This window comes from Artemia franciscana, chromosome 7, assembly GCF_032884065.1.
Source record: "Artemia franciscana chromosome 7, ASM3288406v1, whole genome shotgun sequence".
Taxonomy (NCBI): domain Eukaryota; kingdom Metazoa; phylum Arthropoda; class Branchiopoda; order Anostraca; family Artemiidae; genus Artemia; species Artemia franciscana.
Genome location: NC_088869.1, coordinates 31,206,273 through 31,350,451, shown reverse-complemented (window position 1 = coordinate 31,350,451; position 144,179 = coordinate 31,206,273). Strand labels below are relative to the sequence as shown.

At 35.7% G+C, this 144,179-nt stretch overlaps 2 protein-coding genes across 6 annotated transcripts in view; both read left to right on the top strand.

Annotated features, from left to right (window-relative positions):
* Positions 1-42,183, top strand: part of LOC136029668 (uncharacterized) — a 147,808-nt gene extending 105,625 nt beyond the window's left edge. The window contains exons 11-15 of the mRNA XM_065708172.1: positions 335-444; positions 22,361-22,515; positions 24,082-24,198; positions 29,537-29,662; positions 42,002-42,183. Coding sequence (XP_065564244.1) covers positions 335-444; positions 22,361-22,515; positions 24,082-24,198; positions 29,537-29,662; positions 42,002-42,118 — 625 coding nt within the window. The 3' untranslated portion in view covers positions 42,119-42,183. The remainder of the gene's footprint in view (positions 1-334; positions 445-22,360; positions 22,516-24,081; positions 24,199-29,536; positions 29,663-42,001) is intronic.
* A 21,090-nt stretch (positions 42,184-63,273) lies between these two features.
* On the top strand, positions 63,274-131,555 carry LOC136029160 (E3 ubiquitin-protein ligase NRDP1-like). Of its 5 annotated transcripts, none has more exons than XM_065707255.1 (6): positions 63,274-63,433; positions 104,429-104,571; positions 109,154-109,586; positions 112,824-112,934; positions 119,752-120,012; positions 131,052-131,555. In XM_065707255.1, exons 1-6 carry the CDS (start codon positions 63,344-63,346, stop codon positions 131,328-131,330), a joined length of 1,317 nt encoding a protein of 438 aa, XP_065563327.1. In that variant the 5' UTR covers positions 63,274-63,343; the 3' UTR covers positions 131,331-131,555. The 5 variants fall into 5 exon arrangements, with proteins under 5 accessions (XP_065563327.1, XP_065563330.1, XP_065563329.1 ...); XM_065707258.1 differs by having other exon boundaries at positions 119,752-120,104; positions 131,052-131,184; XM_065707256.1 differs by lacking the exon at positions 63,274-63,433 and adding an exon at positions 84,080-84,253.
* Positions 131,556-144,179: the final 12,624 nt, after the last annotated feature.

The window sequence follows — 144,179 nt, the reverse complement described above, 5'->3', positions numbered from 1 at the left end:
TATAAAACTGGTTGTTATTGTCATCTTCATTTCTTGGAACTATTTTATTTACATATTTTGAAAATTCAGTTATGTTTTCGTCCTTACTTAATTTGTCGTTTGATTTCTTTTTACGAAAATGAAGTGACCCACTGACAATTTCCTTTTAGCTTTAAATAATGTAGAATTATCGCAGGTATGTAGTGGAACGCTAATCTCCAGTTGTTGCCAGAAATGGCAACGCTGGTACATAAATTCTCAACAAAAGCACGTTCTTGCCATTCTATAAAATTATATCAAGGATAATCTAGCTGAGTAGATCTTTCCAATTCTTTCAAACTTTTTTTCTCTCTAGGGGCTTTAAAAAGGTTGGTCCTTTTGTCGTTATGATCTACCGTATGATCATGGGAGATCTTCTTCGCTTTGTTACGATTTACGCAGTTTTTATTATGGGATTCTCTCAAGGTAAGATTTCAAGACATTTTAAGGCTTCTGAAAATACCATGCTCAGATACACGTTTAACTATCCAGTTAGGGGACTCAAAACTTGAGGTAGAGAGGAAATAAATGGATATGAAAAGTAAATTATCTGAAAAATTTAGGAAACTATGAAATTTTAAAAAAATCAAGATTTAAAAGGGTATGGAGTTAGCTGGCATAGCTGGCGAATTGACAAGTTGACTTTATGCTTGGAATACAAAAAATGAATTACAGTAATATTTCAGGATTGTTGCAACCAAATATTATGCCATTTTGAAAAAATTTTACGGTAATTTGAAGTTGAAATTTCGGAAATATTTTACGGTATTTTTTAAGAGTATGGTCAAAGAACCTAAATTAAAAATTTTAAAGAGGAACTTAAGTTAAAAAAATTAAAGATTCTTTTAAACTGTTGCCTACCAACTTTTCCTGGAAATAACATATGCCTGACCTATTCTCTTTGTGTCTTTACTTTCCCTCGCCCAAAATATTTCTGACAGCACGAATTCAAAAGGACGCTCTGAAGGGTTGAAAAAACAACTGGCGGTTTTTTTTTTCAATGAAAAACTTAAATGCACCCAAGCCAGGCATAAATGTGAAATTGGCAGTGTAGTCTGTAACGTCAGTATCTTTCTCCAATGTTGTTCATAAAACGTTTTAACTGCAGCAATAGTCATAAAGACCGATAGACAGAATAAGCTTTAAAAAACGCAACTTGAAATTCGCTACTGAAAAAACGCTACGTGAAATTCTGTCTTTTTCCAACGTTGTTCATAAAACGTTTTAACTGCAGCAATAGTCATAAAGAGCGATACACAGAATAAGCTTAAAATAAAGCAACCTTAAATTTGCTATTTAAAAAAAAAGCTACTTTAAATTCTGAACAAAAAATGTTGGTATAAATCTGGTACCAGAAAATAAAAAATACAATCATATAGATGAACAGCTATTTTTGCACCTGTAAAGATCAATTCCAGATTCTGTCAACTAGATTCTGACCAAAAAATGCTTTTCCTTTTTTTTTTCCCGATGTAGCTGTTTTTATGGCAACTAACGGATTTTTCACGTTTGTGTGATAATCAGTTTAACCTTACAACCCCAATTACCTGAAATAGCCACATAGAATGAATATTTTATTTATTTTCCATCTCTCTTAAGGAACTTACGTTTTAAAAATTAAAGATTCTTTTAAACTGTTTCCTACCCACTTTTCCTGGAATTTTGCATATACCTGACCTATTTTCTTTGTGTCTTTAATTTCTCTCCCCCAAAATATTTCTGCCTACATGCGTTCAAAAGGACGTTCGGAAGCAACTGGCGTTTTTTTTTTTTTTTTTCAATAAAAAATTCGTAAAATTGGTATTGTCGTCTGTGTTTACTCTTCTTTTCTCCAACGTTGTTCATAAAACGTTTTAACTGTAGCAATAATCATAAAAAAAAATGATGGACAGAATAAGCTTTAAAAACGCTACTTAAATTCTGAACACAAACTGCGGTATAAATCTGGTACCAGAAAGTACCAAATACAATCATCTAGATTCTGACCAAAAATAGTTTGTCTGTATTTTTTTTCTCAATGTTGCTGTATTTATGGCAACTAACGGATTCTTCACATTTGTGCAATTATCAGTTTAACCTTGCAACCCCAATTACCTAAAATAGCTACATAGCATGAATATTTTATTTATTTTCCATCCTTCACATACTGAAAAAACCAATTCAGCAATCTGACTGAAACTGTATAACAGAAAATGGAACTCGAGTCTTTTTCTCTTATTTGTCTTACTTCCCCCTATATGCCTTACTGCACTTTAATGCGTGAATGTAAGTAACTTTTATAAATTACTTTAAGTAAATCTAACGCAACATTTTGCTCTTCAAGTTCAAATTTTCAGTCAGCTTTTGACAGATATGTCAACAGATAACTTGTCTCCACCATGATCCAGAATCAAGATTGAAAATAAGTAGTCTTGAACAATCATTATTGCAAGTCTGAATAATGAAGTTTTACTAGTAATTTGAAAAGAATCATAAAACTGGGGAACCCCCTAGAGGTGTGAAGCATAACAGAAATCAAACACTTGTCATCTAATTTTGGAATGTTTTGCACAGGAGACACCGAAGTACTTAAGCTGGATTAGAAGCCTAACCACCACTACCATGTGCACTTCTCATTTCTAATTGTAGGATATAAAAACCAAGTAATTAGGCTATATTTGCTTACCGACTCATATCATGACGCTGCACATGCTTTACCATATCATTCCACGCTTCAGTTTTAATAACCGCTGAGTCAGATTTTGACAGATATGTCAACAGACAACGTGTCTCTACTATGATCCAGAATCAAGATTGAAAAATAAGTTGTCATGAACAACCGTTATTGGAAGTCTGTATAATGAAGTTTTACTAGTAATTTGAAAAGAATCATAAGACTGGGGAACCCCTTAGTGATTTAAAGTATAAAAGAAATCAAACATGTTTCATATAATTTGGAATATTTTGTACAGGAGACACGTCCTGCAGCTGATCTTTCAGGAAGGTTTACACTTGTAGTTTAACTTAGATAAATTCTGAGTGAACATGGATGTTAATAATAGTTGAACTTGTAAATATTAAATGAAAATATTAAATATTAAATGTTGATTTTCTGGTAAATCCTAGGGGTTTTGTTATTGAAAATAGGGATTTCTCACCAGTATTTTGGGGATTTTGAAAAATATGAAGTGGTACCTATGTAAAGTATTCATTTGATAGTTAGCCTTTTTTACATAGGGTCTGAATACCTTAGAGATTTGAAGGAAGTTTAAAAATAATGTAATAACTTTATAAACAAATTTAAAGCTGTAATTTTTTTGCTAATATTTTCTGAAGTATTACCATAATTAAACATAATTCAATTTAAAGCTAAAAAATTTGTTCTTTATTAATGAGTAATTTATAGTGAATTTAAGAACATGAATTTGTGACTGTTTAAAGAGTGAAATTAAAAAGGCATTTAGGAATTGGAAGGCTAATCATTTTCGTTACATTTTTTCACATTTTTTTTCTTGTGAATGTCGATTATTATAATTTTTACAAATGTGAACAATATATCAGAACAATAGTAGAATGATAAGATGTTCATAAAATTGATTTGCCGACAACATTAAAAGACAAATGCTGATAAGTTTTATTTCATTTACATAAAACTGTTATAGTTGTTATAATTAGAGCAACATTAAAACAAATCCGTTTACCTAACACTCGAATTAGACGTTAGGGTTTTTATTTTGTTAAATCTAGTTGGTTCACCAATTTATTTTTCCACAGAGATTATAATTTTCCCTGGGAACTGTTTTCCAAATTACTATATGCTCAAGTTTCTAAACGGAAAATTAATGAAGCGAAAACAGTTACTAAGCCATTTGCGAGCAGGTTTTTTAATGGGGAAATAACTTTTAAAGAGAAAACCAAATTTATTCTTTGTTTAAAAATGTAATAACTAAATGTAAAAAACTTGAATCAATTTCAAATTTTGTTCATACAAACACGTAAATAAAAACTTAAGAAGCTGTAATAGGAAAGGAAACTGAAAGTCTTAGCCTACAAGTTTTGGCTGTACTCAAGCAAAACTAATTCCGCATATCAATTCCAGTATAGTTTTATAACTAACTCTAATTTAGTTGTATAAGAAAACGCAGCGGTTTTTACTAGCTCTTGGGACACATGTACAAATGTTGGTAACCATGCCTTCACATAAAAGGGCCATAATAAGAAAATTCAGTGGTTTTTATGAACTTTTACGATGGATGTAAAGACGTTAAGAACCATGCCTGCGCATAAGATTGCCATAATAGGAAAACTCAGTAATTAGTTCTTGGGACAGATGTAAAGATGTTGGTAACCATGCCTTCACATAAAAGGGCCATAATAAGAAAATTCATTGGTTCTTAATAACTCTTGGGACATATGTACAAATGTTGGCAGCCATGCCTGCACATAAAAAGGCCTTAAAAAGAAAATTGGTCGGTTTGTATTAGCTCTTGGGACATATATACCAATGTTTGCAACCATGCCTGCGCATAAAAGGGTCATAATAAGAAAATTCAGCGGTTCGTATGAGCTTTTCTGACAAATGTAAAGATGTTGGGAACCATGCCTTCGCGTAAGATTATCGTAATAAGAAAACTCAGTAATTAGCTCTTGAGAGTTGTAGAGCTGTTAGCACCCATGCCTGCACATAACAGAGACATAAAACGAAATTTCAGTGGTTTTATTAGCTCTTGGGACAGTTTTGTATTTGCTGACAGCCATGCCGGCACATAAGAGAGTCATAATAAGAAAACTCAATAGCTTTTATTAGCTCTTTGGACAAATGTACAGATGTTGGCAACCATGGCTGCACATAAGCGGGCCTATTCCTTTTGCTTTTTAATCATTCCATTGTAGTTTTAATTGAGTTCACATATTATTTTGCTGCTAAGACCCTTTGAAGGGTTGATACCACTGCGACTAAAGATAAATAAAGGCTTTAAGACCAAACAGGCCTATAATGACAAGGGCTTCTTTCGTGTAATAGGAATAGAAAGTTGATTGTACATTTGTTACTTGTGGTTTTCAAATGAATGGCCAAAATGCATATATTATATTCTGCTTTCTTGTTGGAATAGCTATTGTATTTACTGGTTTAGTGTTTTCTTTTCATGCTTTTTTGAATGTTTTCAGTTCCTTCAAATCCCTTCCTTTTTTCAATACTTAAGATTTCGTCTTGGGATGTAGAAGAAAATATTCATTTTTCCTTTTGTTTTTTTTTTATATTGGCCGTAGTTCCGTTACTTTCAAGGGGTAGTTTTAAGTTCTCAAGTAGATCTCAAGCAAGAGCCTTGATCCTCACCCTTTACTAGACGCAATGACCTCGAGTTTCTGTTATACAGTACCAATCAGATTGCTCAATTTGTTTTCTCACTCTGTCTGATATTAAGGTTACTCTACTAATTAACTAATATGAGCTATTCATTAAATAGCTTAGTGGTTTTATGGTAAGCCTGTTCTGTCTGTCCGCCCTTGTTAGAATAATATCTACAAGTGTATGAATGTCACAGGTTTCTTATTTCAGTGTTTTATTTGTATACCAGTGTCCATGGTGATACTAACACATGCAAGCTTTGTCGGTACTATTGGCAAATTAATTGTCAACAGTATATGAACATTTAGCATGCACAACATGTAGGGTTTCTGTCATCGTATTTCTTCATCAGGGTTGCAGCGGTATCTGCAACCTAGTAAAGAACGAACCAAGACCCTTAGTAACCAAACAGTGAAAAACATACCATTTTCTACACTTGTTTCTGTCTTTTTTTATATTGTAGACCCGTTGTTTTCAAGGGTAGTTCTTTGATTCAGGCTACAGACAAGTATAAGTATTGATCCTCACTATTTACTTTGAAAAGTCCATGCTATTGGAAGTAAGAATAAGCATTATCACTGACCCTTGCCTTTATCCTTGTTGTTCCAGCCAGGGGACTCTAAGTTTCCTGTATAATTTTTTCGCCCGTATCAGTTTCAATCGTGCGATTTTGTTTCGAATCGACATCGTTTTTTAGGGGTTTCACGCTATTTTTTCAAAATTTCCATGAGTTTTATTTCAATATAACTTTTTACTATTAAGACTAAACGAGATATAAACCACTTTATCCACCATTTATGAATCAGCGACAACTAGAAATTTTTCTCACTAGACTGTGGTTTATAAACACGTTTTTCAATTTTTAGTTACTGAGGGCCGTGGTCCGTTCTTTACTAGGTTGCAGAAGCTGCTGAAACCATGATGAACAAATACGGTGGCAGAAATCCTATTTGTTGCATAAGCTAAATATTCACATGCTGCTAACAATTAATTTGCCAATGGTACAGATAAAGATTATATCAGTTAGTAACTCCATGGATGGACACAAAAATAAAAATAAAATTGAATAAAATAATCTTTCGCAATTTTAGTGTTCAGTTTATCATATTTTAATTATAAAGGAATCTAAACTGTTTTATAAACATTTTACCTTTGAAGAAAATAAATTAACATTTGAAAGTAAGCATACACTCTATTCTGAAACAAAAGACATATCAATGCAGCTTTACAAGAAATAATCATGGGACATCTACACTATTGTCAGCAACCATAACAACAGAAAGGACCACATTCTCCAGTGATTACGACCCTTTTAAGGATTACTGCCTCTGTGGCTAAGGATAAGCATAAGATCGTTCTCTTGTCCTCCTCCCATACAGCTGTTAACTTATAAAATGTCAAGGATACCGGATTATCTTGGAGTAGATGGCATAGGTAGGTAGGTAGGTAGGTAAATTTTTATTTAAAACCTTTATATCATATACATATTAATTAGTCGCAAAAAGCCCGTTCTGGCCTGTAATAGCGACTACATTCATGTTAGTTTAATCATCAATAATACTAACTCATTAAATACACAAACACACAAAAAAATAATGTGAATATATATGCATATATATACACACATATATACACATACCTACATATATATACATACACAAACATATCTATCTTCTATATATATATAAATAAGTTGTCTCTGTGTGTGTGTGTGTGTGTGTGTCAAGTGACGTCATTTTTGTGTGTCGACTGACGTCATGTTTGTTGATTGACGAAATTAAACACCGGGACATCGGAACACAAATGACGACCGGGACATAGGGAATATAAATGACGACCGGGACACTCAAAGAGAAAGCGACCGGGACACAAGGAATGTTCGATTAGCAATCACCATCAACAAAGCACCGGGACACAGGGAATGTAAATGACGACTAGGACACTCAAAGAGAAATTACAGACCGAGACACCGGAACACAAATGACGACCGGGACAAAAATGACTACCGGGACACCGGGACACAGGGAATATAAATGAAGACCGCGACACTCAAAGAGAAATTACAGACTGGGACACCGGGACACAGGGAAACAACAACAAAGGGGACGCCGGGGGACACAGGGGGATATATAAATGTCGACAGGGACACAGGGAATGTTCGATTAGCAATCACCATCAACAAAGCTCAAGGGCAATCATTAGAATAATGAGGTATAGATCTGAATACAGATTGTTTTTCCCATGGACAATTATATGTTGCATGTTCAAGAGTCGGTAAACCTGACAATCTATTTATATGCATAGACAATGGGACAGCCAAGAATGTTGTACATTCGCAAGTTTTACGTAGTTAAATATATATATATATATATATATATATATATATATATATATATATATATATATATATATATATATATATATATATATATATATATATATATATATATATATATATATATATTTATATATATATATATATATATGTATATATATATATCTATATTCACAGGTGGGACACAGGGACACAACTACAATGGCGCGTAACTAATAAGGCGCGTAACGACTTGCGCGCGCGGGGGGGCTTGGGGGGGGGGGGTGGCGAAGCGCCACCCCAACAGCTAGTATACACATGAATATATATATATATATACTAGCTGTTGGGGTGGCGCTTCGCGCCACCCCAACACCTAGTTGGTGGGGCGCTTCGCGCCCCCCCAAGCCCCCCCGCGCGCGTAAGTCGTTACGCGCCATATTAGTTACGCGCCATTGTAGTTGTGTCCCTGTGTCCCACCTGTGAATATAGATAGATTTATATATGTGTTTCAAACTACGTAAAAATTGCGAATATACAACATTCTTGGCTTTCCCATTGTCTGTCCATATACAAAGCCGTATGTACTAATAATGACGTCATATGCAAACGCTCTTTTTACAAACAAACAAACATGCATACACACAACTCGTTTTTATATAGATAGATAGATAGATAGATACAATACAAATTAACTACGTAAAACTTGTGAATATACAACAATCTTCGCTGTCCCATTGTCTGTGTTGCAATCTTTTAAATTGAAAAAGCAGATCCGTTGGAATCATGGGAATGCGAGGAATAAGAACAGCCTCACCCTCATAAGGCCCTGTCAAGATTGTGGCCTCTATTAGGTTTTCCATTGTTTTTTTTTTTTACGGCAAGTCGCGTGCCATTGCAAAGCTTTGGTGGGTTGATATTTCTTAAAAGTATTATTGGTAATTTTTTTAATGATTGACCTTGAGCTTTGTTAATGGTGATTGCAAATGCTAATCAAATTGGGAATTGCAATCTTTTAAATTGAAAAGGCAGATCCGTTGGAATCATGGGAATGCGAGGAATAAGAACAGCCTCACCCTCAAAAGGCCCTGTCAGGATTGTGGCCTCTATTAGGTTTTCCATTGTTTTTTTTACGGCAAGTCGAGTGCCATTGCATACCGACTCTTGAACATGCAACATATAATTGTCCATGGGAACATGATTCTAATGATTGCCCTTGAGCTTTGTTGATGGTGATTGCTAATCGAACATTGCATGTGTCCCCGTCGTCATTTATATATCCCCCTTGTGCCCCCGGCGTCACCGTTGTAGTTGTGTCCCTGCGTCCCGGTCGTCATTTATATTCCCTGTGTCCCGGTCGTCATCCAAGTATACATTCGTTTTTGAATTGGTATATGATGAAATAAATTTTTAATTTTTTCCCTTTTTTTCTTTTTAGTTTTTTTTATTGGTTTTTACCTTTTTTTAGGTTTTTTAGTTTTTTTCTTTTTTCTTTTTAGTTTTTTTTGAAGTTTTTATCTTTTTAGTTTTTTTATTTTTATTCATATTTTTTTAGTTTTCTTTTTCTCCTTTATTTTTCAGTTTTTTTCCTTTTTTTAGTTTTTTTTCTTTTTTAGTTATTTTAGTTTTTACCTTTTTTAGTTCTTTTTAGTTTTTTAGCTTTTTTCAGTTTTTTTCTATTAGTTTTTAGTTTATTTTATGGTTTATATATCCCCCCTATGCCCCCCGGCGTCCCCTTTGTAGTTGTGTCCCTTTGTTCCGGTCATCATTTATATTCCCTGTGTCCCGGTCGTTATTTTTGTCCCGTAACCCAGTCTGTAATATCTCTTTGAGTGTCCCGTTCGTCATTTATATTCCCTGTTTCCCGGTAGTCCTTTGTGTCCCGGTGTCCCGGTCTGTAATTTCGTCAGTCGACAAATATGACGTCAGTCGACAAAAAACTTCATGACGGAATAATGCTCAATCCTCATAATGACTTCAGTCGACAAACATGACATCAGTCGACACACAAACATGACGTCAGTCAACAGACATACAACTTATTTTTATATTTATAGATATAGATATAGTTTCTGTTTCAGTTTTTCTTTTTTTTTAGTTTTGCAGCTTTTTTAGCTTTTTTTCTTTTTAGTTTTTTACCTTTTTATGGCACTTGGTTTTAACCAAGTGATATATAGCAATCGCAAATTCTGTCGGTCTGTTGGTCAATGTTCATTCTAACATTGACAGTTGGAAAAATCTTCACGTGCCAAGTATGCTAAAGCTCAACAATTTATAACAAACCTCAAATTATAAGTATCTGTTTTAAGGTTTTTGAATTACTTTAATCTATTATCAAAATATTTTGAAATATTTATGCAATTCCCAGTTTTTACATTTTTTGTTTCAGTTTTCTTTTTCTTCTGTATTTTTCAGACGTAAATACATATCGCCGAACCTTTGTTTTTTTAAGTAAAATCTGGTAGGCATTGATAACCTTATCCAAGTCAAAATCCCAAACCCAATCATCATCGCTATCATTTTCAGTTTTGATACGTTTTGACTCTCGCTGTCCAGGTTGATCTTCTTCTAATTGCACGGTTTTGCGTTCTTTAGCCGCAAGCCTTTTGGCATTAACTCTCTGAGCAGTTTCCTCGACTGTTTCTTCTGTTGTAGGATTTGGTAACATTCCATCTTTTTCAATATTTTTCAATTTGTCAGTGTTCATTCTAACATTGACTGTTAGAAAAAATTTTACGTGCCAAGCATGCTAACACTCAACAATTTATAATAAACCTCAAAATTATAAATATCTGTTATAAGGTTTTCGAATTAATTTAATCTATTGTCAAAATATATAGAAATATTTATGCAATTCCCAGTTTCTACATTTTTAGTTTCAGTTTGCTTTTCAGTTTAGTTTCATTTTTATATATAGATAAGATATAATCTGGCGTAACGGACAGACAACTTATTTTTATATATATAGATATATGAATATATATATATATATATATATATATATATATATATATATATATATATATATATATATATATATACTAGCTGTTGGGGTGGCGCTTCGCGCCACCCCAACACCTAGTTGGTGGGGGCGCTTCGCGCCCCCCCCCCAAGCCCCCCCGCGCGCGTAAGTCGTTACGCGCCATATTAGTTACGCGCCATTGTAGTTGTGTCCCTATGTCCCACCTGTGAATATAGATAGATAGATATATATATATATATATATATATATATATATATATATATATATATATATATATATATATATATATATATATATATATATATATATATATATATATATATATATATATATATATATATATATATATATATATATATATATATATATATATATATATATATATATGTTTTTAACTACGTAAAACTTGCGAATATACAACATTCTTTGCTGTCCCATTGTCTGTGCATATAAATAGATTGTCAGGTTTACCGACTCTTGAACATGCAACATATAATGGTCCATGGGAAAACAATCCGTATTCGGATCTATACCTCATGATTCTAATGATTGCCCTTGAGCTTTGTTGATGGTGATTGCTAATCGACCATTCCCTGAGTCGCCATCGTCATTTATATATCCCCCTGTGCACCCCGGCGTCCCCTTTGTAGTTATGTCCCTGTGTCCCGGTCGTCATTTATATTCCCTGTGTCTCGGTCGTCATTTGTGTCCCGGTGTTCCAGTCTGTGATTTCTCTTTGAGTGTCCCGGGCGTCATTTATATTCCTTGTGTCCCGGTGTCCCGGTCGTCATTTATATCCCCCTGTGCCCCCCGGCGTCCCCATTGTAGTTGTGTCCCTGTGTCCCGGTCGTCATTTATATTCCCTGTGTCCCGGTCGTCATTTGTATCCCGGTGTCCCGGTCTGTATATACATTCGTTTTTTAGTTTTGTTTTTCTCCTTTATTTTTTTCCTTTTCTCTTTTTTTTCTTTTTTAGTTTATTTAGATTTTTAGATTTTTTAGTTTTTTTATTAGTTTTTAGTTTTTTTGTAGTTTTTACCATTTTTTTAGTTTTTTTAGTTTTTTTTTTTTACTTATGTCCTGGTCGTCATTTATACTCCCTGTGTCCCGGTCGTCATTTGTGTCTCGGTGCTTTGTCGATTGCTAATTTATATTATATTTATATTTATATTTTTTATATTTATTAATATTTTTTTAGTTTTCTTTTTCTCTTATTTTTCAGTTTTTTCCTTTTTTTTAGTTTTTTCTTTTTTAGTTTTTAGTTTTTTTTTGTTTTTACCTTTTTTTAGTTTTTTTAGTTTTTTTAGTTTTTTAGCTTTTTTAGTTTTTTTATTAGTTTTTAGTTTTTTTTTAGTTTTTGCCTTTTTTAGTTTTTTCAGTTTTTTTTTAGTTTTTAGTTTTTTACCTTTTTTTAGTTTTTTTTAGTTTTTTAGCTTTTTTAGTTTTTTTTTCTTTTTAGTTTTTTTTGTAGTTTTTACCTTTTTTAGTTTTTTTTCTTCTTTTGTATTAGTGTGAAATAATTCAGACGTCATATGCGGACAAACACGACGTCACTCGACAGACAGAGAGACAGACATAACCCACAAACAACTTATTTTTATATATATTTATTCATATTTTTTTAGTTTTCTTTTTCTCTTTTATTTTTCAGTTTTTTCCTTTTTTTTAGTTTTTTTCTTTTTTAGTTTTTAGTTTTTTTTTAGTTTTTTACCTTTTTTTAGTTTTTTTAGTTTTTTAGCTTTTTAGTTTTTTTATTAGTTTTTATTTTTTTTTGTAGTTTTCGCCTGTTTTTATTTTTTTCAGTTTTTTTTTTGTTATTAGATTTTTACCTTTTTTTAGTTTTTTTTAGTTTTTTAACTTTTTTAGTTTTTTTTCTTTTTAGTTTTTTTTGTAGTTTTTACCTTTTTTAGTTTTTTTCTTCTTTTGTATTAGTGTGAAATAATTCAGACGTCATATGCGGACAAACATGACGTCACCTGATCCACAGATCCACAGATCCACACACAGACAACTTATTTTTATATATATAGATATATATATATATATATATATATATATATATATATATATATATATATATATATATATATATATATATATATATATATATATATATATATATATATATATATATATATATATATATATATATATATATATATATATATATATATATATATATATATATATATATATATATATATATATATATATATATATATATATTTATATATATATATATATATATATATATATATATATATATATATATATATATATATATATATCTATATAAAAATAAGTTGTCTGTCTGTGGATCTTTGGATCAGGTGACGTCATGTTTCTGTGTCGGCTGACGTCATGAAATTAGTTGTCAGGTGACGTCATGTTTCTGTGTCGGCTGACGTCATGAAATTAGTTGTCGTCATTTTTGCTTTGACGGTGACGTCATTCAAGTGATATAAGACATATGTTCACGTAGAAATCTATTAATGTTTAAGTTTACAATGACTGATGAAGATGCTCAAAGAGTCTATGCCAAAAACCTTGCTGCTGATAGTTCCTCGGCACGCTTTCTTTTCTGACTTTCTCTATCAGCAGCAAGTTTTTTGGCAAAATATAAATGACACTACTACAACGGGGACGCCGGGGGGCACAGGGGGATATAAATGACGACCGGGACACCGGGACACAAGGAATATAAATGACGCCCGGGACACTCAAAGAGAAATCAGAGACTGGGACACCGGGACACAAATGACGACCAAGACACAGGGAATATAAATGACGACCGGGACACAGGGACATAACTACAAAGGGGACGCCGGGGTGCACAGGGGGATATATAAATGACGATGGCGACTCAGGGAATGGTCGATTAGCAATCACCATCAACAAAGCTCAAGGGCAATCATGAGAATCATGAGGTATAGATCTGAATACGGATTGTTTTCCCATTGACCATTATATGTTGCATGTTCAAGAGTCGGTAAACCTGACAATCTATTTATATGCACAGACAATGGGACAGCAAAGAATGTTGTATATTCGCAAGTTTTACGTAGTTAAAAACATATATATATATATATATTTATATATATATATATATATATATATATATATATATATATATATATATATATATATATATATATATCTATATTCACAGGTGGGACATAGGGACACAACTACAATGGCGCGTAACTAATATGGCGCGTAACGACTTACGTGCGCGGGGGGGCTTGGGGGGGGGGCGCGAAGCGCCCCCACCAACTAGGTGTTGGGGTGGCGCGAAGCGCCACCCCAACAGCTAGTATATATATATATATATATATATATATATATATATATATATATATATATATATATACATTCATACATACGTACACATACACATACGAATAGACATATATTACTTCAAATAATTACTCAGACCTGAAAAATTCTGGATAGCCCACTCTCATTCAATACGCTTCTCTTCACCATCTTGATCATTAATCATTCAAAAACACATTTTTAACCGGCACTTAAGCTATGGGAGATTCCCTGACTGCCGTATATACTCCAGGAATGCATTCCAAAGTGTCGTGACTATGTGTCTTGTCACATGCCCCCATCGCGTTCTATTCCTCACCTCATTAATCAGATCATTTCCATGCCGGGTAAAATACTGATGGTAAAACGAATTATGTTTAAAATAACTTCTAAAAACTTCAGGTCCTAAATTATTCAAGCACTGAAAAACAAAAATGCCTATCTGCATATCTCTAATTTGACCTACATTTAGTAAATTCAACTTTTTAAATATACTTAACGTACTATCAGTTGATCGGTCACAACTTCCAATAACACGAACAGCTTTATTTTGCTTTACCTGTACTCTCTTGAAATTTGTGTAAAAATCACTTGCCCATATCATATATCCATAATTAATATAAGACGATACTAACGAATGGTACAATGAAAGCATTACTTCAGTTGGGAAAAAATGTTTAAGTTTACGCAGCATCCCAACACCTCTTGAAACTTTACATGAAATCACATCTCTATCTTTTTTCCAGCCGAGTTTATTGTCCACTATAAATCCCAGATATCAAGTTTCTTGAACTTCTGCTAGAGTAGTTCCATTATATTTAATAGCTCCTGGAGAAGTGGTAGGTGCTATTCCCATTCAAGTGAGTGCAATAAAATTTTGTTTTGGTTGTATTTATTGCAAGCCGACTTAGAGAGACGAATGTATGCAGTCCTTTAAATGCTTCATTAGCATTATCAGTAAGTTCATTGAGAGTCTTTCCTGTAACTGTAAGTGCGGTATCATCTGCAAATGACGTAATTTTGGCTCGTAGTATGTAAAACCTCACACTATCACAATATATAAGGTATAATAGCAGACCTAAGACTAAACCCTGTGGAGCTTCACAAGTAATTGGATAACATTTAGAAATCGAACAATCTAATATCACTCTTAAGAACCTTCCATTCAAATAAGATTCAAACCATTTAAAACAATCATCCTTTATTCCTAGGCAACGTAATCCTTTCAATAAAATGCTAAAATCTACTGTATCAAAAGCTTTTTTTTAATCTGTAAAAATCGACATACAAAAATCCCTTTTATCTAGTTCACTATTTACAGTATCCATCAGGTCTTCCAGAGCATGCACAGTTGAATGAGCTGTCCTGAAACCAAATTGCGTGTCATATAAAATTAAATAAAAAAAAATAGTTTTTTTAATTGAAAATAAGGAGCGACATTAAAACTTAAAAAGAACAGAAATTACTCCTTTTATGGAATGGGTTGTCCCCTCCTCCACGCCTCGCTCTTTACGCTAAAGCTTTTAATTGTTTTAAAAAGTAGAATTATGGCAAAGAGTTAAACTTTTAATTTCGCTCCTTACTTTCAATTAAAAATATAGTTTTTTTTATTTAATTTCTGAACGTTTTTGAATTAATGCATGTTTGATTTTGGCTTTCCGCACATAAATTATTAAAATGAAATTTGTATATTAATTCTTTTTTTGGCTAAATGGCTTTCTCTTAGTCTTGATCAGACGATTTTGAGAAATAAGGGGTGGGGAAGGAGGCCTACTTGTCCTCCAATTTTTCGGTTACTTAAAGAGGCAACTAGAACTTTTAATTTTTAAGGAACGTTTTTATTAATAAAAAAATATGCATAACTAAAGAATTAGCTTACGTAACAAACTTTTATATTTTTATTATGTATACGAGGGGGTTTGTACCCTCGTTAATACCTCGCTCTTTACACTAAATCGTAAGTTTTGTCCCAGTTCTTTAAGAATGACCCGTGAATCAAAAACGCCGTAGAATAAATAGTTGAAATTACTAAAAATTCTTTAGCATAAAGAGCGAGGTATTTATCTCCTCCTAAATACCTCGCTCTTTATGCTACAGTATTTTTAGAACCCCTCATATGCGTAATTATCTCTGTTCGTTTTAAGTTTCAATGCTACTCCTTACTTTCAATTGAAAAAACGTTTTCATGTTTATTTTTTCATTGTTTTTTTATAGTAATGCTAGAAAATCCTGCGCCCTTTTCATTGAATTTTTTCCCCCATGACATATCCCTCCAAGGACAGATCCTCTCATATAGCCCCCTCCCCTCAACCCCACCCCCAAACCAAAAATATCCCCCCTGAAAACGTCTGTACACTTCCAAATAACCATTACTATATGTAAACACTGGTCAAAGTTTGCAACTTGCAGCCCCTCCCCCAGGGATTGTGGGGGAGTAAGTCATTCCCAAAGACATAGTGGTTATGATTTTCGACTATGCGGAACAAAATGTCTATCTCAAAATTTTGATCCGTTGACTTTGGGAAAAAATAAGCGTGGGAGGGGGCCGAGGTGCCCTCCAATTTTTTTGGTCCCTTAAAAAGGGCACTAGAGCTTTTCATTTCGGTTAGAATGAGCCCTCTTGCGACATTTTAGGACCACTTGGTCGATACGATGACCCCTGGGGAAAAGCAAAAAAAAAACAAATAAACACGCACCCGTGATTTGTCTTCTGGCAAAAAATACGAAATTCTACACTTTTGTAGATGGGAGCTTGAAATTTTTGCTATAGAGTTCTCTGATACGCCGAATGCGACGGTGTGATTTTCCTTAAGATTCTATCACTTTTAGGGGATGTTTCCCCCTATTTTCCAAAATAAGGCAAATTTTCTCAGGATCATAACTTTTGATGACAAAGACTAAATTTAATGAAACTTATATATTTAGAATTAGCAGGAAAATTCCATTCTTTTGATGTATCTTTTAGCATCAAAATTCCGTTTTTTAGAGTTTCGTTTACTATTGAGCTGGGTCGCTCCTTACTACAGTTTGTTACCACGAACTGTTTGAAAAATCCACATTTAATTAAATACTCGTAAAGTCTTTTACGCATTGCTTTTTCATAAATTTCTGACAAAACTGGCAAAATCGATATGGGTCTCCAGTTTGAGATGTCGGTAAGTGATCCTGCTTTTAGCAGCGGGACAACTTTTGCTAGCTTCAACGGATCAGGAAATTGTCCTTCTTTAAAAGATAGATTTATCAGATTGACAAATATGGGTACTACTGTGGGTAGTATGGATTTCAAAGCCCGTAGATTTAGTCCATTTATTCCTGCGCTGTTTGACTTAACTGATGCTACAATTTTATTTACCTCATTTGTTGTACACGGTTCAATATTCATTTGGTGCCCATCACCTCGATTGTCTTCAAACTCCAATGTCAATGGTTGGTCGCTAGGAGTTTTGCTTTGGATCATTTTTCCGATATTCTAAAAATAGTCTGCGAACAGTTCAGCTACTTCAACTGGGTTATCAGCAATCCTATCATTTGTTTGAATAGCTATAATTTGTTTTTTCTTTGTTCCTTTTATGACTTCATTTACAGCTTTCCAAGTCTTCTTCGGATCATTTTTATTTTCTTCAAAATAAGCTGTATAGTAATTTTTCATTTTTCTCCTCCTTAGAGAGTTTGTTTTATTTCTATATTCTATAAACTGAGCAAGATTATCATCATTTGGCTGACTTGAATAATGCTTAAACAGATAATTTCTATGCTGTATCATATATAAAAGTTCCTCATCAACCCATGGTTTCCTAGGAGAATTGTTTTTCAGTTTGACAGTTTTCACAGGGCATGTCCTGTCATAAATTTGGTTTAAAGCGACGTAAAACTTTTCGAAAACTTTAGATTCGTCTTTTCCTCTAGTACAGTTTCCCATAAATTTCCTCAGCAAACGTTTTCAAATTATTTGCTTTCAAATCTCTAAAGCTCATTTGCTGACCTTTAAATCTCTGTCTAGTAGTCACTTTCAACCACGCTAATATTGGGAGGTGATCCGATAAAGGAGTTAGTATAATATCCGCATGGGTTATTCGTATTCTTTCCCCAGTTATGAATACATGATCAATAAGCGTTGCGCTGTGCGTAGTAAGTCTTGTTGGAATAGCCGTTACAGGATGCAGATTATAAGACAGCATGAGATTAAAAAAATCTAAATTAAAACTATTAAATTTTTCAAATCATAATTAAAATCTCCCATACAAACATATTCAAGCCTTGAACTACTCACTATGCCCTCTAAAGATTCATAACCATGCTTAAAATCTTCAAAAGATGCACTAGGAGGTTTATAAATCAGAATAAATAAAAATTTTCTTCCAAGAACATCCATTTCTAACGGTAAGCTTTCAAACTTACCTTCAATCCAAATTTCCATATCATCACGAATTTTATACTTACTCTCTGACTAAAAAAGCCAGGCCTCCTCTACCCAATACTGAACGACTTCTTGATTCAAGATGATAACCCGGAAAATCGTAAGACGAGAGCGGACTATCCTTACCAAAGAATGTTTCACATAGACCTAATAACTGGATTCTTTTTTGAGAAATGAGAAATAGAGAAATAAGAAATAAGAAGATGTAACGTGACAATTCCAGCTGCACACAAAAAAATCATTATTTGAAGTAGCGGTTCCTAAGCTATCAATATATCTACTCGGTTTTGCTGGTTTAAAACTAATTTCTGAATTTTCTGACGCTGTATCACACAATAAAAGTTCATCAATAGCAAATGGCTCACTTTCATACTGCGCCATTTTTGATCTTTCAAAACATTTCAAATATCCATCTCATAATAATAAGAGAAAGAAATACTATAACACTTGGATTTCTAAATGGTAGAAAGAAAATAGAAACACAAATAAAGCAATAAACAAAACACAATAAAAAACGAATAATAAAAGAGTAAACAAATAAGTAAAAAAAGAGAAATAAGAAAAAACCAACAAAACAAATATTTATTACACACAGTCAGATATGAATCGAATTTTTTTGACATGGTTTTGACCAGATGGTTTTGCAAGAATCAGGCCGCGATCGAACTATGCATTTTTATTTCCGTATTTCTCTTCCTTCTTGTAAGATCATGTTTCCTTCTTGTAAGGGCTTCGCCAATAAATATACCACTACCCGCCAATGAGGCTTTTGCCTTATACACTTTCCGAGCCATTTTTTTTATCAGTAAACTTCACTATGACTGGAGTAACTTTGTTTATCAAGCTTTCAGACTGGTTGCCCATTCTAACTCTGTAAACGGCCGCCATATCAAAAGTTGTTATGCTGGGTAGGTTAATCTTGTCAGATAAAAGGTGAATTGTGGTGGTTTGGAGGTTGAAGTTAGGTTGCTGCCTTAATCCAAAAAGTACCAAGATATCCAGTAACGAATCCTGGTCAAAATCGTCTAGTTTCACCTCCAGTTTTTCATTTCTTTCTTCTAGATTTTCTATCTGGTTTCTTAATGTCTTTAGTGAGTTCTCAATTTTCAGAAATTTCGGATTGTATTCAACCGATATCGCATCATGGATTTGCGAAACAATACTATCTACCGATTCTTTCATCGTATTTTTGTTCTTTAGCCTTTCCAAAGTTTTTGAGTTTATGCTTTCCATTAGTTCATTTTTTGTTCTCTCTAACTCAGATTCAGTTGCCGCGATTCTGTCTTGTAAATCTGTAGTAGCTGTAGACATTGCTGCAGTAGGCTGATTTTGGGCTTCGGTCTTTATTGCCTGGTAAGTTTTTGACTTAGACTTGTAGACATTTGGTGAAGTAGAAAGTTCTGCGAATGCTTTCTTTACAGATTGACTAGGATTTACACTAGCATTTGTATCGTACGTCGATAGATTTGACTCAAGAAGTCGATACTCTTCGTGGGTACCATAGCAGAACCTGAATATAAATATTCAGGCCTAAGCTGAATATAGAACAGAAGGGGATTAAGGATTAACATGGATAATTCCCCCATTTTTCCTGGTAGGGGGTATATATATATATATATATATATATATATATATATATATATATATATATATATATATATATATATATATATATGTATATAGAGGCTCACCTGTTGGTATATTTGACTCATACCATTTTTTGGTCAAGTTGCATCCTCAAATTCTAATGCAAGACTAATGAAATTTACATTCTAGTATCCGGTTTTATACCCCCTGGGACAATAGAAAATTACTCGATCCTTCTAAGAGAATAGTGGGTCACCTGGCCTATTACTCTTACTCCGGTATTTCCCAAGTTATATGGAAGCTTTTTAAATGATTGGTTGAAAATAAAAATCATCATAAATGTTCACCAAAGGCAATTCGGAAATTTGTGCTCTACCCCTACCACACACAATCTGAATCACCTTTTGGACACTATATGTAATAAACTTGAAAAACCCAATACCTGGCTCAATGTTATCACAGTTGACTTACAAAAAGCTTTTGATTTTATCAATCATAATATATTAATAAAAATAACTAACCAATGACTTCCTAGATGACCCCTACTTAAGAAGGATAATGTCGTCCTTCCTTTCTAATAGAACGCAAATCGTCAAATACTTGAATGTTGACTCTGATTCCCTCCCAATTTATAATGGTGTACCCCAGGAAACCCTCTTAGGCACAATTTTATTTCTTACCATGATAAACAGTTTTGTTGTCGATTTCCCGGATAGATGGAAATTTGTTGACGATTTAACTGTCTTAGAAATATGTTTTAAAAATCTAAAAAGTAACCCAATGGCCATCTTGGAGACAATCTCAGATGAAGCTGTTGCTAGTGATATGAGAGTCAACCCTTTAAAGCCAACAGTTTTAACAATTGATTTCCTAAAAAGTCACCCTTCTTTCTCCTATCCTATCCCCCTAAAATGACTGTAACTACTGTGAAATTACTCGGCGTTACCTTCTAAAGCGACGTAAAATGGGATTGCCACGTTAATGATTTATTTATTAAAACAAATGCTGCATTTTCTTTCCTCAAACTCCTAAATAAATTTAAATTCCGAAATCGCATTGTTTGAAGATTTTTCTCTCTTTTGTACGTCCTACCCGTTTGGCATCCTCACATCTCCAGATAATTGTTGGACAGAATAGAGACAGTTCAAAAAAGGTGCCTAAGAATTATCTTCATTGAGGGTTAAGTGCCTTACAATTCCCTTCTTCGGAGAGCAAATCTAGTCACCCTTAAGGAAAGGAGAGAACAAATCTCATTGATTTTTGCCCACAAAGCCGTGAATAACCCTCGAATTAATTCTCTTTTCCCTAGTGATCATTTACCCCCCCCCCCCCCGAACTCACTCCTCACGTTTTTCTTCAAGAAAAATCCCCTTGTTGCCCTAATGAGAGTGTCCACTGAAAGATATAGAAGAATGTTCATCCCTCACATAGTTGAAATTTTAAATCAATACCCCCCTTCTCAATATACTTTTATCTTAGAGTTCTAGTGTGTATTTTTCAATTGTGTACTTTGTAATGCTTGCTGGATACACTTTTGTTTAATTTTGTATTATCCTGTTTTAGCTTTACGAGTTGATTGACCTTTTATTGATTGCGATTCTGTAATTTTGTACTGACACTAAAGCGTGAATTCGGCCCTTTTGGGCTTATGATAGCCACTTTTTTGAATAAAATCTTATCTTACCTGACGCTTCTGCTCCTGGAAATAGAGGGACATCCTTTGTTTGTCCTGCTAGTAGAATAACAAGATTTTTGTCCCTAGAAAATTAACAGACGTCCAGATTTCATATCGGCTCTGTTCATAGGAATGGCAGAAAAACACATAGTTTGCAGGCTATGTGTGTGTGAAGCATAAAAATACTGGGTTAAAATCAATTTGGACCCTGTTCTTACTTGAGGGGGCCTTGAAGGTTTTCTCCTGGCCCGCATAGGTTTTTTAAACAATTAAAAAAAAACATTCCCTGTTACGTAACAAGCACCTGCATCTTTTAGAAAACATTCCCTGCTGCGTAACAAGTACATATACTAAAATATCTTCTGAAGTTGATGCAAAGTGCCTAAGCCAGTTTAGAAAAAGACAGCTAGAAGTTCATGGGAGCTCCAGTATGAATAGAGGCTAAGGGTGATCTTAGGCTTAAATTGGTCGCAATATGGTCTTAGCGTTGCTCATCTATCACCAAGTGTCGACGTGAACACAGACGCACACACACACACACACACACATATATATATATATATATATATATATATATATATATATATATATATATATATATATATATATATATATATATATATATATATATATATATATATATATATATATATTTATATATATACATATATATATATATATGATAAATTTGTATATATAGTAAAGCATATTATTAATTTCTAGCGTATTATATCGTGTTTCTAAGTTTCCAGCAGCAAGATATGAATCCAATGCCCAATGCTGCTGAGTCGATAATGGCGATGTTTCTTATGTCCATGAACGATTTCGATTCAATATTTGAAGCATTTGCGAAAACTGATCACGAAATAGTTGGCAAGGTAATTAAAGCTTGCTTGATCTGTAAAAGTAAACTATAATATGTTTTTTACGGCTCATGTTCGATTTGTTGAGCCCGATTTTGTAATCATCCTATTTCAATTTGTACTTTGATTCGATCAGATAGTGGTCAATGGCCATTCTCAAAGTTATAAAAAGATGTATTTATACAGAAATATATATACTTGAACATAAATATACAGAATATTAATACACATATTTGGTATAAGTACGTTTTTTTTTAAACTGTAATGATTTAGTTTATCTGCTGAGGACGACCACTGGTGCATGCGGTCAAAATACCCAAATTTTTGTACCTGTTCTCACTGTCTAATAAAAAAACTTCCCCATTTGAACTTTTATTCGTTCGTTAATTTTTCAAATATATTCTTTAATTCTTCACCTTATTTCAGGTTCTTGCTATAAACAAAAAGTTTTGGTTCAACTTATACCAATTCCAGATTGAAACTGTTATTAAACCTAGCCATTCTTGCCAAGCTGCATTTAGGGGGGGTTAGGGGGTTTGAAACTCCCCTCGAAATGTTTTTCCAATCGGTAAAAACGTAACAAAAATAAATACAAACCAATTTTGATGTATTTTTTGAAGCTGTTTTGAGCCCCCCCCCCCAAAAAAAAAAAACAAATACTTTTGCACTCCCTTCCAAAAAAAAGAAAGATTGATGGTCCTGTATGTCCATATCTAAGTATCCATATCCATATATATATGATGTAAGCTATAGCACTAAACCATATTTGTATGTACAAATGCAGAAACATCTGGTCTGTCGCAATCTTAAAGATTCTGCATTAAAAAGGAAATGATTTACATATAGAAAAACAACAAGTTCATAATACCCATGATGATAAAGACTATTTTATAATACTTGAAAGTTCAAACAAGTGTTTGTAATGCTTTGCAGACATTTCACAAAATCATTTTAAAGCCATAAAAATAGCACAAAATAATGTTGAACAGGTAATTTCTGAGCAGCACTTTTAGCTTAGTAGCCATTAATTTCTTTTAATTTTTCAGTGTTTGTTTGTTATTTAAATGGTTATAGTAGCTTTTTTATTGTTAATCTACTCATTGCTATGATGGGTAACACTTGTACGAAGATTGAAGCTCCCTCACACAAAAATTCGGAATTTTGCATGTTTTGCATGAAGAAAGTGTGCGTTCGTGCGTACAGATGCGTTTTCTTTTACCAGTGGTAATTGTACCAAACCAGTGATCCTAAAAGATCGGAAGAAGGCTCATTTAATTGGAAATAAACAGTTCTATTGCCGTTTTTAAGTGACAACAAAGATTGAAGAGTAGTTAGTCCCTTTCCCACGCCCCTTTTTTCCCCAAAGCGATCCAATAAAATTTTGAGATGGCCAATTTACTCAGCATAGTAGACAGGTCCAATAAATGTGCTTTTGGATATGACATGACCCCGAAGGAAAAAGCTTGAGGAAAAAGCTGCAAGTTACCCAATTTGCCCATTGTGCAAACATAGTATAGTTAATAGGTAATTTCTGAACAGCACTTTTAGCTTAATAGCCATTTATTTCTTTTAATTTTTCAGTGTTTGTTTGTTATTTACATGGCTATAGTAGCCGTTCTTCTTGTTAATCTACTCATTGCTATGATGGGTAACACTTATACGAAGATTTCAGAATGTAAAAACGAGTGGCAGCGACAGGTAAGCTATCTATTCTTATTAACTGCCATCTATCTTTGTTGTAAGCCTTGAAAAGTAACTTTTTCGAGTATTTTTCTCTTTTGAAAAATGAAATGGTTGACCCAAATTAGGTCCAAGACACGTTTGGCGGTAAATATTCTACCGTAGCAAAATCAGTCGATTATAATAACTCTAGTAGACCGTAAGTGACCATAAATAGATTATATTAATCTAGAAGATGTTATAGATCAAAGATAAATCATAAAAAAATCTTAAGCTTTTTCGTATTTTCGTTGAAAATAATTGTAAACGACAAATTTGCATATATCTTTTTATACATTGAACAATAAATTGTCTGTCCCCCACCCCTCCTCTATAATCACATGGATTTATTACACATACATATAATACTTGAAGGAAACAAAAAAAATTGAAGCTATTCTGAAAACCAATAGCTATAAATTTTCATGATGTAAATGAATTGAAATTGTGCTTATATAACATTTACTTTAGGGTATCGGCGTTAGGTGCTAAAATAAACGATTGGTTATTTTGCCATTCGTTTGTCGTAGTGACAATGGACGACTGCGTCGCTACCGTCGACGTTAGTTTTACCAAGCCTTTGTTTTGCCACCCAATTTCTCCGTCGAGATACTATCTTATAAACTTCTGTAAAAAATACCAAATGTATGTCGTGTAAAATTGTCTCAATTATATAATCTTTAAAAGTAAACGTAAGGCTAATTAATGCAAATATTGATACCGTAGCCATACAATAATTCAGGCCAATTAACGCTAAATACCAAATCTGATTAACGTAAAAGTTAGATTTCAATCAATAGTAAATGTGAATCATTGAAAAATTTTCAATAATGTTGAAAGTAATTATAAGCATTAATTGTAGGCCGATTGAAAAATTACAGTAAACCCAAAAAGGTTATTTTAATAAACGCCTAAGGGTAAAAAATTCGTAAAAATTAAATGATCATCAGGATACTCACTATAAAGTAAACTTAGCATGCTTTTATTTTATTTTATTATTAATCAATAACAAATGTTGAACTATTTCCCTTAATAAAATTAATAAAAGGCATTAGTAAAACTAATCAATAAATAATTTCAGCAAGAAGCTGAAAATGTATACAAGCGTACTGAAAATAATATTTGGCCTTTTCCAGTTTCATTTGCTAGACAAATAGAAAATTGAGTTCTTTGTGAAGTCCTTAAAGGCTGTGCGATACTAAAAGACTGGTAATAAACTTGAAACCTTTTTTTCTTTTGTTGGTATGAAAAGGAATTATTCATAAGTAATAAATACTATTATCTCTAATTGATAAGTGAAGAGACCAGAAAACTTTTCACCTAGTCTTTTCATAAGCCCTATAACTATGGTCTGTTCTCCAAACTGCAAAATCGTCCATCTTTGTTATTATTATTGTTATTATTATTACTATATTATTATTATTAATTATAATTAATAAATGAAGAAGCCAGAAATCTCTTCAACTACCCTTTACATAGACCCTAAGACTATGGTCTTTTAACAGCATTTGTAACTTACTCAGATTTGATTCCTGTATAATACACTGCATCTAACCATTCCAGGTACTAGGGCAAAGAAGACTAAAAAAAATCTTTAATCGGGTAGTAAGTACTAGAGGATTTCATAATTGATTTCAACTCAATTTACTATACTTGCAGTAACAGTTTTTGTAACTGTTGTAGCTTTTCTGTAACTTGTAGCAACAGTTGTAGCAACAGCAGCAGCAACATTTTTATATTCTTCAGCAACACTTCAGTAAAAGTTTTTTATTTCACTTGAACGTAAATTTGGCATTGTAAGAAGTCACTAAAAATAAAAGTTTTAAACCTTTCAGTTTAACTGAAAGTTTGAAGTTTCAGTTTAAATTTTCAGTTTAAAGAACGTTTATCCTCACTAGTTATTACTCTCACCTCTTTACTTTGAAAAACTCCCCATTGATGCAGATGAACTATGGACATGGAAGAGCTTAGAGTAACAAAACATGCTATATTTCTATGCATAAGAGATAAAAAAAAACTGTCATTAGAAGACTAGCCAGGAAAAAATGCTTCAGTTATCGTATCATTCCGATACTATGAGTAATCTTAACAGAAATATGACAGGCATGATTCTTTAAGTTTAGACACTTATCAAGAACAACTTCATGGACAACTTCATAGCACATATGGTAACATTTTCCATTGAGGTGTAACTACTCAATAAATAATGACGAATAGGACCTCTTCAATATAATACCAAGGTGCCTTTTTGTGGTTGAGCTTCAGGTTGTTTAGTAAAAAAACGAGGGATAAAAAACGTTAGGGCATGCCAAATTTAATGCCACTTCATAAGCTTTAGGTTATTAAGTCTCATCACGAGACTTTAAAGGCATACCATACTTCTTTTCAAAATGTTCATCAGCTCTTTTTATGTCATAGCAGCCACTACATAACGGGTATCCTCTACAAAACATGGCAGAGTAGTATTGAAAACAGAATTTTTTCTGGCTGACAGACCGCACCTTATCAGACACTGGTCTAAATCGCGAATGTATATACAAAACAATAGGGGGAGGGGGTCAAAACCAAACCTCATGGAACGCAGCATTTTATTTTTTTTCAATTGATGTAAAATTTCCTCTTTTCAAAGCACTGGGTCTGTTCATTCTGAAGAGATCTCTGAAGAGAAAATTGAAAGATTCTAAAGAGAAAACTGAAATATATTACTATTAGTGCCACAATTCTCTGCTTGTTTTATTAATATTTTATAGTCAACATAGTCCAAAGCTTTCTTGATATCTAGGGATACTGTGGCAACTTTCAGACCTCACACCAGACTCAAGGGCATCATGAACAAACGGTGTCAACAATAGAATAGCTTGTTCAGCAGACATTGCTTTTCCGAAGCCAAATTGAGTTGAACAAAAAAATTACCTTCATTCAAAGAACATTGAAATTCATTTTTATCAGCCTTAGCATTACTTTAAATATAAATATACAACTTACTGCTTATAAATTTACCCTTCAATAACCTTTAAAACAGAAAATATAACTTTATCTTAGAAAAAGGGTGGGACGCCCCAAAACAAGACACAATTTCTGGTATAACCTGCATATTAAATTCAATGTACGAGTGAACAAGTCCAGTATATAAATATACTGACTATAAAAACTCTAGAACACTTTTTAGTAATCATTATAAAAGGATTCCGAAAATAAGTTTTTAAAAGTAAAGAGCTACATTAAAACTTTAGATGAGCAGATAGTTCCAGCGAAGAATAAAAAAACCATAAACCAAATACTAATTAAAATAAATAATCTCAACAAATATAAAGATAACAGACACTAATCTAGATGTATAAAACAATCCTAAACGATTAAAAATTAAAATCAATGCTCAAGTAAAACGTAAAATTGTAAAATTTCTACAAACAAGAGTTTGGCTGCTGCCTCCCCTCTCTAATCGTTGATATTCTAAAGCCTGTAGCATCATTTGGATTTTATTAAAAACTATAAGTAATTTAAGCAGCGTCTATCGGTTTTTCGTATTATCAAGGAAAAAAAATTCACTATAATAGTCAAAATGACTGAAAATACTTACTGAAAATAAACAGATTGTTCAATATGTAATGATACTACATCACGGTCCAGTGAATGATAAGCTTCAGAAAAGTGCTGATTACTAGCATCTTAATCAGCAAAGCAGCAATTTTAGCCCAAAAAGGGCCAAAATTCTATCGTGCAGGAAATGTAAAGTTGTCTTAGAACTATCGAAAAGCTATTTAAATAGTGTCCTTGCTTCGAAGACCAGACTTGTACGCTATGGAACGCTTTTCCTGCTTACGCTGGTATTACAAAAAAAGAAACTGTTAGGGTAGAAAGTTTATTCCGAAAACTTTCGATTAAACAGTATCTCAAAATTGCAAACCAGTTATATGGTTCTGGAGCATCTGCACTCTAAAGACGGGGAGGACTTGCTAGATGTTTTAGAGAAAAAATTACTTACAGACTGTGGCTAGCTGTATTTCAAACAGCAGGCCGTACGAAAAGTTGTTTCAATTCTGCTTTTTAGGGCTATAAACAGAGATTAGTTGAGATAACTAGGGCATGCTCTGAGAATGAAGGATAGCAAATTACCATTGATTTTCCATTTCAACCACTTCCTTGATAAAAAAATGTGTAATATTTCCCTTTTTTCCTTATTTTAAATGCACTTCAAATATAGAATGTTCATGCCTTATTTACAATAATAAAAAGTTTTCATTTTTTGAACTAATTAGAGGTAAAAATAGAAAATCACTCAATTCTCTGTTTCCTTCACTAACCACTGCCTATTTTATCACCATATAAAAGTCATGTAAATATTGTAACTTCTACAGTTTCAAGATTGTCACTTTCTCACCGACCCAAGACCAACACTCCTTGAAAATAAAGAGATCATCTGATAGAGCGTGTTACCACCATCTGTCAAACTAATTCCTCTCTGACAATATTTGAGCAAAAGTATTTCGTGAGCATATTCACAAAGCCCTTTGCTCAAAAGCTTTCTGTCAGCTGGCTATTTTTTCTCTCTAAAATACTCTTAATAAAGCGTAAGTCAAACTGTAGCTTTCAGAAGGGTAGGATTGATTAGGGTAAAATAACCGTGTACATGATAATTTTCAGTAGTTATAAGTTTTAATGCTGATCTTTACTTTCATTCAAATTTAGTTGTTTTTTTTTTAATTGTCGAAAAGGCACTACATTCTTTTATAGATCAAATACTATTAGTTTTTAGGTTAAATAATCTTTTTGATAATTAGTTCTAAATAATACTGTGTAACAAATTTTTAAGCTGATGAGCCTGATTGATAACATATTGCAATTTATTTATAGATTATATTATTTTGTAAGGGTGCAGTGTTTTTGTGTTTTTTGTTTCCAAAATCTAGACTTATTAATCAGGACCCTCGGATTTTGGTACTGTTAATATGGTTTTAGTATGCCATTTACCTGTAAAAATTCGGTAAGTAAATTGTACCTATAAGCTTTATTTTATCAAAATCATATTCAAAGTCTTAAAGAGATAAAGCAACTTCTATGGTAAGGATAATAACGTTGAAATATTTTAATAAAAGTAGGAGATAGTCACAATGGTAGAAGATAGCCGGTCTTTTCCTAATTCAATTTTGCTTTGCTGGAAAACATTTCCTTCTTTTACGATTAGAGTTTTTTTCTTTATTTCTTCCGTCTATCCTTAATAATATTTTGGGTTTTGTCAAATATTGACTATTACTTTTTATTCAGAAAGACGATTGCTGTAAAAGCAACCTGATTATTTTTACGTTTATTTTAATAGTGGGCACGTATTGTTCTTGTGGTTGAAAGAGGAGTGCCACCAAGTGAGAGATTGAGGCAGCAGATAGCCTATTCTCAACCAACAGTGACGGGCCACCGTGCTTTGGTTCTTCGTATTCCTCAATCGGTAAGTTTATTTAAAATTTTATTTCATACGTTCTCCAACTCAAAGAATATGGGTAACTTATTAGAACGGAAATTGGCGCTGGTGTTAGCCATAGAAAACATCAGCACCGTCTAACGTTTCGTGACAGAAAGTATTTTTCAATGCTGTCTAATCGTTTTTATGGCACTTGGTATTAACCAAGTGACATATAGCAGTCGCAAATTCTGTCGGTCTGTCTGTCGGTCCCGGTTTTGCTACTTTAGGCACTATCAGGTAAGCTAGGACGATGAAATTTGGCAGGCGTATCAGAGACTGAACCAAATTAAATTAGAAATAGTCATTTTCCCGATTTGACTATCTGGGAGGGAGTGGGGGTCGGTTAATTCGGAAAAATAGAAAAAAAGAAGTATTTTTAACTTACGAACGGTTGATCAGATCTTAATGAAATTTGATGTTTGGAAGGATATCGTGTCTCAGAGCTATTATTATAAATTCCGAACGGATCTGGTGACATTGGGGGGGAGGTGGGAGGGGGAAACCTAAAATCTTGGAAAACACTTGGAGTGAAGGGATCGGGATGAAACTTGGTGGGAAAAATAAGCACAAGTCGTAGATACATGATTGACCCAACCGGAACGAATCTGCTCTCCTTGGGGTAGTTGGTGTTGGGGGGGGGGGGTAATTCTGAAAAATTTGAAAAAATGAGGTATTTTTAACTTATGAACGCGTGATCGGATCTCAGTGAAATTTGATATTTAGAAGGATAGTTTGTCTGAAAGCTCTTATTTTAAATCCAGACCAGATCTGGTGACATTGGGGGGGGGTTGGGGGAGAGAGCCTAAAATCATGGAAAACGCTTAGATTGGAGGGATCGGGATAACACTTGGTGGGAAAAATAAGCAGAAGTCCTAGATACGTGATTGACATAATTTGAACGGATCCGCTCTATTGGAGGGGGGGGGGGGGTTGATTATGAAAAATTAGAAAAAATGACATTATAAATGTCAATTAGAAATTAAAAAATGTATTTTTAACTTACGAAGGAGTGATCGGATCTTCATGAAACTTCATATTTAGAAGGACCTCGTGTCTCAGATCTCTTATTTTAAATCTCAACTTGATCCGGCGTCATTAAGGGGGGGGAGCTGGGGGGAGGGGGTCGAAATCTTAGAAAATACTTAAAGAAGAGAGATCAGGATTAAACTGGATTGGAAGAATAAAAACATGTCTAAGAAACGTGACTGACATAATCGGACCGGATCTGCTCTCCTTGGTGATGTTGGGGGAAGGGGTTATTCGGGAAAATGAGGTATTTGTAGCTTACGAACGGGTCACCAGATCTTAATAAAATTTGATTTTTAGAAGGATTTTGTGCTTTAAAGCTCTAATTTTAAATTCCGACCAGATCCTGTGACATTGGGGGAGTTGGAGGGGGAACCGGAATTCTTGGAAAACGTGAAAATTGGGGTATTTTTATCTTACGAATAGGTGATCGGATCTTAATGAAACTTGATATATATAGAAGGATCTTATGTCTCTGATGCTCCATTTTCGGCTCGAATTGGTTCCGGGACATAGGGGGTTAGAGGAGGGAAACAGAAATCGTAGAAAACACTTAGAGTGGAGAGATCGGGATGAAACTTGATGGGAAGAATCAGCACAAGTTCTAGATACATGATCGATATAATTGGAACGGATCTGTTCACTTTGCAGGAGCTGGGGGGTGTTAGTTTGGATTGGGTGTTAATTTGCTGTTAATTTGGAAATTGAGTCTTTGTCGCAAGTGTACTTTTTGAAACAATAAAAAAATTTAGCGTAAAGAGTGAGGCATTGAGGAGGGGACTACCTCTTTCATATGCGGAACAATTTCTGTCCGTTTTAAGTTTTGATGTCGCTCCTTACTTTCAGTTAAAAAACTTGTTTTTTTTTATTTAATTTCTAAACGTTTTTGAATTAATGCATGATTTGATTTTGGCTCACCGCACATGAATAATTACAACGAAATTTCCACATTAGTTTTTTTGCTAAATAGCTTTCTCTTAATTTTGATCGGACGATTTTTGATAAGAAAAGTGGGCGGGTGAGGAGGCCTAGCTGCCTTCCAATTTCTGGTTACTTAAAAATTCAACAAGAGTTTTTATTATTTTTTTAGAACGTTATTGTTAGTAATAAATATATGTAACTTACGAATGAACTTACGTAGATAAGATGAACTTATCTGTGTATTTGTATTACGTATATGAGGGGGTTTGCCGCCTCGTCAATACCTTGCTCTTTATATTAGAGCTTGAATTTTTGTCCCAATTCTTTAAGAATGACCCCTGAATCACAAAGGCCGTAGAATAAGTGTTTGAAAGTAATAAAATACTTCAGCGTAAAGAGCAAGGTATTGTGGAGGAAACGAACCCCCTTATATATGTAATATTTTCTGTTCATTTAAGTTGTAATCCTACTCATTATTTCCAGTTGGAAAAAAAATTATTCATTTTCTCGTTGTTTTAAATAATGCTAGAAAGTCCTGCGCCTCTTTCATGGAAATTATCTTCCCTTATGATAAATTCTTCCATAAAAATATGCTACCACGTGCTCCCCCCCCCAATACACCCCGACCCAACGCGAAAAATACCCCTGAAAACGTCTGTGAGCTTCATAATAGCCAGGAGCGACCGGGCTCAATAGTAACCAAAACTTTAAAATATGGAATTTTGATACCAATAGCTACATCAAAAGGATTGCATTTTAATGCTGATTTTAAATATATAAGTTTCATCAAGTTTAATTTCACCCATCAAAAGTTAGGAGCCTGAGAAAATTTGCCTTATTTTAGAAAATAGGGGGAAAAACTCCTAAGAGTCATAGAATCTTAACGAAAATCACACCATCAGATTCAGCGTATCAGAGAACCCTGTTGTAGAACTTTCAAGCTTCTATCTACAAAAATGTGGAATTTTGTATTTTTTGCCAGAAGGCAGATCACGGATGCGTGTTTATTTGTTTGTTTGTTGTTTTTTTTGCAGGGGTGATCGAGGCCCCCTCCCACGCTAATTTTATTCCCAAAGTCACCGGATCAAAATTCTGAGACAGCCATTTTATTCACCATAGTCGAAAAACCTAATAACTATGTCTTTGGGGACGACTTACTTCCCCACAGTCCCCGTGGGAGGGGCTACAAGTTACCAACTTTGACCAGTACTTACATATAGTAATGGTTATTTGGAAGTGTACAAACGTTTTCAGTCTTTTTTGTTGTGGGGGGGGAGGTTGAGAAGAGGGAGATATGTTGGGGGAGCATTCCTTGGAGGAATTTGTCTTGTGGGAAGAAAATTTCCATGAAGGGAGCGCAGGATTTTCTAGCATTATTTAAAAAAAAAACAATGAAAAAATGAATATGAAAAAGTTTTTTCAACTGAAAGTAAGAAGCGAACAGAAATTAGTACGCATACGATGGGCTTACCTCCTCCTAATACTTCGCTCTTTACGCTAAAGTATTTTTAGTAATTTCAACTATTTATTCTACGGCTTTTGTGATTCAAGGGTCATTCTTAAGAAATTGGAACAAAATTTAAGCTTCAGTGTAAAGAGTGAGGTACTGACGAGGAGGTGAAACCCCTCATATACGTAATGAAAACATGAGAATACAGAAGTTGGTTACGTAAGCTAATTTGTAAGTTACGTATAACTTTTACTAATAAAAACATTCCAAAAAAATTAAAAGTTCTAGATGCCTTTTTAAGCAACCAAAAAATCGGAGGGCAACTAGGTCTCCTCTCCCGCTCCTTTTTTTTCTGAAAATAATTCGATCAAAACTATGAGAAAGCCATTTAGCCAAAAAAATAAATATGCAAATTTCGTTTTAACTATTCATCTGCGGAGAGCCAAAATCAAAACATGCATTGATTCAAAAACGTTCAGAAATTAAATAAAAAAAAAGTTTTTTAACGGAAAGTAAGGACCGACATTAAAACTTAAAACGAACAGAAATTACTTCGTATATGAAAGAGGCTGCTTTCGACTCTTTACACTAAAATTTTTACCGTTTTAAAAAGTAGAGTTAAGAGAAAGAGTCAAACTTTAGTCTAAAGAGTGGGGCGTTGATGAGGAAGCAGCCCCTTTCATATACGAAGTAATTTCTGTTCGTTTTAAGTTTTAATGTCGCTCCTTACTTTCCTTTAAAAAAACTTGTTTTGTTTTATTTAATAGTGAAAGGAAACACTCTCCTTTAAGACAAATTAAATGAAAAAACAGTGTTTTCTACTGATTGGTAAGGAGCAACAATAAAACTTGAAACAAACAGAAATCATTTGGTAAATGAAGGGCACTCTCCTCCAAATTATCCCTCTCTTTATGCTAAAGTTTACAATGCTTTAAAAAGCTTCTTGTTCTAGTTAAACGGCTCTTATGTTTTAGCAGTCATTCTTAAACAATTTTGACAAAGAGACATACGTTATAATAAAGAACGTTGTGTTGAGGAGGGAGAATCCCCTTTTAAATACTGAAATCTTTTCTGTTTGTTTCAAGTTTTAATATTGATCCTAACTTTCAGTTGAAAAAACTTGTTTTTGTATTTAATATCTGATTGTTTTTCAAATAATGCCAGGAAACCCCCTTCCTCGTTTAAAATATCCCTATAAAATTCCTCCTGAAACTTCCATCATCACAGGAAACTCCCCATTCCCAAACATATTTTCGTCTATTTCCTAATAGCAAGTACTATATGTGAGCAATGGGCAAACTGGGTAATTTAGTGCTTGCAGCCAATTCTCCAGGGACTCTAGGGGTTACATATTCCCTAAACTCTTAGTCATAAGACCTTTTAACCATGCTGAATCAGAGAGATATTTAAAAAAAATTTGATTATATGACATCAGAGATAAAAGGGGCGTGGATGTTCTCCCAACGCTCTTGAAGGCCTTCCTGTCCACGGAAAATTGTCCCCATGGAAAATCCCCTCACAAAAACATTCCCTCCTTCCCTCCTCCAAAAATAGAAAAAAATATGTATCTGTCCCAAAAGCAAATACTAAATGTCAGCAATGTGTAAATTGCGTCTATTTTTCCAGGGACTATGAGGGGTCATGTAATCCCAAAAAGACATATTCATTGGAGGTTTAGACTATCCCAAATCAGATAGATATCTCACAATTTTCTAGGATAATATGCTTGGTAGGAATACCCTTGTGAAAAAAACAAATAAATAAACATATGCGTCCCTGATCTTTCCTCTGGCCAAAAATAATAGATTCGACATTTTAGTATACAAGAGCTTGAAACCTCTACAGTAGTATTCTTTGATATGTTGAATATGATGGTTGGACTTCCAAGAAGACTATTTGACTTTTTGGGGATTTTTCCCCCCTTTTCCATATTGGCATGTTTTCTCGGGTCTTTAATTTTTGATATTTTACATTAAACTTGGTGAACTTTATATATTTTGAATATGCATAGAAATTCGATTCTTTTGATGCATTTATAATTATCAAAAATATTTTTTTTTCGTTATCGATTATGATAGGCCTGTGTCACTCCTTACTTACTTTTCTTTACCATGAACTCTTTGAAACACATTAATATTTATTTTTTCATGCATGAGAGCTGGGTAAGCCCAGCATTCTTTTAGTGGTGTTAATTCACCTAAAAAGGAAGGGAGGGGGTAAACATACAAGACCGTGAGAGTATGTAAACATACATCTAGTGAGATAGGGGGTTCGAAATCCCTCCGAAAGGATTGTCGGGCTCGTAAAAACGTAACAAAAATGAATACAGGAAATTTTTGATGCGTTTTATAAGGTTTTGTATTCACTCCCCCCTCAGAATTTTTTTTTCTAAAATACTTCACGGGAAAAAAGATCCTGGATACGGCTCTGAATAAAATTGTTTTCAAAATCTAGGGAGGAGAAATAGTCGTTTTTTCAATTTTTCCTGTAAAGATACCAGAAAAAACATTTTCGCTGGAAACATTTAAGAAAAATTGAAAGCAGGGAAAAAATCATTAAAAAAACAAAAATTAAAAACACCCAGCACCAAACAGCCTAATATTGGCATTAAGTGACTACGTCATTAAGATTGCAAACTGCATTATTGGCAAACATCCATTAAGATTGCTTGATATTTTGAGAGTGTTTCCTACCCTTTTTCTGAAAATCAGGGAAATTTTCTCATGATCACTACAAATATCCAGTTTTTTATGCATATATCAAAATTCTGTTTTTGAGTTAGGATCTTATGAGCCAAATCGTTCCTTAAATACAGTTCGTTAAAAAGAACTGTTTGATTGAAATCTAGTTATTTTATGTTAAAATTCGATGTCATAGCTCTTCCTTTCATCCAAACACTTTACCTCTGTTCTATTATCCCAATAACAAATACTATATGTGAACAATTTGGGCAAATTTCATATACTTCAGTCCTTTCCTCAAGGGCTATGGGGGAACATCTTATCCCCAAAATCAAAAATATTGGACCTTTCAACCATGCTAAACGAAATGGCTACCTCAAATTTCGGTCAGACGACTTTGAGGGAAAAGGGCTGGAGGGAGGGGTTCTAGTTGCCCTAAAATCATTTTGGTCTCTTAAAAAGGGTACTAGAAAGTTTAATTTCAAATGAGCAGTCTGCTAAAATTCCATTTTAAATTCCAAAAAAAATTCCAAAAAAAAGGACCATTTGATTGAAACAACCATCCCTTGGAAAAATGAAGAAATAAAAACACATCCCTGATCTTTTTCTGGCGAAAATACAAAATTCCACATTTTATTAGACATAAGCTTGAAACTTCTACATTTTGGTTCTCTGATACGCTGAATTATGGTACAATTTTTCAAAATGTTTCCTTAACTTTCGTGGGACGTTTCCCCCTTTTCAGAAAGTCAAACAATTTTTCTCAGGCCCTTAGCCTTTGACGGATAAAATTAAACTTAATGGATCCTATATATATAGAATTACCAAAATAAACAAGTTTTGTGGATATCTAAGGGTTTTCCCCTTCTCGACGCCTTGCTCTTTACGCTAAAGCTTGACTTTTTCTCACAGCTCGGCTTTTTAAAACAGTAAAAAACTTTAGCGTAAAGAGCGAGGCGTTGAAGAGGGGACAACCCCGTTCATATACGGAATAATTTCTGTTCGTTTTAAGTTTTGATATCGCTCCTTACTTGCAGTTAAAAAAAAATTATTTAGTTTCTGAACGTTTTTGAATTAAATGTATGTTTCGATTATGGCTCAGCGCTCATGAATAATTGAAACGAAATTTGTATTTTTTTTTTTTTTTTTTTTGCTAAATGGCTTTCCCATAGTTTTGATCGGACAATTTTGATAAGAAAAAAGAGCTGGGGAAGGAAGTCTAGTTCCCCTCCAACTTTTGGTAACTTAGAAATGCAACCAGAACTTTTAATTTTTTTTACGAAGGTTTTTATTTTGAATAAATACACGTGACTCACAAAATAAACTTACGTAACAAACTTCTATATTTTTATATTTTTATTGCGTATATGAGGGGGTTCGTCCCCTCGTCAATACCTTACTCTTTACACTAAAGCTTGAATTTTGTCCCAATTCTTTAAGAATGACCCCTGAATCACAAAGGCCGCAGAATGAATAGTTGAAATTACTAAAAATGCTTTAGAGCAAAGAACAAGATGTTGAGGAGGAGACAGACGCCCTTATACATGTAATAGCTTCTGTTCGTTTTAAATTTTAATGCTGCTCCTTACATCCAGTTGAAAAACTTTTTTTATGTATTTTCTCATTGTTTTTTTTTTAATGATACTAGAATGTCTTGCACCCTCTTCACAGAAATTCTTTTCCCTCATGATAAATTCCTTCATGGAAAGATCCTCCTACGAAACCCCCTCTATCCAACTGCCCCCCTCCCAACGCGAAACAATCCACCTGAAAACGTCTGTACACTTCCCAATAACCATTACTATATGTAAACGATGGTTGAAATTTGTACCTTGCAGCCCCTCCCTCGGGGACTGTGGGGGATTAAGTCGTTCCCAAATACACAGTTATTAGGCTTTTCGACCTTGCTGAACAAAATGGCTATATAAAAATTTTAATCCAGTGACTTTGGGAAAAAATGAGCGTGGGAGGGAGCCTATGTGCCCTCCAACTTTCTGGTCACTTGAGAAGGGCACTAGGACTATAATTTTTGCTGAAATGAGCCCTTTTGCAACATTCTAGGACCACTGGGTTGATACGACTACCCCTGGAAAAAATACAAAAAAAAACAAGAAAACAAACGCGCATCAGTTATCTGTCTTCTGGCAAAAAATACTAAATTCCACATTTTTATAGATAGAAGCTTCTATAATAGAGTTCTCTCATACGTTAAATCTGATGATGTGATTTTCGTTAAGATTTCTTTAAGATTCTGTTAAGACCTGACTTTTAGAGGGTGTTCCCCCCTATTTTAAATAAGGCAAATTTTCTTAGGCTCATAACTTTTGACGGGTGAGACTAAACTTGATGAAACTTATATATTTAAAATCAGCATACAAATAAAAAAGAATTCTGTAACTATTTGTATCAAAATTCCGTTTTTTAGGGTTTTTGTTACTATTGAGCAGGATCGCTACTACGTTACGGGGTTCGTTACCACAAACGGTTTGATTAAATAAAAAAAAAATAGTTTTTCCCACTGAAAGCATTGAGCAACATTATAAATTAAAACGAACAGAAAATATTACGTACGTGAGGGGATAGTCCTTTCCTAAATTGAATTAAAAAAAAAAACAAGTTTTTTTTAACTGAAAGTAAGGAGCGACATTAAAACTTGAAACGGTCAGAAATTACTCAGTATATGAAAGGGGCTTTTCCTCCTAAACACCCAGCTCTTTACGCCAAAGTTTGACTCTTTCTCTTAACTCTACTTTTTAAAACAGTAAAAAACTTAAGTGTAAAGAGCGGGACGTTGAAGAGGAAAAGCCCCTTTCATGTAAGGAGTAATTTCTGATCGTTTTAAGTTTACGCTTCCTACCTCCTGCCAGAATGATTCAGAGAATAAATGAAGTCGAAGTGGAAATTGCAATTTTTATCGAAGAAAATCAAAATGAGGACGCAAATATGTTTAGGAAGGATAATTTGGTTATTAAACTGGCCTGTATGGTGGAAATTTAGTAAAAGTGAGCATTTTGAAGAAATCGATTTAAGGGTCAAAAATGCATGTATTGATTAAAAATTTAATTTGAAAGCATCCACAAGAAAAATGGAGCTATGGAAGACAAATTTGGAAAAAATCTGAGATATTTTCACTTTAAATTTGTGTGCTCATCAAACAGTTCGTGCTAATGAACTGTAGTAAGGAGCGACCCGGCTCAATAGTAACCAAAACTAAAAAAATAGAATTTTGATACCAATAGCTACATTAAAAGAATCGCAATTTAATGTTGATTTTAAATATATAAGTTTCATCAAATTTAGTTTTACCCATCAAAAGTTACGTGCCTGAGAAAATTTGTTTTATTTTAGAAAATAGGGGGAAACACCCCGTAAAAGCGATACAATCTTAACGAAAATCACACCATCATATTCAGAGTATCAGAGAAGCCCATACTAGAAGTTTCAAGCTCCTATCTACAAAATGTGGAATTTTGTAGTTTTTGCCACAAGACAGATCACGAATGCGTGTGTATTTGTTTTTTTTCTTTTTTTCAGTTTTGATAACCTAACAGTAAAATTTTAAGCTCCTATCTACAAAAATGTGGAATTTTTTATTTTTTGCCAGAAGACAGATCACGGTTGTGTGTTTATTTGTTTTTTTTTCCCAGGGGTGATCATATCGACCCAGTGGTCCTAGAATGTAGCAAAAGGGTTCATTCTGTCGGAAATTTAAAGCTCTAGTGCGCTTTTTAAGCGACCGAAAAAATTGGAGGACACCTAGGCCCCCTCCTGCGCTCATTTTTTCCCCAAAGTCACCGGATCAAAATTCTGAGATAGTCATTTTATTCAACATAGTCGAAAAACCTAGTAACTATGTCCTTGGCCACGACGTACTCTCCCACAGTCCCCGTGGGAGGGGCTGCAAGTTACAAACTTTGACTAGTGTTTACATATAGTAATGGTTATTGGGAAGCGTACAGACGTTTTCAGGTGAATTTTTGGTTTGGGGGGTGAGGGGAGGGGGTTATGTGGGGTGAACTTTCCATGGAGTAATTTGCCATGGGGGAAGAGAATTTCCATGAAGTGGGCGCAGAATTTTCCGGCAATTAAAAAAAATGAAAAAATAAATATGAAAAACTTTTTTCAGCTGAAAGTAATGAGTAGCATTAAAACTTAAAACGAACAGAAACTATTACACATGTGAGGGGTTCACTTCCTCCTAATATCTTGCTCTTTACGCTAAAGTATTCTTAGTAATTTCAACTATTTATTCTACGGCCTTTGTGATTCAGGGGTCATTCTTAGGGAATCTGGGCAAAATTTAATCTCTAGTGTGAAGAGCGAAGTATTGACGAGGGGGCGAGCCCCCTCATATAAGTAGTAGAAAATACGAATATAAAAGTTCGTTACGTAAGTTAATTCGTAAGTTACGTATATTTTTACTAATAAAAACGTTCGTAAAAAATCAAAAGTCCTATTTGCCTTTTTAAGTAGCCGAAAATTGGAGGGCAACTAGGCCTCCTCCCCCACTCCTTTCTCTTAAAAATTATCCGATCAAAACTATGAGAAAGCCATTTAGCCAAAAAAACAATAATATGCAAATTTCGTTTTAATTATTCCTGTGTGGAGAGCCAAAATCAAAACATGCATTAATTCAAAAACGTTCAGAAATTAAATAAAAAACAAGTTTTTTTTAACTGAAAGTAAGAAGCGACATTAAAACTTAAAATGAACAGAAATTACTCCGTGTATGAAAGGGGCTGTTCCCTCTTCAACACCCTGCTCTTTACGCTAAAGTTTTTAATGTTTTAAAAAGTAGTTAAAGAGAAAAAGTCAAACTTTATTGTAAAGAGCGGGGTGTTGAAGAGGCAACCGCTCCTTTCATATACGGAGTAATTTCTGTTCGTTTTAAGTTTTAATGTCGCTCCTTACTTTTAGATAAAAAAAAACAGTTTTTTTATTTAATAATAACATAGAAGCAAACAAAAATCAATTTTTTGAATGCTTGGAAACTTTGTTCATTAATTTCTTGAATTAGTTTAATGATTTTGATTTTACAAAATATATAATAATTTTATTGACGAGGAAGATGACAAATTCAAATTAACAAGCATGAAAAATTGATTGAATTTTCTTGTAATACTTCTTTAAAACAAAATTTTCAGAATGCATCTCTAATTCAACTTTGGCTAGATAATAAGAGTGAATATGATATGTTGTCAAATAAGACGTTAAAAGTATTGCTGCCGTTTGCAAAATTGTATTTATGTGAATCAGGATTTTTGCATTAGCTGAAATGAACTCTAAATATCGTGTTCGTTTGGTTATAGAAAAGGAAGTTCATGCTGTCATCTGATCATTGACACCAACACTTGATATACTTCGTGCTAATTATAGTCAATCACGGCCATCCTCATTAAAAGACAATAATATAAATGTTATTAGTTCTTTGTTTGTAATAGTTTGTCTTAACAAATTTCGAAGTACTAAAAATTTCCATATCTATGTTATCTTCTAAGGAAGGGAGGCTCCATATGATAAAATATTTTTAAGGAAGCCGTGGCATCATAAATTTTGGAAACCACTGATGTAAGGTAAGAACCTCAGCGATGAATTTAGTTGAAATAATGTTCCAATGATTCCATAATATATCTACAAAATATTCTATATGATCCACTAGTGCCAGTCTTTTTTTAATACCATTTGGTTTGGCACCAAAAGTGAACACAGGTAAAGTCGCTCACAGTATGTTGACTCAATGAGAAAGGGTTCAGCTAGTGTGACTAGCTAAAAAATAGCTTAATCTTGCCCCACTCCCTGAAAATTCCTAGGAAATGTCTGATGCAGTTATGATGTATTTATTTTGCTATAGTTTTTATGTTTTGATACATATATCTTGTCAGATAACCCAAAGATTAAAACGTTATAGTTTTGAGTGGGATAACAGACCAATGTATTTCTTATGTAATGTATTTCCGGAACAAAACTTAACAAAACAAAACTTATGAAATGATTCCTCCAATATAATAGGTCAGAGCTGTTAGTGATACACAATTTTTAATATTTTAAAAATATAATGTATTTTTAATTATAGATAAAAATTTACCACAATTACTTCAATTTTATTGAAGAGGTAAGAATTTTAATGATAATTTTTTTCCTTTAGTGACTAAAAAACAAGTACTTATGACAAGATTGTTTTTCTAAAAATATTGCTAGTGTTTTTGTTAATAAGACCTCAGTATTATTGCCAAGACTTTTTTTTAGGAAGATGATAAAGAAGAAATTGAACAAATTCGAGAGCTGAACCTTAACCATAAGAAATTTTTGGAGAGGAAGAAGAAGAAACTTGGTTCCGGTAGTACTGTGTCCATCAAACCTTGAAATTTAACTCTTTTTTGCTAAAATTGTTCTAAAGCTTACCTTAAATATAGTCAATGATGTCAAAATGCTTTGGTGTTATCTTCTAAAAATTGAATGTTATTGTGATTTTCTTTACCGATTTTCTTAGACAGTGCAATAAAGCAGGATTTTGCTAGAAAACATTTTTGACATTGCCCTGTTTTTCTTTTTCTTTAATTATCGTGCTATTTGTCGGCTACTGCGAGAAAATAGCACACATAATCACTCCAATTCCTACAGAAAGTATGGACACCCAGTATTACAGAATTTTTCGTTTATCAAATTGACTTGTGTATATTTAAAACTAATTAGTGCACTTGTGTGTTATGCGCCATACGCTCAAGTTTACTCTCTGTACAACTCAAAAACAAACTGGTTTCTTCGTTAGATTTCTTTCAGCTTAGGGTGAGAAGACAAAGACAAGTGAAAGTATAGATGGAAAAAGTGCAATCTGGGGTACATATTTGCAAATGAGAGTGTGTGTATGGGGTACAGTATTTGAAAGTTTAAAGTCAACCATTGATGAAGTTATCTCTCTCAGTATTCTCCGTAAGAATTTAGCTTAATACCTGTAGTCAAACCCTTAGTACCCTTAGCCGAGATGTTGCGAATTGGCCCTTTTTAGAATTTGGATACACTTGGTGTCTTTTAGTCTAGTTCAATACTGTCCAGCCCCCCCCCCCCATAAGCCTCCCTTGAAAGTTTCAACTTAATTACCTTAGCCGATACTGAGATATGGAAGATATGTCCTTTTAACCACCAATATGCATAAAGTGCCTATTGGTTTAGTTTAATATGCCCCTTAACATTCTCTTCAGTAATTGCTGACATTTAAAATTTTAATCAGTAGTAACCATTGATAATTAAAAAGTTTTTCAATAATATGTAAAGTAATTACAAGCATTAATCGTAGAATGGTTGAAAAAAACTACAGTAAGACCAGGTAGTAAAAGGTTATTTTCACAAATGACGAAGGGTAAAAAAAATCGTCAAAATTAAGTGAACATCAGGATTCTATACAGTTTACTGTGAAGTATTTCCTTTTCAGTAAATATAATGTGCAGTAGCGAAAAGTCATATAAGACCAAACATTTATACCACTTTTCATGAGCCTGTCTTCACGCACGCGCAATGACAAATGTTTACGATGGAAAACCAAGAAGCAATTGAAGCTATGACTCTTACGGTTTGGGAACTTCCCAAATTGCGCGCTATGAAATGTGCATCATATTTAGATAAAGATTTTGCTACTGGTATATACTTCTACTAATGATTTTTCTGAACAAGCTTAAACTAATGTCTAAATTATTTCAGCAAGAAACTGAAAATATGCACAAACCTTAACTCAAAGGAGCATTAGGCCTTTTCATGGGCTAGACAAATAGGACAATGAGTTCTATGTGAAGTCCTTAGAGGCCGAACGATCGTAAGAGATTGGTAATAAGCTTGAAGAAGATTACTTTCTTTTGGTATGAAAAGGGTTTATTCATAAGCAATAAATACAAAAAAGTTGAAGCGAGGCTTCTTAAGGTAGATAGTAAGTCCACTACACATTAACTTATGAATATTGACTGCAATCAATCTAAAAAAAAGTTTTTGATCTTTAATGCGGTGAACCAAAAATCACCAATCATCATTATTATTATTATCCCTATTAATGCTATTATATTATTGTTAATTCTAATTAATAAGTGAAGAAACCAAAAATTTCTTCACCAACCTTTTTATAGATCCTAAGACTATGGCTTTTAGCAGATTTGGAACTCACCCAGATTTAATTCATTATCAAATCATTCCAGGCCCTTGGGCAAAGATGAAACACAAAAGCTATAATCGAGTAGTAACTATTCAGGTATTTTAGATTGATTTCAACTCCTTATTTGTCCTCGTGAATATTTGAAACCAGCAAGAAAAGACTGCTAAACCATTTAAGCAGTATTTTATTTTGGGGCTTGAAGATAAAATGGGTATTGTAAAAAGTCACAAGAACTGAAAGATTCAATATCTTAGGCAAATCACACTTGGACCTCATTGGTCCAAAAATTAGTCCTTTTCTGTCTGGTGAGTCTACTGTCATTGGTTTATTCTGAAGCACTGTTAACTGACACGGGTGAATTACGGGCATAGAAGAAACGGGGAATTACGGGGATTAAAGTAAAAATTATCCACTTTAATTCGGCCTTTTTAGCTTATATTTACTATCCACTTTATTTAGCTTTTTTGTTATATCCACTTTAATTAAGCTTATATTGGCCGTCCTGGCCGAGTGGATTGGTGCGCTGTATTCAGGATCCTTTGTCTGAGAGGACACGGGTTCGAATCCCAGTGCACCCAATTGTTTAGTTTGGGACGGGGGTCAGTGGTGTCACTCTGTAAGCTTAGCCAGTGTCGACCCAGCTCTAAATGGGTACCTGGAGAAATCTGGGGAAGGTAATCAGGAAGGGTGTGCGAAAGCACAGGATGGCTGGCACTTCCTGGCTGAAGGCCCAAGAAACGGTGATCAGCACCGCCGGTAGGGACTGTAAAGTCTAATGCCGTATCCTTTACCTTACCTTTTTTAGCTTATATTTGAGTCAGGAAGGGGGGTCTGAAATTTGTTTTACCACTGCACTAGGATATTACTAGCAGCTCTGACTAAGCAGTGGGTCAAAAGGGAGCAAAAGTATTTGTATTCTTTTTTCTGTTGTTTGAGACCATTAATAAAACTTCTGTTAGTTTCTCTTGATATTTTTTTTGTGCTGTGAGATGTCTATTTTAGTTCTTCAGTTTTATTATTATTTTTTTTTATTAGTAATAAATAGGATGAACATGTGACGTAAAATATCGAGAAGGTCGATGTAGTGGATAGCTTCATTTAACTATTTCGCAGAATTGAACTATTTCGCAGAGTGAGCGGGGTGTTTTCATTGTTGGAAAAAGGGTAGAAGAGTGGGAGGACAAGTCCAGATAATATACCTTAAGAAGGTAATATTAGGATGGTAGGAGCTATAATAATGAGAGCGGTCAAGTAAGACTCTATTGTGAAGGGTGAAGGAATTTATGCTGGGGGTTTTCCAAAAGAATCGTCAATGAATAGTTTTAGAAACTTCCTTGAATAACCGTATATCAAACGATGCTGGATGGAAACTGTGGCTCTTTTCTAATTTCCAGAAATTTTTGAAGATAAAATGAATATCTAAATATACCATTTTTGGTATTTACATCGAAATTATTGGAAAAAGTAAAATTTCTAGTGTTTTTAATCTAGAAACGAAAATATTCTTTACAGGTGGAAGAAGAGTGATTTTCCAAATCTAATTTGAGAAATGGGTCGTAAGAGGGGTGATTACAAACCTCTCCATTAATTGGCCCAAATATACATCTCTGATATTGTGAAAATCAAACAGTGATGAATGGGGCAACTACTTTTTAGACTGAGAGATGCTGTAAACGAAGTTTTAAGGGAAGAACAGTGTGGTTTTAGAACAAGTAGAGGCTGTGTCGACCAAGTTTTCACTCTTAGATTAATAATTGAGAAGTCCCCTCGCGGTCAAACACCTTTGGTCTTTAGTTTTATGGATTATGAGCAAGCTTTCGATTCTGTTGATAGAAGAGCTTTAGCAAAAGTCTTATTCTTGTGTGGTATACCACACAAATACATTAAAGTGATTAGTGCTATGTACAAGAATAATACTGGTGCAGTTAAAATAGGAAATGAGGTTAGCAACTGGTTTTGTTTTAAATCAGGAGTTAAGCAGTGATGTCTTCTATCTCCTTTTATATGGATTATTTTGATGGACTTCGTCTTAAGGAGCAGATGAAAGGCAATTTGAGACCACTGAATCAAATGGGGAGGAAAAACGCTCCTGGGCTTGGATTATGCTGATGATGTAAGCAAATTAGATGAAAGTGTGAGCAAAATGAATGAATTTTTAGAGATTTTGTGAATTCAGGGTGCTAGAATTGGCTTGAAAATTAATGTTAAGAAGACCAAGTCACTAAGGCTAGGAATAAGTGAAGATGAAAAGGTGACGTTGGGTAACGAAAAGATTGATTAGGTTAGCAGCTTCACTTATCTTGGTAGTATTATTAGTAAAGAGAGTGGGAGCAGTGAAGATGGAAAAAGTAGAATAGCCAAGGCTCAGGGTGTTTTTTCACAGTTAAAAAATTTTTGGAAACAAAGGAAGATAGGTCTGCAAGCCAAGATTAGAATTTCGGAAGCTACAGTGATGACAGTGGTTGAATATGGCTCTGAAGCATGGTCGCTCCAAAAACCAGACGAAAATTTACTAAATGTTTTCAAGAGAAATTGCCTACTGATTGTTCTGGGTACCCGGCTGACTGACTGTATTTCATACAGTAGGCTGTACGAAAAATGTGATTCAATCCCACTTTCTAGGGCTATAATGAAAGAAAGGTTGAGATGGCTAGGCCACGTTCTGCGAATTCCCGTCTGGGGCTACATGGAAAGCAGGTCGTCCTTGTCTGGGTTGGGAGTATTTTGTAAATAAGGATTTAAAGGGAATCGGAACTTACTGGGAGGGTGTAAAAAGGGAGGCCTTGAATAGATTAGGTTGGAGATGGAGCGTGCCTAGCTGTTTTGGCCTCAGGCGGCTTGGTACTGCGATGAGTTATTAGTAGTAGTATTAATAATAATAGGACAGTAATTACTCATTTTATGACTTAAAAGTTCAGGGTATGAGTTAAAGTAGAATATGCTCCTGTAGCATCGACTGACCGAGACAGGAGCAAATAGAGAGGGTCCCCGGTAGAATTTTTTATTGGAACATTTTAACACCCAGGCTGGTATAAATAGGGATAGATGGTATTCTAGACTAGGTAAATCTTGCGTCAATAATTTCCTGCAAGTTCAGATTCAACCGGCATTTGCTAGCTAGCCTTTTCAATGCAATAGCTCTCCCTTACAGTCTGTATATTTCACATTTTGGAAACTGTTAACTATTACTGACCAAACAAAATACTTTCAATCTTCTTCCGTTTTGCAAAATATTTACTCCACCTTCCACCCTGGCAAAGCAACTCAAAAATTGTCCGTCAGTTTGAAATTTTGTATTTTTGTATGTCTGTGTCGTGACCTAGTATCGTGCAGTAATTTTAGAATTTTGTTACTAGTTAATGGTTTATTTTCGTGCTTATAATTCCTGTTTGCCGAAGTTGAACCATCCCTGGGGGATAGCTACCCTCCTATTGTTTTGAATTTTACTATTAAAAAGGGCACTAGACGTTTTATTTTTTAAATTTGTTAGGCCTTCTATACGACGTGCCATGGTCTAAAAGAAGTAAAAGAAAAAAACACATTGTGCACACGTCGCTCTTTGTTGAGACGGTGCTATAGCGCTGCCTACGGTAATCAAAAAAACATACGATGATTTTTGTCTGATAGACATATCACTCTATTCACCTTTCAATCCTTTATTTGTATATGACAATTAATTTTAGTCTAAGCTCCTGTCCATTTGTCGAAAAATATTCATTAGTTCATAATTAATCCAGGCATGCTTACTTTTGTGTAATTATTGTCTTTTTATGGTTTACTTGCGCCATTTTCCTAAGGATAAACATTTTAAAAGCCCCATTTTCAGACTAAATTAACAAAGCAGCATAAAATTGTTATTTCCGCTGACAAAACGCCTCCTGGCCAACATGTGCGTAGATACAATGCTCCAACTATCGACGAAGTGGTAATGTCCAGCTGTTGTTCACTTAGCGGTACATTTACAGGATGGTCAACGTGTTTATTTCTCGGAAACCAACGTGCAACAAAGAGCCCTGAATCCACCGGATATAAGGTGCATACAAGCAACAAAGAACATACAAACAATGAAGAATACACAAAACAAAGTAATAGAGCTTTATAGTTTATTTCAGTCTTTTTTTTACTTGGATATAATTTTGAAATTTTTTGCAGCTATATCTGCATCATCCGTTTTCAGATAAAAGCTTTGATCCAATTCTTTGGTTTCAGAATTTACTTTATAAAAACACTTGATTCATTACACGAACTCAAACCATAGTGAAACCAACCAAGCCTGAAAAGAAAGCTGAAACTAATTTTTGGTCTGATCATACCTACGAGAAAACCCATTGGTAGGAGGATATGTATAAATCAACTTGGTCAAGTTTTGATAAAAGACTTGAGAGCCAGGACTAAATACAGAAAATCCATAACAGACATTTTCTCTGAGAGTCGAAGCTAGCTTAACTTTTTCAGAGTTTTATGAAAATTATTATTTTCCCCCTGTTAAGGATCGTCTATCATTCTAAGGCAGAATTAAGGTAGGTCAGCATACAGTAAAGGTAATTCAAATAATCTTTCAGTTCTATCAGCCAGTTTTAGGTAACTGGAAGATTTTGTTGGATCATCTTTATGTTCCTTATCCAAACACATGACTCTTGCTTTACCCCTGCTTGTGCGCACCAAGTCTCTACGCTAGGTTTATTTCTTGCAAAGTATGAAGTTTATTTCTGCCTTCCTCTTTCGTATTATTTTTATGCAAACTATTTCTTGTCTTGGACAAAACTGATTGTTCTGGATAAGAACCACAAAATCTTGAATATTCTCTTGCTTACCGGGTTTATTTTTCACACTGGAATTCCCCAAAAATTCCCAGGATTTCGAAGATTTTCTCTCAAATTTCAAAAGATGAAACTGGAATACCTGTAAAGCAGTGTTTCCAATTCTACTTATTTTGGTAGTAGAATACTTATTTTGGGACTTTCCTACTTCCGAACATAAAATCTACTTATCTACTTACTTTCTTCTTATTTTTAGAGGCATCTACTTATTTTCGGAAGCTTAAGTTTTCGTGCCAGCCAATTCTTTTGGTTTTTATTCCGTTGAATTATATTCCTATAGTCCTAATGTTTAAAGAATGGAAGGGTGCAATTGTTCTTAGCAGTGGCATCTTTGTCACGAGCGGAGTTTTTATATCTCAAAGGTAATACAATTTTCTAACCGTTTCGGTTTATTTTAGAAATTTGGTTTATTTCATAACCTGTTTATAATCGTAAATACTTTACGTAGTCCTAATTAGGCCTTTCTAGCTAAAACAGCCAGAGTCAGTGATTTATTAATCACCAGTAGCCTATATTATCTACTGTCATCAGTTGCAGAACCATTGAGATAATGAAATAATGAATTCTAGGGACCTTCTGCTTCCTCTCAAATCGAGAGAATAGTAAATATATTCTGTTTTTATCATGTTCTATAAATGATTAACTTCAAATTAAGAAATATTATGACACATATTCATCGCATGCACATCAACATCCTCTTTTAAGGTGTTTATTTTTTTGTATTTCTGAAGGAAATTTAACAGAAAGTTTTTTCACTTTCTCAAAACTTAAAAAAGTACAACCGGACACGCAACTAAATGAAATAGCGGAAAAGTGAAAGCGAGAAAATGTGCCGTAAGTATCAGCTTTCCCATTTTTCTGCTTTTGCAACTCCATTTTCTGGGCGTCCGGAGGACCCTAAAAACGGAAAAGTGGATTAATGGTAGTGAGTCTGGACAGAAGTTTCCAGAAAAAGTATTGCAGTAAATTTGAAACTGACCAGTCATGGCTTCCATTCTCTGTTTCCGTCCATTTCTGTTGCAACCTTCCTCACCCATTCCCATTTTGACTTTTCCGCTGTCATAGTTGCAGTAGTAGCTGCAACCTAGTAAAGAGCGAACAACAGCCCATACCAAAGTTAAAAAATGTGTTAAAAAACCGCCTAGTGAAAAAAAAATGTGTCATCTGACATTGATTTAAGAATGATAACTATAATTTCAGTTTGTCTTATAAGTAAAAGCTTATTGCGAAAAAAAAATTCATGGTAATTTCAAATAAAATCAGAAGCCCCTCAAAAATAGTGTCAGATCAAGTAAACCATTTGAGATCAGTATGGTAAAAAACCTAATACAGAGGAATTAGAGTCCCCCACCTTGAACAACAAGGAAAACTACTTTTTTGCATGAGTAGCGCTGATGTGTTTCCCGTTTTTTTTTTCTCATTTTTACCAGGGCTAAGAGCTTACCGGAACATGATAAATATATTCTTAATGACTCGTTCAAAAACTATTTCCCCTTTCTATCTGCTTTTTATAAATTGCAACATCTACAAGTGCCATATGGCTCTAAAAATGACACTTTTTGGGCCATTTCTCAAGGGTTAAGTCTAGCAGAACATCATAGACCGATTTTTAATAGCTCATATAAAATATATTGTTCATATTTATGTTATTTATATAAGTTCTACTATCTGCAATCTCCAAATGGAACTAAAGACGGAACTTTCGGTACAATGTTTCAAGAGGGAAAGTTGAGGCTAGTGGGCAATAAGAAATTTTAAGATGGTGTTTAATGGCTCATTGAATGCTATAGCTTATATCTACGTGATTTTTACCAATTCTACCATCCGTAAGTGCGATTTAGCTCTAAAAACAACACTTTAGGTGTCACTTCTTAAGTAGAAAAGCTCGGAAGTATAAAATTTATCATGGTAACAATTATGTACCAAATCCCTTAACTGGAGGTTCCCGAGAACACTTTCTATATGTTCCTTCCCCAAGCCACCTTAATAAGCTTAACAATTGTGGTCCTAATAATACCAACAGATTCAATTTGATTTCTAGACCAGTATTGTGCCAACAGAGTGTTGGACTTCAAATTAGTATCTTGTGTTTGATTCCTGCTTGAATTTTTTTTCAATCGTGGTTTTTCCCTTCAATAATACTATATTTTAAATATTTTAATGTTTTGTAAATGTCATGCACATGCAGTTATTTTTTATACTTGTCGAGTATTTAATTCAAAGAGAATAGAGGTTATCCAGTCCATGGTTTGCAACTTAACAGATCACTAGATTCATACCCTAACCAGTGGTGTAATTTCTATAAAAATCCTGGGAGAGGGGGGGGGGGAAGTTGGAACTAACTTTCCCGAATAGAATGAACGTGACAGAGAAAACTGAAAAATACCTAATATAGTAATAAAAAAGGTAAAGATATACTAAAGAAAACTGACCTGTTTCACTAGATGCTTAAATTATGCAGGTTTTTCTTAGTTTTGACAACATTTTAAGAAACACTAAATTTCAGGTGGGGAGAAGGGGCACATTGTCCTTGCTGCAAGAAGGATTTAAGATGCTCTCAGGATAAAGCAGCTTTGCCAAAACATGCAACAATGTCAACGCACCTTACTAGTGAGAAAGCCTGGATCTTAGTACAAACTATGTTATCTGTAAGATATTGCGGATATTTAAAGTAAAATTGTGTACTTCTTAGTGGAGAATAATTTGCCTTACAGCCTATGCGACAGCCTCACAAGCTTATCAGAGTCATCACCAGGCCCTGACCTACTGAGTAGGCTTGCTCTAGGCCAAAAAATTACAACCGTGGTGCGTCAGGTGCTTTGACCAAAATTTAAGGAAAACCTAGCAGGCGTGTTGACCAGTATTGTATATCTATAATGGTGGATGAAACTTTGGACATTTCTTCTGATAAACAACTGGTGATTTGCGTCACTTTTGCTGATGGTGGTTTAGAGACAAAAGTTGATATGCTCAATAAATTCTCTTGCCCAGACAGTATTGCAGATGGTGTATTTGACAAACTAAGCCAATGATTGCAAACATTGGAAAAGGAATTTCGAATATTGGAATTGAGTCGGTTTTTGCGTAGACATGACTAACTCTGTGATGGGCTGTCGCCATGGTTTGTTGACGTTTACCACAACCAAGTATTCCTAGATAATAGTAAGTACTCGTGCCATCTTTTCCATTTGTGTGCTCAATGTGCCGGTGAAAAAGCTGCCTAAGGAACTTGAGGATTATATTGAACTGTAACTTCAAATTTTAGGCACTGTGCCGAACAAATACATACATACCCCAATTTCAAATATTCACCTAAGTTCCCGCAAGGAAGTTTATTGTTCTTGCTAGTACACGACAGATTTCTTTTTTACAAACTTTGAAAGGCCTGCTGGAGCGATGGGACGCCTTGAATTTTTACTGGAGGGATTTAGCAGTCAAAGATCTGTTGTATGGTAATGACTAAATTTTATCGAAGCTAAGAAATCCCTATAAACGGGTTCGGATGAAATTTTTAGAATACGCCCTTGCAACATTTAACAAAGTCAATGCACACTTTTTTAGTGTGGAGTGCCCATTTTTTTCGAACTGAAAAAGAAGTAGAATCTGTGGTAAAGGCATTCTATATGAATTTCCTTGTTACTTCCTACCTTCGGAAAAAACATGAAGGATATAAATGTGGTCAAAGAAGACAGTCACTTTAAGCTGATCAGGTTTATCTTGGTTTGAACACCAAAGCCGCCTTTTGGATTTTATGTCTGATACCCAATTTACCGAAAGCAGAGAAAAAGTCAACAGCATGGTCAGAAAATTCTATAAAGAAGGTGTAACATTCATCCAGAGGAAAATTTCCATTTAAAGTTGAATTATACAATTTTGTTGAGCCTGTGAATCCATCTTTCGCTTTTCCAGGAGAAGTTAAAGCACTACATCCTTTTTCACATCCTATGGAATTCTTTTGTAGAACAAAGCAAGCACTGAAAGAGAGTGTCGAGAATTGGCCTTAGTTTGCCCCCCCCCCAGACGGCATGGAGTATGAATGTGTTCACACGGTCTTGCTATGGAAATAGGTCGAGAATTTGCTTTAGTTTGCACCCCCCCCCCAGACAACATGGACTATGAAAGTGTTGAGCCGGTCTTGTTATGGAAATATTTCGTAGGTATAAAAACACCAACTTAACGTAAGAAGTTCGCAAATGCTTTGAAAATAGTCAAATTTCTTTTCTGTTTGCAATTTTCAAATTTCGTAGTAGAAAGACCCTTTAGTCTCTTATAATTGATCAAGACTGAAAAGCAAAATCGATTAGTCAACAATCAGATAAAGTGCAGACTAAACGTGTCAGCTTCAAAATGCTAAAGCAGATATTTCCTCGTTAGGTTTGAAATATGAATTAGTGTTTTAAAACCTTAATAGCCGGAAGTGTCTGAAATGTTTTTGGTCCTATCACATTCGGCTTAGCTTGCCAGTAGTTTATCTGATTTTATCTTTTTCTATTTTTGTATTGGTTTTACAATTAAAGTGTTTTATCTGAGAAAAGCCTTATGTGACCCTTTAAAATTCTAATTTCTTATTTAAACAACTTATGCATAAATTGCTTATTTTCTACTTATATTTGAAGCCGTTTCTACATCCAATCTACTTATTTTTAGGACTCGCCTATTTCTTTCTGGATCATGTCTTTTGAAAACACTGCTGCCAAGAACCGCAGGAATTTGAAGAAGAAATGATTAAAAAATATCGTTGAATGTGTGGTACACTGTTGCCATATTGGCTTGTTTCAAGCCCCGGTGGCTTATTTCTCTGGACTGGGGCGGGTTTTTTTTTGCGGGCTTGGGGCGGAAAACTGGGCTTATTATTTTTTAATTTAGCTTGTTTTGGGCTTTTTTCTACTCCAAAAAATAATATTTCTTATTTTCTTTTTAAGATTTTTTTTTCAAGTTCAAGTTCATTCTTTTACAAAACTTTCGAGGAAAGAAAAGGAACGGATTTAAGGAAAAGTTTACCCTACGATTCACTAAAGAAGAAGAAGAAAATAAGTAATATGAATCACATGGAAATATGTACTGCAGCAGATTACTAGTTACAATTATTTAATAGAAATGTTTCATCTACAAAACATGGATAGGCCTAAAGGTAAGACTCCAAATACTTTTTTCTTGAAATTGTGTTTGAAATAGATTGAGATGGACTTCATAACCCCCAAGCATGGAACCCTCAAAATGTTACAAACGAATACCTTGCAGTTCTACTTTTGTCCTAGGTCATTTTGAATGTCAAATTCATTTTGAATGTGAATGTAGAGTGTAAGGAGGCAAAGGCCAGAAGGCCGAAAAGATCCATATAGCCTCAATCTTCATTACATATTCAGGGCCTCACTACATGCAAAACTAGTAGCCTAGACTGTGGTTTGTCAGCTCAAACGATTGAAATAAAAAAAAATATCACAAACTGGATGTTACAATCTCAAAGCTTTTTATTCAAAGTCGATACCTGAGAATATGAGGCTTTTCTCAACCTCAGCCTGTAGGGCGCCTTTACCCTTGCGTTAGATGCTTATCCAAAGCTTTCACAAAAAGTCAGTTTAGTCTTCTTCCAAATTATTTCTCACTTTTAAAAGTGAGTAACTGTTGAAAGCAGTGCAGGAATTATTTGACACTTTGCAGATTAACCTGCCTAATTAAAACCCCATTCTTTTCTTAGGAATTACTCAGCTTGATGTCAAAGCACGAAAAGCAGAACTGATTTTGGCAGCACATGTCGCGAGTCATTCATCGATTATGACTATTGACCACCTATCCACCATTATCAAGAGTGCTTTTCCTGGACCAGTTTCCGAGGCAACGAAATTGAAGAGAACAAAATGTTCAGCCCTTATCAAGAATGTTCTTGGACCAGAAAGTCTCCAAGGGATTGTTGCTGATGTTGGTGACAGCAGATATTTCCTTATTCTGGACGAATCGACCGAAGTTGCCACCATGAAATTCATGTGTATTTGTGTGAGATACTATAGCCCCAAGATGAAGAAAGTTCTTTGTGCTACTTTGGGCATGGTTGAAGTACCTTCGACCACTTCTGTGATTTTACATCAAGAACTGAAAGACTTCTTAGCTTTATGTGGAATTCCCCTAAAAAATCTGATAGGTATTGGGACAGATGGAGCAGACAACATGTGTGGTGGGAACCATTCGCTGTTCACGTTATTACGAGATGACGGGTTGCCTCAACTCCAACTCTTCAAATGTGTATGTCACTCCCTACATTTGTGCGCTTCCGAGGCTGTTGGAGAGCTTCCAAGCAATTTGGAGTTCATGCTCTCAGAGACTTACAAGTGGTTTAACGTTAGTCCTTTACGAAGAGAGGCATATCAGCAAATGTTCCAGCTCATAAACGATGGGAATACCCCGTTGAAAATGATTGCTCCTTCCAATACCCGTTGGCTGTCTCAATATAGAGCAGTCATTCGCATACTCGAGCAGTATTCTGAGCTGTCAGCGCACTTTCGATTAGCGAAGGAAAAGCAACGTTGCTACACTGCCCGAATGCTCCATGATATGTACCTCGATGAACGAAATAAGGCATATATTGTTTTCTTGAAGCCATTTTTGGCCGAATTTCAGAGAATTAACCTCCTTTTCCAACACACTAACGCAGATCACTTTCGTTTATTTTAAGAGCTAAAAGAGTTTGTATCAAGTCTTCTGCCGAGAATATTGCACACGTCTGCAGTGTCATTAACAGTGAATATGGACTTCGAAATTTATTACCTTCCTACAGCCCAGGTTGACTACACACACGAGTTCAATTTGGAGCTTGAAAGATCTAAGCTGACCAGTCATCAAAAGGAAGAAGTAAAGCTGCGTTGCCTCAAATTTCTCAAGACAGCAGCTAGAGCAGTTTTAAAGCGCTTGCCCCCAGCTCTTGATTCTCTGCTGAAACTGAAAGTGCTTTCTCCGACCATTTGTTTGTCGCAGTTGCGTCCTCGATTTAGTGATTTGCCTTTGGATGTTATTCCAGTGCTGAATATTAGTGATTTAGAGAGTCAGTGGAGAAGACTCTTGGTAGTTGACTGGGCATCAGCTTGTGGCGGAGAAATTCCAAGTGACTCTTGTGAATTCTGGGTCAAGGTCCTGCACCATCTTGATCCAGCTGGTGTTCCTCCATGTCGTGACTTAGCGAGGTGGGCATTGTTGCCTATGCTGAACTCAATAGCAGTCTTTCGGCTGTGGTTGTCAGTGTGTGGTATTTGCTGTTCCCAGTTGGAGCCTACTAAAAAAATGTTGCAGTTCAACAGTGAAATCTAAAGGCTTGGGGGTTCCACTGTAACCACAGATATGAATTTTAACAATGATCTTGATGACATACTGGTTTTACTATAGAATTGCAGAACTGGCTCTTTATACTGGCTCGTTTTCTTTTCATCTGATGCTGTTTTTCTCTTGGTGTTCTTTTCTAACTTCTTGAGTTGTAGATATACACTTTAAAAAAAAAATGGATTTCCAACAAGAAAATGCGTTGAACTTTCAATTGCTTAAAAAAAAAAATTATAATTGAATTTTCAGCAAAGGTGTAAAATCGAAAAAGTGAATGTGATCTTCAACGATTTGTTTAACTTTCCAACAAAAAACGTTTAAAGTCCAGCGAAAAGTTTGATATTTCATGTTCTCTTGACTTTCCAATACCCAATTTTTCAAAGTCCAACCAATTAGTTTGGAATTCCAATGAAAGAATTTTAGTATTTTACACTCTGCTGACTTTCCAAAAAAAATTGAAAATCCAACGAAAAAGCTTAATATTCTAGGTTTTCCTGTTTATTCTAGCAAATAATGTTGAAAATAAGATACGAAATTATTATTTAATAAGAATTTTTTTTCAATTTGCACCTCAAGGTACGAATAGGAATTGAATAAGAAACCATCGGTTTAAAAAAAAAGAAAAACGAATGTTGGAATTCTTCAGATTCTGTGAAATTAATATAAAAATGAGCCCCTTCAGTGGAGCCAAAACTAGGAATCTTCGGGTTGAAGCCTGATTGGTAAAAGAAATCGATTGATAAGCTGCATTTAAAAACCAAAATGCTGTATTACAAGATAATCAGCCTTTGATATGCATATTTTCCTAAGGTGATGACGCTGAAATTTTAGCTTGCAGTTAGCTTTTTTAAATCAAACGTTCCTCGTGTTCGTTCAATATATTGGTATTTCAGCTGTTGTAGCATTTTTTTTTTGTCAAAAGCTGTACATAGTATCTCATTTCTCAAAAATTATTTTTAATTTTTCTTACTTGAGGTACTAAGAAAATGTACCAAAAGTATTGAGAGTTTTCAATCATTGCGTTTATTCTCTTGAAGCTTTTTTCCTTTGTATTACAAAATTTCAAGCATCAATTTTGCATTTTACCATTCTATCCAAAGAAGTAATTAAGCCTGTGTATTTCCTGTCGTGATAGTTTGGCCAAAATTCTGTTTTGTTCACAAAAATTATTTTGCTTATTGAAGAGATCTCATTGTGTTTTCTGTTACTTGTGAATTTTTTTTTGTTGTATTACAAAGTCAATACATTAAGAAATAACTGAGAACCGCGTCCATTAAAACTAGGTGACGAGAAAAAAAAGGTTTTCAGTTAAAAGTCTTAACATCCGAAATAATCATAAAAGTTCAAAATATATAGCTGCCACGTAGCTAAAGGTAATTTTTAGATTAAATAATCTTGCTTCAAAATAGGTTTCTAAAGAGATAAACATAAAGAAAACATAATATTTAGTGACAAATTAAAAAAATATCACTTATTAGGGCAGTAGCGCATGGGGAAGTGGCTTTATTTGTATATGGCTATAGCTTTCGGAAGGGCATGGAGAGGCGGCAACTTTGTTGAAAGGTGTAAATTCGGAGGGAAAACTGAAACTGTAAGGAATAATAACATATTAGGATTCGCCTCGAGGGCTCGGCTGGGAAATGGCCCCTTTGTCTTTTTTATCTAGCTTTCATCTAAAATAGCAGCAGTCACAATTAAATGGTCCAACTTTGATCCTAGGTCTGAACACATAATCTTTGATTCCAAAAGTCTCGAGTTTGAAAATTCTATGGACAAATTCGTTTCCAAGTAAACAGTTTTACTTTAGCACCATAAGTTTGTCAATGCAAAAGCTTAGCGTCAGAAAAAAAATCATGAGTTCAAAATATTTAGCTGCCATACAGCTTAAAAAAGAAACGAAAGATTAACTCGATATTAGGAGAGGCCAGAGCTATGGGCTGCCATACAGCTTAAGGTATTTCTTTTATATTTCAAACTTAAAAGCAGAAAAAAATGTCAAGTATTCCCGCCTGCCGGGTAGGTTTATTCTTCTTTCCTGCAAATGTTGAGGGGAGATCAACAAAATTGAGACTCTTCCAGAAGTTTAAAGAAAAAACGATGAGAATAGCTTTGGACTGAAAATTCAGTATTAATTCTGCATCTAGATATAGCATTCTTCGTGAAACAAGCTTCCGTACGAGCTCACTATAAAGTGGAATCTCAAAAGTGGATTATTTCGGTAAAATTTTCTGGGGCTTGTTCGGGCTTGTTTTGAAATTTTCTGGGGCTTGTTCGGGCTTGTTTTGAAAACCCCTGGGCGTTTTTCTGCGTTGACAATCTGGCAACAGTGGTGTGGTAGCCTACGGTGCGTTTCTTTACTTGTCCAATGGGATTTTTACTAATCGAGGTTTAACCCCTAAAAGATAGCAACAAATACTTGTCTGGCCACGTGTTACTGAAAACGGCAAGATTAATTGCGAATAATAACAACATTGGTCACGTGTAATTATTATTTTAATGCTATGTGAAGTTTTGACAAGGAAGAGGCTAGGACTTTGGGCCTGTTTCAAATTTTACAGGCAAATACAGCTTCAGCAATTATTTCACAATACAATTTGTGTGGCCAGAAGTTTAATTGTAAGATTTCAAATTGTGGTTGTCATTTGCCTTTTTAAGTCATTCCATTCAAGATGCTTTGGATATTTTTTATTGTGATAAATTGTCTTAATGCTCTGAAAAGGGAAAATTATTTCAATTGCATAGGATAGGAAAATTTTGGTAGGCTAATTAATTCAAAGTCCTAAATTAGCCAGAGAAGTGCTTTTTTTTTCACTAAAAAATCACCACGTTCTTTGAACTCCAATTATATAGCCCTGTTTTTGGCCCCCTTGATCCAGTTCCTGATTGTCATTTACACTAAATTTCACTTTTTCTGTTACCTATTTATGTTTGCACCAGTTTTACCATTGGGTAAAACTGGTACAAACAGTAATACTGGCTTTCATATAATTTGAATATACCACTTGATGCCTTTTGTAATGCTGTTTACAAATATAATAATTGCTTCTACCGCAAGTTCATATTTAAGCACTTTTTGACCTCTTAAAAATGACCTATATATGGGGTCATTACAAATCTGTAATAGTTTAGAAACAAATTTGGGCTATATATTTGCACATCAGGGGGTGGGGGTAAAGTGTAGCATATATTTAATATGTAAACTAACCATTGCTTGAATTTTTGTGTGTGTGCTGTTGCACTGGTGATTTCTCTTTTCATTAAAATTTGATGTGCACAAACACATTAAAAAAAAAAACAGCAATGGTTAGTCTACGTATATAATATATGCTATGCTTTACCCCCCCCCCCCTGATGTGAAAATATATAGCCCAAATTTGTTTCTAAACTATTACAGATTTGTAATGACTCCATTAATAGGTCATTTTTAAGAGGTCAAGAGGTGAAAAAGTGCTTAAATCTGAATTTGCAGTAGAAGAAATTATTATATTTGTAAAGAGCATATAAGAAGGCATCAAGTGGTATATTCACTTTATATGAAAGCCAGTAATACTGTTTGCACCAGTTTTACCCTTGTTTCTTGTTAATATTACTAAGGGGTCATAGTTAAGCACTAGAGAAGTCATTGTTAAATAACATGTGCTTATGTATATATAGCTTTTTGCTACTTATTCTTCTTTGGTTATATAATGCTTGATGTGGTATAAGCCAAGAGAAGGACCTGTAGACCTATAGAAGAAAACCTGTTAAAAAAAGATGATTCTTTGTAATTTACATAATAATTATAGCTTTCTACATGCAGCCCTGCTCTACTTTAGCCCCAACCCTGCTAATATGGAAATCTATAGCTGAAATTACATATTTTCTATTGATTCTGCCAATCTATCCCTCAACCCTTGTACCTGTTAATTGAGGCAACTGTGGCAAAACAAGAACTGGAAAAACAAGTAACAGGTGGCAGAAAACATTGGAAATATATAATTTGGGCTATATGTTTGCAAATTAGGCATGTTAGAGGTGAATTTCTTGTTGTTCATATTTTGATTTAAAAATAAAATGAATATACCACTTGATGCCTTTTTGTATGTTCTTTACAAATATAATAATTGCTTATTTTGCTAGTTCAAGTTTAAGCACTTTTTGACCTTACTTAACCTAACAAATTTTGGCAGTGAAAAACATACATTATTTTGTCAAAAATGACCAAAAACACATACCTTAATTGAAAATTTAACATCAAAGAAGAAGAAATACAGCATAATATTGTAAAATTTATTAATCCAACTTAATTGTGGAAAATCAGTGCTCATAGATTATACAAAATGTAAAAAATGGATTAATAATGAAACAGTAAGTTTGAGACCAATGTTTTAAGCTTTCTTATACCCAAAAACTATTTGAGTATACTTTGGTCATTTTCAAGAGCTCAAAAACTTGTACTTGAAGCACTTATTATGTTTGTAAAAAATAAAAAAGGGCATCAAGGAGTATGTTCACTTTATTTGTAAATCAAACATATGAACAACAAAAAATTTACCAATTATTAGTATAGCTGCACAATTTTCCCCTGGGTATGTAGGCTTAGTGGAAGGTCACTTATACCTGATCATGTCCCTAATGTTTTTACTTGGTTGAAAAAAAATCCAAAGAAAGTTCCTATTGAAAAGGAAAGAGATCAAAAGTGAGATTGAATTTGTCATAGCTTGGAGGTTTGTCCCTTCAGTCTGTTTAAAGAAAACAGATTCATAATTGAAGCTTTGTTCATTTCAATCTTAGGGATAATCTACATTTGTTACACTTAATTAAATGGTTGTAAAGGGATACTTTTATTTATTTGTCTTGTTTGTTTTCTACATAATTTTTTAATCTTTAAATTGATATACATTTCTTACAAATTAATTAGTCATATCATAGTTCCACTTGCAAGTTTTGACCTACTTTGTAACCCTGGTCTCAAAATTGACTATAAATTTATTGAAGCTAGGAAACATAGAACTCCTCTCTGTTTAAAAGAAAATGGATGGACATAGGTAGGTTTTAATACACTAAAGTCCTAGGGCCATGGAAATTAAAAAAAAAAACAATGAAGATTAACTTTAAAATTCTGGACATGACATAAATATGACATTCACAAAGAAAAACCATTCACAAAATTTTACTTTTGTGCTCAGTTGCCAACCTGAGCAATTGCCCTAAATTTTTAAACCTTGCAAAACATTCACCAGCCAATTCTTATGACCTACACTGTTGTCTGTACACCAAAAATTCATGGAAAAGGAAGGACCACCTTACTGACATTTCTTCCTTTGTACTTATATTTAATGGGTTTAAAAGAAAGCTCCTATGGCTAAGTCAGAAGCCTAGTAAAGGACCAGGTAATCCTTTAGACAGGAAGTGCAATAGGAAGCTAGGGGCCAGTCATCCTATGCTTTTGCATGTCCTTCCTGCTTACTGACCCCAGATTTCTCTAGGTAACCTGTTAAGTTTGGGCCAATTCTGGCTAAACTTACAGAGTTACATCACTGACCTTCGTCCCAAACCAAATAAACTGCTAATGCCAGAAATTAAACCTGTGCCCTTTGGATAAAGGATTCTCAACCTAGAGTGCCAGCCACTTAGGAAGGAATACAAATGTCACCAGAGAACAAAAATTATTTGGAAAAAAGAAAATATTGAAAAAAAAAAATAACTCAAGTCATAGTTGCTCATTGCTGTCCCACAAACAATATGTATTTCATTAAGACAAATAAATTTTTAAACAGGTATCAACAAAACTCCATCAGGGATTGTATTTACTTAAGGTACAATCAGCAATATTAATGCTTAGTTTTGTGATATTCTGGTTTTGAAATAATAAAAAAAGAGAAATTATATGTTCTACTTGTTTTCCACAACCCCATTTGAGAAAAATCATTTGTAACAACAATATACCCATGGTTGGCTCAGAATCTCTCTAAAATTCTTTAAACAGAAGGAATTTAAAAAAAAATTATACTCATCAGCAAGAAAAATATTAACATAACTCTCTAAACTTGGCACTTTTTAAGACAATTTTTAGCAAAGCAAATGCAAAACTTTAATGGTGTCCTATGTCATCTAAAAAAAACAACATTAAAATGTGTCAAATGAATTTTGATGTAAGATGCCTCTAATACTTTCAGTTGAATTTGTGAAATGAAGGGCCAGGTATTCCTTTACATTTTATACAATATATAAAAAGAAAAACAGTTCAAATTTTTTCACAAAAGAAGAAGCTTGATGTAAAAAAATAAATATATTTTTAACAGAAAGCAACTGACATCAATGAAATCAAATAAAACAAAAATTCATGGATAATAAATAATATAAGCCATATATTTAACCTATAATGAGGTGGCATAAAAGATTATTTTTAGAATTAGAAAAAACAGTGTTATGGCTTAAAGTTCTGCTCAATCAACAGGAGTTGTCTAAGGCCAGAATAATTAAGAACTAAGGCCAGAGAAAAAGAAACTGATAACCAAAAAAATAAGGCACCCAAAAATTTCAGGACCCTTTAGAGGGAAAAGAAGTATAAGTAGGTACTTCAAAATACCTTCCTGGGAAATACTTTAGCCTGTAGACACATCCCTGAAAGTTTCATTTTCCTAGCCTAACCTCTTTCAAAGATAGCCAAAAGTAGCTAAAGTAAAATTTTACAATGTATCTTAAAAATCCAGTTTAAATAGCAGTCTCAACAAATATAGACTATATAAAAGGCTATAGGTATTGGCCTAATCATTCTAAATTTTTTCCAACTAATAATTATAGGATGGTTTAGAAACTAGACCTGTTTGATATAATAACATTTGACTAACTCACCAATGTGATAGCTGCCTCCCTAAGAATCAACCTTTTTAATAACAAAAAAACTTTTCTTCTGACTCCTTATGAAGCTTAGCCTATGCAAGACAGGCCTAGAACACCAAAAACCCTTTAGATACTAAGGAATATGCATAATATTACTTACAGGTCACTGAAAAGCTAAGATTATTTCTATTATTTATAGTTTCCTTGTCTTTTCTGTAGACTTAACGATTTCACATGTTTATCCATTTAAAAAAATATATAGCATTGACGTCACAATCCTCAAATAATCTTTTTATTTGGGGGTTATAAAGTGCCAGCCCACGGACAAGTAATCTTGAGCGTTTGTGGGGATAATCCGACTAACCTCTGACGTCATATGTGTCTAAAGAAACGCTTGGATTAATCAGATTAATAATCGGACAAGTAAAGAAACGCACCCCTAGCCAATTCAAACTTACCCAAATTAATCACTACAATAATTGAGAAAAAGAAATTGAAATGGGAATTGATATAACTAGATTTTGCGGAGACGTTGATGGTGATCTCTTGTGTTCGATTTGTTCTTTTGTATTAGAAGATCCTATCCAGGTTTGTAGGTTGTGCAGAACTAACAGGCTATGCAATGTCTTGATATTAGGCTACTGAACCAGTTACTCATCACCCACTAAATATAAGGTAACAATTCACATAAATCACTTATAATTAAAGTTAACATCCCAATTGATACCTCATTTATCCTCTTTCCAACTTTTTTGTCACAAAATCAATGTTAAGCCACAAATGGCCCCTTGAAAATGAAGCTCTTTTCTCTTATTTTAGATATGGTTTGTATACCTTTGTTAGCATCACTCCTATTTAAACTGGTTTCCTTGTAAAATGAATTAAGGTTAGAATTCTAGACAAGCTATGTTTCTTTTATCTTTGGAAGAGTTTAGGTTTGGAAAATTAAACTTTCAAGAATGGATCTACAGAATAAAGTGTGTCATTGGAAGGTATTTTGAAGTAGGGTACCTACCTCCACTCCTCCTCCTAGAGGGCGCTGATTTTTGGTTGCCTGTATAAATCTTTATGTTAGCTTGTAAATGTGAAACCTTGCAAAATAGATCTTCTACTTAAATGTTGTAGGCTATAAGAAAGCCAAATTATTATTGCTTAAATTATAACTAGCTACTTGATCTCAATTTATTTCTATCAAGCTTTAAAGGTCTGCAAAATACATTTCCTAAATTAAGGAACAATCTATTGATTAGGCTTAAAATTCTGCTCAAATAATAGAAATTGCATTTTCAAAATGAAAATCAGAGAAAGAAAAAACTAGAAATTAAGGTAAAATGGTATGTCAAAATTCTGATAGGCATAGACATCAGCAGAATATTTTGAGAATATATTAGACCTAAATTGAGTTGCAGAATAGGATATAGAGATAAATATAAAAGTTTGTAATTCCTTGGATATGAAGGAAGATTTTTTGTGCAAGGGATAATTAGCAGCAGTAGTCTACTAAAAGGATTAAAGAATAGTAAGGCCCCATGTGCTCATGGTATGGTAAATGAGTTTCCTAATATGGTAGATATGAAGTTAGAAGTAGTTTCTAAAGATTATGAATATGATTTTTGAAAAAGAGAAGGCACCTTGTTGTTTTAAGAAAGCCCAAATTAAACCAATGGATAAGAAAGATGATACATGTGAGTGTGGTAATTATCAAGGCATTTACCTGGTCTGCATGTAGCAAATTACTTAGTAGTATGATACTTTTTAGACTAAGACATGATGATAAGATAAGATTTATTTGCAAAAAAGCCTGCAGGCCATAGCAAACAGATACAACTTTAAACAAACACCTAATTACAAACAACTTAAACAAGCAAACAAACTTGTAAACAACTTAAACAAGCAAACAAACTTTCAAACACTTTATGAATTCAGAAACACCTGTAAATAAACTCTTACCAAGCTAACTCCTCAAACATGATTCCATATGCTTAATCCCTAAACAGAGAAACATACACAACTGTTTAATAGCATATCCATTCCTTTCAGCCATTTGCTCCTTTAACCAGTATTCACTCCCCAACTCTCATCCAAAACATTCCTTCCACAACTCAGACAGCTCTTCACACTTGGATACAAAATGAACTAAATTTTCATTCCCCCCGCCACACATTGGGCAAAAGTAGGGGAAACTTTCCCAAATATTTCCTTCTGATACCTAAATCTAAACTATCTCCTCTTAGCAACAACAAATTCTTCAAGTCCTCCCTACCAGTGCTGCAACAAGTACTCCAATTTTTTACTTAAGTATCAAGTATTAAGTACTCATTGTTTTTTTACTTAAGTATCAAGTAATAAGTACTCTTCCAATTCTTACTTAAGTATCAAGTATCAAGTACATGCCAAAATTTTACTTAAGTAGTACTTCAAGTACTTACTCTATGTATTTTGACATAGATATATATATATATATATATATATATATATATATATATATATATATATATATATATATATATATATATATATATATATATATATATATATATATATATATATATCAAGCCCATGCTACCTTTTTGTGAAAGCCATTCTGAAGGTTTCTTAGCCCTTTCCCTTGCCTATAACATGTCCCCCCGCCATTCAGCTCCTGAAAATCTTAACCAAGGAACCAGACTTTCAATTTTGTTGTTTTTAACCATTTTCTTTGTTTGGCAACACACCCAACAAAGTCCAAAAATAATCTGAACCGATTTTCAACACAACGGCTTGAAATGCAAAAGACTGTCAAAACAATTAAGTGCAGCCAAAAAAACTTCTGGTGATTAGTGTTCAGTCAAATCTGGCGCATTCAGAAATACAGGGTTATTTTGAAACGTTTGGGAGTGGTTGAAAAAATTGGAAAAATAGAAAAACAAACTTAGGATTGGGTTTAAAACAGATAAAAGGTAATAACGTAGTCCATTCTTCAATAAGCAAAAACCTTAGCAAAAAAAAACACAAATTTAAAAGTAAGGAGTCAATTGAATCAGTTGCAGACTTTTTTAATTAGAGAAATCAAAGCTCAATAAAAAAGAGCAGTGAAAGTTCACACTTTCGGCAACTAGCTGAAGGTCACTGGCTGTCAGCGTGCTGAAAGAAAAGAACAGTACGAAAATGAAGTCTTGATTCATATGACTTCAGCTTTGCTGTACATATCGAAAACGTGATTAAAAGTGCAAATGCTAGTCTACTGACTTTAAACGGTATGCTTAGGTTCAGTATGAACGCAGAGAGTATCAAGTATGCATACATAAAGTACGTCCGCCCCATTCTGGAATATACTTGCCCTGTTTGGGCGCCCTCAGCACTTAGAACAGTGTATCTTTGTCAGGAGCTTAAATTGGTTCAGAAGTGAGTGGTATCGATCATCTTGGGCCGCCGTGACATCCCGTACAAAAAGGTTCTGAAAGTGCTTGGACTGTCGTCACTCCAAAATCGGTATGAAACACTGATAATGAGTTTTGGAAAGTTCTTGCTTTCTAAATCTCAGAACCATGACATTCTACTTGATCAACCTCTACCATCAAGAACGAGAAAGCAAATAAGTTAGCTCCCGTTAAAGCAAGAACAAACTGATATGATAATTCTTTCGTCCCGGTTTTCGTCGATATGTACAATAAGAGTCAATGTTTATAGTTTGATTTATATATACAAGTGTAGCTTAATTTTGAATATGTTTTAAAGAAACGCAAATCATCGGTAGCTGTCAAGTTTTGCTATTGAACCTGCCTACTACTACTACTATTTCGGTGACATTTATCACCCTCGGCGCCTTTCCAAGGAAACTGCTTCAAGTTTTCAAGTTACATTTCAGACACGCAATGAAAATGTATGGCATCTACTTCCTACATGTCTGGTTTTCAATCAAGCAAGCCGCATGCTGTGTAGTCAATTCAGATGGTCAGTAAAACTCTCTACAAACGTATATTGGTAAATCACTGGCCTGCAGCAAGCCCGCTGATTCAGACGCATTCCATACGGTTGGTCAAACTGCAGAAGTTGCAGCTTATCTATTTCTAGGAGTAGTTTTCACACTACGAAGTGGCAAAAGCCATGAAATTAAATCGAAAATCTCCCGAGAAAAAAAGAATAAAAAAGTAGTCCTTCTGTGGGGATTGAATATTTGGTTGAAGGTTGGCTTCAGTATGGCTCATTTTGGAAAAGGATTATTTCTAGGCTTTGGGCAAGCCATGGGTAGAATTAAAAATCATGAAATTATGAGACCCAGACTAAAAAATCTTACAGCTTCGCTACAGCTTTTCAATTCTGAAAAAGGGATATTTTTTGCTTCTGATTTTCCAGATTATGGGTAAACTGTATGTAAGATAATAAGCCTTATTCTAGAAATTGGGAATCTACTGACTGAATCTTTTCTGACTAAGACAGTCTAATTTTATTGACACATCTCAGGTAATCCCCTGTTTTCTAGTAGTGCCAAGTCTTTATTGAAAGCCGGCATGCAGATATTTCTTTAGTACATGTATCTGTTTTTCAGATACTAAACACAACCCCGTGGTTAATACTTGAGCTGAGCGAATCAGGAGCTCTTCTTCAAGTTTAACCCCACCTATTTGTATAAACGAACGTAAGAGGTCAATACCACAATAGCCCCTCTGTCAACTGAGAAATCTTTAACACTGAAAAATTTTAATGCACAAGGAATATAAAGTTGGCACATAACATTCAAATTTTTAGGCTCCTATTAGCTTTGAGAAGAACCAGGCTTTCGAACCTGTGATCTGCCAAGGAGCTACGCCTTGGACAGAGAATCACTCCCCCCTTCGAAAAAAGACGCTCCACTGGCGCTGATGTAGGTGGTATGCAGTTGAACTTCCGAAAAACCAACTCCACCGTAGGATAGTGTCTCAAAACTGACGCATCTTGTCTAGAGTCGCTTAGATAACGCAAGACTTCAACTCTTGTTGTTTTCATTTCATCCGACTGAATGGTGGCTTCCTCTTCGTCAGACATTTCAAAGAAATTCTGTCGAGATCTCAGTAACTCAGATCCAACTATGTCTTTGCTGGTACTCTGTTTACTTCCTAATGCCTTTGCCTCGTTCACAAGCATTCTCACAACAGTCTCCTTGTCTTCATCTCTTACAAATTTATCTTTAAAATAGGGATGAGAACTGGTGGCCAGGTGGTAGTCAGCATAAAGAGATGGAGGTCCACAGAGGAATGGAAACCTTTGCTTAAGTCCTTCTAACAGGGTCCCAACCAGTGCCTTTGTATACTTGACAGATAGCTGGAGCTTTTGCAGCTTTCTTTCCAGTGACCGAACAGTAGGGAAAATTATCCCGAAAAATGCTTTGTCTTCTACCTGGAGCATGTCAAGGGCTATTGCTATAGGTTCCAGTACAGAGATATATTCGATTAGAAAGTCTATCTCATTTTGCTTAAATCTTGGTTTCTTTAGTACGTCGCAAACTGTGGTCAGTTTTCCAGCTTGTTGGCATTCAAGAATTATTTTCAGTGCATCATATTCAGAGTTCCATCTTGTAGCATTAGGGCGTATCAACTTTTTCTCAAAGACATCCATGACAAGATCGTTATTCTTTGAGCTGCGGCTTAATGAATTCCACACTGACTGACACTTTGCTCTGACGTTTAACAGTGCTCTCCTGAAGTTAAGGTCTTTTTCTAAGGCGTGCTTTGCTTCAGTTGTTGCCAACAGGTTCAGCGTGTGGCTGCAACAGCGAAAATACTGTGGCAAACACATCTCCAGCTCGTACTCAGACTCTTCACCTGGAAACTTATGAACATGGTCACTGTTGTCACTCAAAGTTTCCGTTCCTGGTTTATTGTCAGAAGCTAAAGCGTGATTCACACTGCCACTATCTTCACATACAAGGGAAAAAGTTGTGGTAGCAGATTCACTTATGTTGACTGATGGTTACACTAAACCAACATGTCCATAAGTATCAGAAATTTCGTGCAAATCAGTTGTCTCGATATTATCTGGCTCTCCCTCTTGAAAATCAATGTCTGTATCCGAGTCACCTTCTTCAATCTGTGGCTCAATGGTAAGCTTTGCATTTTGTTTGAATGCTTTTACAAAATTTGATGCATTGTCCGTCACAATAGCTCTCACTTTTTCTAAATTGGTGTCCAAACCGTACTCTCGAAAAATGCTGAAGATCATTTCAGTTATTCTGTCAAACGTATGTGAACCTTTAAATCTTCTAACAGCAAGAATCATTGGCAAAAAATGATTGTTACCATCTAAGACATGAGCAGTAACACCCATGAAACTCCGGTTGCTGCTAGACCAGATGCTAGAAGTCATTGTGACGTAATCGGTTTTCTCTAAAATCTCAGTAATTCTTTTCTTTGTATCGAACAGCGATTGGTCGATCTTTTTTGCTAACGTCTCTCTAGACATTATTGGGCCAACATACAGATTGAGGCCTAAAATCATGCTTTTGAAAGCTTCACTATTCACAGTGCTTAATGGTCGCATATCCGTCACAACATAGTCCATGATCAACTGGTTAGCTTGTTCTTTCGTAGATCTTAGCTTCTTTCCAAAGAATTCCCCTTTTACAGTTTCATTTTCAGTTTCATCAGATACATTTTCCCGAATTTCATTTTGTTTTCGCTTCCCTGATTTTCTTGAATTTGTAGCTATAAACTCAGTGTATGCGGTGGGATGACCAGCCTGAAAATAAAAGATTCTATAGAGCAAGAACAACAGGTCTGGTGAATTCTAGGGGGACCCAATGCGGTGGTATTGTGTCAAATTCATTCCTGCAAATTCAGTTGTTCAGACGAATCTGATTTCAGATTCGTCACTCCATCCATAAGTTATAGGCCCTAGTAAATTGAAGGTAAAGTCAACTTTCTTAAAACTTGAGACCGCCCCCCTCACCCTGTTTGAAATAGGGTTTGTGATATCAGAATTCGGTATAATCCCTAATCTTAGGCATCTTTGGTCTAGCTTTCATTTGGATCCGTTGCTCCATTTGCAAGTTATACTAAATTAAACAAAAACCTCAATTTTTCAGAACTTAAAAACCACTCACCCTCGTTTTATCTGCGCTAGGGTTTTCATCTCAAAACTTGATGCGTCTCATGGTTTTGGGCATCTTTGGTTCAATTTTCATTGATACCCATCATTCCATTTGCAAGTTGAACTGAATTAAATGAAAAACTCAACTTTTTTTAGCACTTAAAGCCCCCTACCCCTCGCCCTAATTAAGCTAGGGTCTTCATCTCCAAGTACCATGTGTCTTATGGTATTTGGCATCTTTGGCTTATCTTTCATTGAGATCCATTACTTCATTCGCTAGTTAAACTGAGTTAAACGAAAAATAACTTTTTTACCACTTAAAGCCCCCTCCCTCTCCTCCTGTTTAAGCTAGAGTCTTCATCTTCAAACTTAATGTGTCTTATGGTCTTGGGCACCTATAGTTCAATTTTAATCCAAATCCAACTGGCGGTTCTCTTGATTTCGCTATAATCGATTGCCCAGACAGACGGACAGACGGATCCCAAAAACCTATCTTGATGGATTTTTTCCACCATCCAAAAGTTGACAAGATGACAAAAATTAAGCACTAATGGACTACAGTATTTAGGCAACATTTAGCACAAAACAAGAGATTTTAGCTCACTGACGACCAGTGAACTGTGAAATAATAAAAAAAATATTATATTACTTTTAAATAAAATTAAACTGAGTGATAATCATACTATAATTTTTCTGTCATAAACAATTACCTTATTTCACATCCAAAAATAGGACATGGAGCTATATGTGAGTTTACTCTAAATCCAGAGGCAGACTTTGACAGTTCAGACATAATGAGGATTGATTTTATCCTAAATTTTTGTCCACAAAATCTCTTGTGAGTCACAGCTTTAGTTGAACACCACCAATTCCCCATTAAGAAGTCATTATCAGATTTTTTTTTAGAAGAAAGAAGCTGATTCTTAGATATAAATAAAGATTGGATCACTGTATCATAAACACTGTATCATGAAGAAGAGTGTGAAAAAAATGTTTTATGACACAAATACCATCTGTCTGAATGCAATATTTTCAGTGTGAATCATCAGGAAATCTGCATAAACTGTAGGTGCAATTTGATAAGTTTTTACTCATAACAAGAGCTAATAGCTCATATGGCACTTGTGACGAGGCGAGAAGAGCTAAGAGCCAAGAGCTCATATGGTATGAGCTCCAGCAAAATACTAAGAATCAATAGATTGATTTAAAAGGAAAATCAGAGGCTTAATGCCGGTCAGGATTTAAAATAAGAGCTCTGAGTCACGATATACTTCTAAATATCAAATTCATTAAGATCCGATCACCCACTCACAAGTTATAAATACCTAATTTTTTCTAATTTTTCCTCTACCTTTAGCCCCCCAGATAGTCGAATCTGGCAAAACGACTTTATCAAGTCAATTTGTGCAGCTCCCTGACACGCCTACCAATTTTCATCGTCCTAGCACGTCCAGAAGCACCAAACTCGCCAAATCACTGAACCCCTCCCCCCAACTCCCCCAAAGAGAGCAAATCTGGTATGGTTACGTCAATCACATATCAAGGACATTTGCTTATTCTAACCACCAAGCTTCTTCCTGATTTCTCCACTCCAAGTGTTTTCCAAGATTTCCCCCTCGAACTCCCCGCAATGTAAAAAGATCTGTTCGGGATTTAAAATAAGAGCTCTGAGACATGAATTCCTTCGAAATCACCTATTCGATCACCTATTTGTAAGATAAAAATACCCCAATTTTCATGTTTTCCAAGAATTCCGGTTTCCCCCTCCAACTCCCTCCAATGTCACAGAATCTGGTCGGAATTTGAAATTTGAGCTTTAAAGCTTAAGATCCTTCTAAATATCAAATTTCATTAAGATCTGGTCACCCTTTCGTAAGTTATAAATACCTAAATTTTCAAAATTACCCCCCCCCCCAAAAAAAAAAAAATTCCACCAAAGAGAGCAGATCCGGTCCGGTTATGTCAGTCATGTATCTTAGACAAGATTTTTTTCTTCCCATCCAGTTTCATCCTGATCTCTTGGCTTTAAGTATTTTCTAAGATTTCTGGTCCCCCCCCCCAACTGCCTCACCCCTATGACGCTGGATCAGGTTGAGATTTAAGGTAAGACATCTGAGTTACGAGGTTCTTCTAAATATGAAGTTTCATGAAGATCCGATCACTCCTTCGCATGCTAAAAATATATCATTTTTTAATTTTTCAGAATTAACCCCCCCCCCCCCCCAATAGAGCAGATCCGTTCCAATTATGTAAATCACGTATCTAAAACTTCTGCTTATTTTTCTCTCCAAGTTTCATCCCGATCCCTCCAATCTAAGCGTTTTCCATGATTTTAGGTTCCCCCACCCCAAACTCCCCCCAATGTCACCAAATCCGGTCGGGATTTAAAATGAAAGCTCTGAGACACAACATCATTCTAAATATCAAATTTAATTGATATCCGATCACCCGTTTGTAAGTTAAAAATACCTCATTTTTTCTAATTTTTCAGAATTAACCCCCCCCCCAACTACCCCAAAAAGAGCGGATCCATTCTGGTTATGTCAATCATGTATCTAGGACTTGTGCTTATTTTTCCCACCAATTTTCATCCCAATCCCTCCATTCTAATTGTTTTCCTAGATTTTAGATTCTCCCTCCCAACTCCCCCCCCCCAATGTCACCAGATCCGGTTGGGATTTAAAATAACAGCTTCGAGACACGAAATCCTTCCAAACATCGACTTTCATTAAGATTTGATCAACCGTTCGTAAGTTAAAAATACTTCTATTTTTCTATTTTTTCTGAATTAACAGGCCCCCTACTCCCCCCCAGATGGTCAATACTGGAAAAAGACTATTTCTAATTTAATTTGGTCTGGTCCCTGAAACGCCTGCCAAATTTCATTGTCCTAGCTTACCTGGAAGTGCCTAAAGTAGCAAAACCAGGACCGACAGACAGACAGACTGACCAACTTTGCAATTGCTATATGTCACTTGGTTAACAAGTGCCATAAAAAAGGTATCGAGTGGTATGTTCATTTTATTGGTAAGTCATTTACATGAACTGTCATTTTTTTTGAAAATTTGTCATTTTTAAGAGCTCAAAAAGTGCTTCAGTTTGAATTTATGGTAGAAGCAATTATTATATTTGTAAAGAGCATAAAAAAGGCATAGAGTGGTATGTTCACTTTATTGGTAAGTCAGTTAGGGTAAGACAACTGGTACTGGGACACTTTGATCACTCTGCCTATTCTGGGACAGAAGCTTTGATTGGATTACAACATGTCCAATACTGGGACAAAAGAATTAATCTTGGACACCCAATGTATACATTTTTCTGGGTTGCTTCCAAAAAACCTGTTGTCTTTTGTCCCAGTATTGGACATGTTGCAATCCAACCAAAGATTCTGTCCCAGAATAGGCAGAGTGATTTAAGTGTCCCAGTACTGGTCATCTTACCCTATATGAACTGCCATAAATTTACCACAAGCCTACTTTACGTATTTTTAGTTTTGTTGGAGGGGGATTTTAGAAAGCCAAAAAATGGATGCGCTTCTGTAATAATGACAAAGAAACAAAATGAGAATCTTGCTATATGCAGTAATACACACTTTAGAGCACTTGGAACGAAAGTTGACATTTACCAATGGGCCATCAGTCCCTGGAGTGGCCCATTAATTGATGGAATAAGGCTAAGTATGACACTAAAGAAAAAAGACACATGACATAAATACAAATAGGCAGCAAATAGGAGTTATTTACCTTCAAATGCTTGTGGAAGTTGGTCGTTGCATGTACGTGTCCCTTTACAGTTTTGTTGGGGCAAAACTTGCAGGATGCATTCACAGACCTGTCTTGGTCAATTTCCCCCTTCACAGTAAAGCACCTCCCTTGGAGTATAAATGGAAGCTGTTTGGCCATGCTGACTTTTCAGTTAGTTTGAGATTAAAGACGCTTATGACATAAAAGTTCCTGCTTCTTCTTTAAACATGCTGTCGGGAATTCGGTTTATTCACCACCATCTGTTCTCATCAACTTGTTACGGTTTTTAATAATAGATGTCTCTATTACGCAATGTTTTTTTTGTACATTGCCACAAAGCACACACACGCAAAAGTATTTGAAAAGTATTTGAAAAACAAGTACATTAAAAGTATCTTAAGTAATAAGTATTTCGTAATCTTACTTAAATATCAAGTAATAAGTACACCCTAGAGTTTTTACTTAAGTACAAGTACAAGTATTGGAAAATTTTACTTAAGTAGTACTTCAAGTAAAAGTACTTCAAGTAAGTGACAGCACTGCTCCCTACTCAACCCAAATTTAAAATAAACTTCCTCTCCCCAACGCTCTTTAGCTTGGGAGTAAAACCTCACAGACACCAATTGGTCCTTCTGAGTTTGCCACTCTTGGATTTCTTGGTTGTTTAGGATTCGCTGAACTTCCTTGCATACTGAAATGCTTCCATCCACTGGTCTTTTACCTTCATTCCACATCTCTGAAAGGCCCAAAATGCCCAGTATTTTCTTGACCTGATTTGCCCATGAATCCCGTCTACCATCCTTCAAACTCTCCAAATACACTGACATAAGAAGCCAAACTCTAGGTAGTCTAATTATTTTCTCCCAATATTTCACCATTTTAACCAGTCTACCACTCCTTAAAGTGAACAGCCCCAAATCTCCTTTCAATACCACTGAACTAAATGAATCCTTCAAGCCTAACATTCTTTTAAAATACCTTAGTTGAACTACTTCTAACTTAGCAGCTTTAGGGAAACCCCAAACCTCCGACCCCCAATGAAGACTAGTAACTACTTTTGTCTGGAACACCCTTTTCTGAATCCTCATGTAAGCTAGCTGACCTAAATTACTTCTCAACAGCATATTTGTTAACCTTTTACCCCTTAAATTACAATCTTCCACATGCCTAGACATCCCCTTTAGTGCACTAAACTTAACACCCAGATAAACAAACTCCTCTTTAACCTAGTTCCAGTTCCAAAAATTGTAGGGAGGTATATGGACCTTCAACAAGTCCTTTCACCTCTTTGACATCTTCTCCAGAATAACTAGCCACTGAAAGCACTATTCTCCTCCAGTCTGCAAACCATGAATACATGCAATTATGAGCAATAATACACTGTTATTGATTGTGGGAAGTGCAAGTACCTGAGCTACCTGTCCCCAGCAGTTTAAGGCCACTAGGCCGGCACAATCAAAAACTATGGATAAATCACGTCCTTTTAAAATTTGACTTCTTCAAGCTTTAATCTTTATTAAACAATATTTCTCTTCTTTAATGTATCAATTGCTGCCTTAAAATTCTTACGATCAATTTCCCATGGCAGGTTAGAATCCAGGATAGCTGTATAAGTATTTGGAATCTTAGCCAAGGAGCATAAACGCTTAAGAGCAACAGTCTCCTCACTCTGAGCCTGGCAATCAAATAATATATGCTGGATTGTTTCCTCTGCTGAAAAGCAGATTTGGCATAAAGGGGAATGATGTAGCTTCCAATTAAATAACAAATTATTTAGAAGTAGGGCACCTGATTTCAGCTGGTAATATAGCACTGTATTTAATCTTGTATGAAATGGAGATAACATTAATTTACTATGATTAACTTTGGATCTTTGCCTGATAATATCTCGTGAATTGAGGTCAGAGGAAGGACTAGGAAATAACATGGAAGCCTTTGCTGCTAGAGAATCAGCCATATCATTATATTTGATGCCTTTATGACTAGGAACATGTTGAAAATAAACTTCATTTTCTTTGATCTTAAGATTAAGAAGCTGTCTTCTAATATTATATAAATCCTTGTCATTAGCAGTTCTATTAATATTTTGGATCAATAGTAATGCTGATTTAGAGTCAGAGAGACAGAGTATATTTTCAGATTCCATGTTATAATTTATAAGTACATCCAAGGCCAGGCGGATGGCACATAATTCAGCAGACAAGATAGAAGATCCCAATGGGAGAGGAGAATAGATGTTCAAATTCAGGGATGGGATACATGCTCCTGCTCCAGCTCTTTCCCTCTGGACAGATCCATCTGTATATATTTTTCTATAGTTGGGGTTAGCCTTTGAGATGTGTTCAGCCAAAATAGTCTGGATCTCGTAATTAGGAATCAAATCTTCACTAATAGAGATAAGTTCTACTTGACAGCTTGGAGGACTCATTTCCCATGAGTGGGACTCAGTAAAGGGATATGCATAAAGCGAATGTTGATTTCAGTTTGGGACCTCCAGTTGAAACTGATTCCATGATGAATGGGCATTTGGACAGGCTGACTTCTCAGCAAAGGTATGCGCATATACAGCATGCTTGGCTCCATAAGGCTGGATTTGCGAGAAATATTTTATTCTTAAACTGGATGCTCTTTCACTTAGGGACACCAATCCCGACAGTATTCTTAACTTTGACAGAGGAGTATGCTTATGCACACCCAAAGCTATTCGAATAGCAGAATTTTGTAAAGATTCAAGGATTTTTAATGAGGATGGAGGACGAGCTGAAAAAATTTGAATCCCATACTCTATATTTGAACGAATATGTAATTTGTAAAAATCCAAAATAATTTTTGGGTGACATCCCCACTTACTTCCAGCAAGTCTTTTTAAAATACAAAGTCTCTGAATAATCAGAGATTTCAAAAAATTAAAATGTTCATGCCACTGCATTTTAGAATCCATTAATAAACCAAGTAACTTCACTGAATTGCAATATGGGATCTCCCTTGAGAAAATTTTCAGTGGATTAGGAGGATCTGCAGTATCATTAGTAAATATAATGGCTTTAGTTTTACTAATTGAGATTGGGAAGCCAAATGCTAAGGAGAATCTCTGTACTAAACTTACATCCTGTTGAATAAGGCTATGAAGAAGGCCAATATCCCTTCCCGACTTCCAAATAATCAAATCATCTGCATAAAGGCCAAATGATGCATGAGATACTTGAAGTTCAGAAACATACAAGTTGAATAGAAGAGGGCTCAATATTGCACCTTGAGGAAGTCCTTTCGTAATGGGACATTGCTCACCTCTACATTGATTTACTTGAACGTAAAAATATCTATCAATTAGAAAAGACTTTATAAAACTTATAAAAGAATATGGGAAGTCAAGATTTATTAGGATTTCCAATAATTTATTTTGGACTACATTTCCATAGGCATTCGACCAGTCAAACAGAACAGCCATTGTGACATGTCTTATTTTAAGAGAGTTACAAACATCAATTTCTAGCCGGGTAATGTTGTCTAAAGAGCTATATCCTTTTCTGAAACCTGTTTGTTCACTAGGAAAGAGATTGCTTCAGCAAACCACTCAATTCTCGATAAGACAAGCCTTTCCAGAACTCTACTAAAGGAAGGTAATACCGATATAGGACGGTAAGACTTAAGATCATTAGATGAATAAGAAGGTTTTAAAGCTGGGAATACCTGAGCAATCTTCCAAGCATCTGGGAACTTTTGACTTGACCAAATAAGACTATAAAGACTTAAGAGGGCTGTATGAACCACCTTTGGGGACTCAAGAATCCACTTCATATAAATACCATCATAACCTGGGGAAGACTTGATGTTAAGAGAATTAAGTGCTACACAAAATTCATCTTGGGAAAAAGGTTTCAACAGAGTACCCTTATAAGAACAGGTAAGAGGGAGATTACAAAAAGGAGGTCGGATGGGATGAAAATCTGAGCAATCATTTTAAAAAATATCAGTAAACAGATCTGTCTTCTTTTTATCTGAGACAATTGGATATCCATCCTGAATGATATCATATCTACGGTCATCATTAGGCTGCTTTCCACTATTTAGTTGGCTAATGAAATTGTGGACCTTTGAAATTGGGGTTCTAAAACTGATACTTGAGCTGAAATTCAGCCATGTACTCTGTTTAGCTCTGTTAGTTCTCCTTCAAATTAGTTTCACCTTAGCACATAACTGCTTATAAGAGATTGCTGTTGACTGAGGTGGGTGCTTTTGAAACATTTTACGAGCCTTTCTTTTTGCCAGAACTGCAACCTTACACTCATCATTCCACCAATTCTTGGGTCTTTTGGAGCCATTGTAAAAATGCACCCTAGTCATTGGAATTGCCAATTTAGCTGACTCCAGCAGGATTGATCTCAAATTAGACTCAATGGCATTAACATCAGAATTAGGAGAAACAAAGGAAAAATCTGCTTCATTTAATATCTCACGAAAAGGGACCAATTACCTTTGGAGTTAATAAATGTAGGGACATAGGGTTTGGGAGTGTAGCATAAATCTTGAAATGATGTAAGAATTGCACAATGATCAGATTGAAGAGACGACACCTTTACCATCTGAACTAGATCATAATAGGAAGAAGGACCTAGAAGCAAATCTATAGTTGAGAAAGAGTTAGAAGAAATATTATACCTGGTCTGAAAGTCAAATGGAGTGAAAATCAAGGTGTCAGGAAAATTGGACAATATGTACTCTATTCCTCTTCCTGCTTTGTTCCTACCAGCTGATTGTTCCCAGAGAGGACTATGGGCATTAAAATCACCAAAAATAAGGGTATTATTACCTGATAATTTTGCTTCCAAGATACTTTGGATGTCCTTACTCCCACATGGATTATAAAAGGATTTTTTGGCAAGATGGTTACTATTGGCTAAGGTAATTATTATACCTACAACATCTATTTCATCCCTGTAGATAGTTAAGGGTTGAGGGGAGTGTTGAATTGAAACATGAACAAAGATTGCCACACCCCCTCCCTTTCTGTTAGTTGATCTATCTTTCCTGTAGCACTTGTACCCAGGCATTTTGATTTTCTTGTACTGATGAAGATTAGTCTCTTGTAGACAAATAATTCCAATTCTATTATCATTTGCACATTGGATAAGATCAGTAAGTTTATTTGAATTTAAAGAGACGCAATTCCATTGTAGGATCTGCAGCTTAGTTAACATAGGAAGGGTTGAATAGGTGACATGCATGATACTTTGAGAGAATGGATGATAATTCTGTTCCTATTTCATTGAAAATAGAATTGGAAAAGTAGTGTTCTGCAATTTCTTTTGTTATGCTGGCTCTTTTATCATTAGCCATATTTGATTGTAAGATTAGGTCCACTGATGCAACATATTTAATTAAATTAGTAATATGAGGTCCAACTCTATCTTGCATAGTGATGGCTTGAGTAGAAATATTAGGAAAAGCTGCCACTCTTTCAGACCAGATACTTTGGAGAGCTTGGCCAGCTCCACTGCAGCTATTGGGAAAGGGACATTTTCTTGAAGAGCAATCCTTAAAACTTTAGCTCGTTGAACATATTTAGGACATGAATTGTGATCTGTTGATTGATGTCTACCATCACAGTTTGTACATTTAGGCACTTCAGTACATCTACTTTCTGTAGACAAGGAGTGATTACCAAGGCAATTAGGGCACCCTGGCTCAGAAGAAGAACAATACTTTGATGAGTGACCAAGCTTAACACATTTTGAGCATTGGAGAGGTTTTTCTTGGTATATTTTATGAGCTTTTTGCTGACCAAAAAGGAAAACGGAGTCAAATTGAGAACTAGCAGGTAAGATAAAGAGGATACTCTTACTACTTCTTGTTCCCTTAGAATCTAGCTTGCCCATACAATGAACATCCAGAACTTCCAGCATTTCCCCCTTGTTGTTCATAAGACCATCTTTCAAGTCATCAATTGACAGTTCCAATGGTATGTTGTACAGCAGTATTTTCTGAGAATTTTTCAGAGTTGGTTTCCACCATTCAGGTGTAACAGGAATATTGCCAATTTTTTGTAGGCTAAGTGCTTTGCAGGCTTCATTTCTGTCTAGAAACATAACTGTTAGTGAACCATCTCTGTTCATATTCACAGTGAAGCTACATCTGAAAGCTATGAAAATATTCATTCTGATATTAGCAATATTTTTGATAGAGAAAGATTGATCTTTTACTGTTGGAGTAAAAAGGATTATGGGTTTGTCTTTTATCTCCACAGCTGGGACTGAGTTTGATAGTCCAATTATTTCAGGAGGACTCATAGAAGGCTTTTTTCGTTTCTGTTTTCTGCCCACTGTTTGAAAATCCTCATTTTGCAGGTTATCAGTTTCAAGGATTGGGTACTCAGAGACAGTAATCATGGCTTCATTCAGGCTGTCATCATTGGATATTGGAGATACAACAATAGGACTATCCGCTTCTGATAACCAATTAGATGATTGGCCCCCTTCCCTGAGGGGGCTAGAAGAGCTAGGAAACATTCAGTTCAGGAGAGGGATATTCCAGAAACTCTAACCACGCAATAAACTTATATGAAAAAGCAAAATAATACTTCTCAAAGAAAAGGAGTAACAAGAGCTTTAGTTCCTTTCACTCAGAAAATAAATGAAATCAATAATATAGATTTTCATCAATTGATTTCTTCTTTTCGCAAGGACAGGTTTTCTCACTTTTAAATTATGTTTAAATTCTTCTTCGTTACTATTCTTCTTCACTCTTCCAAACTCTTCCAAACACCTCCAGCCTCACTCTTCCAAAATTAGAAACTACCTCAGAATCAACCTCTCCTTTGCTCCTAAATACTAGTACTACTGACTTCTTAGCATTTAAGTCCAAATCCTTCTTTTTTATGTAATCTTTTATTTAATCTAATTGCTTCTGAAGATTCTCCCTACTGTCTGCCACTACTACTATATCATCCACAAATAACATACATGATAGCCTGTACCAATCCAAAGATATGAATGGGGCTCCATTATTTTTCATAAAACTGTCTAAATCATTAACAAACAAGGAGAAAAGCTTTGGGGATAAAGTAAATCCTTGTTTCACACCCAAATGAGACGTAACCAGTCTAGAAAATATCCCCATCACCTTTACAACATACTTCACCCTCCGATACATAGCTGCTATTATTGCTACAAAACGAGACAGCAAGCCTATTTCTAACAGGCTTTCAATTAACAACCTCCTGTTTACCGAGTCAAAAACACTTCTCAGGTCTAAAAAGGCTACAAATAGCCGACCATTTTTCCCTCTAACATATTTCCGTCTCAATATTTCCAAAGTAAAAATATGGTCAACAGTGCCGAACGTCAATCTGAATCCCGCTTGTACCAGACTCAGTATTTCCTCTTTATCTAACCAATCTCTTAGCCTAAATTCCAAAACCTTAAAAATGGTTTACTTACCACATTCCCATGAAAACAGACCTAAAATTTTCATGTAACATTTTATTGTCTTTCTTAAATAGAGACACTGCTACCAAAATGCCCCACGAGTGAGGCCAATAAGCTTTGTCCACTACAAACGAGAAAATCAAGGCCAACATAGGCATTATAGTTGTCCTTCCCACCTCAGGACCTTTGTAGATATACCATCTATTCCTGGACACGAGTTACCCTTCATCTTTTTCAACTGATCCCAAATTTCTTCTTCAGATACAGGCCTAATTAAATCGTAATCATTCTGCCTTAAAGGGTAATTCACCCCCCCTAACTCACTATCATTTGACCCATTCAAATCATTCGTCCTGACATGTTCAGACTCCCTCTTTTCAAAATAATCTGGCCACGTCTCAACTGGCGGGACATCTCCTCTTATTCCCAGGCCCTGGACTGAACATTTAACTACCAACCAAAACTCTCTAGGGTTTTTCACACTGTAAGCTCTCTTAATTTCTTCATTCATCTCCTTCTGCCTCTCTCTCTTTTTAAATCTTGTCACCCTATTATGATTTGACCTTACTTTCCTATATTCAGATAGCCTGCAGAAGTTTAATTCCTGATCCAATGGGTCCGTTGCTTTAAGTAGCCTAAAACTCCTTATTACCTCTTCCCTTTTCTGCCTACATTCCTCATCAAAAAAACCCTCATCTTTTTTGGCCGTCCTTCTTCTATTCTGCACTAAAGGCCTCATGCTCTCATAGATTCTATCTATAATTATCGAAACCGCTTGATCCATTTCAGCTGGTTCTGAAAAATTCAAAATCGATACTTTCTAGTTTCTTTTTAACCAATTCCTCTTTCTCCATGACTATCCAAACTGGTTTTCGTATTCTTACCTCACGCGTAGACCATTCTTTTACCCTTTCAGACCGTCAAATACACCCTCTCAGCTGAAGACTCACTGAAGTCAGAATCGACCAACTCTCGGACCCTAAGGTCCATCGCCTGGGGCCAGAGAGATAAACTACATAAAATATAATCAATTAAGCTCGGGCAAGACCCACTATAGCAGGTAAAATCACCCTTACCAAAGTCTCCTCCCAATCTCCCGTTCATATTTAGTAAGCCTTCCTTTTTACAAAAATCTATTAGATTCCTTCCCCATCTATTGATTTTCCGAAACCTATCCCTACTTTCCCTAATAAGAAAAACATATTCACAATCATTTTCCAAACAAACATTCTGCCCTGGTACATTTACAAGGGGTTCACCAACCTGCAGCTCAACCTCTTCACTAGTATATGCATTGAAATCCCCTAAAAAAAACAAAATTACGGCAAAGGATCTTTTATACTTCTGCGTTTCATTTTCCATCAATTCCCATGTATCTTCACGACTGTAAGAACTACTACTTGGAGGCAAATATACAACAGACACAACAAGGTGAACATTTTCAACTGACAATAACAACCATAATAGATTTTCAGACTCACTTTCTAGCCTACGACATAAATTAAATACTCCATTCCTTATAAGCGCGGAAACTCCTCCATAATATCTACCGTTAGTAGAGGCCTTTCTCCTACACTCAAAAACATCAAAATCTTCACATGACAAAAATCATCTAGAGAATTCCACATCTCCACAAGGCAAACAACATCCCAACTCTCACAGCCTGCTGATGTACTCGACTCCAATAGATTTTCTAACTTCTCCCTACTATAACCTTGCACATTCCAAACTACAAAACTGATACACGAATCACTATGGTGATTAACAAGTACTACCCTTTCACTAGAATTTTCATTATGGCCCCCCGTTTCCTATTCATCACCAACAGTTACTATAGTCCCTTGACTCGGCTGTTCTCTTGACATGCTTTCACCATCTCTGGCCGTCACCTCAAGACCACTGCCCTCAATTGATGCTTCCTGGTTGAGCACTCCCACTTACCGTGACTTTCTTATAGGCTGATTTTGATCGTCACTTGGACTTATTATCCTAGCATGAGTCGCGTTTGGCCCGTGGTTCAGGCATCCTGGGCTCCTTCAAAGCAACTGTATTTTTCGGTGTAATAAATGCCGTTGTGGTTCGAATTTCCGTGTTTGGATCGTCCAATTCATTTTCATTGGCTGAAAAATATCCTTGCGAGCTACCTGTAGATGCCGACCTGCTACGCGTTGAAGTCTTATGGTCAAGGGACTGACGGCTCTGACCTTGAAACTTTCCCAGAGCTATCGGGACCATATCTCTTACACTTGGACCTCTTACTTCAATTATTTTCTCATCCTGAAAATCATACGTCAAGATCTTGTCCTATAATATTAGCCTCGCCCCCTTTAATTTAGCAGGCATATTTTTTGACCTAACCTCCGCTAGAAGTGGTTTTAGCTTATCTCGATCCATATGCTCTCTTTTCGTGTAAGCAGGGGAGATATTCAACTTATGACGGCTAAATATCCCAGAAGATCTCAACACCAAATCTCTTAGTGGCTTGCTAATAAATTTAATGACAATAGGGGGCACGCCATTTTTAGAACGAAGGCGGAAAATATCATTTTATGTCTCGCCTCTCTAGATCCAAATTCGGGACAATTTCATTTAAGCATAACAAAATATCTTACTCTAGACTGGGTCCTCGATGTTTTGGGTCAAAATTGTATATAATCAAATTCATGTTCTTCAATTCTTTTTCAAGGAAATCTATCTTGGACTGGGTTTTCCGCAAATCTTCATTAACAGTCGAGCAGCTTAATACCAGACCAGCTATCTCCGATTTAATTGCCCTGTTGGTTTCCTCTACCTTGCAAGAAAATTCCGAAAAAATTCGTCTTTAGACCTTCAATTCCCTCAGCCAAAACCTCTATTTTATTTACCGAGGCTCTTAGACTTTGCATCTCCTTTATCAGTTGTTTTATATCTTCGTCGCTCATCTTAGTGCATTAAATATTATGCCAAAAGCTTACCTTCGATATGCCTTTCTTATTTACCCTCGTACCGGCCTTTGAGCTTTTCTCAAAAATTGTGATCCAACTATATTCAAAGGCAATCGTTGCACAATGAAATAACTATCCAAAAAGTTGAAAACTGGCCAAACAATAAAACTAGTTTAGATCTATTTATGTCAAAGACTGGATCAATACTGATCCAGTCTTTGTAGACAAAGTTTTCAGAGAAAAACAGTTCAGTCTTAGAAAGGACAGTGAATGGTTTCTCAAAATTTTCATTCTAAGTCTACTAATTAAGAAGTGCCCGAGTCATTTAACACCTTTGGTCCTCATTTTATTTGATTGTATGCAAGTATTTGATCCTGTTGATCAAAGGGCCTTAGTGAAGGTCTTATCCTTACATAGTATACCAGATATCTACATTAAACTGATTAGTGTGATGTATAAGAATAACCCTGCTGTTGTTAAGGTAAGAAATGAGATTAGCTACTGATTTTGTTTTGAATCAGGAGTTAAGGAGCATTGTGTTCTATCTCCCTTTACATGGGTCTTTCTGATGGACTGTTTCTTTAGCAGCTCAGGAAAGGCAATGGGAGAACAGAAATTAAACAGGGAGGAAAACTTTTCTGGACCTAGATTATGCTTATGATTTAAGTGTTCTAGTCTGAACAAAATGAACAAACTTCTAGAGGTTTTATGAGTTCATGGTGCTAGAATAGGTTTGAAAATTAGCGTTAACCCTTAACTGTGTTAGGGGGGGGTTTCTTGAAATGGAGATGTTACAAGAGGGTTATTCAAATGAGGACATAAGTTACTGGTGGGGGTTTATTTCTATATGGTAGCTGGGAGCTTTTCTTGAGTCTTGATAGTTTAATATCAATATGATATAAAGGATATCCAAATCTAGATCATTTCATGGGAGCTAATCAGCTAAGGGATTTAGAATCATCTCAGTGATATTTGGGTCTCCTAAGTTGTTTAGATTCCCTTGGGAATGTACCAAAAGACTATAGGAACTGTACCTGGTGCCTGGGTTCATAGACAAAACCAATTAATAAACAGTAATTTTATTTAAGTACTCACATACAGCTTCAGATAAGACAAGTTCAATAAGAGATTGCATTGAGTGACATGCATCAGTGTCAGAATAGAACTGCTTTGCTCTGGCTACCATTATATTTGTTCTGTCTACCATCTGGCTACATTATATTCAGACTAAAGCCGGATTTCTGAATCAAGAAATAACTGGGTATGTGAGTTCAACTCAAAATGTTGCAATACCACTGGTATTTCCTAATCATGACATATGGTTTAGCCTCCACTTAAAAGTTATTTTTATAAAAAGGATTTTCCCTTTTGGTTTGTTTAGTTCAAATAAACCAGTAGTAGAGATTTGATTCTTATTGGGTAATTCAAAAAGTAACATTTCTGTTTGCAGTGTCATTTCTACTTACTAAAACAAAAAATAATTCAACTTGTGCCTAAAAGCGCGTATCTTACAGAGTACTGAATTTAGATGAAAGGAAAAAAATCTTAAGATCTTTGGATGCTTAAAAGATTCTAATTTTGAAATTTTCTAAAGGAGTATGAATGAGAAGTTTGGTCCTGAGTTTTATAAGGGGGGGGGATGTTGGCCTGTATGTCACTACTGGTTGGGAATTTTTTGTTATGTAACTGGTTGGGTGAGGTGAACATTTACCCTATTATTAAAAATACTTGTAATTAAAAACTAGTTCAGATAGGATCTGGTAATTTATCTTTAAGCAAATGCAATCAAATACAATATGTTTACCATAAAAATGAATCATCTAGATACATTCTGGGCAAACTTTGTTGAGGTTGTCCTTGCTGCAGATCCTAGTCAGCTGAATGAGGACAAAGACTGCAGCAGTGATTTTTGTGGCTGGATTGTGAAAGTGCAGCATCTCAACTACTTGTGGACTTGATTTCAACAATATTGGAGACTAACTTTTGAAGTTCTCAAGGAAGGGAGTTGATGAATACTCTAACTATCAAATAGATATGCCACATTGTGGTGCTGTTTGATGTTAGAGAGTAACATTGACGTATAGGCTGGTTGGGATGGATTAGTCATATCATAGTAACATCCAAAGATAGATAATTTCCTGTAGCTTTGTAAAATGAACATACCAGTAAGAATTAGTTTGAATTGACTTTTTCTCCAATGGTACAAACTATATTTTTTTTCCTCTAAAGGTTAGTTAATAAACTAAGCAGGTTAAGTGGGAAGAGGAGAGTACCATGAGTGGAATATTCAGATAGCAAAAATCTTGTGTTTCCTGCTCAGTGCTATCCCTGCTGTGTTCAGACCTACTTTTCTGCAAATTTTGTCTCTCCCAGCAAACTAAAGAAGGGCTGAGTGGCAGAAAAATAAATGAATGATATAGGATTGGTGTTTGAGTTTTTTTTTTACTACAAAATATGCAAAACCATAGCTGTTGCAAAGGCTTTTACACTTTGAAACAGTAGGCTTAGTTTGATGTGCACAAGAAACAGGTTATGATCCGTTTCAATCCATTATAGTCATGATTGTGTGGAATCAGGTGAGCCATCAGCTAGCAATGGAAGTAAAACTCTTGAGATGTTTTGTGACAAAGATGCTGCATACAAAGCACAGATCGTGTGGGTACTCAAGTTCTTACAAGCTTGTATGTCTTCAGTTTTGTGTGATGGAATCATCGATGTCTTTGAAGCCATGTTCCCTGGTAAGCTACCACCCAGGATGTCAATGAGAGTGGATAAACCTAAAAATTTGACAACTGGTGCACATCACCCACACTTTAAAAAGAGTGTTATGAAAGGTTATAGGTGAAGCTCATTTTGTTCTTGGATGCAACAAAATTACAAATAATTAAGGAAAAAAGAGCCACTGACTAGAGTAAATTTGATCCTCTTTAAGAGATCTAGTTGGGTACCATCATCTTGTGATGTATTTCATGGGACATGCATCTGGTAAGGACTTCAAAAAAAGGTGCTGTCATGCATTGGGGGCAAGAATTTACCTCTTGAAAGACTTAACATGATGAGTAGTAATGTGTTTAATCAGAGGCAGCTCAATAGCAGTGCCCAAGTAAAGAGCAATATTGTCACAATTTTTTTTTTTTAGACCATGGCACTTTGTATTGAAGGAGTTGTTGTAGAAACTTCAAAAAGGGCTCATTTGATTGGTAATAGAAATGGCTAGTGCCCTTTTTAGTAGTCAAAAGTGATTGGAGGGCTACTAAGTCCCTCCTACACCCACCATTTACCCAAAATATTTCAATCAAAATTTTGAGGTAGCCATTTTGTTCAACATAGTTGATGTATTTGAAGATCACCACCACCACCCCTGTAGCCCTCAGGGCAAGGGTTATAAGTTATGCCCTTGAAGCATATAAGGTTTATATAGAAAGGGTGATAGTGTAGACTTCGGAGGGGGCTTGTTGGATTGCTATTCAGAATTTAGTGCCCTTTTTGAGATTCAGATTGATCTGAGGGAGTGCACCCCCCCCCCCCTCCACACACACATACATTATATATTCCGAAAATGCATCTGATAGAAATTTTGAAGTTGCCATTTGTTGTCATAGAAACTTCAAAAAGCTCATTTGATTGAAAATTGAAAAGGCTTGTGCCCGCTTTAATAGTCAGAAGTGATTGAAGGGCATCTAAACCCCCTCCCATGCCCACCATTTCTCCAAACACATCCCATCAAAGTTTGAGATAGTCATTTTGTTAGACATTATTAAAAGATCTAGAAATTCTATCTTTGAGGATGACAAGCCTCCCCCCCTACAGCTCTCAGGGCAAGAGTTATAAGTTTTGCCCTTGGAGCTTATAAGGTATATATAGAAAGGGTGATTATAAAAACTCCGGAATGGGCTCATTTAATCGGAGATCAGATGTTGTAGGGCCATTTTTAAGATTCAGGATTATCAGAGGATGGATACTCCCTCCCTCCACACCTTGTATTTTCTTGACATGCACCTGATAGAAGTTTTTAGATGGCCATTTGTTCTTGGAGAAACTTTGAAAAGAGCTTAACTGTATAGAAATTGAAAGGGCTAGTATAATTTTTGATAGTCAAAAGTGATTGTAGAATAACTACCCCCCCCCAGAGCTCTCAGGGAAAGGGTTGTAAGTTATGTCCTGAGGGCTCAAGGTATATATAGAAAGGATGCCTGAAATACATCTGATAGAAATTTTGAGATGGCCATTTGTTGTCAAAGAAACTTCAAAACAACTCATTCAATTGGAAATTGAAAGAGCTGGTGCCCTTCTTTATAGTCAAAAGTGATTAGAAGGCAACTAATCCCTCTCTGATGTCTACCATTTCCCCAAATATATCCTATAACAAATTTTAAGATAGCCATTTTGTTCAACGTTATTGAAAGGTCTGGAAATGATGTCTTTGAGGATGACAGCCCTCAGCGCAAGAGTTGTAAGTTATGCCCTTGGGGCATATAAGGTATATATAGAAAGGGTGATCATATAAGCTTTGGAGGGGCACGTTGGATTGGCCATGAGAAGTTCTAGTGCTTCTTTTAAGATTCAAAGTGGATTGGATGGTGAATACCTCCCCCCCCCACCACTCATACTTTCCCAAAATGCATCTGATAGAAATTTTGTGATGTCCTTTTGTTGTCATAGAAACTTAATCAGCTTATTCGATTGGAAATTAAAAGGGCCAATACGTTTTTGATAGTCAAAAGTAATTGGAGGGCAACCAGTCCCCCTCCCACACCCACCATTTCCCCACACATCCAAAAATGTTTTTGAGAAAACCATTTTGTTCAACATAATTAAAAGATTTAGAAACTATGTCTTTGAAGATGGTATCCCCCCTGCAGCCCTCGGGGCAAGAGTTATAAGTTAGATGCCCTGGTGACATATAAGGTATATATAGAAAGGATGATTGTATAAACTTTGGAGGGGTTCTTTGGATTCGTAATCAGAAGTTCTATTGCCCTTTTTAAGATTCAGAGTGATAGGAGGGTGGGGGCTCATAGGATGGTAATCAGAAGTTCTAGTGCCCTTCTTCAGATTAATAGATTGGAGGGTGGGTACCCCCCCTCCACATCATATTTTCTCTAAATGCATCTGATAGAAATTTACATAGAGAATGTTTATATATATATAGAATTTAGTTTTATATATATAGTTATATATATATATATATATATATATATACTAGCTGTTGGGGTAGCGCTTCGCGCCACCCCAACACCTAGTTGGTGGGGCGCTTCGCGCCCCCCCAAGCCCCCCGCGCGCGTAAGTCGTTACGCGCCATATTAGTTACGCGCCATTGTAGTTGCGTCCTTGTGTCCCACCTGTGAATAGAGATAGATATAAATATATGTTTTTAACTACGTAAAACATGCGAATATACAACATTCTTCGCTGTCCCATTGTCTGTGCATATAAATAGATTGTCAGGTTTACTGACTCTTGAACATGCAACATATAATTGTCCATGGGAAAAACAATCCGTATTCAGATCTATACCTCATTATTCTAATGATGTGTCCCGGTCGTCATTTATATTCCCTGTGTCCCGGTCGTCATTTTTGTCCCGGTGTCCCAGTTTGTAATTTCTCTTTGAGTGTCCCGGTGTCCCGGTCGTCATTTGTGTCCCGGTGTCCCGGTCTGTAATTTCTATTCGAACAATCCCTGTGTCCCGGTCGTCATTTATATATCCCGCCTGTGCCCCCGGCGTCCCCGTTGTAGTTGTGTCCCTGTGTCCCGGTCGTCATTTATATTCCCTGTGTCCCGGTCGTGATTTGTGTCCGGGTGTCCCAGTCTGTAATTTCTCTTTGAGGTTTCCGGTCGTCACTTATATTCCCTCTCTCTCGGTCGTCATTTGTGTCCCGGTCTGTAATTTCTCTTTGAGTGTTTTTTCTTTTTAGTTTTTTACCTTTTTTCTTTTTTCAGTTTTCTTTTTCTTCTTTATTTTTCAGCGTCACTATGAAGTACATATCGACGAACCTTTGTTTTTTTTAACTTAAATCTGGTAGGCATTGATGACCTTATCCATGTCAAAATCCCAAACCCAATCATCATCGCTATCATTTTCAGTTTTGATATGTTTTGACTCTCGCTGTCCAGGTGGATTTTCATCTAACTGCGCGGTTTTGCGTTCTTTAGCCGCAAGCCTGTTTTCTTGCTGTTCTTGTGATTCCTCGGAACGCTTTCTTTTCTTACTTTCTCTATCAGCAGCAAGTTTTTTGGCATAAACTCTTTGAGCAGCTTCCTCGGCTGTTGCCATTGTAGGTTCTTCAGTCATTTTACAATTAAACATTTTTCCGTGAACAAATGTCTTAAATACCGTTAATGACGTCACCGTCAAAGCAAAAATGACGACAACTAATTTCATGACGTCAGTCAACACAGAAACATGACGTCACCTGATCCACAGACAGACAGACAACTTATTTTTATATATATATATATATATATTTATATATATATATATATATATATATATATATAAATATATATATATATATATATATATATATATATACATATATGTGTTTATATATATAGAGAATGTTTATATATAAGAATTTATTTGTATAGAGAATGCTGTTTGACATCTTAGAAACTTCAAAAAGATTTCATTCAATTGGAAATTGAAAGGGCTACTGCCTTTTTTAATAGTCAAAAGTGATTTGATGGTAACAAACCCCCCCCCCCCTCCCACGCCCACCATTTCCTCAAGACCATCTAATCCAAATTTTTAGATGGCCATTTTGTTCAATGTATTAAAAGCACTAGAAATTATGCCTTTGAGGATGACCCCCCCCCCCTAAACACACACAGTTGTCAGGGGAAGGTAAGTTATGCTCTGGGGGCATGAGGTATACATATCGAAAGGGTGATCAGATAAACTTTGAGGGGGTTTGTTGGATTGGTAATCAGAAGTTCTAGTGGCCTTTTTAAGATTCAGAGTGATTGGATGGTGGATAACCACTACCCCAAAACCTTGTATTCTCCCATAATGTATCTGATAGAAATTTTGAGATTTCAGTTTGTTGTCGTAGAAACTTTGAAAAAGGCATATTTGATTGGAAACTGAAAGGGCTAGTGTCTTGTATTAGTCAAAAGTGATTAGCGGACAACCAGCCCCCCCCCCCCTATCAAATCCTAAAACATTTTATCAAAATTTTTAGATTTCCATTTTATTTAATGCAATAGAAAGGTCTGGAAATTTGGTTTTTGACAAACCCCCATACCTTCTCAAGACCAGAACATAATTTGCACTTTACTTAGAAAAAGATGGCTGTGGATTGTCAGTTTAGTATACATATACTTGTTGTATTCAATGATATGGCTTGATTAATTCAATTTATTTAGAAGCCAATCAACCTGCAATAAAACATGACACACATAAACAGCAAGCAAAGCATTTCAGATGGCACAAGGTAAGCACAAAAAGATGATAACAAAAAACAAGTAATTAGCATACAACATTTTCCTTCTCATGAAAAGCAAAAAAAAAACAAATAAACAAAAATAAAAAAAATATTCTGAAAAAGCGTAATAACATAAACCATAATGATGTCTTTCACACGCCATTTTGTGATTCACAGATCGAAAATTTGTCTTTGTTTTATGGGCCAACCATATCTTGATAGGTGTGGACGAAGTGGAACCCTGCTTGTATTGGCATTCTTAATGTTCACTGGAGCCGGATTTGGAGTTGCAAACGGTTTGGCTAGGACATCACTAGTCTTGTAAACTCTAAATCTTGTTGTGGTAGTAATGGGTGGCCTGGTAGCATCTGGCTTTTTAGGGGACTCTGTATCCTTAAGTAATGAATCTGGCACAATGGACTGACCCTCATCCAAGACTACTACCAGTTAGTGTGGAATGTTGATTTCAATTTCTGTTGGAGTACTGAATCTGGGTTTTAAATGCATACAAATTCCTCTGTGAGTACTTCCGTTTTCAGCTTGTACAAAGCAAGATCATGGCTCAGGCATTGACAGAACCATCCCTTTCTTCCACTGTTTGTCTTCTTTTGAGAGTTTCATCCAAACTGTTTTGTTAGGGCTTAGCTCAGGTAAGTCTTTTGCATGCTGGTTATGGTGAGTTTTTCGCCTATACTGATATCTTTCATGAACCCTGATGATCTATTTTCTAGGTATTACCTTGGGACACAGCTGGATGGTTGGTGGAATCGACCTTGGAGTCCTGCTCATGAGTAGTTGTGTTGGTGATGCAGATCCACTGATTGGAGTACTCCTGTACTGCCTTTTCTATGTGTCCATTCGACTGTGGGAAATTCAGGCTTGATGTGCAAAGCTGGATTTTGTACAGTTACAGAAACCTAATGAACTCACTGGATGAGAACTGTGGTCCATTGTCTAACCAAATTCTCCAAGGTATGCCATATCTGGCAAAATGGGACAAATGGGAGTTTGGTGATGATTTCCAATGAAATTGTGCAGCTCAGCTTGTCAATCTCTATTAACAATCTATAGTAATTGCTGGTAATAAGGTAATTTCTTCCCTCCAACTGACAGAGGTCAACACTGATGACTTCCCATTGGCCTTGAGGTAGTGGGGTGGATATCAATGACTCTTTGGGATTGCTCAGTGCATATTTCCCACATGATTCACTGCTCTTTATAAACCTTTCTATTTCCTGGTTCATTCCAGGCCAGAAAACTACAGTTCGCACTCTCTGTTTGTTTTTTTCAGTCCCATGAGGGATGTATGAAGCTGCTGTAGAACGTTTGACTGGATGGCTGAAGGAATGACAATTCGGTCTGCCTTTAATATGATACCATTGACAACCGCTAGCTTTTCTCAAAAATTCCAGTACGGAATAATGGATCTTCGACAAGACTTCCTGACAGCAGGCCACCCTTCTTGGATACCCTTGGTGAGGGTTTGCATGACTAGATTTTGATGATTTTCTTTTCAGATTTGCTCCTCTTTTGTATTGCTGACAGGAATATGTTTAACAAATTATTTTAAATAAAATTCAATCTCAATTTGAAATTCTTAATTTTCTTCAGATGGGTGCAGTCTTGACAGGGCCTCCGCTACTGGGATGTCTTTGCCTCTAATAAAGTGAACCTCCAAATCATAGGGCTGAATCTGAGCCATCATCTTTTTCAACCTTGGTGGTGCCTGAGTTTTGATTTTTTTTGGCCGTTAATGTATTGGTGATATTTCTGACAGCCAAACATAAATGCATGCAGCTCCTTCTCGATCCGTGAGTTGTGTTGTTCTGTCTCATTCAATGCTTTTGAGGCGAAGTGTACTATCTTTCCATGAGTTAGGAGCTCTGCCCCAAGGCCATACTTTGATGCATCTATTTTCAATTCCACTTCTTTGCTTTGAGTATCAAATGTGGCTAGGTTTTGACAAATAGAAACCTTGATCTTTTCCATCTCTGATTTGTGAACATCTGTCCACTGAAATGTAGCATGCTTTTCTAACTCTGTTAATAAGTGGTTTATGGCCGAGAGATTTGGGACATAACAGGATAGAAAATTGACCATTCCTAAGAACATTATGAGCTCTTCTTTGCTTGTAGGATATGGTATGTCCTTTATAGTTTGAACTTTCCTTGGATCAGGTTTTATACCTTCAGCTGTGATGATGTGGCCAAAATAACGGATACTGGGACCACTAAATATACATTTCTCAGGATTGAAGTTCACTCCTTCCTTTCTGGCCCTCTCCAGCACGCTTACAAGGTTTCTATCATGGCTGTCATCCTTACCAGATACTATTATGTCATCAAAAATCACACCTAGTCCCTCTAGATTATTGAATGTTTCCTTTGTTTTCTATTGGAAGATGTCCTGACCACAAACAATGCCAAACAGCATCCTCATGTATTGATACCTTCCGAATGGTGTATTGAAAGTTGTCATAATTGATGATTGCTCTGATAGTTTGAGCATCCAATATCCAGACTTTGCATCTAAATAATTTTATTCCTCACGCCTCTCAATACAAGATTTCCACATATCTGACACCTTATTCAAAGAAAAATGTTATGGCGGGGCGAAAAGTGGATCGACTGCAGCACGATTGCCATTTAAAGTCGTCCTACGTTAAAAGTCTTGAGATATGGCATGTTTATGTTTAGGCAATTGGAAAAGGTTTCCAGTGATTTCATCTTTTCGACTGGGAATGGTAGTTTGTTCCAGATCCTGATGACCCAAGGTATGAACGAATGATGGTAAGAATTAGATCTTGCAATCTTCATCTTCATGGGCTCCAATTGCAGACTGTGCGATCTTGTGTTGCTCTTGTGTCGTGAACTATCTTGAAGAGGGTTTTTAAGTCTAAGATCGTTCTTCTTGTCTCAAGTTTGCGGAGAATGAGCCTTCTTAGAGCTTTGTCATATGGAAGGCTTCTGAATCCTTGAAGTCCTTTTACAAAGCGTTTCTGGACTCGTTTTATTCTGTCATTTGAGATATGATTTTTTTTTTGCCATATCTCAATCATTTTTGAGATATGGCGACCAGATGACAGTGGCGTATTCAAGCTGTGGCCTAATGTAGCTTGTGCATGCTAAGATCTTTGAGGGAATGTCAAGGTATTATAGGGAGTGAGTGAGTAGCCAGAGAGTATTTGATGCTTTACGCACAACTAGGCCGATATGCTTTTCTGGTTTGAGGTCTAAGCTCACAATTACACCTAGGTCCTTTTCAAAGGTAGATTTTGTCAGGTCGATACCTTTTATTTTGTATGAGTACTTGGATTTTGGCGGCCAAGATGAACAACAGAGCATTTTGTTACATTTGGTGAAAGTTGCCATTCTTCTAGCTTCTCCCAGGAGCTTCGTATCGTCTGCAAACAGGCCAAAGTCGGTTTGGGAAATGGCATTTATGCAAATGTCTATGTACATGACGAACAAGACTGGTCTGTGAACACTACCTTGTGGGACGCCACTGTTTGCATATGTCTATGTGGATAGTGTTTCTGCAACCTTGACTGCTATTTTTCTATCATTTAAGTATGCTGATAGCCAATTTTTTAACTGTCCCTTGATTCCATAGACTTCTAGGCAGTGGATGAGTTTTTGCAAGGATATTCGGTTGAAGGCCTTAAGTAGATCAATTAGAATAATATATATTGGAATCCCATGGTCAGGGCAGACTGGATGTAGTCGTGTATCACTACTAGTTGGGAAACAGTAGAACGATTTTTACGGAAGGCATGCTGATGATTTTAGATGAGGTTGTTCAATTCGAGGTGCGAGTTTAAGTTTTCCACTATGACCCTTTCCATGATTTTCAGGAATGGTGAACTAAGGCTGATCAGGCAATAATTCTCCGGGTCAATCCGTTTCCCTTTTCCTTTGAAAATAGGTGTTTACATGGGATAGCTCCCAGGAAGTAGGAAACTTGTATTGCTCGAATGAGATTTGGAAAAGTATTGCCAGAGGTTCACATAACTCGTCACTCACTTCTTTCAGGATACAGTACGGGATGCCATCAGGATTGAGTGCTTTTGATGCTTTCATGCCTTTCATTGCTCTTAGAACACTTCCTGGCATGAAGCCAATGCTGTGGAGCTCGCTTCCTGGGTATGAGTCTTGGAGTTGAGGTCAATAGCCATCGTCAACAGTGAACGTGCTGACGAAGAATTCTACAAGAGCATTCGCCTTATCTAGGCTAGTTTTATGAACCACATCACTTCGATCTATTAGTGCTGGTAGTTTATGCTGCTCACCTAGCTTGCGCTTGCACAGGTTGTAGAAATTGCTTTTTGTTCTTATTTTCTGGAATTCTTCTTGTTCGCAATCTTTGTTGTAGTTTCTGATAGCTTGTCTACATTTTGAGCTGAGTTTTTGTAACTTGGCGAGACTACTTATGTTTCCAAATGCTTTGTAATCCCTATATGACTTCTTCCGGTCCCTGATGAGCTTTTTTAAGTGCTTGGGAAGGAATATTCTTTTGCCAATGTGTTTGTTGTTCCTGAATGGTGTGGTTTGAGTGACGGCTCGATGAAGTATGCCATAGAAAACTTCCCAGGCTTCAGCACTTCAGCAGCTGGTAGGTTGTACACATGGTTGTCCCAATTGGTATGCTGTAATATTATTTTGAGTTTTGTTATGTCTGTTTTATGGAAGTTTAATTTAAAAGTGATTCCATCATCCTTTTTACGAATTTTGAGTTGTTCAGCACGGACCTGGCAGTGGACAGCATGTTCGTGGTCGCTTGTAATGGGGTTAACGACTGTTTTTGTAAAGAGCAGGTCTACCATGGGCGTGTTGAATACAACTTCCAAAGTGTTGCTTTGACGCGTAGGCTTGAGGACACTCTGTGCTAGGTTCAACTTGCTAGCGAGGTGAAGATAGTGTATTAGTTGATCTTTTGAGTTCTGGCTTCTCATCCTGAAGGAATGATTTTTCCAATCTATTTCAGGTATGTTTAGGTCTCCGCATATCACTACGGATTTAAATTTGTTACAGATCTTCTCTAGGTAGGCAGAAAATTCACGATCCGCTGTCAGTCCCTCTCTCGGCTTCTTATAAGTTGCTGTTGACCGGTACACGGCTACAATTGCCAGGCAAAAACCGTTGCATGAAGTTGGCATAACACAGGTTATGGCGTCTATTGTGTTATTCGAGAAACTACTATGCTCGTATATGAGTAAGTTTTCCCTTGAAAGTATCGCCACACCACTTCCCTGTGGTTTTGCCGTGTTGTCCTTCCTAAAAACTTCATATTCTGGTATTCCAAATCTAGCTGATAGTATTTTTCATGTAACCAAGTTTCAGAAATGCAGATTACATCGTATCGAGAGTTTTCATAGAGGAGTGCTTGAAGCTTGCCGAACTTTCCAACTATGCTGTGTGTGTTATAAATTAGTAAGTCTATCTCTTTTGATTGTTCGGCTATTGTCTCACATTCGCATTACGCGGTTTGGAAGCATTGGCCCCCATCAGAAGACTTTGGTGCTCTTTCGTCTTTGTTTGTTCTGAATTTCGCTCGTTTCTGAATCTGAATGCTTGTCAAATCAGGGTTAATGTACATGTTTTTTCGTGTTTCATCATCGCTGGATGGCCTGAGTGCTGGAGCTCCCTTCACTATTTGTTGGCGCTTTTTAAGGCTATCTGGGCTGTTGCGTTTTATCGCTATGAATAAATCTGCATGCAATGATGTGCATCCAGTGTGTTCCCAGTCTGAGCAGAAAAATCACTGCAACGAGGAGCAATGTTCTGCCACTTTGTGACAGTACGAGTAGTCGCCAGTGTTACTTTGCTGGAAAGTGGAAGTTGACTGTGACGAATCCAAGCCTGTGATTACTGGGATTTGCATTTCTGGCAGAGCCACTCCCTTCAGTTTTACCTTTGTATCTTTGTTGTAAGTTACTGAGGCACAATTAAAGTGACACCAACTGCAGTACTCTCTGCACTCTATTTCACCCTGAGCTCTTGTAACTTTCTTTTTGCATTTAGGGCAGCTATTTGCCATGGTTCACGGTTATATCAAGAAGCCGACAGATGTCAAATCGTTACGGGGTTTTTAGAACTTGGGGGGGATTTCGGACCTGTGGAAGTGCAGATACCCGAATCGTCTATTCCCAGCACTTCAAGGATGGATATCCAGCCGGTACCAATACGGCCCTTCTTGTTCGTTATCGCTCTCTTTTGCACAGGTTTTTCCAAATGTGGGAGATGAACGACTCAGTGTACTTTTTTGGAAAACAAGTACTTAGCAACTATAGAATGATGCTATATGAATGGCAACAAAGATGGCGCTATATGAAATTGGTGATGAAGATGGCGAGCCAGTCAATATGAGAAAAAGATGGCGATGATATAAACAAAAAAACAGAGAAAAAGACCTATACTAAGAATTGAAAAAGGTCTATCAAACTCTCCTTAGCTAAAAATGTATCTTTAGAGTGTAAAAATCAATATGAAAATAACCTCAAAGTAGTGCAGATGTGGCGTATTCCATCTGGATATAGTACAGATGGCGAATCTAGTTTGTAGAATCTGTTGTGACCATGGAGCCCTGCAGCTACGTCTTCAAAAGTTGGCATGGGGTAATAGGGTATTTGTATAGCGTTATTTAGATCCCTTGGGTCTAAACACAAACGCCGAGAACCGTTTTGTTTTTCAACAGTGACAATCGAGTTTACCCACTCCGTTGGAGTTGTAACCTTTTGTATGATGCTCTGTTTTTCCAGCTGTTCTAACTCACTTTTCAGCTTGTCATGAAGGGCAAATGGTATGCGACTCACTGGATGTTCAGTCGGCACAGCGCCTGGCTTTAGATGTATAGTGCATTCACCCTGTAGCTCGCCTATGCTGGTGAAGACATTGGCAAAATCTTTTTTTTATCTTTTGGATGAAAGGCGTTTCATGATTTTGTTCAACAGTTCCTGCCAGTTTCACCAGACCCATGTCAATGCATGCTTCATACCCTAGTATTTGCATTGCTTTGGTTTTCACAAAAAAAAATTCATATCTTCCTGAGGCAGCCCTGTTGTATGCACATGACAGCATGCACGTCCCAACTACTGGGATTCTTGTACCTCCATATGCATTGCTTGGTTTCTTTCAACTCAGGTCTGAGTACAATTTTTTGAAACAGATCTACTGGAATGACATTGGCTTCCACCCCAGTGTCGATTTTGAACATGATTGTCCATTCCTGTTTATTCACAATGCCTGCAGCAGTTGGTTGACTTCCTATAATATTTCCGACGGATCCCACAAAGAGTGTATCAATGGACACTTGTTTGGTCCGGGGTGCATTTCCACTTTCAATGGCATTCACTGGTTTGCAAGCAAAATGATCTGTATGTCCACAAATTAAACAGATCTCCCCTTTAGCTGGGCATTTGGGATTCTGATCATAGAAGTAACATTGCCTCGACTATGAAGCAGGTGCTGGCTTGTACTGCTTCCTTTTCTGCAGAGCATGTATCTCCTGTTTGATCTTTTTGAAACACCTGCTGTTGTTAAGAGCTGTGCCTGTGTTGTCTCGTGGGCTCTCGCAATTTCAATGGCTTTTCACAGTCCAAATGTACCACCTTCTGTCAAAGTTTCTCCCGATTTTTTTCTGATAAGATCCCACAAACAATCCGGTTTCTCACCATGTCATCAACAATTGCTGGTATTTATTGTTCCACCGACTCAAGCACACTTTAGTCTCGTTTGTGGAACTTATAGTGGGCAAAAATTGTATTTATTGATGGTGAAGTGTGTATGAATGAATGAATGAACTTTATTACCCGTAAAAGTATAAGAAACACAAAGTACGGAGTATTATAAATAAACAAAAACATAAACGATAAGCAGCAAAGAAAAAAAATTCAAACTAACAAAAGGCAACATGGACTAATTAACCAGTATCAATATGGAAAAAAGGCTTCAGAGGGTCATAAACGTGAATAAAGTTGATAGTCTTTTTACATAAATCATCACTGGAAGACCGAATCCGAGAAGGCACGTCTATTAAACCAAATCGAGCAATTATTTTTTTGTTTCGGTGCCATCTAGGAGGCCGGAGGAGGAATTTGCAATATCTGAAATAAGCCGTACGTAGAGTATGTCGATCTTTCTTACGAAACAGATGAGCTATGTCTGATAAAAACAAAAGCACGGGGGCGCAATTAGCGTTATAAATCATGCACAAACCGTTGCGGTTGTAACGGCTTTTGTTTGGGGATATTTTCCGTAAGTGACGCATAGTTTTTTCACGGCTTGATTCACTAGGGAGGAACAGGTAGTGGAAAGTGTTGGGCCTAAACACAGAACAAGCCAACTAACTAAAGAAGAACATGGTAGAACTGCAGTCCCAGCAACGAATGGAGCGACCGCATAAGGGCTACTAAAACAAATAAACTCACATTTAGACGCATTAACTGACAGTCCAATCTTATATAGTTCATTGGTTAATATAGTAAAATTAGAAAGCAATCCACGGCAAGTCCGGGCAACAAGAAGAACGTCATCTGCATATGCAATAGAAGACAAACCAATATTACCGTAAAAAACGGAACTTCTAAGGGGACGCAGGCACGATGCAAGCACGCATTTAAATGTACTAGGTGACAATACGGCACCTTGCCGAACTCCCTTATTAATTTTTACCGGGTCAGATATTTGGCCATTCCAGGTAACTTGAATTTTAGACTTTGAATACCAAGAAGACAATAAATTTAGTACGGAAGGATTAACACCTGAAGACGCAAGGGAAAATAGAGCCTGAGAGTGCACAATATTGTCAAAAGCTCCAGAAATATCAACAGTAAGACAGTAGAAAGACATTTTAGTTTTTACGGCATCTTTCATGAGTCGGCTTAAAACATGATGTGCATGGGAGCAACCGAAACTTTTCAGAAAACCAAATTGAAAAAGCCGTAAAATCGCAATTCGACTCAAATTTCTGGTAGTAACAAATGTTCAAGCAACTTACTTAAAAAACATGATACTGTAATGGAACGATAATTTACACATGACGTGGGGTCCTTGCCTCGCTTTTGAATAGACGTTACATGGCCACAAAGGAAACTATCAGGAACAAGCGACTGTGCTAAGCAAGATTGGAAAAATATAATAAGCGAAAAATCGGTAAGAAAGGCTGTCACCATCAAGGCTATTTGAACGCTTAATTTTTCTTAAAGCCTGGTGAATTTCAGATATTGCTACAGGCTGGACGTGAGCCTGCAGGAGACGGTATGGTAAAAGCGGTTTAAGCAACTTATAATAAAAAGACTGAATAAAACTATTAAATACACTGAACACAAGCTTATAATGATCAACAAAATTAGCTAGCTGGAGACAAGATAGGGTAGATGGGGAACATTTCTCACCATTAATAACCTTATTCCAGGAGGCCTTATCGGTGGGGCCTGGCCATGCATTCAAGCGTGCTCTCTTCAAACTGGCCTTATATTCAAGTTTACACTTTTGTTTCATAGAGAAAACAGCTCCGGACGATGGTCGGTCACATGATATCCACATACGTAGCCAAAATTTGGCTTTTTGCTTAGCGCGTTTTACTTCAGGATCAACGTTCCAATTAGGCTTTCTTGTACCAATCCGAACTTTATCCACAGGCACTGCAGCTTTGGAAGCTGATTTAAGGCAATGGACAATTTGATAATAATAGCAATTTAGGTCAACTCTACTTGAAGGTGAGGAAACTGAAGTTTGCAGCAGGTGATATGGCACTTTTATGGTCGACAGTAAAGCAGTTAGCGTAGCAAGGTATAGTGGGACATTAGCACGATCCCAGTTCAACTTCGTATGCCACTTCGGCTGAGCTGAAAGTGTTTTGCCAAATAGCTCACAGGACAAATTACAACTAAAAATAAGGTGATCGTCATCAATCTTCTCTTCCTCCACCCTGACAATCGATGATATTAAGCTGGAACTGGAAGAGATCACGTGATCCAGGTTCTATATGCGCATATGTTCCTTTTGTAACTTTTCTAGGTAGCAAGCAATTTTGTCTGTCTCTTCTGCCTGCAATGTCTATGTACTGCACACATCTCGTCCTTTATAATCAAACCACAGAAGTAGATATGCGCACTGTTGCTTTTCAGTTTTTCCACTTAGGGGCCTGTGAACAGGAGCTGTACATGTTGTTCGAATTCCTTCCATGACTCATGACTGGCCACTTCCCAGTCTAAAACGAGGTGAAGACATTGTATTGTCTATCTTGATTATTCTTCTCCTGAAACCATGTTGTTTTCAATGAGATGGTTTGATTAATTCAGCTTATTTAGAAGCCAACTGACCTGCAATAAAACATGACACATATAAACAGGAAGCAAAGCATTACAGGCGGCACAAGGTAAGCACAGAAGGTAATAACAAAAAACAAGTGATAAGCATAAAACAATACTGATGTATATACCTTAAAGTTTTAATAAATTTTAATTTATTAAAGTTAAAAAATATTAAAACATTTTAAATGCATTTTATTTTTAAATCATACAATAAATAACCAAGTCAAACTCAAAACGAGCAAAAATTAACATGAGTAGGACGGACAACCCCATGCCTTCTCAAGATCAGAATATAACTTGCACTTTATTGAAAACAAAATACATTTAAAATGATTTTGCTTTGTTTTTACTTGTTTAAAATGTTTTACTGGATATCTGAAGGGAAGGTGCTCTTCCTTGCAATCCAATTACAGTGCAACTAGTGCCCTTTTTAAGAGTAACAAGAGATTGAGGGCTCAAGCCCATTCATTTTCCAAGCGCATCCAGTCAAAATTTTGAGACAGCCACTTTGTTCAGCATAGTAGAACAGTGCAGTAACTATGTCTAGGGATATTAGGCATGTCAACCCCCCACAATTATGCAATTGGCCCATTATGCTTTAAAATAAATCAAAAGGCATTGGGTTAAATGGTTGCCAATAAGACACCTCAATAATATATCGAGAAAGACTGGGGTGATTAAGTCGAAACATTTAGGGATTCTACTATTGGTTCTTCACTCTTGCAATTTAAATAAATAAAAAAAGTGTAAGTGTATCCAGGTGGTCAAAGAGCATAGTTCAAAGCAGCATTTTAGCTGCTCCAGAATCAGTTCAGAAGAATGAAGTCCTTGTGCATGCTCTTGATGCCGAGCTGAAAAACTTTCATCTCAGTTTTCTGGTGATCATATTTGCGAGGGGACAGGTCCAGACAATCACAACAAATCCACTTCTCACAGATGTCACAGTACGGTAGAGGACCCCTCTTACAATTCTGTAGAACAGGCAGCACACCTATCATGGCCTTTAACTGGGCTTATATTTTTACACTTTGTCTTGCTGGACATAATAAATTCAACTAAATCAGGAAATGAAACTAAACGAGTCCAGGGTATGTGCTAGGCTACTACGGAAAAACTTTCTTCTAAACTCTACAAAATCCAACAAAAATACTTGCTCTGCAACAACTTCACAAGCTATTTATAACTTCTCAAATGCTATCACTTAATCTGGATTTAGGCTTTGATTGTTTACAAATATGATTTTGATGCTTTTGATATGATATTGATATATATGATACAATATCGTTACTTTTGACACATCGATTCTTTTGATAAAATCCTGATACTTTTCTATACGATATTGATCCTTTCTATTTGAAGTTCCTTTGTTCGCAGCATTCCCTTGAGAATTCATAGGTATATAATCACAAGACTTCAAACTCCAAATGTATAGAACACAATACTATTGTTAGCCCATCAAAATGTTAGTTAAGGTACCACAAAATTGATGAAAACGCAAATAAAAAGGAGAAATGGCTTGATCTCACAAATTAGGGGCAAATATACAGGGTTCAAATTTAAGTAAGCACATAAGTTTTTTTTACAAACTGATCACCCGAATTGATGTTTACAAACAATGATGTTTGAAAATACTTGCGAACACTTAAGTTATAATGCCATGCCGAAATATCATTCCACTTTTAATAACTCGCTATAGCATTGAACTTCCCCAGGCCAACATAGCTTTGCAGGTTTTTCTTCTATCCCAATCTATTCAAAGATTCCCCCTACCCCCTACGAAAAACAATCAGTTCTCTTTAAATCCTTCCTTATTACCTTTCCCCATCCTATTTTCTAGATGACCTATTTTTTTCTAAGCCTAGATGAATGGCCTAAAAGGAAGAGTTCCCATTTAGTCATCCTTTATTCAGAAAAATGTCTTAGTCTCAATTTTTTTTTCTATACCCCTAGAAAGTAGGAGGGAACTATATTTATCATGTAGCTTGTTTGTTTGGTACATGGCTGGTCAAACAGGTCAAGCAAATCCCCCTCTGTTCTAAAGTGCTTATATTTCAGTCTTCATTAAATCATTTTTGTAGACTGAATCAAATACCTGTTCATAACAGAAGAATAGAAAGGGTTTTGAATTGGGTGGGAGAGGGCAAATTGACCTTTTGCTCCTCAATGATCTTCAGAAAATTATCCAGAATCAGAAAGTTCTTTACCATTGTTTGGTCCCTAAGTTGAACATTCTTCGTAAATATTTACAGTTTACCTGCCAAAAAATACTTGCACACGGTTTAAATCTGTGAGGTTGGAGCTTGTCCACCATGGAATATGAAAAAAGGAAGTTTTTTTTACCAAGCTTTTGTTTGAATGTGGGTAGAATACTTAGATAATTACTACTTTCTTGGCAAGTATTAAAACTTGTTATAAAAAATGCGCAATCAGTGGAAGTGAAACTCTTAGCCTGCTACAAATGAAACTGGTCACACTGATCCCTTCGCTGCAACATTTCATCAAAAACTTAATAGTCTATTTATCTGTTTTTGTTTTTATTTGTGAGCTATAAAACCAAATTGGAGTTTCACCTGACAAATATACCTCACTGCGTTTCAGTGTGTAATTGTACATCCTTTCTGTTTTGTTACTGGGAGATTCTATTAACTTTAGTTCAATTCTTAATGTTTTTTCATATGCCTCTGTGTAATAAATATCTTTATATTCAAGGCTCCAGATTGTGAACATGTATTTTGTAATACCTGCATAACTGAGTGGTTAACATCAAACCAGACTTGTCCTCTAGACAGAACCAATTTAACTGTTGGTGCTCTGAAGCCTGCTCCAAGGATTCTGAGGAATTTTTTATCTAGGTATTTATTTGTTTTATTATATTTTAAATACGTACTGATTTTTAAAAGACCCCAGACGGGACGGGGTTTTGTGCAGTTTATTTTTTTTACCTTTATTTGGTTAATATGAAGTTTATTTTTTCTGTATATACACTGTTTCTAAAATGTGTTTTAGGAAGTTTTTCCTAAAGATAACCTGTTTTACACCATAAGAAATATAATAGGAAACTTTGACCACACAATTGGCTTCTGATACTAGTTATATTCAGTAAATCAATAGAATGGGACATCGGCCACTTTATCAATGTCTGAAACCAAGTCACTTTCAGGTATTTCTAGCTAAAACTACTCTAAAACTAAGACATGTTGGATGTCTTATTAGAGCTTATGCCTATAGTACTGGTTCTGGTAGGGAGGGAGTCTATAGTACTGATTCTGGTAGGGAGGGAGTCTATAGTACTGATTCTTGACAATATTGGGATTGTCAAGTCTATCTTAATTTTCACTTATTTTGTATCTTTTCAAAGCTATCTTCAACTATGTCATGTAGATTACAGGAAAAGTTCTGATTTTCTTTTTCAGTTTTTCAATCTGTGAAATCTCTGCGTACAAAACTTGGCGAGTTATGTTTGATTTAGAGGGAGCCACAACTGACTGATATATATATGTATATATATATATATATATATATATATATATATATATATATATATATATATATATATATATATCTATATATATAAAAATAAGTTGTCTGTGGATGGATGGATGGATGTGTCAGGTGACGTCACCTGAAAAAACTGGATTAGGTGACGTCAAAACTGAAAAAACTAAAAAAAGGCAAAAACTACAAAAAAAACTAAAAACTAATAAAAAAAATAAAAAAGCTAAAAAACTAAAAAAACTATAAAGGTAAAAACCAATAAAAAACTAAAAAAAAAACTGAAAAAACTAAAAAAAGGCAAAAACTACAAAAAAAAACTAAAAACTAATAAAAAAAGTAAAAAAGCTAAAAAACTAAAAAAACTAAAAAAACTAAAAAAAGGTAAAAAACTAAAAAAAATAAAAAATAAAAAAAAACTAAAAAAAAGGAAAAAACTGAAAAATAAGCTAAAATAAAGGTAAAAACCAATAAAAAACTAAAAAAAAAAAGGAAAAAACTAATAAATGACGACACTCAAAGAGAAAGCGACCAGGACAAAAGGAATGTTCGATTAGCAATCAACAAAGCACCGGGACACAGGGAGTATAAATGACGACCAGGACATAAGTAAAAAAAAAAAAACTATCTATATATATAAAAATAAGTTGTCTGTGGATCTGTGGATCGTGGATCAGGTGACGTCACCTGAAAAAACTGGATCAGGTGACGTCAAAACTGAAAAAACTAAAAAAAGGCAAAAACTACAAAAAAAAACTAAAAACTAATAAAAAAAATAAAAAAGCTAAAAAACTAAAAAAACTAAAAAAAGGCAAAAACTACAAAAAAAACTAAAAACTAATAAAAAAGCTAAAAAACTAAAAAAACTAAAAAAAAGGCAAAAACTACAAAAAAACTAAAAACTAATAAAAAAAATAAAAAAGCTAAAAAACTAAAAAAACTAAAAAAACTAAAAAAAGGTAAAAAACTAAAAAAACTAAAAACTAAAAAAAAACTAAAAAAGGTAAAAACTAAAAGAACTAAAAAAGAAAAAAATAAATGACGACACTCAAAGAGAAAGCGACCAGGACAAAAGGAATGTTCGATTAGCAATCAACAAAGCACCGGGACACAGGGAGTATAAATGACGACCAGGACACAAGTAAAAAAAAAAATTAACAAAACTAAAAAGAAGGTAAAAACTACAAAAAAACTAAAAAGAAAAAAAAACTAAAAACTAATAAAAAAAACTAAAAAATCTAAAAATCTAAATAAACTAAAAAAGAAAAAAAAAGGAAAAAAATAAAGGAGAAAAACAAAACTAAAAAACGAATGTATATACAGACCGGGACACCGGGATACAAATGATGACCGGGACCCGGGACACAGGGAATATAAATGACGACCGGGACACAGGGACACAACTACAACGGGGACACCGGGGGAAACAGGGGGATGTAAATGACGACCGGGACACCGGGACAGGGAATGGTCGATTAGCAATCACCATCAACAAAGCTCAAGGGCAATCATTAGAATCATGAGGTATAGATCTGAATACAGATTGTTTTCCCATGGACCATTATATGTTGCATGTTCAAGAGTCGGTAAACCTGACAATCTATTTATATGCAAAGACAATGGGACAGCAAAGAATGTTGTATATTCGCAAGTTTTACGTAGTTAAAACCATATATATATATATATATCTATATTCACAGGTGGGACATAGGGACACAACTACAATGGCGCGTAACTATTATGGCGCGTAACGACTTACGCGCGCGGGGGGGCTTGGGGGGGGGGGGGGCGCGAAGCGCCCCCACCAACTAGGTGTTGGGGTGGCGCGAAGCGCCACCCCAACAGCTAGTATATATATATATATATATATATATATATATATATATATATATATATATATCTATCTATATTCACAGGTGGGACATAGGGACACAACTACAATGGCGCGTAACTATTATGGCGCGTAACGACTTACGCGCGCGGGGGGGCTTGGGGGGGCGCGAAGCGCCCCCACCAACTAGGTGTTGGGGTGGCGCGAAGCGCCACCCCAACAGCTAGTATATATATATGTTTATATATATATATATATATATATATATATGTTTATATATATATATATATATATATATATATATATATATATATGTTTATATATATATATATATATATATATATATATATATATATATATATATATATATATATATATATATATATATATATATATATGGGTAAGGAATATATGATCGGACATCAAGATGATAGTTGTGTGTGTCCAAGCTTTAATTATGAAATTGTGGCAATATTTGCTTCAAAGGGAAAAAAAAATCTCTTAAAGCAGAAAAGCCTTTAAGTAGCTTTCAAAAAGATAAGAATAATTTGTAGTTTCACCATCCTTGAACATTCATGAAGTTGATAACTCTTAGCATACACATTAAATTATCAACAAAAGACTGCAGTTTGTTGTTTACATGCTGTAATTTATAGGTCGCTGCAAAAAAGTCCAGTATCGCAAGTCCTTTTTTTGCTGTTAACTAAAACATAAGTGAAGTTTCTTATTCCTGGATCGAATTTTAGTGATTTTTTTTTAATCTAAAAAATTCGTCACTCCAATATATCTTTTATTGGAGTGACTTTTGGGAATATACAGGTGAGCTATTTTCTACAACCGTGTAAGGTTAATTTCCCGATCCCGGGCAGGGTAGAAAAAGAGTTGGCGAAAACAGTCATTTGTATGTCGACAGGGGGGTTGTTTACCCTCCAAAGAAATTGCTAGAGATATTAGTGGTGACCCAGGTTGTACCACCCTTGGCCCAGAGTTTGGCACTTGACCCAGGTTGTACCACCCTTGGCCCAGAGTTAGGCACTTTTGATCGTTCGTTCAAGTAACCATACCTAACGAAACCGCCAGCGGTGGTTGTGTAGCATTAAAGAGGTCAAGTAGCTGATAGCCCCAAGGCAACCAGTACGAACAGTGGTGTCATCGTTGAGCCCGGATGTAATTGTGTTACCAACGGTGTTCCGATACATTACAGTACTCACCCTTGACCCTCATTCCATGGTCTGGTCTCCTACAAAAAACATCAACCTAGAACAATATTTTCTTATTTATATCATGGGGGATGACCCCTCCCCCTCCCTTCTTGGCCTAACCCCCTCCCCGCTCCAAAAAACGGACGATGTTTTGTTTCAAACTCATGGGTGTTGGCTGCTGACCCTCCCCCATGGTGGTATGCTTGTTGCACTTCCCAGCCTTTCAACTCCAGAAATAGAACCAAAAAGTTAATTTTTAGTTATGTATTGTACTTTGCAACGGTATTATTAAGAAGAAGTTACAAAAAGACTTACAGGTATGATCCTGCATCTGAGGTACAAAAGGCTTTAAGTGAGCCATTCAACATTTCCCTATGAGATTGTCCTAGCATGCTTTCCCTAGCGGAAAGAAAACAAGAAGAAACGAACCCATCACTGAAAAAAAAAGAATTGTCTGTCTCTTCATGATTCAGGCCCAAAACCAGAGCTGTGGCTTTTGACCTTGGGTATTCCAGTATTGTACTTTTTATTTTGATTTGCCACCAGTTTGAAGGGATTTGGGCTCTTTAGAATTCCCGAAAATTAGTTTCTGCAATGAACTTTTACAATTTGAGTGAACATGTGTAATACTTTGCATTCCTTTGCAACTTTTAAACCCCCAAAAATTCTCATTTGACAGTTATTTTCAAAATACGATTTTGGACTTTTGGTTGCTATGGAATGCAGTTTGCTCCTTATAGATTGCAGCTATTATTGCAACCATCATCTAGTAAATATATAGGACATCCAAAGTCAGAACTTTAAGCGAAGATTTTACGATTATCATAACAGTCATAGATGGCTATCAAAGTTAGCTTGGCTATTCTGAGTAATATCATTCAAATTTCTAACAGATATTTCTTTATGTAGATTAACCTTGAGCTGTTACTACCAGATACAAGGATGTCCCGCCTTATTGACATTGGAAAGTCTGGCAACACATCTTCTAGATTGCGATTTCAACCCCAAAAGGCTTGTAACTTGCCAATCAGGATGTGGTATTTCTATAACTTTTGAGGAACTACAAAAGCATAATTGCCTTCAATGTTTAAAATTTGATATGGAGTTACTGACAATAGTTCAAAAAGAAAATGAAGAAAAAATTTCTGAGATGCAGTCAGAATTGAATTTACAAGCAATAGTTCAAAAACAAAATGAAGAAAAAATGTTGAAGATGCAGTTTGAATTGGACTTGCTTAAAGCAGAAATTGATAAACTAAAAAAAGGAAACCCGGCGAAGCAGTCAACGAGTTCAGATTCACAACTGTTACCAACAGCTGGACAAAGTCAGGCAGTAAATCAGGTGATTCTTTACTGCTTAGTGGTTTCAATTCATGGAAATCAGGAGTGGAAGCAAAATGTGTTCTTTCAAAATCTAGGGGGGGGTACAATTTTTTCGCTTCGTTTTTTGTTTTTCACCTGAGTAATCTTTTCTATAATTATTATGAGAAACTGCAATAACAATAAAATGCATAGGTGGAACAAATTCGTTCATTATTACTAGCTAAAAAGTAAAATGTAAAACTAAAATGGGAAATGGCAGAAGAGCTGACGTTTGTCTAAATGAGAAAGTAAAGCTACCCTTAAACAATTAATTTTACTATTTTATTTACTTATTTTAACAAGCACTATTATTGGACATGGAAATATCTCTTTATCGGGCATTTCGTTCCACATTCAATGATGTAAGACAAGTTTAGTTAAATTTTTTCAAAAAGCAAAAGAAGTGCATATTTTTATTTGTGGTAGCAAGTTATAGTGGGGTAAGGTCAGAGTGGAACTACAAAAGTTATTCCCAGTATGCAAATATGATGAAGCTATTTGGCCAGCTACTGTGATGGACTCTGGGAACTATGCAGTCTCTGGAGACTGCATAGATCCAGTCCTATGCAGGACTCTGGGATATTGCAGTCCCAGTGAGCAAGGAGCTTCAGTGGTGGCAACAGTAAAGTCCTCCTTGATGGAGTTGGCAAAATGAAACTTGAAAATTTGCGAACTAAAATCAATGTCTATAGTAGCAGTTATCTTGGAATTATTTTCTTTCGGCTTATTTTGATTTCTTTCGGCCCCATGTTTATTGACTCACATCACAGATCACACACTCCCGCTGTGTTTCTCTTTCCCTCTAGCATATGATTTTATTCTAGTTAATTATAGTTTAGTTATTTTAATTTTATTTATAATTAGTTCTTTTTTAGACCATACAAAAGCAACTTCTTTCCTTCTCACTTTCGGATGTTTTTGAATATTTGGAATGAGCGTCTCTTTCTGGTCAGGAATTATATTCATTTTGTAGAAGGGCACGACCAAAGAAGGCCTTGGTTGTTAAAGGGTTAAAGAAGAATTTATTGTAAAGATGGATAAGCAAAGGGAAAAAAACTGAGACCATTGAAAACTGAATCTGCAAAATGTTGTTAAAACCTATGACTGATTGAGAATAATGGGGAGGGGGTGACTTGAAGGCAGTTAAACTGGAAGTGAATCCTTTGCACTACCAGCTCTTTTCAAAGTTTTTTCTAATAGATAAAAATTGGTTGAATATAATGAGGCAAGAATCTCACATTTTCCGTTCTAGTAGGGGAACAACCGCATCGTTATGAAAAAAAAATTGTTCGGCAGCAATTAAAATTTTTTTTTTGTTGCAATTAGGCAACGTTTAATTTAATCTAATTAGTTTGGGAACCAGCAAAGCCGTTTTTTGGGGGGGCTTTTAGATTTAAAGGAGGAATAAAAACAAAAAGGTTTTTTTTTCATTTATTTTTTAGAAAAGTAAAATAATAGTTAGTGCCCAGTTATTGTACTACTATTAAGTATATACTAAGGTTATTGAATCTTACATTATTTTCAGGACAAAACTTTGAAACATCACTAAAAGAATGGCCCCAGATAGCCCTAACCTGTCATTCAAAAAAGCGCAAAAAATAGAGAAAAAAATGTTAAAAGGGCACACTTTTATTTGTAGTAATTTCTGTTCGATCCAATTTTTCTTTTTTCTCTTTATCTTATGTTTCATATAATTTCAAAATTTATAGCCATTTCTACTCCTTTGAATTTTGACTTATTGTATGGCTTTATGTCTGCGAGTCATAGGCTTTAACATGGCCCTTAATTTTCTGTGGATAACTTTTTGGAAAATTTATGTTGTAAATAAAATCCTCTTCGATTTTTTATTGCTTTTATTGTTTTATTGTTCAATTGTAAGGACAAATAGATTTATGAGCTCTACGGCTTTTAGAAAAAATGAGTATTCTGTCATAATGTTTGATCACCTTTAGTTTTGTCCAATAAACTACAAGATTATTATTGCTATTCGGAATATTAAGGCATGATGTTGAGATGCATGATAAACAGAATCAAAACACACCGTCAACATTGAGGAGGATTTTTAATCACAAAATCCTATTGGCCGAAGTAGTTCTGATGTTGTCTTGTAGACGTCCTGGAACATACATGAATTTTTGTCCACCTTTTAAAATTGTTGCTAAATAGATTGTTTTACTTTCTCTTTTCTAATATTTTTTTTTTTTAATAATTGCATGCCAAGTTAATTATAAAAACGAATTCTGTTTTCTTCGAAAAAGAAGTGAATGTGCATAGCCAGATTTGTGCATGGCTAGATTTATTAAATCTATCATCAAAAGATAATAAAAGGTGAAATGCTGTCAACGCCCGCCGTGCTAATATAGAACCAAAAAAGCGGCAACATTCCTCGTCGTGTTGACAGAGAGGCTAATTCAAACGGTTTCAGCAAATTGAAACCGTTGTAACGGTTAAAACCGGTTTTAATGGTATTGAAAAAGAAGAGAAATCGTTGTAAGCTTATATTAATATACAGTAATACCTATCCTAATTTTTTTTATTAACTTAAAGGTAAACCAGATAGGTCTGAGAATTGAACTTGAATCAAGCTTACAAAACTAAAGATACAGGTCATTTCTAGGTCATATCCATGGAGAGGGTTTAAGAGTTTTTTTGTCCTCTATTATAAACAATTTTTCGACTAATACCACCAGGTCTTCTTGACACATCATCCAATTGATCACTTAATCCTTCTACGCACCCTTGTTCTTTCTATATAGTACCTTCGTATGGTCGAAAAGTGCATATGAAGGACATACGTTGATTCATTTTTAGCGTTTGTTTTAAAAGTGTTAACACTAACATTATTTAATATTCCATATGACAGTTTTCAAGTCATCCAAATAATTTACACTTGATTAACTGTATTTAGAGAGAACTTATAACGCGTATTGGAATTAAGCTGAAATCGAAGGTAAGATTATTAAGATATAAACAATGAGTTTTCGCATTAGATTTATCCCTGTTTTCTTGCCAATCATCACACAAAAACACAGCATCTTTTTTTCTATGGGATAATGAAATAAAAATCGAAAAGGTTTCAGAGGGTTAAGGTGGATGTTCCAGAGAGAAGTATGTAGGAATTAAGGTGAGATAGAAGGTAAGATTGTTAAGATAGAAACCAATATTTTTCGCAATAGATTTCTGGATAAACAGCTAATTGATATTCTTATGTTTTCAGGGTACAGTACTTACAGATCAAAGTTGGTTAACAAATATTTCAATTTATATGAATACTCGCGATCTTCTATTCCAATATTGTTGCCCTACACCTAAAAAGTGGATGTTAAAGGTAATTTTATTCCTTGAATATGCCATTCCTGTTTCTAAATTCTCAACCATTTCTTCCTGGGAAATTCCACATGCAAAATTCACACATATGCATGGCAATTTATGCCAATTGCTGCCAATTGGTGCCAGAGCTTTCTCATTATTCCTGAGAACTCTAATATTAAATTGCTGAAGCCTAATTCAACTATCATGTATATTGTGGAGATTCGAATTTTCCAATTGCACTCAAGTGTAGATATTAGCTTGAATTGAGATGCTTAATTTTGTCTTGCTCATCAACATATTGTCATAATAAAAGAAAGTTAGGACAATTAAGATATCTTCCTTCGGTTGTCATGCAGAATTGTTTTCAATTAATTAAATGCACTAGCAATAATTTTGACTGAATTAGCAGCCGAATAAAAATATGAGATATTCAAATTGAACAAAAATGTTAAAGGATGGAAGAATATACCCCTCATAATATATTAATCTCTGACCAATTCTTCTGTAATAAGAGGTTGGCCAAAGAACAATATTACCTTAGACCTTAGATCCTCCTGAGCCATCGGTGGAGCATAGGGCGTCGACAAAGTCTCTCCATTCATCACGGAGCTGTGCGGCTGCAGTGATATCTTCCCATTGCGGAGTGAGGGAAATGTTTGCCTTTTTTTGGTCAGCCTCGTCTTCGTCTTTCTTCAGGCTGCCATTGATACACTCTTGAGGGCAGTCTGTCTTCGGGCATGCGTAGGACATGACCCAAATATGTCCATCTTCGTTTCTTCAAAACTTCGGTCACTATGGGCTGGTTTTTTTTCAGCCGGATTTCCCTATTGGTAATTTTCTGATGCCAATTGATTTTGAGGATCCTTCGAAGGCAAATGTTTTCGAATCCAAGGATACGTTTCTCAAGTTGTGTGTTGAGTTTCCAACATTCACTGGCGTACATCAATATAGACAACACATTGCTGTTGAACAGGCGCAATTTTAAACAAAGTGAGCATTTGTCGCTTCTCCAAATTGGTGTTAGTCTGTTGAAAGCGCCTGATGCTCGTCCAATCCTTCTCTTGGTTTCAAATGTTACATCGCCAGTATTTTCTATCCAGCTTCCTAAGTATTTAAATTCTTGGACCTGTTCAACAGATTTATCGGAGCATTGAAGAGCTAGGGGGGGCCAGATGTGGACATACTTTTTGATTTGTCGACGTTGATCGACAATCCGACCTCTCGGGCTTTTTCTGAGATTTCATCAAATAGAAGCTGTAATCGATCTTTGGCGTCTTCTAGTAGTACTATATCATCTGCAAAGTCAAGATCTGCGAGTTGTTTGTTGTTGACGTTTACTTCATAGCCCGTAGACTGTCTGAGTACGTAGTCCATAACTATTGTAAATAAAAGTGGTGATAATACACATCCTTGCTTGACACCAGTCATGATTTTGAAGTATCTTGTAACTCCGTTTTCTGTTCGAACACAGCATTCTGTTTCTTTGTACAGGGCGATAATCAGTTCTACTATCTTGGGGGGTATTCCATAGTATTTGAGGATTTTCCATAAGATTTCTCGGTCAACCGAGTCAAAGGCCTTTTCTAGGTCAATGAAAAGAAGATATAGATTTTTATACCATTCCTTTGAGTCGTCAACCAGCATTCTCAGTGTGAAAATTAGGTCTGCACATGATCTTCCAGGTCGGAAGCCGTGTTGTTCATCACGAAGATGTTGGTCCAGTTTCTGCTGTAGGTGTTGTAGTATAATAATAGACAAAAGTTTACTAGGCATCGACATTATGTTAATACCTCTTCAGTTGCCGCAAACAAGCGCATCGCCTTTTTTGAAGAGCTTAATGATGGTTCCTTTCGTCCAGTCACTGGGCACTTTCTGGTCACTCCATATCTGAGTTAGCAGCTCAACCCAAACTATCATGCAGTCGCGCACTGAAGTTTTCAGCATCTCAGATGTAATGCCATCTACTCCTGGCATTTTTCCGTTCCTCAGCTTTCTGACAGCGGCTATGATTTCTTCTGGAGACGGTGGTTCTTCATTTACATCAAGAATCATAAATGGAGTGTCAGGAATTATATCTCGGTCATTTATTCTCGGTCTATTTAGTAGGTTCTCGAAGTGGGTTGCCCACCTCTCGCCAATCATCAAAGGGTCTGTCAAAAGGACTCCATTCTCATCCTTTACTAGATTAGTCCTGATAGGCTTGACTCCAATCATCTCATTGGTTAATCTATAGACTGTTTTCGAATTTCCCTTCTTTGCTGCTTCTTCCGCCAAAGCTGCGTTCTGTTCAATAAATTGCCTCTTGTTGGTCCGGACACTCTTCTCTACTTGTTTGTCTATTTCTTTATATTAGTCTTGCAGAACAATTAATTCAGATGCGTCTGAGGCCGACAGAAAGGAAAGTTTGGCTGATTTTCTTGCATCAATTAGTTTCCAGGTTCGTTCGGAAATCCATCTTTCTTTCTGTTTCTTCTTATAGCCTAATTTCTCCTCTGCAACTTCTTTGTACGTGGTTTTAAGTTTCTCCCACATGCGTTCGACATCAGCCCTTGCTTCTAATTCCGATTGCAGGGATTCAAATCTATTTGAAAGTTCTAATTGGAACATTCGTGCTGTTTCCTTTTCGTTCAGTTTCTCAACGTTGAAGGGTTTGTATGTTGTCGGTTTATTGTTTTTCTGTGTCGCTTTTAACTTTAGATGGATCCTGGCAACCATGAGGTTATGGTCTAATTGTATATCAGCGCCTCTCACGTCGAGTAGACTCTTCCGCCACTTGCGTGAAGAGAGGAGGTGATCAATCTGATTGCACGTGCGGCCATCTGGTGAAGTCCATGTATATTTGTGAATGGTCTTGTGTTGAAACAATGTACCTCCTATGACAAGGTCGTTGTTCAGCGCGAAGTCGACAAGTAGCGCTCCGTTTTCGTTCATATCACCTATTCCATGTTGTCCCATGACTTCAGGACAGTAATTGTGACAAGATCCTACTTTCGCATTGAGATCACCTACGACACATATGATATCGTGTCTAGATATTTCTGTAACGACACTTTGTAGTGTTTCATAAAAGTTGTCTTTCTCTATTTCATCCGCTTCGTTAAAGATTGAGAATTTTCCATGAGCTAACCAAAATTGTGTGTAAATAATTCTTTCGTTTACAGGTGTCCATTTTAGCATCGCGCGCCTAGCTGCGGGTGACATCAGTACACCCACACCTGCTTGGCGTCTGTTTTCATGTCCGCTGTACGCGAGGACGTGGCCATCTTGTAGGGGTTCCATCCTGCTACCAAGTCATCTAGTTTCACTAATGGCTGTTATATCTATATTGTATTGTATCACTTCTTTCAGTAACTGTTCAGTTTTTGAGATCTGGCTCATCGTTCTCACATTCCAAAATCCGAGCCTCAGTTGTTGCTTCGTAGTCAAAAATCGAGTCCGGGGGCATGCTGAGGTTGTTAGGGAAGCAGTAGTCGTATCCGAGGCTAAAGTCGACGATTCAGTTGCTGGTTTCTTTTTACAGGGACAGGTAGCAAGCCTATCGCCCAACCCTCTTCCTTTCGCAACCGGACTTGGGACCGGCTATGGTGGAATTAATGTATGGTGGTAAAAGAACAATATGTGGAAGGGATATGTTTTTTTTTGTTTTTTTTTTCATGTCTGTGCTCATTACAGTCTCTAATTTATCTGTATGTCTATCGTTGTATACATTTCACTGTTCTGTAATTGTTTCTCTTGTTATTGATAACATCTATTTTGAATTTGAATTATTTCTTTTCTGATACCAAGGTCTGTGAAAATAAAAAATTACTGTACCAAATAGCTCAAGAAACCGTAACTTTGCTTTGATGTCATTAGGAATTGTTTTATTTAATTCCCTTAAAGCTGCAAAACAATTCTAAGCCTCAACGGAGAGCAGAGCTTGGAAAGTTGGATAAATAGGATTCAAAAGAAATACACATCATAAACGAAACATTACATCTCATAATTGTTAGGTAATCGAGAGACTGTTAATAGTTGTTGTTGAATTTAAACGATTAGTTCTGCCTATTCATTTTTACGGCTCTGTGTGGCAACACCGACAAAACTGTGGCACTCTCCTAAAATGTTTATAATTTTTAATGAATTGAAAGGAAAATTGCTGAAATTTTTTCAGGTTTGTTGTCAGGTTTGAATACACCCAAGGAAGATAAAAGATTTTTGTTTTATGATATCCTTGGTAGTTCAGTGTTTGTCTTGAAGTAGTCAAATTTCATCACAGCTTTGAATTTTGTGGTGTAGACATTGATGCTTCATAAATCATTCATTAGGATCGACAAACAAGACGAGGAAATTTGGCAGTCGTATCATGGACCAGATCAGATTAAATTAGAAATAGTCGTTTCCCCAATTCGGCCATCTGGGGGGGGGGGGGTGGGTGGTTAATTCAGAAAAATTAGAAAAAATGAGGTATTTTTAACTTACGAACGAGTGATCGGATGTTAATGAAATTTGATATTTAGAATGAATTCGTGTCTCAGAGCTCTTTTAAATCCCGACCGGATCCTGGTGACATTGGAGGGAGTTGGAGGGGGAAACCCAAAATCTTAGAAAACGCTTAGAGCGGAGGGATCGGGATGAAACTTGGTGGAAAAAATATGCACAATTCCTAGAAACGTGATTGACATAACCGGAACGGATCTCTTTGGGGGAGTTGGGGGGAGGGTTAATTTTGAAAAATTAGAAAAAATGAGGTACTTTCAACTTACGAAGGAGTGATCGGATCTTAGTGAAATTTCGTATTTAGAAGGATCTCGTAACTCAGATTTCTTATTTTAAATCCCGACTGGATCCAGTGTCATTGGGGGGAGTTGAGGGGGACCAGAAATCTTGGAAAAGGCTTAGAGTGGAGAGATCAGGATGAAACTTGGTGGGAAGAATAACCACAAGTCCAAGATACGTGACTGACATAACTAGACTGGATCCGCTCTCGTTGGACGGGGGGGTAATCTGGAAAATTTATAAAAAATGAGGTATTTATAACTTACGAATAGGTGATCTGACCTTAATGAAATTTAATGATCTTACGAATGGGTGATTGGATCTTAATGAAACTTGCTATATAGAAAGATCTTATGTCTCAGATCCTCCGTTATCAATTTTAATTGGATCTGGGGACATGGGGGTTGGAGGGGGGAAACAGAAATCTTGGAGACCGGAAATCTTGGAAGACACTTGGAGTGGAAAGATCGGGATGAAGCTTGATGGGAAGAATAGATAGATAGATGGATAAGTGTATTTCAAAAACCCATGGGCCATATACACACAAAAATATAAATAAATAACAATCAAGCAAGGAAATTAAACAACAGTATGAATTACAAACACGCACAAAACAGAATACAACGCGAAAATGCCTAATCTAACAACAAAAGAAATTAGTCATATGAAACTTTTTCTTCTTATTAAGGATTTATCTATATACATTCCCACTCGAAATATTGTGGTTGGGTTACTATTTTGCAGAATACCCGGAAGCATCAAATTAATCCTATGCAAGTAAATTTCCCGTAAATCCAAGAGCACCGGGCATTTCCGGAGAAAATGATCCAAGTCTTCATCATCATCTTTACAAAGGGGACAAAAATACCGCGAATAAGCACAAGTTTTAGATACGTGATTGACATAATTATAACAGATCTGTTCTCTTTGGGGGAGTTAGGGGAGGGGGGTATTAATTCGGAAAAATTAGAAAAATTGAGGTATTTTTTACTTAATAACAGGTGATCGGATCTTAATGAAATTTGATATTTAAAGGAAACTCATGTCTCAGAGCTCATTATTTTAATTCCCAACCAGATCTGGTGACATTGGGGGGAGTTACGGGGGGGAGACTGGAAATCTTGGAAAAAGGCTTAGAGTGGAAAGATCGGGATGAAACTTGGTGGGTAGAATTAGCAAATGTCGTAGATACGTGATTGACGTAACTGGACTGGATCTGCTCTTTTGGGGGAGCTAGGGGGGTACAGTGCTTTGGCGAGTTTGGTGCTTCTGGACGTGCCAGGACGATGAAAATTGGTAGGCGTGTCAGGGACCTGCGCAAATTGACTTGATAAAGTCGTTTTCCCCAATTCGACCATCTGGGGGGCTGAAGGGAGAGGAAATATTATAAAAATGAGGTATTTTTAACTTACGAGTGGGTGATAGGATCTTAATGAATTTTGATATTTAGAAGGACCTCGTGTCTCAGAGCTCTTGTTTTAAATTCCGACCAGCATTAAGCCTCTGATTTTCTTTTTAGATCAGTCTATTGATTCTTAGAATTTTGCTAGAGCTCATGCTATTTGAGCTCTTGGCTCTTTCGACCTCGTCACAAATGCCATAAGAGCTTTGGATTTTATAACAGTCTGTGACACTAGTATTCATTGCAAACAACAGGATTTGTTGGATTTTTTTTTACTGAATGTTAATGAATTATGTAACAATATAATCATAGAACAAACAATTAATGGGGAAAACCTGAAAAGAATTTCGTATTAATCTGCGATTAGAAGACAATTGTCAGTGAGAATTGTCAAGTCTCAGGGACCAAGCGATGCTTGGTTCCCCTGTACTGGGTTAGTTTCTTATCGATTTTTTATGCTGTTTTTTTTGTCTTTAAGTGGATCCCTCCCAATTACTCAGGGGCGTAATTTGCTAGAGCCGGAGGGGGGGGGGGGTGCAACTGCCCATCCAAGACCTCGTTTTAAGTGTAAGTTGGTTAGACTGAGTTTTTGGCAAATACCAGGATTTGCTTCAAGCCAGTTTTATTTTATTAAATATTTTTCTCAGAATCATAACGGATTTTCTTTTTTCAGATAGCCAGAAAGAATATATCCGAGTCTTTATGTCCTTTGGAGATAGTTAACACTCTGATTCAGAACTCACACGAAAGTCGATGGCCTCCTGGTATACGTTCCGAAGAAGCTCGAGAAGCAAACCGGGATCAATTAACAGCCTATCGATATCGATATTTATATAAAACCTTCAAAAATAATCAACTGGGAAATGGTATTGAAGTTTTGACATCAATTGGTATTATAATGGCAGTGGATAACACTCACATGGACGAAGACATGGTTATTAATCCTGGATTTTTAGTTCTTATGACGTTGAATTTACATCCCATGGAAGGCTAAGGGCTGACAATTTTTATCCTGGGATTTTTAAGGTATTGGTTTTGCTATGACACCGCATTTAAATAAGTCTGAGCAATGAGGAAAAAGTGATCGAGGCCAAAGTGGCCCATTATTTTTAAAGCTTTGCCAGCCTTTGGCCGGTACGAACGGAAATGTAACCATAGATAATTGGTTTATCGATGTCCCTTGAAAGTCAAACTTCTTCAAGACCTGTATGGTATTGTTTTGTATGTATGATATTGTAAGGTATGGACTATTTGGAAAAATAAAATCCCCGAAGACCTACAACTAGACGAAGTATAGTGTCGACACATTTGATCAAATGTGTCGGCTCTCAGCTACAATGTGCTGCAGCTCAGCTCTCAAATGTGCAGAACTCTCAGCTGTTCACAAAAAAGCCCCCTCGCATAGTGTACAGCATGCTGAACGCAATATCCATAAACTCTCATCATCTACTGTAAGGACACGAGCCGCTTAGTTGAAAAACAAAAAAATCAACGAAAGTTCTTAATAAGTGTTTAACATGACTTAGTTACTCCCTCCCATTTAAAACACCGGTACTTTTGTCTTATAGCCACCACAATCGAGATCCTGTATCGCAAGCATTAGACAATAACCGGTTTTAATTGTCTTTATACCAGACAATATTAGCTTCGGCTCGATGTGTAATGTGCATAATATTTTCAAATATCGTTATATACTAAAAAATTGAATGGTAAATTCCCGTTTTTCCCGTCTGATTTCTGCCTTACACTGTAAATTCGCCATTTAGTCCCTTAATTTCCAATTAATTGCTTTTCCGTCCTTCCATACCAGGCATAAGGCAAATTAGGACAGTATTCTTTGAAAGTGCCTAGCGTATGCCACTTGTGAGTTATAAACCCCTGGACTAACGATCAGTTGAAAAGTATATAATTGTGCCCAGTCTATTTTCTTCGAGTATAATACACATCCTTGCTTGACACCAGTCATGATTTTGAAGTATCTTGTAACTCCGTTTTCTGTTCGAACACAGCATTCTGTTTCTTTGTACAGGGCGATAATCAGTTTTACTATCTTGGGGGGTATTCCATAGTATTTGAGGATTTTCCAGAAGATTTCTCGGTCAACCGAGTCAAAGGCCTTTTCTAGGTCAACGAAAAGAAGATATAGATTTTTATTCCATTCCCTTGAGTCGTCAACCAGCATTCTCAGTGTGAAAATTAGGTCTGCACATGATCTTCCAGGTCGGAAGCCGTGTTGTTCATCACGAAGATGTTGGTCCAGTTTCTGCTGTAGGCGTTGTAGTATAATAATAGACAAAAGTTTACTAGGCATCGACATTTTGTTTTTACCTCTCCAGTTGCCACAAACAAGCGCATCGCCTCTTTTGAAGAGCTTAATGATGGTTCCTTTCGTCCAGTCACTGGGCACTTTCTGGTCACTCCATATCTGAGTTAGCAGCTCAACCCAAACTATCATGCAGTCGCGGACTGAAGTTTTCAGCATCTCAGATGTAATGCCATCTACTCCTGGCATTCTTCCGTTCCTCAGCTTTCTGACAGCGGCTATGATTTCTTCTGGAGACGGTGGTTCTTCATTTACATCAAGAATCATAAATGGAGTGTCAGGAATTATATCTCGGTCTATTTAGTAAGTTCTCGAAGTGGGTTGCCCACCTCTCGCCAATCATCAAAGGGTCTGTCAAAAGGACTCCATTCTCATCCTTTACTAGATTAGTCCTGTTAGGCTGGACTCCAATCATCTCATTGGTTAATCTATAGACTGTTTTCGAATTTCCCTTTTTTGCTGCTTCTTCCGCCAAAGCTGCGTTCTGTTCAATAAATTGCCTCTTGTTGGTCCGGACACTCTTCTCTACTTGTTTGTCTATTTCTTTATATGAGTCTTGCAGAACAATTAATTCAGATGCGTCTGAGGCCGACAGAAAGGAAAGTTTGGCTGATTTTCTTGCATCAATTAGTTTCCAGGTTCGTTCGGAAATCCATCTTTCTTTCTGTTTCTTCTTATAGCCTAATTTCTCCTCTGCAACTTCTCTGTACGTGGTTTTAAGTTTCTCCCACATGCGTTCGACATCATCCCTTGGTTCTAATTCCGATTGCAGGGATTCAAATCTATTTGAAAGTTCTAATTGGAACATTCGTGCTGTTTCCTTGTCGTTCAGTTTCTCAACGTTGAAGGGTTTGTATGTTGTCGGTTTATTGTTTTTCTGTGTCGCTTTTAACTTGAGATGGATCTTGGCAACCATGAGGTTATGGTCTAATTCTATATCAGCGCCTCTCACGTCGAGTAGACTCTTCCGCCACTTGCGTGAAAAGAGGAGGTGATCAATCTGATTGCACGTGCGGCCATCTGGTGAAGTCCATGTATATTTGTGAATGGTCTTGTGTTGAAACAATGAACCTCCTATGACAAGGTCGTTGTTCAGGGCGAAGTCGACAAGTAGCGCTTCGTTTTCGTTCATATCACCTATTCCATGTTGTCCCGTGACTTCAGGACAGTAATTGTGACAAGATCCTACTTTCGCATTGAGATCACCTACGACACATATGATATCGTGTCTAGGTATTTTTTAACGACACTTTGTAGTGTTTCATAAAAGTTGTCTTTCTCTACTTCATCCGCTTCGTTAGTTGGTGCATAGCAGGCAAAGATTGAGAGTTTTCCATGAGCTAACCAAAATTGTGTGTAAATAATTCTTTCGTTTACAGGTGTCCATTTTAGCATCGCTCGCCTAGCTGCGGGTGACATCAGTACTCCCACACCTGCTTGGCGTCTATTTTCACGTCCGCTGTACGCAAGGACGTGCCCATCTTGTAGGGGTTCCATCCTGCTACCAAGCCATCTAGTTTCACTAATGGCTGTTATGTCTATATTGTACTGTATCACTTCTTTCAGTAACTGTTCAGTTTTTGAGATCTGGCTCATTGTTCTCACATTCCAAAATCCGAGCCTCAGTTGTTGCTTCGTAGTCAAAAATCGAGTTCGGGGGTATGCTGAGGTTGTTAGGGAAGTAGTAGTCATATCAGTCTTGATTCAGAGTTCATGGTGTGACGACCTTTTTTGGATATAACTTATTGCAAAAGGATTATAGTCTCTACCTAACCTACAGCTAATATTTTGATAAATTAATTCAGTGACCAAAGGATTATAATTTGAATAAGCGGATTATTTTGCTACTGAGTGAAAATTCCCTTGGGAGCTGTGGATTTTCTTATAGATATTTTCATGATCAGTGACCTATATAATATAGGTCGGGATAAAGCAGTGCGAATTTAATTAAGACTATCCGATATTTATCGACAATTTAGTGAAATTAAAAATTAAGCATTGATTTTAGCACTGAATTTAGAGGCTGAACAGGAAAATAAAATAAATTGTGCTTAATCAAGTGGAAATTTACAGACTCTTATTCTTTACAAGTAATTTGAAATTATTTTTTCCTTAACAAATATCTGTTAATTAAAAGTTTGGACATTTAGAATTTATCAAAATCAGGCAACGCTATCGAATCAGCCAGCAGTGTTGCCACACCAACCTATTTTGGCTAAAAAAAATTAATTTGTAGAGCTCTCCAACTGCAGAAGAGAGTGGGAACGGTACAGAAGAGCCGTAGTTGTACTGGCCGTACTTTTGTACTTAAACTGCTGGGGACAGGTGTACCGGGTCCCGCACTTCCCATTTTGTTGGAAGCTCAGGAAATTAGACATTATCAAGTTTGCGATGTCTTACAGTGTTAATGAGTTGTTTTTGGCAAATTCTACGGCCACCCTTTGTGGCCTGTTCGAATAGTTGGTATAACTGCATCGAATAAGGGAAAATCTTGTCAAGTATTTTGCTACGGATCACACAAAAAAGCATCACTGAGTGAGGGATTCATTTTGCCGGTCGAAGAAAATATCCCCGAAGCTTCAAAGAAAAAGTCGAAAGGAGTTCAAGGTGCTTTTACTGAACTAGCCACATTTCCGGATGTGTATCAAGAAATAATGGGAATTGCTGGTGCTGCTTCGACAAGCAGTGTATCTTCACTCTCGTCTACCCTAGTAAACGCGCAGAGCTAAATTGCCAAATTGAAAGAAAATCTTCGTCACGATATTCACAAACAGGTGATTGAGAAATGTTCAGGCGACAAAGGCGTGATCAGTGAACAAGCAATTAACACTATTGTTACCGAGATCTATGATGCAATAAGTCTCGATTACAGTTCAAAATTTGCAAATATTGAAAAGATGCTCAAGGGGTTTCAAGCTCAAATAACGGCGCTAGAAAATCGCATCGAAATTCTAGAATACCGCAACGACGATTTGGAACAGGAAAGAAGATCGAACGTTCTTCTAATCCATGGACTGTCTCAGATGGGTGGAGAAACGCTGCCCAATAGCGTTCTAGAGCTATTCAATGTTAAGATGGAAATCCGTGTGCTTGTTAGTGACATCAAGTCAACTGAGCGCTTACGTACTCGAGTTAGATCAGCGGAAAATGTTATCCCGCCCGTTCTCGTCTCTTTTCATTCATCTGAGTGTGCAAAGTGCGTGTTCATGAATAAAAAGAAGCTCGCCCGATCGAAAGTATTTATGTCTGAGTATTTAACGCCAAACCGTAAGCAACTGCTGAATCTGGCACACGACAAATTTGGAGCTCGGAATGTTTGGACTGATGGTGGCCGTGTGCTAGCCAAACCGGAAAACAGTTCAGCCATCTTGAAAATTAGGTCACTGAATGACCTGATCAGTGACCAGTACTGACATGTTGAATCCATCCTCAGTTCTTTCGTTTATTTGGGGTTGGCTGCTTTGTTTCGCTAATCTTGTGTCAAAAACCTTTTTTGTTTGTTTCGTCATAAAGATATCAAAGAGTTCGCACTATTGAGCATACTAGAGTATTATCATGAATAGTATGACCGACAGGCTTTTAGACTTAGAAAGTAATCGGCTGTCTGTTTACCAATTATTATCCACCCCTATTGCAAATGATAGTGTAAGTGAAGGAAATAATACTCAAGCAATGAAAGCTAGTAATTTTTTGGATAGTCAGTCGCTGAAGAAATGGTCGGTCAAAGAAGATACTATTTTTGCATTTTGGAATTGCCAAGGCCTTAGGACTGCGAACCCTACACTGTGTAACATATTAAGTGATATGCAACAAACACCGTTAGTAATAGGACTATGTGAGACGTTTGTATCGAATAGGGATAATTTTTCAGTGTGGGATTTCCAGTTTCCAGGATATGTTAGTGAAAGAAAAGAACGACAGGTTATGGAGCGAGGCGGTCTGGCTTTGTTGATAAAGGAAGGAGTTTCGTATTGGGTAAGGGAGGATCTCTCACTTTGGCTTGAAGGAAGACTTGAGACTCTTTTTATTGAAATAGACGATAAATCTGATAAAAATGTAGTTGTTGGTTTAGTTTATAAGACATCGTCATTTAATGAGGAAGTTTTTATTGAGGAAATGGAGCATTTAATGGAGAAATTTAGTAATGATCATAAATATAAAGTAGTAATGGGGGATTTCAATATTGACCTCCTTAAAAGTACAAGCCGCCTAGATTTTCTTAACTCTATGATTTCATCATTCCAGTACCCCCTGGTAACTATTCCTACACGAGTAACTGATAAGTCTGCGACTCTTATCGATAATATATTTGTGGATGGAAAGCTGCTTGAAAGTTCGTATGCCGATGTTCTACTCACGGATGGATCCGACCATCTTTTTCTTCTTAGTAAAATAAAAAAAAATTACAGGATTATAAATAAGAGTGGTCAAATAAATAAAACATATTTTCGTGATTTAAGAAAAGATAATTTAAAAAATTTTGAGAGAGAAATGGATGATGCAGATTGTACTCCTTGAAGAAGATAACCCGTCGGTTGCGTATGATATTTTTGTTGCAATATTTACAAAGATATTGAATGATACGTGTCCTCTAAGAAGACTTAAAAGAGGTAGTGCGAAATTCCCAAAGAAACCATGGATTACACAGGGCATTCTAAATTCTATAAGTCGGAAAAATGAATTGTATAAAATATACCTAGGTGAACCATCTGTCATTAATTTTCAGCAGTTTAAAAATTACCGGAATACTTTAAACGGATTAAAACGGAAAGCTGAAAAAATGTATTTATAAAATGAATTTATGAAGCATAAATGTGATATGAAAAAAACGTGGAAAACAGTAAATTCACTCCTGGGTCAAAAGGGTAAAATAGAAGTTATTAATAAATTACAAACAGAGAGGGGGAATTTGACTACCCCAAATAATGTTGCGAATTATTTATGTGATTATTTTTCTAGTGAGGGAGCGAAACTTTGTGACGATGCTCGGAAAAGAATTAAGCGGCCTCCCAAAATAGTTCAATCGGAAATTCCAGTAGAAAATCAGCTGGTTTTTAATGCTTGTAGCATAAGTAAAGTGAGTACAATTATCAGTAGAATCCAATCAAACTCAAGTGGCGTAGACGGGATTTCTCTTAAGATTGCTAAATCAGTTATAACACCAGTTGTATGTAATTTGATTAATAAGTCTATGGAAAAAGGAATTTTCCCGGAAGTTTTGAAGGTGGCTAAAATAATACCATTGCACAAAGGAGGTAAGAGAGACGACCCTTCAAACAAAAGACCCATTTCTATCCTCCTTTTTTTTCAAAAATATATGAAAAGGTGATAGGATCCAGGCTAACTGATTATGTTGAAAATAATACAATTCTTATAAATACTCAATTTGGTTTTAGAAAAAAAATGTCCACAGAAATGGCAACCATTAAACTTGTTGACTGGGTAAATACGTCGTTTGAAGCGGGTCTGATTCCAGCTGCTTTATTCCTGGATTTGACACGATTGACCATAAACAGTTATTACTTGAGCTGGAAAAAATCGGTGTTACCGGAAAGAGTTTGTCTTGGTTTGAATCTTATTTAAGTGACCGAAAGCAGGTTGTGGTGAATGGGTGTTTTACTTCTGAAGCTAGTACGAAAACTTGCGGAGTACCCCAGGGCTCTCTACTAGGTCCTCTTTTATTTTTAATATTTATAGATCGGATTAAGTATTATTTGTCAATGGCTGGTATAATCCTTTTTGCAGACGATACTCTTTTACTTGTAGCTGCTCCATCAGTTGATCTACTTTTTGATAAAATGATAAAGGCAATGACCAAGTTTATTGAGTGGGTAGATTTCAATCTTTTGACATTAAATTATAATAAAACTACCTACATTCTATTTTCTCGGATATCTGGTATTGAAACTAATTTAGAATTAATAATAAACGGAAATCAAATAAAAAGAGTAAAGGTAACAAAGTATTTAGGTTTTATGATTGATGAAAATCTATCATGGAAAACACATTCAAATATTATAGCTTCAAAGTTGTCCAGATCTTTGGGTTTGCTTCGCCGATTTAAAAACCTAGTTTCCTATAAAATTCTTCGGTTACTTTATTTTGCTATTTTTTACCCGTATATTTGCTATGGTTGCTCTTTATGGGTTAGTAATTTTGTATCATGTTATAAAAAAATCCAAAATAAAGCCGTTAAACTTTTATCACCTAAAACTTTATTTACTCATAATATTAATGAACTTTATACTAAGAATCAACTTTTTGATATTTCAAAAACAAGAGACTACCAAGTTAGTATTTTCACATATAAATTTATTAATAATATACTTCGCTCTTCTTTCGAAAATTTTTTCTCCATTAATTGTGATCTTCATAGCCACGATACACGAGGGGCATCAAATCTGGTACACCCATTTAGAAATACGGCTAAAGCTTCTTTCGTGATTAGAAATTTTGCCCCCTCTGTATGGGATATTATTCCAATTGAAATAAGAAATTCGAGTCATTTGGCTTCCTTCAAAGCTGTTGTTAAGAGATTCTTCCTTGCAAAAGAATGGTATGGTAATGATGCAAAAGTATAGTAATAATGCGCGAGTGTCATAAGTAGAATCTTTGTATGTAGTAATATGTAGAGTAGAGATGACTGCCACCTGCTGCCAACAAGCCCCTCGGGGCTTTCTTAGCAGGTGCAGCAAAATGTTTTGTATACATGTTTGAAATAAAATTAATCTAATCTAAAAATCTAATCTATCCGAGGCTAAAGTCGACGATTCAGTTGCTGGTTTCTTTTTACAGGGACAGGTAGCAAGCCTATCGCCCAACTCTCTTCCTTTCGCAACCGGACTTGGGACCGGCTATGGTGGAATTAATGTATGGTGGTTAAAGAACAATATGTGGAAGGGATATGTTTTTTTTTTTTTCATGTCTGTGCTCATTACTGTCTCTAATTTTAGCTGTATGTCTATCGTTGTATACATTTCACTGTTCTGTAATTGTTTCTCTTGTTATTGATAACATCTATTTTGAATTTGAATTATTTCTTTTCTGATACCAAGGTCTGTGAAAATAAAAAATGACAGTACCAAATAGCTCAAGAAACCGTAACTTTGCTTTGATGTCGTTAGGAATTGTTTTATTTAATTCCCTTAAAGCTGCAAAACAATTCTAAGCCTCAACGGAGAGCAGAGCTTGGAAAGTTGGATAAATAGGATTCAAAAGAAACACACATCATAAATGAAACATTACATCTCATAATTGTTAGGTAATCGAGAGACTGTTAATAGTTTTTGTTGAATTTAAACGATTTGTTCTGCCTATTCATTTTTACGGCTCTGTGTGGAAACACCGACAAAACTATGGCATCTCCTAAAATGTTTAAAATTTTTAATGAATTGAAAGGAAAATTGCTGAAAATTTTTCAGGTTTGAATACACCCAAGGAAGACAAAAGATTTTTGTTTTTATGATATCCTTGGTGGTTCAGTGTTTGCCTTGAAGTAGTCAAATTTCATCACAGCTTTGAATTTTGTAGTGTAGCATTGATGCTTCATAAATCATTCATTAGGATCGACAAACAAGACGAGGAAATTTGGCAGTCGTATCATGGACCAGGTCAGATTAAATTAGAAATAGTCGTTTCCCCAATTCGGCCATCTGGGGGGGGGGGTTAATTCAGAAAAATTAGAAAAAATGAGGTATTTTTAACTTACGAACGAGTGATCGGATCTTAATGAAATTTGATATTTAGAATGAATTCGTGTCTCAGAGCTCTTTTAAATCCCGACCGGATCCTGGTGACATTGGAGGGGGAAACCTAAAATCTTGGAAAACGCTTAGAGTGGAGGGATCGGGATGAAACTTGGTGGAAAAAATATGCACAATTCCTAGAAACGTGATTGACATAACCGGAACGGATCCGCTCTCTTTGGGGGAGTTGGGGGGAGGGTTAATTTTGAAAAATTAGAAAAAATGAGGTACTTTCAACTTACGAAGGGGTGATTGGATCTTAGTGAAATTTCGTATTTAGAAGGATCTCGTAACTCAGATCTCTTATTTTAAATCCCGACTGGATCCAGTGTCATTAGGAGGGGGGACCGGAAATCTTGGAAAACGCTTAAAACGGAGAGATCAGGATGAAACTTGGTGGAAAGAATAAGCACAAGTCCAATATACGTGACTGACATAACTAGACCGGATCTGCTCTCTTTGGAGGGGTGGGGGTAATCCGGAAAATTTAGAAAAAATGAGGTATTTATAACTAACGAATAGGTGATCTGACCTTAATGAAATTTCATGATCTTACGAATGGGTGATTGGATCTTAATGAAACTGTATATATAGAAAGATCTTATGTCTCAGATGCTAAGTTGTCAATTTGAATTGGATCTGGGGACACGGGGGTTTCCACTTGGAGTGGAAAGATCGGGATGAAGCTTCATGGAAAAAATAAGCACAAGTCTTAGATATGTGATTGACATAACTATAACAGATCTGCTCTCTTTGGGGGAGTTTGGGGGGGTGTGTTAGTTCTGAAAAATTAGAAAAATTGAGGAATTTTTTACTTAAGAAAGGGTGACCGGATCTTAATGAAATTTGATATTTAAAAGAAACTCATGTCTCAGAGCTCATTATTTTAATTCCCAACCAGATCTGGTGACATTGGGGGAAGTTGGAGCGGGAGACTGGAAATCTTGGGAAAAAGCTGTGAGTGGAGAGATCGGGATGAAACTTGGTGGGTAGAATTAGCAAATGTCGTAGATACATGATTGACGTAACTGGACTGGATCTGCTCTTTTGGGGGAGCTTGGGGGGTACAGTGCTTTGGCGAGTTTGGTGCTTCTGGACGTGCCAGGACGATGAAAATTGGTAGGCGTGTCAGGGACCTGCGCAAATTGACTTGATAAAGTCGTTTTCCCCAATTCGACCATCTGGGGGGCTGAAGAGAGAGGAAAAATTATAAAAAATGAAGTATTTTTTACTCACGAGACGGTGATAGGATCTTAATGAATTTTGATATTTAGAAGGACCTCGTGTCTCAGAGCTCTTGTTTTAAATCCCGACCGGCATTAAGCCTCTGATTTTCTTTTTTGACCAGTCTATTGATTCTTAGAATTTTGCTAGAGCTCATGCCATTTGAGCTCTTGGCTCTTTCGACCTCGTCACAAATGCCATAAGAGCTTTGGATTTTATAACAGTCTGTGACACTAGTATTCATTGCAAACATTTGTTGTATTTTTTGGATTTGTTGGATTTTTTTTTTTTACTGAATGTTAATGAATTATGTAACAATATAATCATAGAACAAACAATTAATGGGGAAAACCTGAAAAGAATTTCGTACTAATCTGCGATTAGAAGACAATTGTCAGTGAGAATTGTCAAGTCTCAGGGACCAAGCGATGCTTGGTTCCCTTGTACTGTATTTGTTCCTTATCGATTTTTTATGCTGTCTTTAAGTGGATCCCCAATTAGTCAGGGGCGTAATTTGCTAGAGCCGGCGGGGGGGGGGGGGGTTCAACTGCCCATCCAAGACCTCGTTTTAAGTGTAAGTTGGTTAGACTGAGCTTTTGGCAAATACCAGGATTTGCTTCAAGCCAGTTTTATTTTATTAAATATTGTTCTCAGAATCATAACGGATTTTTCTTTTTTCAGGTAGCCAGAAAGAATATATCCGAGTCTTTATGTCCTTTGGAGATAGTTAACACTCTGATTCAGAACTCACACGAAAGTCGATGGCCTCCTGGTATACGTTCCGAAGAAGCTCGAGAAGCAAACCGGGATCAATTAACAGCCTATCGATATCGAAATTTATCTAAAAGCTTATCAATTGGTATTATAATGGCAGTGGATAACACTCACATGGACGAAGACATGGTTATTAATCCTGGATTTTTAGTTCTTATACCCAATTTTTTGTACCTATCATGGTGATTTAGCGATTTCTGTGTAATTTTGAAAGTGAAGTAGAAAGTAACTTGTATTCCTGCTTTGTTATAGTTTAATGGTGTTTAAACAGTGTTTTTTATATTTAAAGAGGTTTTCCATTCTGCAAATCTCTTTACAAGCTTGTATTCATTTTATTAAACTTCTATATACAATTTTAATGAAAAAAACAGCACGACAATTTTTCTTTTTTATAAAAAGCCATTTACAGAACTTTGCTAAACTTAATGTAACTAAATGATAGCCTTTAGCTTCCTTCATGAGTTGACAACAATTAAAGTCCTTTCATAACACTTTCAAATATGTTTAACGTTAAAGAGATTGCCTGGTGTCTCAGACATCTCTCGTCCCTTTAGGTAATTAAATAAAAAAAAACTAATTTTTTTTAGCTGAAAGTAAGGAGCGACATTAAAACTTAAAACGAACAGAAATTACTCCGTATATAAAATGGTTTGTCCCCTCCGCAATGCCTCGCTCTTTACGCTAAAGCTTTTATTGTTTTAAAAAGCAGAATTGTGGCAAAGAGTCAAGTTTTTAATTGTTTTAAAAAGTAGAATTGTGACAAAGAATCAAACTTTAGCGTAAAGAGCGAGGGATTGCGGAGGGGACAAACCATTTTATATACGGAGTAATTTCTGTTCGTTTTAAGTTTTAATGTCGCTCCTTACTTTCAGCTAAAAAAATTAGTTTTTTTTTTAATTTCTGAACGTTTTTGAATTAATGCATGTTTGGTTTTGGCTCTCCACACATAAATTATTAAAATGAAATTTGTATATTAATTCTTTTTTGGCTAAATGGCTTTCTCTTAGTTTTGATCAGACGATTTTGAGAAATAAGGGGTGGAGAAGGAGGCCTAGTTGCCCTCCAATTTTTCGGTTGCTTAAAAAGGCAACTAGAACTTTTGATTTTTAACGAACGTTTTTATTAGTAAAAATTATACGTAGCTTATAAATTAGCAACTTACGTAACAAACTTTCATTATCTTATATTTTTATTATGTATACAAGGGGGTTTGTATCCTCGTTAATACCTCGCTCTTTACACTAAATCTTAAGTTTTGTCCTAATTCTTTAAGAATGACCCCTGAATCAGAAAGGCCGTAGAATAAATAGTTGAAATTACTAAAAATACTTTAGCATAAAGAGCGAGGCATTTATATCCTCCTAAATACCTCGCTCTTTATGCTAAAGCATTTTTAGAACCCCTCATATGCGTTATAATCTCTTCCTTTCATTGCTACTCCTTCCTTTCATTTGAAAAAACGTTTTCATGTTTATTTTTCATTGTTTTCTAATTGTAATGCTAGAAAATCATGCGCCCTTTTCCTTGAATTTTTCTTCCCCTATGACAGATTCCTCCAAGGAAAGATCCTCCAACATAGCCCCCTCCCCTCAGCCCCACCCCCCAAACAAAATAAAATCCCACTGAAAACGTCTGTACACTTCCCAATAACCATTACTATATGTAAACACTGGTCAAAGTTTGTAACTTGCAGCCCCTCCCCAAGGGATTGTAGGGGAGTGAATCATCCCCAAATACATAGTTATTATGGTTTTCGACTATGTTGAACAAAATGGCTATCTCAAAATTTTTATCCGTTGACATTGGGAAAACAATTAGCGTGGGAGGGGGCCTAGATGCCCTCCAATTTTTGTCACTTCAAAAGGGCGTTAGAACTTTTCATTTCCGTTAGAATGAGCCCTCTTGCGACATTCTAGGACCACTTGGTCGAAACGATGACCCTTGGGAAAAAAGAACAAACAAACAAATAAACACGCATCCGTGATTTGTCTTCTGGCAAAAAATACAAAATTCCACATTTTTGTCGATAGGAGCTTGAAACTTCTACAGTAGGGTTCTCTGATACGCTGAATCTGATGGTGTGATTTTCGTTAAGATTATATGACTTTTAGGGGGTGTTTCCCCCTATTTTCTTAAATAAGGCAAATTTTCTCAGGCTCGTAACTTTTGATGGGTATGACTAAACTTGATGAAACTTATATATTTAAAATCAGCATTAAAATACGATTCTTTTGGTGTAGCTATTAATATCAAAATTCAATTTTTTAGAGTTTTGGTTACTATTGAGCCTGGTCGCTCCTTACTACAGTTCGTTACCACGAACTGTTTGACCATAGAATCCGAAAAAGTCGGACCTGCCTCCGTACCTTTTTTGCTGCTTTTTTCCCATCGTCAAATTGATAAAATTCCTTTATATTTTAAATCACTTCTTTTTTTGTCCTTCCCCTCATTTAATAAATTTGTCTTTAATTAAGGGCTTCTTTTGCACTGCCCCTACTCATCAGTCAAGGATCACTAATGGAAAACGTCATATTTTTTTTCGCATTTTCTCCATTTTTCATATTTAGAAATAGTCAGTACTGCCCTACTTGTATTCTAGCTGTGAGCAGTTATGAAACCTCAGCGCTATGTATATAAACAAAAGACAAGAAAATCTCGAAAAAATAAAAAATCATTATTTTTATAATATGATTCTGTCAATTTTTAGAAACTAAAACACTGTTGTTACCTGCTATTCTTATTTCTAATGATTTAATCCCCAGAAAGTAATGCTATCTTTTTTATGTTTTGTTGCTGAAGTAGAATAAAACTGAATTTGGCGCAAAAAGGCTTTGATATCCTCAGACAAGCGATTTGACTCAGTATTAAGCCTTAATGCCATCTATTCAGCAAATAACAGAAAACCTTGAGAAAAAAAAGTAGATGCTTATTTGTTTTCTGATATTACTAGAGTAATTAAATTCACAATAAAACGTGAGATTTTATTAATAAACTGAATTTGTCGCAAAAATGCTTTGTTATCCTTGAACAAGTGATTTGACTCAGTTTTTAACCTCAGTGCCATCTATTCACCAAATAACAGAAAACCTTAAAAAATAAAAATAGATGCTTATTTGTTTTCTGATATTACTAGAGTAATTAAATTCACAATAAAACGTGACATTTTATAAATAGCAGAAATGTAGCACGGATTACATTTATTTATTTCAACAAAATTACAATTTAAATATTAGTCAACGAAATGGTATAGGAATTGGCCACTTTATTCAGTCTCCTTCCCTATAAACAACAAGAAGAACGACAGAGATATTTTGATAAGAAAGCAAAATGCAACTTCTAATGAATATTTCGACCCTATATCTAAGGACCGTCCTCAGTTTTGCTGAGGACGGTCCTTAGATATAGGGTCAAAATATTCATTTAAAGTTGCATTCCACTGTCTTATAATAAAAAATCTCTATTGTTCCACATCTTGTTAATGATGGAAAGGCAGTGTGGTCTTCGTCATTATTTATGTCCCTTCCTCCCCCCTCTCCAAAAATACCCTAGATCTACCCATGTTGTCCTTTTCTTGTGGCCGACCTGTATTGCGTTATACACATTATTTTCATTCATAGACGTTATTGCCAATACCCGAAGAATACCCTTAGCTTTTCTTGGAAGAATGGGAAAAAGCCAAAACGGCTATACCCTTTCAGGAGTCTTCTAGTGAAAGAAAGGACTGTTGGAAGGCCTATTTTGCCAATGAGCTATTTTTGAACCAGCTTTTTGCTGATGATATTTTGAATTCAAGCCGTTTGATTCCCGTTTTGACGAGGCTTCTCATGTTCTGAAAGATTTATAGGATAAATTCTTTCATTCATTGAAATGCTTCTTTCATTCGGATTCGATTCAATGTAACTAGAACCGAGTTTCTTGTTTTCAATCGTAAAGGAAGTCAACTCGGCCCAGATGTAAAACTAGGTAACTAGACAGTAAAAACCTCATTTAATATTTTGAATATATAGGATAAGGCTACCTATTTGTTTTGACGTTAAGTTGATGCGTACTCTCTTAATAGATAACGTGGTAATACCAGATTTCCTTGGTCTATGTGGTTATCACTTTTTATGGCAGTTGGTATTAACCAAGTGACATATAGCGATCGCAATTTCTGTCGGTCTGTCTGTCCCGGTTTTGCTACTTTAGGCACTTCCAGGTAAGCTAGGACGATGAAATTTGGCAGGCGTATCAGGGACCGGACCAGATTAAATTAGAAATAGTCTTTCCCGATTTGACTCTCTGGGAGGGAGTGGGGGGCCGGTTAATTCGGAAAAATAGATAAATGGAGTATTTTTAACTTACGAATGGGTAATGGGATCTTAATGAAATTTTATGTTTGGAAAGATATTGTGTCTCAGAGCTCTTATTTTAAATCCCGACCAGATCTGATGACATTGGGGGGAGTTGGAGGGGGGAACCAAAAATCTTTGAAAACGCTTAGAGTGGAGGGATCAGGATGAAACTTGCTGGGAAAAATAAGCAGAAGTCCTAGATACGTGATTGACATAACCGGAATGGATCTGCTCTGTTTAGGGGTTGGAGGGGGGGGGGTAATTCTAAAAAATTAGAAAAATAAGGTATTTTTAACTTACGAAGGAGTGATCGGATCATAATAAGATTTGAAGTTTGGAAGGATAGGGTGTCTCAGAGCTCTTATTTTAAATCCCGACCAGACCCAATTACCTTGGCGGGATTTAGGGGGGGGGACCTAAAATCTTGGAAAACACTTAGAGTGGAGGGATCGGGATGAAACTTGGTGGGAAAAATAAGCACAAGTCATCAGAAAAAAAGACAAATAAACAAGCACATTAAAAGTTAAGAAGATTCCTGAAAACAATTTTAAAAAGAAAAGAGAGATATATCAGCTAGAAAAGAATTCCAAAAAGGAGAAACAAAAGGAAAAGAGAAAACAGGAAAAATAAAAACAAAAGAGAGAGAGAGAGAAATTACTAAACTGAAAAGACCCGACGAAAAACGGCCTTTGCAGAAAGAAATAGAGGGACATCCGGAGGGATGGAGTTCCATAATAGAATTGATTGATATATAGGAGATCTCTGGGCTGCTGTGGATGATCGTTTTGGTAAAACAAATCGTCGAGAAGAACTACGTAAAAAAGAAGAGCAACTACCTGAGCCTGTCCGTGAAAAACATTGCAGCAGTGGTGGAAAGCAGTATGCTTTACCTAGAAAATCAGCATGCCCTAAATAAAGATTACTTTTACCTACGATACGATCCAGTGGAGCTATTCCAGTATCATTATAAAGATCAGAGTAAGGGTAAAGCCGAGGGAGAAGAAAAGTAGTCTTCACTGTCTTGGATGTGAAGGAAGATTAGTTTTGAGAGGAAGAATTAGCGAGAGTACTAAAAGGATTAAAAAATAATTAGGCCTCAGGTGCTGATAGTGTGATAAATGAGTTTCTTAAACATGGTGGCTCTGAGGTTAGAAATAAGCTACCGAAGATTATGAATATAATTTTTGAAAAAGGGGAAGTGTCGTAATTATCGAGGCATTAGTCGAGTCTCTGTAGGTGACAAATTACTTAGTAATATGGTACTTTTTAGACTGAGAGATGCTGTAGACGAAGTTTTAAAAGAAGAACAGTGCGGTTTTAGAAAAGGAAGAGGATGTGTCGATCAAGTATTCACTCTTAGGTTAATAATTGAGAAGTCCCTTCGTTGTCAAACACATTTGGTCCTCAGTTTTATCGATTATGAGCAAGCGTTTGATTCTGTTGATAGAAGAGCTTTAGCAAAGGTCTTATTCTTATACGGTATACCAGACAAATACATTAAAGTAATTTGTGCTATGTACAAGAATAATACTGCTGCGGTTAAGGTAGGAAATGAGGTTAGCAACTGGTTTTGTATCAAATAAGGAGTTAAGCAGGATTTCGTTCTGTCAGATTATGCTGATAATTTAAGCATATTAGATGAAAGTGAGAGCAAAATGAACAAATTCTTAGAGATTTTGCGAGTTCAGGGTGCTGGAATAGGTTTGAAAATTAATGTTAAGAAGACTAAGTCACTAAGGCTACGAATAAGTGAAGATGAAAAGGTGACGTTGGGTAACGAAAAGATTTATCAGGTGGGCAGCTTCACTTACCTTGGTAGTATTATTAGTAAAGACGGTGGGAGCAGTGGAGATGTTGAAAGTAGAATAGCACAGGCACAGGGCGTTTTTTTCACAGTTAAAAAAGGCTCGGCAGAATAGGAAGATAAGTCTGCACACCAAGATTGGAATATTGGAAGCTACAGTGATGACAGTGGTCAAATATGGCTTTGAAGCGTGGGCGCTTCGAAAAGCGGACAAAAATTTGCAATATGTTTTCCAGAGAAATTGCCTAAGGATTGTTCTGGGTACCCGGTTCACTGACCATATTTCAAACAGTAGGTTATACGAAAAATGTCACGGTTGACATGGAAAGCAGATCGTTTGGGGTGAGAGGATGTCATAAATAAAGATTTAAACGAAATGAAAACTTCCTGGGAAGGCATAAAGAGGGAAGCCTAGAATAGATTAGGTTGGAGGAGGAAAGTGCGTAGCTGTGTTGGCCTCAGGCAGCATGGTGCTGCAGTGACTTATTAGTTATAGTAGTAGTATTAGTAGTAGGTCAATCATATCAAAGGCCTTTGAAAAGTCAAGAAATAGACCAAGAACTATGATTTAATAATTTAAAAAACAATAGTTATTTACCTAAAATATTTGATTATTTTGATCATTGGTTTGATTATTAACAGTCTTCGACCAGTTTTAAAGACAAAGTTTTGTAGTGCCAGTTTTGCAGAGCAAAGTTTTCCAGTTTTACAGTACATGACTCCTCCACACCCACGAAGACTGTTACATAAGGGCCACCAAGAGATGGACAGAAAGGCACGATTTGAGCTCGAGAGAGATATGGAGGCATATTTTCCAAAAGTAATTTTTGCTTCTCCTGAACATTTTGGAAAATATCACTTAACGCCTTTAGTATTTCCACAGGCGAATTGTAATGCTATCTTTATGCTGTTTCTCTGCTCATCTAGTATATCCTTTGAATTTTATTGTAAATACTATGCGCGAATATTTACTTTTATCGATTTGATTTGGAATAGTCATCTGATTATGCAAGTTCGAATAATCTGAATCGAAAGACACTTAACATGTCTGCACTTATGAAGTTACAGGGACAGTGATGTATGTCCAGGTTAAAGGGTCCCAAAGTTACATAGACTCAACTTTTGCATAATCTGAATCTCAACAAGGTGTAAAACGCCCACCTTTCTACTAAAATGTGGAAGAGATTATTAAATGACCTACAAAATAGCCAGTTTCTGTAATCTAGACCTCTATCCTCGGTAATGCAGGAATATTCTCATTTTCAAAGACAAACTTCTGTAACCTTTCGGTTGTTCTTATTAAAATAGCTAGCTTGAAATCTAAATACTGGCTTGAAGCACTAAAAATGTTATTTCTTCTTTATTATTCCTGACAGCTGTGGAGTTTTGCGAAAAATATTTTCTTAGTTTCATGTAGATAACTTCGAGGACCACACTGCCTTTCCATGACGAAAAATATAACAGCAAAATAGGGATGAAGGCTTTTAATTGACAATGAAACAAATTAAAAAGAAAATAAAAATAAGAACAATAAATTATATTTAATTAGTTTATTGGGTATAAATTTTGTTTGTTTTTATTAATGTCTTTTAGTTTTACTGCTGATGATTGACACAGTTCATTCAATGCTCTCCTCGAGTTAACATCTCAGTATCGGAGAGCGCGCATTTTGACTTATTTTATGCTAATCTTGTGAACACCTGTGAATAGTTATTATGACAAGGAAAAAGAGACGTAATGATATGGAATCCACACGATTATCTGTGCAAGATTCAACAGCCGAAGGGACAATACGTGATTCGATTGATGCGCTGACCAGTTCGGTCCATCAGATTTTAGAAACAGTTAAAGCAACGCGGGAGGAGATACAAGGTTTGATATCTGAATTATCAGAAATCCGTTCAGACATTAGTGGTCTAACCTCCAAAGTGAACGATATTGAAATTGTAACTGCTACCCACTCAGATACAATAAGAAAGATTCAGGCAGAATTAAAAGATATAATAAAGAAAGAAACCCATGGATTAGGCCCTCTCACTGATAAGGTCCTCATATTAGAGATTTTGGAAAAGAAAGACAACATTATTGCTTGGAATTTAAAGGCTGCCTCAGTCCCGGAGGCCTCAACGAAAATGGAACTTTTGCTGGTAAACTTCTTACAACTAAAAATTAATTTGAAGTTAAAGAAGTACATGACAAATTTGTGAAAATACGACTCATGAACTCGGATGACAAATTCTCGGTACTTCAAGCGAATAAACAATTACGTGACCAGCCCTGGAAAAAAGACCTTGATAAAGCGACAAAATTTGATTACAATGGAGTTTTCTTCAGTGATGATGTTAGTAAAACCTGCAGGGAGATTCGCGCTACGCTGAATCAAAAAAAGAAAGAAATGAAGGATAAAGGTTTTGTTGCATGGATCCCACCCACGGTACCACCCACATTATGCTACATAGACCAAGACGGAGTGAAACAAAAAAAGAAGTGGTATAACGTCCCACCAGTCGAATAAATTGTGTTATTTTTTTTATTTATTTTTTTGTCATTATTAGTGATTTGTTAGGATTTGTTCATAACAGTCATTATATAAATGCGCAAATATGTGTTGGTGTGCGCACATTGTTGCCAAAATGTGCGTGTTCTCTGTTGAATGAGAAAGAATGAACATACTTCCAACAAAACGCGATGGATTTCTCCGACGTATGCGGTTGTTATATGTGCTTAGCTTTCTTTTTTGAGTGGTCTTTTGTTAAATTGTTGATTAACTGGAGTGAGGCTTTTTTGTTGATTTATGATATTGAGTTTACATAATTTACCTGATCTTGCAAGCAGAACTAAACTGTTAGAGGAAAATCTTTTTAATATACTGGAATGCTTGAAGGATGTGGAGGATGATGAAGCAGTAATTTTGGAAGATAGCCCGAAAAACAAATATTCATTTATGGATGATTCTATCCCCACATGCAGTAATGTACGTTTTTCTAGTTTTAACTGCAGAGGTTTACTTAATAGCATTGAGTTCATAAATGACATAATTAATACAAATTAAATTGAAGCTTTAGCGGTAAACGAAACTTTCTTAAATGATATGAACATTAATGATGTAAAGTTTTTCGATTATGATTTGTTCATGAGAGTAGAAAACACCATCAGCATGGTGAATTAGGATTTATCATAAGAAAAGAGTTGAAATCGAAAATAAGACGAGACTTAATGATTTGGAATGTAGAAATGATTTTTGAAACCTGTATTTTGGAATGTAAAGTTAATAAAAAATCAACAATCATGATATCTTTATATCTTCCAGAGGCATAGATCAATTTTTGATGCAATTTGAAATTCTATTAAATAAAATATCACAGATGAATAAGCAAATATTTATTTTTGTTGATTTCAACCTAGACCTAATGAAAATTCAAGCAAAGCAACATGATTCGAAGATAAGAGAATTTTTAGAACTAATGCTTTGTCAAGGACTGCTCCCATCATGTCTGATTCCAACTCGAATAGATGATAATGGAGCAACATTAATTGATAATATTTTTTCTAATAGTATTTGTTTTTCAACTTTTATCATATTGAACGATATTTCAGATCACGGTGTGATAATTTCTGAATTTAATTTGGCTAGATCTAAAAAAACAAACGTAATGAAAAAACAGGTCGTATAATAAATGATGAATCAATTGCGCGTTTAATTATTAAGCTAGGAGATATAGATTGGAAGGAAGTAGTCAGTACTGAGGATGGAAACAAGGCATTGGAAATGTTTTATAAATCATTTAATGATGTTTATAATGATATATGTCCGAAAGTTAAAAGGAAAACACCCAAGTCAATGCCACAAAAACCATGGATATCCCCGAGGCTGTTAATATGTATTAATGAAAAAAATAGACTATACAAAATTAAATGCAACTATCCGTCTGATGAATACATCCAGAAATTCAAATTGTACAAAAACACTCTGACTAAAACTTTGAGAGAAAGTGAAAGAAATTATTATGAGAATGAAATATCTTCAGCTGCGTCCCAGCAGAAAATGTGGGAAATCTTGCGTGATAAATTAAATAAAAATAAACAAAGAGCAATACCGACTTTTCTTAATAATGGAAATGACGCTAATAAATCAACTGAAAAAAAGGATATTGCAGAATTATTTGCTAAGCATTTCAGTAAAATTGGTGAAGAATTGGTTAGGGATCTTTTGGATAAGTCATCAGATTATACACGGTTTTTGCCCCAAAACGAAGATAAATCATTGTATATGCTACCAGTATCATTTGATGAATACCAAAAAGCTATTAGTGATTTAAAGAGAGGAAATTTGGCTTCAGTAGATGATATATTGACAAATCTTTTAAAGAAAATATCAGGAGTAATATATGAACCTCTTGCTTATGTTATAAATAAGAGAATAAAAAATTGTGTCTTCCCTGATCTTCTGAAAAAGGCTAAAATAATCCCTATATTTAAAAAAGGGGAGGCTCAAGATCCCAATAATTACCGTCCAATTGTACTCCTTTTCCCACTGGCTAAAGCTTTTGAAAAAAAAATAATGAAATATAGACTTACATCATTTCTGGAAAAGATAAATTTTTTTTCGAAGTTCCAGTTTGGTTTTTTAAAAGAAAGATCGACAGAAGATGCTGTCGCCGCAACACATATTTTCATTAATGATGCTTTAGATGATGATTGTTTAGCAGCTACATTGTTTTTTGATATTAAGAAAGCTTTCGACACTTTAAATCACAAACTTCTATTTAAATACTTGAAAATACGGAATAAGAGGAGTACTTTTAAAATTAATCAAATCATATTTGCACAATCGAAGGTTTGTGGTAGATATTGATGGTGAATATTCGTCTGAGACATCGAATAATAATATCGGTGTACCGCAAGGTTCAATTTTAGGATCTCTATTATTTTTAATATATATAAATGATCTCCCTAAATCTACTCCTGAAAATGCATTAACAATAATGTTTGCGGATGATACTGCAGTAAGTTTAAAAGCACCAACATTAGATGCACTGAAAGAAAAACTGATTGAAGTTGCAAAATCCATCACATATTGGTTCCAAATTAAAAGAACTTGTCCCTAATTTTGTTAAAACAGAATGCATTTTTTATGGAAGATCAAATCAAAAGTTGAAAAATATTTCGCTGAATGAAATTACCATTGATACTATTCATGAAATAAAAAGAGTATACACAGCAAAATATTTAGGTATCGTTTTTGACCCTACCATCAATTTTAAAACACATATTTCGTTGTTGAGACTAAAATTATCAAGATATATAGGTTTGCTCCACCGACTAAAATTTTTATTCTCATATAAGGTTCTAAGAATCCTATATTTTTGCCTAATTGATGCACAAATCCAATATTGCTCAGCTATATTTTTGCTGACTTTTAAATCACATATTAATCCACTACAAACCCTGCAAAACAAAGCTATTCGAATACATTTTTACAACACCCAAAGAGTACAGTTATCCACTCTGAAACACGCACTTCTTACCTGTTTCTAGACATAATGACTCTTACACAGAAATCTCATCTCCTGTTATCTAGTTGGTTTTTTAAGATTCAACATGTACATAATTTCTTTTTTGACCAGAATTTACTGTACAAACATCAAAATTCACTGATAACTAGATGTGTTAACCCGTACAAACTACCTCTGGTGAAAAATGAAAGATCCCGTTTCAACCTCCGGTATATGATCCCATCAATAGCCAACAAATATTCATTAAATAAATTTGTTGAGTTACCAAAAGGATCTTTCAAGAGACGATTAAAAAGTTGTATAATGGAATCTGCTTGCAGGAACGGTTGGTAATTTTTTTTATTTTTTATTTTATTTTGGCCTCACTCCACTTACTCCACCTTAAATACTCTCATTAAAGATAATGTTTTTTTTTATCGATGAAATAGTGGTTCATTTTTTGTTTGTTCTGTATCAATGAGGATTTTTAAATTTTGTTTATATTTCTTGCCCAGTAGTCAAGCTTGTCTCTCCATTTGGGCAAGTTGAAGATTTTGATGAATATGAATTTTCGAATAAATGAATCTAAATCTGAATCTGTATAAAAATGTGTCCGAAATATCCAGATACAAAATTTTTTGTTTGTTTCACTGTCAATTAAAGGGTTTCATCCCTATTTTGAACTGTTATATTCTCAGTTTCATGGTTTCCTCAACAATTAAGTTTTGAATCTTAAAATCAATGTTTTCCAGCATACAAAGCACTGTCGGGAGGAAAAAAAAACAAAGACTAAGGCAGGAAAGTCACTACAAAAAGCAATATTTTACCGCGCAAAAGAAATAACACTGTTTTTATCAGAGCACTGAATCAATTAGTGTAAACTGGTTTACAGGTTAACTTAGAAAAAGCAATAATGATGTTAAATTTTCTTAAAAAGCCTTAAGTTTATATATTGTTTTTTAAATTTTGTGACTTTATTATCGTTAAAATTACAATGTATAACTCGATATATAACACGAATCATCTTGATTTTATAAGCCAGGTGAGGCGGAAGAGTGAGGCCTGGCCCTGGTCCTATATTTATAATTTGATCAATTTGAATTTGAAAAAAACTAGGTTACGGAGTTACGCGCCGTCTGCTAAGTTGAGTGAAAAAAATGATTTTCTTTAGTAGTAAGGATATTGCTCCAGCTTTTAATTTGGTTATTTACTCCCAGGTGTTTCTGAATCTTTGGAAAACCAGTATTGACCCGTATGTTGTTGCAGTTTAGTTATTTTGTTACTTTCATAGCTGAATATGATTTACAGACTGTCGTGCAAAAAGTGGGGTAGCATAGTAGCAATGCTACTTGACACTTTTCATGATCGATTGAAATTTTTTTGACAGATTTTGTCTGAAAAT

What these genes read in the sequence shown, in the direction of transcription:
- LOC136029160 (XM_065707255.1), top strand. Translation starts at nt 63,344, where the DNA reads ATGGGAATTGATATAACTAGATTTTGCGGAGACGTTGATGGTGATCTC. An exon ending in TATTAGAAGATCCTATCCAG is followed by an intron (nt 63,434 to 104,428) that starts GTTTGTAGGTTG and finishes TTTATATTCAAG; the next exon opens with GCTCCAGATTGTGAACATGT. An exon ending in CTGAGGAATTTTTTATCTAG is followed by an intron (nt 104,572 to 109,153) that starts GTATTTATTTGT and finishes TTCTTTATGTAG; the next exon opens with ATTAACCTTGAGCTGTTACT.